The 144,179-nt window shown below is 44.8% G+C and overlaps 1 protein-coding gene across 1 annotated transcript; it reads right to left on the reverse strand.

Annotated features, from left to right (window-relative positions):
- Positions 1-22,227: 22,227 nt before the first annotated feature.
- On the reverse strand, positions 22,228-114,420 carry LOC124606227. The gene is made up of 5 exons (XM_047138203.1): positions 114,089-114,420; positions 52,260-52,392; positions 47,343-47,483; positions 43,698-43,927; positions 22,228-22,645 (listed from the first exon to the last, which is right to left on the reverse strand). Exons 1-5 carry the CDS (start codon positions 114,418-114,420, stop codon positions 22,228-22,230), a joined length of 1,254 nt encoding a protein of 417 aa, XP_046994159.1.
- Positions 114,421-144,179: the final 29,759 nt, after the last annotated feature.

The following is a 144,179-nucleotide window of genomic DNA, read 5'->3' on the forward strand; positions in this document are numbered from 1 at the left end:
TGAGATCCAACGTCACCGATGTCATCGGCCTTATTAAACAAGCTTTACACCGTCATAGTTCAGGGATAGCAATTGAAATCACCTTTAGATTGGCTTGCCTCATCAGTGGGCTAGTGTCACCGATGGTAACCACACCGAGACAATCTGTAATATCATTGTCAACGTCAGTGTTCCTATAGAAGCAATAAAGGCGTTGGCTCTAGATCATAAAAGTAATTCTCCTCGCAAAAAAGTTGAATTATTATAGTAAATACCATTTACTTATATTTAACTGAAGTAACTGGATAATTTCCCGATTAAAAATTTTTGCGTTCTTGCACCATACAGGTGACTACGCACTTGCCAGTTAAATCACTATCCAGTTGCACCTATGACTCCGTCTTTCATAGTTTTAATTGCTTTCGTTTTTTCTTACTGAGTCGTTTCTTCCTTCAAAACATTTTTTCTTTCCCACTTGTAGCGTTTTACTGACATCAGCACACTGAATCAACACGACTTCATTGCACACTAATTCAATACGTATTTCCACTGACTCTGTGTGTGTACTTTACACTGTGTTTGCAGCTAATCCGAAAAGATTGCACCTTCCTCTGACCAGTCTCCGTTGTAGTTTTGACTATGTATGTTAGCGTCCGTTCATTACCACACAACATTTCGTCCTGCTTTACAGATAACTGGGAAGTAATTCGTAAATACCTTTCCAGAATTTCGAGTAAATTGCTGTACTTACTATTGCCCACCATCACAGTATTTGGATGTGACCTGCAACAAAGAGAAAATGAATCAGTGGCTAATTCATGAGAAGCGAGGGGATCGCTTTGCTGGCACCATGCTACAGGAAGCTAGAGCAGACTTTTTATCGATACAGTAAGTTTGCGACAGTAAATCGTTTTATTCTTTCTTTACTTAACTGTTTCGTTCCTCCTCCCTCATTTCTTTGGTTCTCTTTTTCAGAATTGCCGCCTTGTTACTCTCGACTGCTGACGCGTCACGACAGTAAAGTGGTCTGCATGATAATGCTGGTAAGATACACCCTCCTATAATCGGTGTACGATGCCTTTCGGAGTATTTATGCAGACGTAGATTTAAGTGTATACTTATATGGATATGGTGTATGTTCTTTCGGGCATGTCCCGATCTCTTACGGGACTTGGCAAGAATGTCTTCCAGGAGTGTGTTGGGGTGGGACACTAGGAACGTAGTACAAGGTGAGAATGTGAGTCTCGCGGGAGGCGTGCGCGAGATAGTCTCTGCAGAAGCACTATCCTCTTGGCCCTCGGTGTCTCAGATGGATAGTGTGTCTACCATGTAAGCAAGAGATTCCGGGTTCGAGTTCCGGTCGGGCCACACATTTTCAGCTGTCCCCGTTGATATATATCAACGCCCGTGAGCAGCTGACTGTATTAATATACTTCTAATTTCGTTAGATTTAAGTGTGTCCACAGATTATACGAAACCGGCACAGTAAGATGTGGAGACGTGGCAGAATGACAAAAACGAGCTATCGTGTTTGCAAGTGTCCATGACCACAGCGTAAACAAAATTGCCCAATTTGACAGCGCATTAACGTGGACTGTCCAAGTTGTCTATTAGGACTGGTGTACCACCCACAGCCATATAAGAGGGCCTAAGAATAGTAGATGGAAAAAATTTCCTAATCGACACAGACCAGAGAAGGGTGTCATACCTGCCAATGACAACGATTTCGAAATACACAGGAATTGTAATGTAGAACTGTGTAGAAGCTGTATTGGTGCCATAGGCGAATCCATGCCGTCTGTTTTAGTTTCCGAACGAACACAGCAAAGGAACTGCATGTATTGAGCTTTTGGTGACAGGTACCTCGCAAAACTCCAGTGCTCACACATGAACGTGACCACCCGTAAAAAGCCTGAATAGCCACATTTTGCAGCACGGACAGCTGCGAGAGGTGCAGGAAGAGAGTCAGTGAAGTTCCCGAAAGTACCAAAAATGATGTAGAGCCATGCCGACTCCAGCGCCGTGGCCAACTGCGCTCGGTTTGTCGAATTAGGATCCATGTCAGTCGAGGCGATCGCACAGATTCACGATTCGGTTTAAATCCAGAGGATCAGGGGCGTACGGTAAACTCATCTTCGTGCTCTTCGAACCACGCACGTGCATTGCAAGCTGTGTGATAAGTTGCATTGTCCTGCTGGCAGATGCCATGGTGCCAAGGAAAACCAGATGGCGTGTGGGGGTGGACAGATCCCCGAGGATAGATGCATGCTTGTGTTGATCTACTGTGCCTTCCAGAATGACAAGATCACCAACGGAATTCCACGAAAATTCCCCAGACCATAAAGCTTCTTCCTCCAGCCTGGGGCCTTCGCTTTCAGACGTTTCACGCAGCAACTCCGATGGAGCATAAATCGTGATTCATGTGAAAAATAAAAAACACTTAGCGCCACTCAGTGGATGACCACTAGCGGTACGCAAATTCCAGTCTTCGTCGCCCATGAACGGCATGAAGCAGACGACTGCTGCGGACAACCATACACTGCAACGTTCGCAGAACGGTCGTTGAGAAGACACTCTTAGTAGCTCCTGGTTCATCTGGAGGGTCAGCTGCTTAATTGTTGCACGTCTATTCGCCCGCACACATCTCTGCAGCCGTCGTTCGTCCCTGTTATCTATGTCCAGTGGTGCACCACGGTTGCCTGGGCGCTGGTTTTTTGTAGCACCATTTTGCCATCCATGGCGTACTTTAACTACGGCGGCATGCGAACAGTTTCTGAACTTAGCCGTTTCCGAAATGCTTTCACCCTTGGCCCGAAAGCCAATGATCAAGCCCTTTTGGACGTCAGATAAATCGTCCCCTTTCCGCATTATGACAGAGATTTACTGTTTCAAAAAAATGGTTCCAATGGCTCTGAGCACTATGGGACTTAACTTCTGAGGTCATCAGTCCCCTAGAACTTAGAACTACTTAAACCTAACTAACCTAAGGACATCACACACATCCATGCCCCAGGCAGGATTCGAACCTGCGACCCTTAGCGGTCGCGCGGTTCCAGACTGAAGCGCCTAGAACCGCTCGGCCACACCGGCCGGCAGTACTGTTTCCCGCGTCCTCCCGACACGCTTTACATAGCCTCCATTGCTAGTGCTGCCACGTGCCGTCTGTGAGTGGCTATTGCACGTTGACGTCGAACATAGGTGGAAATCACATTAATGAGACTGAACCATGCACATCTTCAATTGGTGGATGGTTGGGGAAATGAAGAGTGGTGCGACGAATTGAGATTTTGCCTGTATTCTACTGATACAAAGCGTCGAGTGCTCTGACAGCCCAATTAGATGGTTAAACAACAGCTCATGGACGGTGTAGTTGGAAGCCCAGTTGGTTGAGGGGTTTTGGGAACGTATTTGTACCATAACTTGGGCCCACTCATTCAGGTTACCGTGAAAATGAGCCCGAATGCTTTTTTTTCCGCAACATACTCGCTGACTAAGTGTTGTCCTTTCTTCAGTATACACAGTGTGTCCCCGTTCCGTTAGGACGGCAGGTGTGAAATTCCAAACTGCAGTGCTATGTCATGGCGAGTTGAGGCGTTACTATCATTGAAGTTTCAACAGCATCGCTGCAGCAGGCATCCTAGTCGCTAAAAGTACTCGCAAGAAAATGGCGATGGAGCAGTGAGACAGCAGCGAGTTTTGGGTTAAGTTTTGCATTTTGTAAGTAGGCTGTTTTATGTTTTCTGTATGTAAGTAGGCTGTTTATGTTTTCTGTATGTAAGTAGGCTGTTTATGTTTTCTCTATGTAAGTAGGCTGTTTATGTTTTCTCTATGTAAGTAGGCTGTTTATGTTTTCTTATTGGCAACGTTACGTAGCGCTCAATATGAAAATCACTGGCTGTGCTGTGTGCAGTCTGTGGCTAGTTTGCATTGTTGTAATACTCGCCATTGTAGTGTTGGGCAGCGGCAGCTGGCTGTGAACAGCGCGTAACGTTGCGCAGTTGGAGGTGAGCCGCCAGCAGTGGTGGATGTGGGGAGAGAGATGGCGGAGGTTTGCAATTTGTCATGAACTGATATATATATTATGACTTGTGATGATATTAAGGTAAATACATTGTTCGTTCTCTATTAATATCTTTCATTTGCTAACTATCCCTATCAGTAGTTAGTGCCTTCCATAGTTTGAATCTTTTATTTAGCTGGCAGTAGTGGCGCTCGCTGTATTGCAGTAGCTTGAGCAGCGAAGATTTTTGTGAGGTAAGTGATTTGTGAAAGGTATAGTTTAATGTTAGTCAGGGCCATTCTTTAGTAGGGAGTTTTGAAAGTCAGATTGCGTTGCGCTAACAAAGTATTGTGTGTCAGTTTAAGCACAGTCGTGTATAAATTGTTTAAAGGGGACGTTTCAATTTGTGGGCGAGAATTCGTCGAATTTAACCCAAATACCGAGTGGCAGGTTCCTTGTCGCCCTCTACAACATCCCAGCACATAGAGAGAATATCGTGCGCGAGTTTTTCGCCAGCAAACGGATTTGGCCACAACCGACTTCTGCTTGTTCCCCAAACTGAAGACGTCAATGAAAGGACACCGCTACGATGCAGTTAAGAACAAGCAAGAAAAGTGTACTGCAGTACTAAATGCAATTCCAAAATAATACTACAGTGACTATTTCAAAAGACTTTTAGAACGATTTGAGCTGTGTATTGGTTAAGAGGGAATGTATTTTGAACAAATATAGTGGTTTTGTGAATATAATTCACGACTTAAATTTTTCATAGCCACAGTCCTAACGGAACACTGCGTATTACCCGCCTTCTAGGATGACAGTAGATCTGTCTACCGGGCTGCATGCATACGTTCCTGGTTCGATGATCACTCAGCCAGCCTACCGCAGCTCGGCTGGCTCGCTAAGTCATCCGATCCTTAATTCCATAGAAAAAGTCTGGGACTGTTAGGTACTGCACGTATAACGTAGCAATCAACATCCCCGAAATTTAGTAGATCAACGTAACCAACCGCCAATGTGTGTGTGTGTGTGTGTGTGTGTGTGTGGTTTGAGGTTTTCGAGCGCTAAAATCGCCAATGACGGGATTCAGGTGTACGTCGGAAGCTGCCTTTACAAAAGAAGCTGACGCAGCTGAAGGAGGGCAGTTGCTGGCAGAAAATCAGAAGAGTCACATTCGTTGATTTGATTACTACAGCCTTGAGGTATCTCACATGGCACTATTTTCGTTTTTAAATAGGTATGGTGGTAACACTCGTGAAAGGCATATTGGGCTGCATCACCTAAAAGTCTTTGTTAGGACTGGATCTGATAATAAACAAACAATATCTAACCTTTCTGTTTGTTATTCTGATGTCAGTATAGCTTCATTAAGCAAATAAGGCTCTAGTCCTAAATCTCCGACTACTGTAGAGTAATAATTATTAATAAATTGTGTAGATGAATTACAGCATTGCGTATAGTGTGTATACCAAATTTATTGCAAGGACGTGAATTTTATAACTGGTAGCCGTTGTAGAAAACAGAAAATGCGATGCCTCAGACTTTCCCGCTGTTATTGATTAACAGTGTGCTCCCGGGTGTTCTGCCGGATTGTTGTCTACATTTTATGCACAATGTTTCGACGACCGACTCAACTATATTCTTCAGGGGCTGCGAGTTTTGTTGTTATGTGCACTCGCTGCCTCGGCTCCCAACCAGCAGCAACTCCAGAAGACAGCTTCGTCGGTCGGGGAACCATTGAGCATAAAATGTTAACAGCAATTTGGCAGAACACCCGAAAGCACACTATCAAATAAAAAAGTCATTTCAACTTCTCTTGTGGCGTCAGTGTCCAGGGCTCAGTTCCATTCAGATACTCCAAAAATGAAGTCCCAGCTTGCTGTGAAATGACTGAAATACTTTTCTTAGAACACCACATTTTTTCATCAAACCATGCTGCCACATGTATAAAGTCTGCAACTCTTTTCATAAAAACTTGCCAAAATCTTGAAATATTTAATAGGAAACTTTGCTCGTAACAAGTCCATTACAGTGTGACTACTGTAGAGCAATAACTTAAATACAGCTCATAGTAACTCTCTCCGCCTTTCTTGGCGCCAACATATTACCAAAGACAATATTGTATTAAAGGTAACTTTCAAAGATGTGATACTGATATTAAAATTTAAAGTGTGATAACAGCTTTTTGACACATTAAGAAGTAGAAATTCATGAGTTATTGCAGAATATGATTTCTATTAATATTTATAATTATTGTTTTAATTAAATCTGTTGCAATTGAAGAATCTCGCGATGTCTAACCTTTCCGAAGTTACCATTATCATGTCTTCTGAGTGCATACGAAATGTTCAAATAAACTTCAAACACGACCATGATATGATAATAACTGAAAATAACATGGATACAAAGAGCTTCCCTGCAAAAACCAATATAGGCGCGAATTTACACATAACATACCGATAATTCAAATTACGAAAATGGGTATCAATAGATGCAGTAAATCTTAGTAGGAATCAATCTTGTGTAGTTACAACTTGCACCTCTGAACGAAACGACATCAATGAAGACACTTGAGAGGCTATGAATAGCAACTCAGCGGTTTCGGTGTGTAACAGAGATCTTGTCACCTCAGGTAGTCACAGCCATCATAGCGAAATCGGGTACTAGAAGCTACTAAAGACCTGGCCAGTGTAGAAGAACCGATACGTATATATCCCAGAAGCAGATGACATAGTCTGTTGGCAACATCCTGAACGAGGGCTCCCTTGAATCTGAATCGGCCGTTCGACGACAGTCGACTTCGGGCCACGAGTGCTTTATGTCTGGCCGCTGCCAACATTGGCGATCTAACAATACAATGCCTGTGTGTAACATAGCCATTATGAAGGGATTGTCGTGCCGTGCCCAAGTGGGGTAAGAGTGTGTGTAGTGGCAGAGTCGTATCACCACTCTACTCGTGGCTATCCTTGTGTTGTGCTTCGGGAAACGGACTTTGCTACCTCCGCTCCTCGTAACCACCTGCAAGCTCGATGAGGACGTCGTGAACAAACTATAGCAACGGCCTACAATTCTAGACGCGAATGTCTTGTATACCACAATAATCGAACACAGACTAGCACGTTTGTCTGACAATACTTACCGCACCCTATCGCTGTGATTGCAGTTATTCGAAGTGTGAAATACATGAAAAACACTTTTCTTTTTAATAAACCCTGGCCAGTTCAACTCTGATGCTTCCTGTTTTCGTTAAAATGTAATGTATAACTCCTTTGAAACTCGGTCGTTTATTCGGGTACCTTTTAAAACAAAATCCCATAAGCAGAACGGTTTTTTATCGAAGTTTCCTTGCTTTCCTTGAACCCCTATTCCGTACGGTAAATGCTGTGAGGTTTCCGCAGATTTGTACCTCTTAGTACACTTCATAATATCGCATAATAACATCATCAATAAATATGCGTGGAATTTTCTTCTTCTTCTTCTTTTTGTTCTTCTTCTTCTTTGTGGTAGAAATCTGAATCCGCTTAGCATCCCACTCCTGCTGTGTCGTAACTTGCACACTATTCAGCTACTCAGCTTTACCATTTTGTCTGCAGATTTCATCAATTTTTCCTCCTGCACTGTTACTTATTGCTGTTTCATATCGTCACTAAATTTAATGATTTTAACAGCAAGCCGTAGGGGCAGCCTCCGGTGGCATTTATCCGTGATCACTTTCGCTGCCTGTGGACTGCGGGTAACAACCCCGCACTGCTTTGAACCGGAAGGTGACAAAGCCTGTCAGTCATGTGACCGGGTTAGATACCGATGCGGCCGGCTTTACGGCTGGCTTTACCAACTAATAAGTTTCTCCAATTCGGTGCAAATGGTTCAAATGGATCTGAGCACTATGGGACTTAACATCTGAGGTCATCAGTCCCCTAGAACTTAGAACTACTTAAACATAACTAACCTAAGGACATCACACACACCCATGCCCGAGGGAGGATTCGAACCTGCGACCGTAGTGGTCGTGCGGTTCCGGACTGAAGCCCCTAGAACCGCTCGGCCACCGCAGCCGGCTCTAATTCTGTCGTTCAAAAGACTCTGTGTTGTAATTATATGCTACGATGGGAAGAAAGGTTATTGTGTAGCTTCCTGTCGACATCGGAAATACTGGAAACGAAGCATTTAGCTCACTTAGCAAAGGATGAAGGAATAAAACACCAAAGGTCATTTCTCTAGAACCACGGCGGCGCCGCTTAAGTGATTTAGGTAAACCAGGGAAAATATAAAGCATGATATGTGGTTGGTAGTATAAACCCGTCATATCCAATACATGGATCGAGGGTCCTGACCGCTGAACCATCTTTATAACTTTTGGTGCACAAACGCTTGGGAAGTAAAAATAATGTGTTGACAAAGTATGTAACTTCAAGAACAATTTCTCGACCACGAAAAAGAAAAGGAACAGTCGCTGTCGTTTAATTATAGAAACCCGAATACGTGAAACTTGGTACTGAATTCTAACATAATGAAGCTATATGACTGACTGAACAATAGACTAATATGGGAAGGTTATCTAGTTAGTATGAATGAAAACAGGACATTGAGGAGAATTTTAGAGCGTTTCAACAGGAACGAATCTCTCTCTGGTGCAAGTGACTCCAAAAAATTACAAGTGATCCGAAAGACATGGAAGTCGGAGAACATGAAATTCTGAAAAGAGATACATTTCTTAACAAGGTTGTAGATAACTCATTTCCAGAGAAAGGAAAAAAAATAAAATTGTAAAAAAGACCGGAAACAACAGCACTCAGATCGAAGGAAACGTTATTGAAAAAAACGGAAGTAGTTATTTAAGTAGTCCGTAAGAGACCGAACTCGAGTAAATTAGCAGCTGACGATCACAAACAAATTAGTTAAAAAGTTTGATATCAGATTGTCTCCGCCAGGAAAAAAATTAATATGTCCAGACACAATAAATGTATAAATTATAGCTGTGCTAAAATTTCTTCGTGTATTAAATACTTAAGAACTTGTTTCAGTATTCAGTGTCAAGGCGGTGTACATAGGTAAGGTACGCTACCAGTCTTTTTTGAATTTGATACGGTATATTGTATCATGAACCAGTTTTCGAGCGACATTAGTACCTTCAGCATGTGCAACGGTCGCGTTGCTGGTGGAAATTGGGTTTAACGTCCCTCCGACATCGAGGTCGTTAGAGACGGAGCACAAGCTCGTATTGTGTCAAGGATAGGGAAGGAAATCGGCCGTGCCCTTTAAAATGAACCATCCCGGCATTTGCCTGGAGCGATTTAGGAAAATCAGAGAAAGCCTAAATGTAGATGGCCGGATATGTGTTCGAACCGTCCTTCCGAATGCGAGTCCAGTGTAGTAACCACGTCACCACCTCGCTCGGTCGCTGGTAGAAATAACGTACATTTAGACATAGATTAAAGAAGCGTTTACGAAACGAATACATCGATATGTTTTACGAAACTTATGTTGTACTGCTGCGTGGCATTACAGATGTTTTCGTATTGTAAACATCTGGTAAACTTTTGCCCATATTTCCATTATTTTCCCCGCTAGCACGAGCCTAGCGTCAAATTTCACATGCTCGAGAGAATAATGTTGCTCCATCTGGTGAAGATCCTGCAGCGGCTCTAAAACTAGTTAATGGTACAAGCTTAAACGGTACCAAATTCAAAACGCTTCTGCTTCCGTATCAATTCTACATAGTCTGTCAATTTAAATCAAGTTGCAGTTTGCCCTCCACAGTCGATATGATGACCTTAATATCTCGTATTTTATCATTGAAGGGCATGAATGCACACACCAAGGAAGCTCCTAATTCGTTCAGGTAAAGCTAATTCCCATCCAGAAATCAGACGACGTGCATTAGCTTCTTTACTCGCGCCGCAACAAGCAGAAAAATCATGGCCATGATCTATAGGCAGTCTGAAAAATTTGTGAGGTCGAGTTACCTCTGTAGTGTATTTAAATATATTGTCGAATGTTAACTTTTCCATTTTCTTGCTCGATGCGAAAGTATCAACTTACGCCCTCTACCCGAAGGCCACACCAGCTACCCCCCGCCGCTTCGTTAATTAAGCCCGGCTTATCGGAGTTCCAGCATCGGGCGGAGCATACTCACACCCCACGCGCCAATGAAGTTCCTTACTCATCAGCGCTGCCGCGTCATTACCTTGCACTTTGAAGCGGAGATCAAGATCTCACTGATGCAGCAGCTTCCACCAACAAACGTGCCAAAAGGTGATGGAGCCAGCAAACCGAAGTACTTCACGACAGTGCCTAGAAATAGCATCATTTATTAAAAAAGAACTGCAGCTTGTTCACTGGAGAACAGCAGCTATCCTCATACTAATGAGTCTAAGCAAGGGAGACTCCATCGGCTGCTTTGTGATATTCCCTGGAGGTGTCCCTCAACTTACATGAACTGAACGAGCTCACAGTTTTCAATGCCTAATTCAGTGTGACCTTGGTGGCATTGGGCCGTAAGGATTATAATAACATAACTATATTTCTTGTCCGTTTCCACACCCTAAGTGTCCTATACCTCAGTTGTGTCTAAGTAAATTGGTCTCATATTACGTATTTTTTAACAAAACAGAACACAAAACAAATTCTCAGTATTATTTAATGGTTTAAGGCGTGCCGAAGACAAAGAAAAATTTATGAATGGTACAAACTGTCGGCATACAGGGCCGGCCGCGGTGGCCGAGAGGTTCTAGGCGCGAAGTCCGGAACCGCGCGACCGCTACGGTCGCAGGTTCGAATCCTGCCTCGGACATGGACGTGTGTGATGTCGTTAGGTTCTAGGGGACTGATCACCTCAGATGTTAAGTCTCATAGTGCTCAGAGCCATTTGAACCATTTTTTTTTTTTCGGCATACAGACAGATGCAGACAGTCTCGCAGATTTTCGTCACACGTATTGCCACTTAATCATGACTTAGTTACAAAGATTATTTTACAATGTCTGTTCTTTCAAAGATGCATACATGTCTCAAGAAAGAGACATTGTAAAATAAATTTTATAATTCGTGGTTCGACGGGCAAAAAGACGACAATAATAACATAGAACGCTTTGTTGTCTCACGGTTTCTATCGCTGGAATTCAAGTAATGTTGCGAACAATAGGAAGTGTAGACATTGTGGAGAATGGAGGTTTGGGTCGCTCCGAGTTGGATAAGGCGCCCGATCGCGACAAGCGGGAAATACGGGTTTGATTCCCGGCCCGGCAGAAAATTTTCATATGTCATTAATAGATGATATATCTATGCCTAACACAGCTAATCTCAAAAAATGTCTTAAGAAACGACTTAGTTTCAAAATCGAAATAGGCCTTTTACGCACGTATGTTGTCACACAACACTGATATCATGTTTGCAACCTCATTATGGGCACGCGGAAACTGTTCACGAGAAAAACAACGTACACCTTCAGGGCAGTTTTAACATAAAAGAATTTACCGTTTAAACGGGAACTGCATTGCAGATCAGTTACATCTGCAGAAACACAGGGGCGCTTTCAATTGAAACGGCAAAGGTCTCGAGAACAGCTCAAAAACACGTACAAGGCTGGCAATGTCCTCAAAAAGTTTAGAAAACTATTCTTGTAACTCTTTCAATGCCACAACAAATTCTCCAAAGTACGCGTTTCTTTTAACGCCAGTGAGCGTAGGGAAATGGTCGGTGTTTTATATCAGAAGTTCTGTGTTTCTTCTATTCAGTGCATTAACTTTCGACGAGGAATTAGAAATAAGTTGCTACTCACTCTGCTATGTCTTGCTGGGGACAGTCTGCAATCAATTCTATTTAAAATGCGAGGTCTTCAATCCATTCTGAATCATCTAATTTTTGTTCTTGCTTTCCTCTCTCCGACAGAAATTCAACAGCGACGGGTCTTAAATCGAAAAATCGTTCCAGGCAAGCCCTTAGACTTAAAAACGTAGTTCGTAGTATTAAATAACGTTTTCATACTCTTCGTTCAGTTCTACCAAAAATTATTGCAACTGGCAATGTAATAGTCCGCACGACTTCAGAAAATTTCCTTTTCGTGTCAGCAAATGCCAGCAAATAATGGAACTATATTTCTTGTCCGTTCCCACTCCCCAAGTGTCCTACACCTCCATTGTACCTAGGCCAAGTAAAAGTAAGAATTGTAGCAGGAAGTACAGAAGAACTAAATCTGTACAAATCGTCTATCGATAGTTGGAATTTTTAGCTCTTTCATCGTCAGCTAAATTCTTTCTGCATGATGTAATGTCATTTCAGACCCGTAGATTTCCAACAGCGTAATAGATTCTGAGAATTCTCATCTTTCTCCTCAGTGATGGTAATTCATTTTTAAAAGACTTGTGACGATATATCGCTAGATTCCCCCTTTTTATGCATGTAGCCAGTGAACCTGTGAACTTTCTTTGTACCAAGAAAAACTGGCGATTCATAAATAACGCTAGCACTACGACTCTGACCAACAAAAGAAAGTAGTCCAACCGAAAAAAGCCAAGCAAAATACCGGGGGAAAGAGTCGCATCGCACTGCTAAATGAAATGTCGCTCTATACCGAGCAGTACAGAAAAAGACGGAGCGAAGCTGAGAAGCACAGAGTAGTACCGAGACAGGCCGTTGTACATTGTGCGTGCTTGCAGTTCTGCACGCCGTGGACGACCCTGCTCTGTACACTCAGAACTGAAGTGTACGAAAGAACCGTGCAGAAGTCTGCAAGTGAAAACATGCGTGAACAGTTGTCTTCAGTGGTGAGTCCCGCTTCGAACTGAGCCCCGATTACCAGCGAAGACGTGTCTGGAGAACCCCAGACGGCGGTGGGATACCAACCTGACTGTCGCCCGCCGTACGGCCCGAAAACCAGGAGTGTGCTCTGCAGCGCCATTTCATTTCATAGCAGGACCCCTCTGGGTGTCATTACAGCCACAGCGATACGTCGACGATATTCTACGCTTCCCTTCATGGCGAGCCATCCTGGGCTTACATTTTTGCAAGATAATGCCAGCCCTCACATGGCGACAGTTTCTACTGCTTGTCGCTGGGTCCCCAGTTGAGAACGTTTGGATCCTTATGGGGAGGGCCTGCAACCAGCTCGGGATTTTGTTGCTCCAACGCGCCAATTGGACAGAATCTGGCACGATATCCCTCAGGAGGACATCCAACAACTCTATTAAATATGGCCAAGTCGAATAACTGCTTGCGTAAGTGCCATAGATGGACCAACGCGTTACTGACTTGCTCTTTCTCTTGAATAAATTTTTCTGAAATTGTAATCATTTATAAGAACATGTGCATCACATACCGATTCGGATAATCTTTACTGGTGTGTCGTTTTTTGAGTGCAAGTGCAAAATGGAGCAACCTGCATGCTTGGCTAACACCTGCATTTGCACGGTCCAGTCACATTAAAGTCACCACCACTTATATTCGACGTCAAAGTCAGTGAAAGGTATAAAGGGTGGCGGGGGACATGGAAAACAATGCAGTCGTTGTCGCAGTGCGGAAACGGGCGATTTGTCTGTCTTCCAAAAAGTTATAGTCATTAGCTCTCGGGCTAAGAGTGTAAGCATTTCCGAAACGGCTAATTATAAGTGTGTAAACTATCGCTTACAGCCGTAGTTAAAGTATACCGTGCATGAGAATATGGGGTTAACCAAACCCGGCACCGAAGCAACGGCGGTGCACCACAGAGTATAGATGACAGGGGTGAACGACGGCTGCGGAAACGTGTGCGGGTGAATAGATGTGCAACTGTTGAGCAACTAACCAATCAGATAAACCAAGAGGGCTACCACCAGTGTCTCGTCAACGGTCATTTAGCGAAAGTTACTGCATATGGCCCTCCGTAGCAGGATCATGGTTTTTGCACCCGTCCTAACTACTGTTCATCGGCGTCAAAGGCTGCAATTTGCACGCCAATACCGGAACTGGACATCTACTGAGTGGTACAGGCGACCTTTTCAGATGAATCACGCTCTACGCTCCATGGACCAGACGGCCGTTGGTATGTACGGCTGTGCAACAACTGTCGAAAAACGGAGGAAGGAACGTTACGGGCTGGGGAATGTTTTCGCGCCATGCCCTGGGTGATCTCCTCATTCTGGAAGGGACAATGGACCAACACAAGTATGCATGTATCCTTGGGAACCGTGGCCTCAACGCAGTTTGTTTTTCCGCAGCACGATGGCATCTACCAGCAGGACAATGCAACGTTTCACACATCCAGCAGTCTACGTGCTTGGTTCAATGAGCACCATGATGAGTTCACTCTGCTCCCCTGGCTACCAGACTCCCCCGATTTAAACTCAACCGACAATCTTTGGAAAAACTTCGAATGGTCATTTCGCGCCATGGATCCTGAACCGAGAGACCTAGCGCAGCTGGCCACAGTAACAGTCACCATGCCTCCACATCCCCGTCCAAAACCGCACTGACTCTCTTCCTGCACATACGAGCTGCAAACTGTGGTTATTCAGGCTTCTGATAGCTGGTCACATTAAGGTGAGTGGCCAGTATATGTTGAAATATGCATTTCTGGCGATGTTTGGATATTTTTTTCCAACATTACAAAGTACGAGTGCACGTACGCATACAAATTTTAATTTCCATTTCTGCAACAAATAATTGCAATAATACTCCACACACTATAATAATTAGTGAAATGTTTGCATGCGTCCATTACCTTAGGACTTCGAAATTCGTCAGTTTCATCCTACTATTAGAACTTACAGCACAGTTCCCTTTCCACAGCAAGTAATCTTCGATCGTTAAACATGTCTCAGATTACTCCATATAATTTCAAACAACCAGCTGGATGTCTGCAACTTGCTGCCTCTGGCCATCTTAAGCTGAATGCTGACGAAAATGCTCCGACCTCACATATTTAACACGCCTCCAATACATCCGTGCGCTACAACGCGCGTCCTCTGCGGTGATCGAGGTCATCGAGAACGACACTGGCTACACAGTACACGAAGTCTTTGTAAGACATGATTCCACGCAGAATTTAACTGGAAGCCGCCGTCTGGATTAACGAAGGACTCAGTCGTATTTCCTCTGATTCACTGATGATGGAGCGCCAGAAGTTTGACCTATGGGCCACAATTTTTGGTTCATTGTATTTAATCACATGGCCAGTGGAAGCACAGTGTTCGGCGATAGCGGATTCTTTGCCTTGGAGGAGACGAGTATGGCGCATGCTCTGCAATGAGGTCCTGCACAGTGCGCATCGTCTGTCCTATATAACATATGCAGCATTTACACGGAACTGTTGGAGGGAGGACAAAAGGATACCTTTATGCCTCCTTAATATTCTGCCTATCATTGCTGAAAAGTTTCCAATGTGTGATAGACAAGCAGTCGTTTTGAGGACCCATCATCTTCCTCGCTGTAGCCCACTGCACTTGTATGTCTTCCAGTTTCGTTTGCAGATTATTGATATCTGAGATGGCATGGACTCGGTGGATTAAGATCTTTAGAACGCCCATCGTATGTGTTGGATGTTGGCAACTAGTAGTTTGTAAGCATAAGTCTGTGTGCGTGGGCTTTCGAAACACCAAATGCCCACGCCATCGCTGTTACGTTGCACCAAGCCGTCTAAAAAAGGCAAGTAAGCGTTGCTTTCCCCATCTCCATAGCAAATTTTATATTTTCAAGTATGGAGATTAAATGTTGAAGGAACTCTTGGAGATCGTACAAACCACGAGGCCAAAGTAGAAAAGTGTCATCAACGTGTTGCCAGAATAGTGTTGGTTTAAAGAGGCACAGGACGCCCCATGGTGACACCGTCAGATTGTTAAAAAAAACTCGTCAAATAAAAAGTACTTCGAGGAGAGACTGTGCTCTAATCACGCTGTAATGTCAGCTCCACACCTGCTGCTGATGAGATATAGTGAGTTCACAGAACAATGGATATTCAATAAATTGAAGGTGGAGTGGTAGAAAGGAAAGGAAAGGGGAAAGGGAAAGGAATTGACGATATTAGCTGCGACGAGTGAAAATGTGTGCCGGACAGGGACTCGAGTCCAGGATCTCCTGCTTACTAGGAAATTGGGTTAACTATTGCGCCACCCAGACACTGCGTTAACCGCAAATGCGCGGACTATCTGAGCGCCGGCCGGGCTGGCCGAACGGTTCTAGGCGCTACAGTCTGGAACCGCGCGACCGCTACGGTGGCAGGTTTGAATCCTGCCTCGGGCATGGATGTGTGTGATGTCCGTAGGTTAGTTAGGTTTAAGTAGTTCTAAGTTCTAGGGGACTGATGACCTCAGAAGTTGAGTCCCATAGTGCTCAGAGCCATTTGAACCATTTTTGACTATCTGAGCAACTTCTCGGCTGACTCATTCCCACGTAGCGCCACCACTTACCCGCTGACCACGTCAATATACTCCACGCTAGCTAATTTTAGATTCTCGTTTGGAGGTCGGACGTAACTGTGCACCTGCACTGGCGGTTTCGGATTCATAGCCCATTAAGGCTATCAGTTAAGTGAATGCGTTGTGTCTTTTCTTTCGAACATTCATGTATTGGATATTCATCTGAGAAATTACAGAGAGCGCTACAAACATAGCAGCGTACAGACTTGCAGCAGAACCGCGTGTGCAACGCCGGATTCACCATTAATGTGCCGGTGGGGTCTTACGTACATGAGCTCAATGTATTTTCGTCAGTATTCACCTGAACTTGACCAGAAGACTCTGTGTCGAAATATAGTGGCAGCAAGTTGCAGGCATCTGCCGGTTCACCTGAAATTTTGTGGAAAAGTCCGTACCCCCGGAAAATTTGAAATTTCGCATCTCTCAAGTTATTGGCATCCGTAAATATTACCATATTGGACTGCGTTTGGTAGCACTTCTTTCGCTTGGCTGAATACGTAGTGGTAATATCCCAAGAATTTTCATTCCGCTGTGTGGATTAGGAATCTATGACAGCACAATTTTCTTGTTTCATATAAGCTGTTTTCATTCCTTGAAGGATTCCATCTTTCTGCAGTTCTGTTGCTCAAATCTTTAGACGTTGTCAATTCGTTTAACAGTTGTAACCCGTCACTGTCCTTGAAGAAAAAAAAAAAGCTTCCTCTTGCAACTATGAAAGAAATATTTAAATTATGGCAAGAGTTTTTAATATCTTCATCCGTCAATTCCCGGACTTCACACAGAGGTTTTAATGTATTTTTTTAATGGGGCACGGGGAAACTTTAGCGGTAATAATTTCATTACGCTATCCAGCTTGTGGAAGAAATGTACATTAAGTAAGTTTATTAGTTATAAATTGGGTACCCAAGTATGACAAATGATTAACAGATAGATTAATTATTGCCACATTTAACGGAGAATTAGATTAACCAGTATTAGGAATGTGATTAAAGTACATTATTATTTCTTCCCAAGAGTTAACCATTTTGATTGAAGTTATTCTTTACATAATTATCGATACTCTCGCTTGAAATGTTTAGCCAAACGAATTAACATCTCCAATCACAACTAAGATTAAAAACATGTTTCCCCCTTCTATTGATTTTCGTTCCCATCTATTAACGTTTTAGTATTGGAAGGCAGTCTTTTGTAGGGATGGTTCATTGCTTGTTGGTGACGATGGTCACTGCATGACTTCCGCACATGGAGATGGAATCTGCGATGGGCAGACGGGTGCGCAGCTGTGTAGGGGCAGTCCAGGCCTGGAGTCTATCCGCAACTAATCTGTATGATCGTCATTGCTTAATCTCATGACCGAAATCTTGGACAACCTTCCAACAGAAACTGTAGAATTTCACTTCAGGATAAGAAATGAAGTGTTGCACGGCACGAGGATGTCAAGTAGGTGTCTCCACTGACGCTCTGTGAAGTGCTCTACGTTTATTAGACTGCTCTGGTTCTTCATTCTAGCAATACAATTTTTTGTTATAAATATTTATTGTTGTTCTGTACAGTTCTAGTTTCCCATAGTAAGAAACACACACTTTCCAGATAATCATTCCAGAATAATGCTTGGATTGCTGATATTTTTCTAGAATCTGCAAGACTCCCTGCCTGTGTGGCTTGTCATACACACGACTACTCTACAAGTCACATTTTAGTTGGATGAACCCCATGTCGTGCACTATTTCTCTATCGTCGATTCACTAAAAGCGCGCGGAAGAAACGAATATTTAAATCTTTCCCTACGAGCTCTCCAATTTCTCTTATTTTATGACAACGCTCATTTCTCGCTATGTAGGTGGGTGTCAACAAATTATTTTCGCATTCGAAGGAGAACGCTAGAGATTGAAATTTCGTGATAACGTCTCGCCGCAACGAAAAACTCCTTTGGTGTAATGATTGCCACCGCAAGTCACGTTTCATATCCCCTATCTCGTTGTAAACACGAAAAGGGCGTTCCTTCTGTGAACATTTTCCATGTCCTCCGGTAGTCCTAGCTGGTAAGAATCCCACACCGCATGCCAGTAGTCCAGCAGAAAACGGACAGGCGTAGTGTAGGCAGTCTGTTTAGTAGAACTGTTGCATCTTCTAAGTGTTGTGTCAATAAAACGTAGCCTTTGGTTTATCTTCCCCACAACATTATCTATGCAACCGTTCCAATTTAAGTTGCTCGTAATTATAATTCCTAGGTATTTAATTGAATTGACAACCTTTAGATTTGTGTCATTCGTGATATGACCGAAATTTAACGGATCTCTTTTGGTATTCATGTGGCAGCCCCACACTTTTCATTACTTACGTTTAGTTGCCACTTTTCTCACCACACAGACGTCTTGTTTAAATTCTGGAACATACCCCATGCTATGGCTAAGCCATTTCTCCGCAAAATCCTTTCTTCCAGGAATGCTTGTGCTGCAAGCTTCGCGGGAGGGCTACTGTGAAGTTTGAGAGGTATGAGAGTAGGTACTGGCGGAAGTACAGCTGTGAGGGCGGGTCGTGAGTCGTGCTTGGGTAGCTCAGCTGGTAGAGCACTTGTCCGCGAAAGGCAAAAGTCACGACTTCGAGTCTCGGTCCGGCACACAGTTTTAATCTACCAGGAAGTTTCAGCTTGTCTAAATCACTTTGAAACTGGTTCTGATCTCCTGATGACTTTACTAGACGGAAATCTAATATGTAATATAGCTGATCAGATTGTCTCTTGAGTCGTTTATACACCGAAGAGCCAAAGAAACTGGTATAGGCATGCGTATTCAAATACAGAGATACGTAAACAGGCATGAGATGTGTAAACAGGCAGAATACGGCGCTGCGGTCGGCAACGCCTGGCGCAGTTGTTAGATCGCTTACTGCTGCTACAATGGCAGGTTATCAAGATTTGAGTGAGTTTAAAATGTGCTGCTATAGTCGGCGCAGGAGCGATGGGACACAGCATCTCCGAGACAGCGATGAAGTGGGGATTTTCCCTTACGACCACTTACGGGTGTACCGTGAATATTAGGAATCCCGTAAAACATCAAATCTCCAACATCACTGGGGCCGGGAAAAGATCCTGTAAGAACGGGACCAACGAAGAGTGAAGAGAGTCATTCAACGTGACAGAAGTACAACCCCTTCCGCAAATTGCTCCCGATTTCAAAGGTGGGCCATTAACAAGTGTCAGCATGCAAACCATTCAACGAAACATCGATTTGGCTCTCGGAGCCGAAGGTCCACTCGTGTACTCGTGATGGTTGCACGACAAAGCTTCACGCCTCGCCTGGGCTTGTCGACACAGACATGGGACTGTTTAAGACTGGAAACATGTTGACTGGTCGGACATGTCTCGTTTCAAATTGTATTGAACGGATGGACGTGTATGGATATGGAGACATCCTCATGAATCCATGGACCCTGAATGTCAGTAGGGGACTGTTCAAGCTGGAGGCGGTTCTGTAATGGTGTGGGGCGCGTGCACTTTGAGTGATACGGAACACCTGATACGTCTATATACTAGTCTGACAGGTGACACGTCTACAAGCATCTCTCTGATCACCTGCATCAATTCATGTCCATCGCGCATTCCGACGGACTTGGGCAGTTCCACCAGGGCAATATGACTCCCCAGACGTCCAGAATTGTTGCAGAGTGGCTCCAGGAACACACTTCTGAGTTTAAACAATTTTGCTGGCCACCAAACTCCCGAGACATGAACAAACTCTCACCTCTTTTTATGAAGGTGAGCTAAGAATGTGGCTCCAACAAGATCTAAGTTTACTGATCTACCTTGTTTCGGAAAACGAGATATAATTCCATCCTCATTTGTGGGGAAAATGCCAGTCGTCTTAAAACCTGCTGGCAGATTACTTGGCGATTTAGTCTCCATCTCGTCCACTACAGTTTTTAATAACGTAGAGGACTGGTCTTCATGAAAACATGCTGATTTCTTTCCAGCATCAGCCGCTTTTCATTTGGTTAAAATGTCTCTCCGATTTGCTGCCGAGGGCTTAAAGTAGGCTATATGGAGGGGCCGCGTGTCAAATGTAGGGAGTAGGGCGGCAGGCAAACAAATTGGCTATGGAATGACAAATTATCTCCAATTACACTCTTAGTATCTTCTTGTTTCCTGAGCATAGGCGGAAGGTGGGCGATAAACCAGTCGTCAGATATTGCATACTTACTTCGGTTGTACCTAGCACCCGCTGGTCCGTTTTCTGTCCAAGTTGTCCAAAGATGTTCCGCTTGATATATTGTGTATGGCGAGAAAGATGATTATGCAGCATTGCTAAAAAACATGAAAGTGACCTTAGCCTTTGTATAATTTATTATCCTCTTTGGAAATTTGCATCCTCGGCGACGATCCGTTATTTAATTACACTACAATATAACGTTAAGCTGTGAGAAGGCGTGAAAAAGCAGGCACACTACGAAGCGCATTGGGCGCTAGCTAGTGCTGCTATCTGTCGAGGAAATGGTTAATCAGATGTATACGAGCGTTGCAGCAGATCCTGAACTAATTTGATAATTTTTTTGGATTTGGGTCCAAGTTACGCCCCACGACTCAGTCAGTTTACGGTACTACGAACGTATCCGTTAGGGCAATGAGGCGAAATTTGGCATTAGTGGGCTATGGCATAGGTGATCGAGGCGAGTGTCTTTGCTAACAGCACGACAGCACGTGCGGTACCTCTCCTGCGCTTGTTATCATATTGGTTGCACCCTGTAAGACAGATCAGTCCCGATTTGAGATGGTAAAAACTGATGGTAGGGGTTAGTGTGTGGCGTAGACGTACGAATGCATGGCCGCAAGTTGTCAACAAGGCACTGTGCAAGCTGGTGGTGGCTCCATAATAGTGTGGGTTGCGTTTACCTGGAACGGTCTGGGTCCTCTGGTCCAGCTGAACGGACCATTGACTATAAAGGATTGTATTCGGCTACTTCGAGACCATTTACACCCATTCATGGACTTCATGTTGCCAAACATGCTGCTGGGCCACAACTGTTCGGGACTGTTTTGAAGGACATTCTGGCAATTCGAGCGAATGATTTGTTTGTCCAGATCGCCCAACATGAATCCCGTAGAAGGTGAGTTCTTGCACAAAATTCTGCATCTGCAACGGTTTCGCAATTATGGATGGCTATAGAGGCAGCATGAATCAATATTTCTGCAGGGCATTTCGAATGGCCACGTCGAGTTGCTGCACTAGGCCGGGCAAGAAACTGTCCGGCACGATATTACGAGGTATTCCACGACGTGTCATGTCTGCGTAAAAGCTACCCTATGGGAAACCAAGGATAATGATTTTGTGAGTGTGTATTATAAAGCATTTCTGTTTCACTTGTAGTCACAACGAAGCTTCTGGAACACTCTAAATCACAGTATAACACATACAATCACAACGCTCCAGCTCATTTTTGTTATACTCTGCGAAAGCGGCGATCCAAGTGGCCAGCAAGCTACACTTCTCAAGGCAATACCGGACGCGTGCAACTAGTATAGTTTATATTAATTTGTAACGTAGTTGTTTACAATGGGGACTGTGTGGTGCCATAAAAATCGACAATAACTACAGGACATTTGTTTTTCTTTAGCTTCGTTAGGGCGAATGAAGCGATGGATTACAGACCAGTTTTTTATCCTCCAGTCAGAAGACTTGATAAAAAAATTTTGTCAGGGTGGGAAGTAACAGAAGCTGAGGATGTGGATGTTGAGGTCAATATTTTAAGAAGGTTATAAATTTTCACAGTATTTTATTGACCAAAAAATATCACAATATTAGAAAAAAGACTCACAATTGAATGTTTCAATGTTTACTACTAAGTATGTAAGAGGGGAAGGTTTTCTATAGGAAGCCCTTATCGATGACGTTGACAATGAGGTCGAGGACCCTCTGCTGGCAGTTGGCCGTCTTCCTGGTGAAGGGCGCCTGCAGGCCGCGCACGAACTCTGCCAGGGCGTCGCCCTCGTCGGCCGGCTGCCTGTCAGCGACGCCCCCACCGCCGCCCCCGCCCCCGCCGCCCTCGTCCAGGGTGAGCACGACGTTGAGCAGGCCGGCGCCCAGCACGTAGGGCGCGGCGGCGGCAAGCAGCGCGTCGAGCGCGGGCCGCGCGGGCGCCAAGGCGGTCAGCCCCAGCGGGGCCAGGCCGGCCTGCAGGCCGCGCTCCCACTCGCCCACCAGCTCAGACCACTCGCCGGCCGACAGCTGCCGCGACGGCGTCGTCAGCAGCGCGTACGCCACGTCCAGGCCCATCGGCGCCCATCTGAGGCACGCAAGCAGGCGGTTCATCGTCTACACCAGTGGTTCAGAAACTGGGGGGGTAATCACCCCCTGAGGGTAAAATTAAATTATGTCAGGGGTAAAAACTACACCATTCCATCACGTTTCAGTCACGAAACTAAACTGCCAAAAAATCATGATTAAAACAATTTCATAAAGCTATATGTTATTAGTAATTATTTTATCTCAATTAGTAGCAGTAATGCAGGTTCCTCACACAGTGACCCACTACACATACAGGGTGAAAAGTATTTAAACTGACAAACTCGGTGAGGTTGTCCTATTTTTCGCTAATCTATTGTGCTATTTTTTCCCTAATGTTTTTTCCTATGAGGATTATTTAAACCGGTGGAGGCCATGCTACGATCTTCAGTCGCTAGAGGCCATGCTACGATCTTCAGTCGCTAGAGGCCATGCTACGATCTTCAGTCGCTAGAGGCCATGCTACGATCTTCAGTCGCTAGAGGCCATGCTACGATCTTCAGTCGCTAGAGGCCATGCTACGATCTTCAGTCGCTAGAGGCCATGCTACGATCTTCAGTCGCTAGAGGCCATGCTACGATCTTCAGTCGCTAGAGGCCATGCTACGATCTTCAGTCGCTAGAGGCCATGCTACGATCTTCAGTCGCTAGAGGCCATGCTACGATCTTCAGTCGCTAGAGGCCATGCTACGATCTTCAGTCGCTAGAGGCCATGCTACGATCTTCAGTCGCTAGAGGCCATGCTACGATCTTCAGTCGCTAGAGGCCATGCTACGATCTTCAGTCGCTAGAGGCCATGCTACGATCTTCAGTCGCTAGAGGCCATGCTACGATCTTCAGTCGCTAGAGGCCATGCTACGATCTTCAGTCGCTAGAGGCCATGCTACGATCTTCAGTCGCTAGAGGCCATGCTACGATCTTCAGTCGCTAGAGGCCATGCTACGATCTTCAGTCGCTAGAGGCCATGCTACGATCTTCAGTCGCTAGAGGCCATGCTACGATCTTCAGTCGCTAGAGGCCATGCTACGATCTTCAGTTGTAATCAACTGCTGTCCACCAGTGTAGTAGTGCATTGTCTCTGTTTACTAATGGAGCGATACAGCTGGAGGGAGTACACTGGTATGGTTGGTGCGTACGACGTAGCGCACCACAACGGACGAGCTGCACGGCGGGTTTATCAACAACAATATCCTAATCGCCGTATCCCGCATCGTACGACCTTTGCTGCTGTGTACCAACGTCTGCGTGAGTCCGGGTCATTTAGCAGATTACCTGGACAGGGAAGCCGTCGCACAGTAAGAACGCTGCACTTTGAGGAAGCTGTCTTGCAGCATATGGAGCGGGATCCTTCAATCAGCACTCGTGCAATTTCACGTAACATGGTGACGAATCAGACGAATGTAAGAACAGTCCTTCGAGAGCAATTGTTACGTCCATTTCACTTAGATCGTGTCCACAACCTGGAACCAGTTGATTATCCACCCAGAGCACAGTTTTTGCACTGGTACCTGGAACAGTGTGAAATGCATCCTACAGTTCCAGCTTCTGTGTTGTTAACCTATGAAGCAACGTTCGGGCGTGATGGAGTCTTCAACATGTACAATTCGCATGTTTGGAGCGAGGGTAACTCTTATGCCACAGTTACTAGCGCTCATCAAATGCGCTTCTGCGTTAATGGGACTGATGACCACGCCAGTTAAGTCCCATAGTGCTCAGAGCCATCTGCGTTAATGTGTGGGTCGGTGTTGTTGGGGACTGTAATTGGGCCGTATCTGCTACCTAGCCCATTAAATGGCAGGCACTATTAAGATTTTCTCACCAGAGCATTGCCAGAATTGCTGGAAGACGTCCTGCTCCCTACAAGACAACGCATGTGGTTCCAAGATGTCGGGGCGCCGGCACATTTCAGTAGTCGTGTGCGACGATTCCTGGCCAGACGGTTCCCAGAAACATGGATTGGCAGATGTGGTCCTGTACCATGGCCTGCTCGATCCCCAGATATGTCCCCTCTGGACTGTGTGTGGGGAGAGATGTGTAACCTTGTTTACGCAACTCCTGTTGCATCAAAAGAGGATCTGGTTGCCCCAGATAGTAGTAGTAGCAGCAGCAGCAGGAACAATTCAGGATACTCCTGGGGTTTTTGCCCGTGTCAGACAGAACATCATCCGACGGTGTAACCTTTGTTTACGTGTCAATGGAGACATTTTTGAAAATCTACTGTAACTGAAATTGGGTTGTGTTAATGTATTGTCTCTTGGTCATAAAAATGGAAAAGTGTTTGTTGGTTTAATTTGTCGCCAGAGAAATCTTCCTCTACCAGTTTAAATACCCTCATTCGAAAGAATGACATTACGGACAAATATTTATTTTAATGTCCCCTACAACCTCCCAGAGTTTGTCAGTTTAAATACTTTTCACCCTGTATAGGCTGCTTTTCGTTCCATACATCGCTGATGTAAACAGTGAGTCTTATATGTAACAAATGCTACATATCTCAAGAAAATGTCTTCTCCAAGTTGTAGATAGTACCGGCAGTAGTCCAGAAATAGCTTCATTACTCGCTTCGAGGAGGAGGAGGAGATTACTGTTGAACGTTCCTTCGACAACGAGATCATTAGAGACAGAGCTCGGATTAGGGCAGGAAACCAGCGGTGCCCTTTCAAAGGAATGATGCTGGCATTTGGCTGAAGCGATACTCGCTTCGAAACAGATAAATGAATTAATTGACAGCACATCACAACAGTAACTACGCAAGGGCTACTACACTGCTGTACACAGTATTATTATTACACACAACGCATTAACAGCCTAAAGTCCTCCAATTTCTGCCAGTTCAGAATTAAGGACTGCAGCAGTGAACAGATTTACGAACAGTAAGTACCGTGCACACATCTCAACTTGTTTGATTTTAAATCAGGTAGCAGTGTGCACGTCAAGCAAGTACCGTAATGGAGGGGATTAATGCAGGAGAAGCAAGTTTGGTAACAAGCATAGCTTCACTGCCGATAGTCAGCGTTCTTTTCTGAAGAGGAATCGTGGATACCACTTGCGATGCACCACAAATTCTTCCGTCATTCATTCCATAAAACACACGCACACGCACACGCACACGCACACCATCATCATCTTTTATCATTCTAAAAATAAAAGTAATCCAAAAAGTGTAAAAAAATATGGTTGGGAACCACTGGTGTAGATACCACCAGTAATCCCCGGTTCCTTAAAAAATCCAACTCCCATGTTAAAAAAATAATAGAAAAAGCTTCAAACGTCTGAGTACTTCACAAATGAGCTAATGTGTTAAATACGACTGTCGGAACTTTAATACTGGCAACTATTTATTTACAGCTCTTACAAAATAGATACGTGTTTCAAAGTTTTACTGACCTTCAAAGTAGTCACCAGCATTGTGTAAAGCCGTTGCCAGCGATGTGAAAGTTGTAGGATACTCTTAACAGTCCCAGTTGTGTTGACAGTTCGAGCAGTGCGGTCTATTGTCCGACGAATTTGACCAGTTCTGAAGCGAATGCCGTGAGGTGTTTCCTTCAGTTTAGAAATCTACTTGAACTCACGAGGGCTGAAGTCAGGGGACTGCAGTAGGTGTATAGCACTTAGCAGCCCCATCCGTCAAACAAATCAGTAACAGCTTGCACTGTATGTGCTTGAGCGTTGTCCTACAAAATGATGGTCAGGTCCTGAAGAAAGTGTCACATAATTCTGTGTCTATGCTGTTCATTTTTGGAACACGACCTACGACCAGCTTAGAGACAGAAGTGATGATAATTTCTGCAGGACCTGACCACCATTTTTGCAGGACAATGCCCAACCACGTACAGCACAAGCTGTTACTGATTTGTTTGACTGATGGGGCTGCTAAGTGCTATACCACCTACTGCGCTCCCCTGACTTAAGCCCTCGTGAATTCAACTCTACGTCTAAACTGAAGCGAACAACTCACGCCATTCGCTTCAGAACTGCTACAAATTCTTCGGGCAATACACCGCGCCGCTCGAACTGTCAACACAACTGGCACTGCTAAGATTATCCACTTCCACATCGCTGGCAGCGGGTTATACACAATGCTGGTGACTACTTTGAAACACGTATCTGTTTTGTACGAGCTGTAAATTAATAGTTTTCACTATTGAAGTTCCAGCCATCTTACTTGACATTAACCACGGAAGTGAGAAAATGTTTGAAATTAGGCCAGGTTGTCACTGAAGTGATACCACATGCAATACGAAACGCAAAGCGACTTGTGATATGCCATAGAAACAGCCCGCATTGAAGCGTTCGTAGAAATATTGTTGGAGCGACTTCATCGGTTCACACTGGGATGACAGCCATGTAACTGTGATACGATTCTCTGCTATAGCGTCTGGCGCAACACGGACTGCTTGTTGCTCCATACATCGGTAACATATAACGGACAGTCAAATGAAAACTGGAAAACTGCCACGACAAGAATGGATCCAATCGAAAGTGCCTAAGACATTTGTCCAATGGGAGACAAGACGATCAGTTTCCGTTTCATAGAACGCAGTCGGCCACTGATGGGTCCACAGCTGCACTTCCCCACACGACTGAATCAGTGTCCACGCTTCTCTTCCTTCAGTTTGCCAGAACTTTGAAGACCACACGGTGAAATCTCCCGGCTGTACAGAGGATGTGAATGTATGCTTTCCAGACATACAGCTGGCGAAGAGTTCTCGGGCTTCCAGCCGGGTGGCGGTGTCTTCAAACTGCGACGTTTCGACGAGTGACATACTCATCATCTTCTGGCGAAGTCAAGTCAAGTCAAGTCAAGTGACTTCGCCAGAAGATGATGAGTATGTCACTCGTCGAAACGTCGCAGTTTGAAGACACCGCCAACCCGGCTGGAAGCCCGATAACTCTTCGCCAGCTGTACAGAGGATGTTGCAGAGTTTCCTTACAAAATTGCTGAAGCGCAGCAATGCGGCATATTGTCAAAACGCCGAACAGTACTGTCTGACCGAATCATTCTGTTGTACGATAGCGCCCGCCCCCACACTGCCAATAAAATGAAGATAAGGAAACACTGCAATATCCTCCACACAGCCCAGGTCTTCCACCGTATGATTTTCATATCTTCGGCAAGCTGAAGAAGGAGATGCATGAGCGTCGGTTTCAGTTCGATGAGGTAGACCAACAATGGGTGCAGTTGTCGATCTGTCAGCAGCCGACTGCGTTCTATGACTCTGCAGTTGATCAATTGATCGTCTCGTCTCTCAGTCGGATAATTGTCTTAGTACGTATGGTGATTACGTTTGAATGGACTCATTCCATAGTCCCATTGTTGCGGTTGTTAGGATTTCATCTGACGGACCCTTTTACACGGAGAGAAATTTCAATTTATTTGACGTGCCTCAAAAATAATTGTTTTGTATAGTTGAAGCAATGGCGTATCTGTCTCTATAGTTTGTTTGTAGTATAACTTACTTTTCACGCAACAATTTGAAAACCACTGTTTTGGAATTCACACGTGTTTTCCACTATTCAATCTGTCTCATTTGAGTTTGAGAAAACTATTCGGTAAAAAAAAATTCTTTTGCATATTATACTCAGATACTACAGCTTGATAATGAACACTTTTCTCTGTTACCCACAGTTATTGTGACATTTCGAAATTAAATAAAACACGGCGCATAATTCGGAAAGCTTGCAGTAAAAGCTTGCTGGTCAGTTTACGTTTGGTACATTTTAGGGTATAAAATGCTGTATGCCAAATTTAGGCTAACGCAGCGGAATTTTTTTTGACGCAGGAAGAAGAGCCATACCTCTTTCCAGTCTGAAACAAAGATGTGGCATATTAGGAATTTTGTGTGCTTTCTCCCTTGTTACTCACAGTCTGCCGTTCACTTACGTAATAAAATGAAATACCATGCCCGAGGCAGGATTCGAACCTGCGACCGTAGTGGTCACGCGGTTCCAGACTGTAGCGCGTAGAACCGCTCGGCCACCCCGGCCGGCATATTTTACAGTGCTGCACCCAGTTTGGATGACTCAGTGCATCCTCTCCAGGTCTTATCTGACAGTGACAGGGTGACCTCCAAACGTATACACGATCCCATCAGTGGCCAAAATCTGTGGATCAGCTTCTGCAGAATATTGTAAAGCGATGTTGTGTCTGCACCCATCAACTACCAACGAGCTGATGTTATTTCATCTTATAACGTATTTGAAAATTGTCCGCAATGAGCCTGGCCGCGACAGACCACCTGCTGCCGTCCGCTGTGTCTTGTTTGTTCTGTCGATCTTGTGGGAAGGTGATAGTCCCACGGATAATCGTCACATCGCACGATCATGATCACAACGTGTCTTATAGCATATTGTTTCGCTTCTGCGAGAACTGTCTCTTAAGCAAAAGCAATTTTTTACACATCACATAGTTTATGACACGATAAACGCTGAACTATATGTCGTACAATGATATAAGTTTGCAGGTACATTCAGTGCTACATATGGACACTGTCTGAAAACTGTGTTGTGAATGGAGTCGGCAGTAAGGAAGTAATAAATTAGAACATAATGCCTGTTGCTGAAGTTTTACGTGTCAGTGAGAAAAAGTTTCATAGTAGTTTGAAATTATATTTAAAGTTTGTTGAAAGTCGTTAAGAGCTCTCATTCTCAAATATTGGGCAAGTATAGTCTGGGTAATTTGCGCGCCGGAAACTACACTGCCTGAAGACATGCAGTTTCTAATTTTAATACTTGATTTTTTTGTTAAGTCTTTAACGTAAGGTGGTACCTCTTAATGGGCAGATGACAGCATTTTAAATTTTTAAATTCGGTTAATAAGTATATGAAATACTGAGAATCTGATTTTTGTTGCCACTGGAAACCCATAGATAGTAACCTGTAGCTGGAACCGTGAACTGTGAACTGGATTAGCCAATCAGTACTAAAGATAATGGATAAAGCATTGGCTTAAGTTTTATTTGTATTATCGGTTTCGATAAGTCATCCTCAGATTCACACATCTAATTAATGCGGAACGCACCTCGTCCTGCTGATGAGCTGCAGTTCACTGTTACTACATCTGTGGATCCGAGGATGTCATATCGAAACCGGTAATTCCTATTAAGTGCACAATGTCACTGCAATGACCTCATGGGAATCGCAAGTGATCAGCGTGTAAGGTGACCATGTCCTCTGACGCCTTGGAGCCACCTTAGTTTTATTTACATCAGGTACGTTTAGTAAGCTATACGTAGATACGTTTCATAAGCTATTGTATGCAGGATGTAACAAAATTTAACTCAAAACTTTGAGTATTATGAAGTCTTAAGAAACAAATTGAGGTTAGCAACCCAGGTCGGGAAGCATCCAACGACTCTACAGATATTACACCGTCTAACGTCTGCCGCCAGGCATCCCCTTCAGTAGCTAATGTGAGCTTGGACGCTGATGGGCAGTAAATGGAATTACTCGTAATTAGCCTGACGCCATTATGCATGCACGATGGCAGACAACGCGTCCACGAGTGACAGCAGCAGTGTGGAGCGTACAGACTGAAGTTTAAGGCAGAGAATAATTACTTAGCTGCAGCCGTTGGCCCCTGGAACGCTTTCTAGCGTCGTCGTGTGACGTTTCCGGATAAGAATGCCTATCTTCAATTTCTTCCTCAAGACACTACAACCGACGAGGTTTCTTAGCATTGCCTTGTTAACATTGCATGTGGCTCGGTGGAAAAACCCATGCTTGTCACGTATGGAAGATTTACTCACATTCGTAAGCGTTAAGGACCTTTTGAGGATTTGTGAATGGTCAGTGTCTATCATTATTTTACAAAATATGCCTGTAACTGAGTCAGGTACAATCCCAGGCATAACGCATAAAATGTAAAACAATTTAGATAGAAAACGGTTAGATTTTGATTTTCGGAAAACCTTATACAAGTAGTTTAGAAAAAATCTTTTGATTCCAAAAATAATTTACATTTGAAAGAGGAATATTATTTTCAGAGGGTGCTTCTCGTTTCTCAACAGAATTTTAATTTGCAATAATATTTTAGTTTTGTGTCTTCGTGACTTTGAAACAAAAGCGGCACATACATCTGTGCAAGAAAACTTGTGTCATTTGGAATTGGTTCAGAAAAAGCTCTGAATCATCACGTGAACCGTAATTAATAAAAAAGCGTCGACTACGCTCTGCGGCCGCATTGAGGTTTTTGCTGCAGTCTAAACAGTGTCTTTGGCTTTCTTTTTGGTCATTATTATTTTTCTTGCTAAACTGAAGGACACTAACAGTAAACTTTCCATACGTGACAAGTGACTTTTATATTGTAAGTTCATGTACTGACACGTTCCATGACCTTGGAGATTTGCTCCTCAATTTGGTCCTAAGGAACTTGACATGTAAGTAAATAAAAAAATAAAGGAATTTATTGACTTTTTGTCACTTAAGCATTAGAGTCTCAAATCTCAGCTAGGAGGCAAACATAGACCGTTGGCGTGTAATATCTGCATATGACTTTTGAATGAGGTAATACCTGAAATTGTGATGAACAGTTCACATTCAAACCAGTAACTCCTATCTGGTAGAATCAGGCAGTTGGGAAAAGCCTCTTCTTAAATGACTATGGAAATAGACAGAAAATGTTTACGTACGAGAATGAAATGAAGACTAAATTATTATCTTGTGCAATACTGAACGCTTTTGTTTCACAACGTATATTCTGCGGCAATTCCAGCGAATCTGCCGTTTCATTTCTCTGATCTATATTCAAAACTAGTTCAAATAAGTTTTCAACGTAGCTCAGGCAATATCTTATGAAAGAAGAAGTTGAACTTAATTTATGTTGTTTACAAAGAAATGTCTTTCTATGAACACAAAAATATGTGCTGATATTGTCAGTTTTTTAATCCATACAGTTTATGTAAGTGAGAAAACGTTTGAATTAGCAGTGAAAGAGAAATGGGGCCAAAGCCTGCAATTTTGGAAGTTTGATAGTGGTTGTGAAGCTAGACAACCTGAAAAGAGAAATCGAAAGACTCAATCCAGTTACAGGTGGGTTAGAGAAGTGAAATGGAAGTAGGATAAAGACTTCAGTTCACTCAATTACAGGGTAATAACAGCAGCATTAAATGGTATTACGGGAGTGGATTCGTTAAAAATAGGAAGGTAGGGCAATAGTTACTGCGAATAATTCAGTGGCAGGGCTGTTCTTACCAGAATCTAAAGCAAACCAAGGCCTACAACAATACTTCAGGTACAAATGACATCAGAAGTAGAAGATGAGGAGAGGAAGAAAATATTTGACGATACTGAACAAGATATTCAGTGTGTAAAGGGAAATGAAATCTATTAATCATGGACGATTGGAACGCTATAGTAAGGGAATGAATTACGGGAGGAATGGGCCTGAAAGAAGGAATGACAAGAGAAAGGCTAAGTTCTGCAATAATTTCTAGCTAGTGATAACGAATACACGGTTCAAAAATGACCTGAAAAGGAGGTACGCTTGGAAAAGGTCCAGAGATACAGGTACGTGTCAGCTGGATTGCATCATGGTCAGACATTCAGAACTAAGACATTGGATAGTAAGGCACACCCAGCAGCAGATGAAGACTCAGCCAATTTAGTTATGATGAATAGACTTCAGTTTAAAAGAATCGCCCAGAAGAATCAGTGTGGAAAAAAGTGAGATAATGAAGTACTGACAAGGGAACCTCCCCATCGCACCCCCCTCAGATTTAGTTTTAAGTTGGCACAGTTGATAGGCCTTGAAAAACTGAACACAGATCAATCGAGAAAACAGGAAGTAGTTGTGTGGAACTATGAAAAAAAAGCAAAATATACAAATTGAGTAGTCCATGCGCAACGTATGCAACATCAAGGAGCGTCCGAGCCTAGGAGCGCCGTGGTCCCGTGGTTAGCGTGAGCACCTGCGGAACGAGAGGTCCTTGGTTCAAATCTTCCCTCGAGTGAAAAGTTTTCTTCTTTTATTTTCGAAAAGTTATGATCTGTCCGTTCGTTCATTGACCTCTCTGTTCACTATAATAAGTTTGTGTTTTGCAACCGCACCGCAAAACCGTGCGATTAGTAGACGAAAGGACGTGCCTCTCTAATGGGAACCGAAAACATTTGATCACAAGGTCATAGGTCAAAAGATTCCTCCACAGGGAAACACGTCTGATATATTATATACGACACTGGTGACGGGGTGTGCGTCACATGACAGGAATATGTTGTCGACCCATCTAATTTGTACACTTGGCGAATGGGTAAAAAGATTCTTCTACCTTGCCCGATTTAGATTTTCTTGTGGATGTGATAACCACTCCCAAAAAAGTAATGAAAACGTAAGAGTGTCACATAAACTGCAACAAATGAATGCAACAGTTTCACAGTCGGACAGATAATAATTGTCTGAAAATAAAAAATAAAACTTTTCATGCGAGGGAGGACTAGAACCAAGGACCTCTCGTTCCGCAGCTGCTCACGCTAACCACGAGACCACGGCATTCGTGAGCTCTTATTATCCTTCATGTTGCCTATCTTGCACATGGACTACTCAGTTTCTATATTTTGCTTATTTTTTTCGTAGTCCCACACAACTTCTTCCTGTTTTCTCGATTGATTTGTGTTCAGTTTTTCAAGAGCTATCCACTGTGCCAACTTATAACTAAATCTGAGGGGGCTGCGATGGGGAGGTTCCCTTGTGAGGAATGTGAGTGAAGTTCTCTATGACTGTAGACACTGTGATAATAGATACCACATTAGACAGTTCAGCTGAAGTGAAATGCACATGTCTTAAAAGAGCAATTATAGAAGTTGGACAGACTAATGTACGTACAAGTATGGTAATTCCGAAGAAGATTTGGGTAACAGAAATACTTCAACTGACTAATGAAAGAAGACAGTCAAATATTGCCCAGGAAAAGACAGGAATGCCGTAATTTGTGAAACAAATAGGAACTGCGGGAAAGCCAAAGCGAAATGGTTGCGGAAAAAAGGAAGAAATCAAAAAAATAACAGTCGTAGATAGGACTGCGTCAGCGTATAATCAAAAAAGTCGAGATAATATTTCGTGAAATTAAAAGAAACACGTGAACATTCAGAGTATGAGCAGAATTCCACTGTAAACGCAGTGGAAAGGCAGATGGGTAGGGAGAGTGCATTGAAAACCTCTACGAGGGGAGAAGTAGTTTGATGGCATGAAAGGAGGAGAAATGGGAGTCGTTATGGAGGACGTAAGTGATCCAGTATTAGAGTCAGAGGTTAACAGAGCTTTGGAGACTAGCGATCAAGTAAGGCAAAAGAGGTAGATAAGGTACCAACGAAATTTCTAAAAAGCATTGAGGGGATGTTGCTACCAAATGACTACTCAATTTCGTGTGTAGATTATGAGTCTAGACACATACAATTAGACTTCAGGAAACATATCATCCGCGAAAGGGCAGACAAGTACAATCAGCTTAACGTCTCATGCACACAAGCTTCCGACAAGATTAACACGCAGAAGAATGGAAATGAATATCGAGGAGTTGTTAGAAGAGGAACGCTTCGGCTTTCGGAAAGGTAATGGCACCAGAGTGACCCGAGCGCCATAGAGTTAGTAGACTGCTCTGTCTGGCGCCACTGTGTCAGGTGTAGTATCGACTATCCCTCTTGCCGCCCCGTTGCCAACATCTTTGAGGAAGAGTTGGTATCTGTGAGTTGTGTCCTTATAAGGTCTTTGTCTGCCGATTGTATATATAAAGTTTGGGGATTGGCGGTAGCGTCGTGACAAGAGATGGTGACGAGGTCCGAGCGGCCGAAGCCACGAGCTACGCGCTACGCGACGAGGGCCCGCACAGGGCGTGATGTCCGAGTACTTCATCGGCGTCGACTACAAGCAGCAGGCCGACATTCCGTAGGTGGGTTGGCAACATTTGTGTCGGACGACCGCTCGTGTCTTGGCTTCCCTCGCCTACCTGGTTTTCATCGGCACCACTCGGTAGCCGATGCTATGCACCGTGAATCCATGGAACCATTAGTTGATAAATGGGAGTAGCGTTCTGTAATACTCGTGGTGATTTGTATCATTGTCTACCTGTCCACATTATTTTCTGGTTTGTACCCGACCCTCTGAATTTTACTCGGTCGGCTTTTTGGTCGTAAATATAGGCCACAGTATTGTACTAAGACACTACCTGTCGTTTGAGAATTTGTCCCGCTATTATATTGCCTTTTTTTGCTGGTTGAACCCGATCATTAATGTTCTGATGAATCAGCTCCTGGTCGTAAATACAGCCAGAACATTTGTACTAAGGCACACGTTGCAGTTAAACAAAAGAGGTACCTTGTGGTTAGATTTAGGTGTTAATCGGTTCAATTCTTTGATCGTAATTGCATTTTTCAGTTACTAGTCATAATCTGAACAACCTGTTGTACTAAGCTGTTAGTTTCTATGTTTGAAAGACCGGGTCATTATTGGTGTATTTTAGCTGGATCTTGTGGTTCCGCCGAATGAGTTCTCTTGTAGTAAGTGTTCACAAGGAATGTTTTAAGACGTTCCCTCAGAGCGGTCTTAATAACTAATCAGCCTAACTTTGAAAATATTAACAGACAACTGTCACTAGGGCTTTAGTCAAAATAAGATTGTCAAAAGGGACGGGTTGGGATCCAGTCCCACCTTGGTTGCCAATTGAAATTAAGAGGTTGGTTGCTTTGAAGTAAGCTTTATTATCAAATAGTTCAAATGGCTCTGAGCGCTATGGGACTTAGCATCCGAGGTCATCAGTCCCCTAGAACTTAGAACTACTTAAACCTAACTAACCTAAGGACATCACACACATTCATGCCCGAGGCAGGATTCGAACATACGGCAGTAGCGGTCACGTGGTTCCAGACTGAAGCGCCTAGAACCGCTCGGCCACAGGGCCGGCACTTAATCATTGTCTTACTGTTTCCTAATCTGTTTAACCTTTAAGCCAGGCGCGCATCTTAACGCCAAACTTTTTGACATACAGATTTCAAATTAAAAGTTACGTCGTCTGATTTGAATAACTGAATCACTCTTGTCACCAGTGGTGCTTATATAGTTTTCATGTGTTGCATAAGGGCATTTAATAAAAGAGACAATGTCCAGCGCGGTAGTAAACACCGCTGTTTCACCTGATGACGGGCAGACTGCAGATCCGGCTGCCTTGTAATCATTGTCATATTGTTTGCTGTTTTGAATTCTTTTGCAAAGGCTTATTCATCGTGAGGTTTAAGGTCAAAAGAATTTTGCAAATTTGTTCATTTTGTAAATAAAATTTTTGTTATATATATTGTTAAATAAACAGGTTGTGCGAGAAATTTATATTGGTGGATCTTCCCTTCCAAGTTTTCCTTAATTCCAGTAAGTACCACGTATCACAGAAAGTTCTGGTGTTGCGATTTACGATGGAAACTAGACGTAAGGAAATGCATGTTCATTGGATTTATTGACCTACAAAACGTTTTCAACAATGTAAACTGGATCAAAATTCGGAGAAAATTTGGAATAAGCCATGGCGAAAAAGAAATATACAGTATATACAAGAACCAAGAGGGAACAACAAGACTGGAAGACCGAGGACGAAGTGTTCCCATTATAAAGGGTGTAATAAAGGGGTGCATCATTCAATCATTACGTCAAAGAAACAATGACTGAAATAAACCAAACTTTCAGGAGTGGGATTAAATTGTAAGGTGAAAGGATACCAAAATAAAGTACGTTGATGATATTGCTAGCCCCAGTGAAAGGAAGAAGGACTTGTTGAATGTAACGACTCGTCTGATGAATGCAGAATGTGGAGTAAGAGTAAACTGATGAATGACTGAAGTAATGAGGAGTAGCAGAAATGAAATTAGTGAAACTTAACACCAAAACTGGGGAACATGAAGTAGACGAAATGAAGGAAGTACTTTAACAAGGACGACATGAAAGGCATACTAGCCGGCCGGGTTGGCCGAGCGGTTCTAGGCGCTTCGTCTGGAACCGCGTGACCGCTACGGTCGTAGATTCGAATCCTACCTCGGGCATGGATGTGTGTGATGTCCTTAGGTTAGTTTAAGTAGTTCTAAGTTCTAGGGGACTGATGACCTCAGATGTTAAGTCCCATAGCGCTCAGAGCGATTTGAACCATTTGAAAGGCATACTAGCACTGGCAATGAGGCTGGGTTGGTTGGTTGGTTGGTTGGTTTAAAAGAGGGGGGGGAAGGGACCAAACTGTTAGGTCATCAGTCCCATGTTCCGAATAAAACAATGCCATAAGGGTGAGAATAAAACAAGCGAGACTGACAACACAAAACGGAGAGAAAGGAAAAACCACATGAACGACGGAAGGACAACAAACGCTAAAACGGACAAAAGGGGTGAAGAAAGCCACAGAAACGCAAGAAACAAGTAGAAGAGATTAAAACGACAAAACAGATTACCATGGGTGGCTGATCATGAGAATAAAAAGGAGAAGACAGCCATTATGCAACGCATTAAAATCTCCATCCTAAAAGCACTAGGATGGAGGGGACAGAGGGACAAAAGACACGCTCTATAAATTAGATAAAATGATAAAGCCCACCCTCACGAATAAAACTTAATACTAAATCAGCCGATGAGGCGTTTTACGTTAAAATTAACGGCAACGTGTCCCGTAACCCAAGATTTCGTCGCACGGCAGTCAAACTGGGACAGTGCACCAGAATATAGGCCACTGTCAACCAGGTGCCCCCTTGACACTGAAGCGGGTCTTCACGGCGCAGGAGGCAGCCGTGGGATGCCCAAGGGAGGCCAATGCGGAGCCGGCCGAGAACCACAGAGCCCCTGCGAGAGGCCCGCATGGAGGACTACCACACATTCGTAGTCTCCTTAATGGCACGCAGATTGTTATGTGTACTGAGACTATGCCATTCCGTCTCCCAAAGCCGAAAAACCTTGGGGCGTAAAAACGAACACAGGTCAGTCATTGTAATGCCGATCTTCATAAGCGGTTTCCGTGTAGCCCGTCAGCAAGTTCGTTGCCTGGGATTCCGACATGTCCTGGGGTCCACACAAACACCACTGAACGACCGGACCGTTCCAGGGCATAGATGGACTCCTGGATTGTCGCTACCAAAGGATGACGAGCGTAGTACTGGTCGATAGCTTGTAGACTGATCAAGGAGTCAGTACACAGAAGAAACGACTCCCCAGGGCATGAATGGATGTGCTCAAGAGTACGAGATATAGCCATCAGCTCTGCAGTGGTTCAAATGGCTCTGAGCACTATGGGACTTAACATCTATGGTCATCAGTCCCCTAGAACTTAGAACTACTTAAACCTAACTAACCTAAGGACATCACACAACACCCAGTCATCACGAGGCAGAGAAAATCCCTGACCCCGCCGGGAATCGAACCCGGGAACCTGGGCGTGGGAAGCGAGAACGCTACCGCACGACCACGAGCAGCTCTGCAGTGAAAACACTGCAGCCATCTGGCAAGGAATGCTGTTCAATAGGTCCTCCATGGACATTCGCGAAACCGACATGACCATCAGCCATCGAGGCGTCGATGTAAACCACTTCATGGTCTCTGTACATGTCAGGAATCGAGAGGAAGTGACAGTGGAGAGGCGCAGGGTGAACTCAGTCCTTTGGGCCATGTGAAAGGCCCAGGCGAAGCCGCGGCCCAGGTGTACACCATGGAGGTGTACGCGAATAGACCTCGAGTATAGGTGGTAAAGGCAAGGACTCCAGTTCAGATAGAGGGGATCGAACACTAACTGCAATTTTAAGCCCTGACCTGGGCCACCGATGCGGGAGATGAACCGCCGTGCGTGGGGAAAGGAGACGGTAATTCGGATGCGGAGGAAAACTACGAACGTGTGCAACGTAACTAGCGAGCAGTTGTGCACGCCTGACCTGCAATGGCAGGACTCCAGCCTCCGCCAGGACGCTAGTCACCAGACACGGCCTAAAAGCTCCCATCGCTAGTTTAACGCCACAGTGGTGCACTGAGTCGAGTAAACGCAACGCTGAGGGCGCCGCCGAACAATAAACCAGACTCCCATAGTCGAGACAAGATCGAACAAGGGCTCTGTAGAGCTGCAGCAGCGTAGAGCGATCTGCACCCTAGTTGGTGTTGCTCAGGCGGATGAGCGCATTGAGGTGCTGCCAGCACTTCCGCTTATGCTGACGAAGGTGAGGAAGCCAAGTCAATCTGGTGTCGAAAACCAGTCCTAAAAATCGATACGTCTCCACTACAGTGAGGGGATCGTCAGTAAGGTAAAGTTCTGGTTCCGGATGAACGACGACAGAAGTGCATAATGCACGACTTCGCAGCTGAAAACTGGAAACCGTGGGCTGGAGCCCATGATTGCGCAATGTGGATGGCTCCTTGTAGGCGTCGCTCAGCAACACCTGTACTGGTGGAGGAGTACGAAATGCAAAAGTCTTCTGCATACAGATAAGGTGAGACAGACGGTCCTACATCTGCTGCTAGACCGTTAATGGCCACTAAAAATAGAGATACACTCAATACAGAGCACTGCGGGACCCCACTCTCCTGGATATGGGGGGGGGGGGGGGGAACTATGGGAGCCACCAACTTGGAAACGGGAAGTACGAAGTGGCAGGAAATTCTGGATAAAAATCGGAAGCGGGCCTCTGAGACCACACTCGTATGATGTGGCAAGGATATGATGTCGCCAGGTGGTGTCACACGCTTTGCATAAATGAAAAAAGACGGCAACAAGGTGTGGGAAAGGCTGTTCAGATAGCATACTCGAGGGACACAAAATCATCAGTGGTAGAGAGACCCAGGTGGAAACCGCCCTGGTCCAGAGCCAGCAGGCCATGTGACTCCAGGACCCAACCCAACTGTCGACACACCATACATTCCAACACCTTACCAAGAACGTTGGTATGGCTGATGGGCCGATAGCTATCCACATCAAGCGGGTTTTTGCCGGGTTTGAGGACTAGTATGATGGTGCTCTCCCGTCAGTACGATGGAAAGATGCCATCGCACCAGATACGGTTGAAGATCACGAGGAGACGTCACTTGTAGTCAGACGAGAGATGTTTAACCATCTGACTTTGGATCCAATCTGGTCCAGGAGCTGTGTCGGGGCAATGTGCAAGGGCACTGAAGAGCTCCCACACTGTAAAAGGGGCGTTATAGGGTTCACTTTGGCAGTTAGTGAACGAGAGGACTTCCCCTTTCAACCGCCGTGCTGAGAGTGCGAAAGAGGGTGGGAGGGGGGGGGAGGGGGGAGGGGGGGGGAGGGGGGTGATTCACCGACGCAGAGGCGCAAGCGTAATGCTCAGCGAAGTACATGGCAATCGCATTTGCGTCGGTAGATAACAGGTTATTTGCGTTAACGCTGGGGACACCTGTTGGGGTCTGGTACTCAAAAACTCGTTTTATCTTTGTCCAGACTTGGGAAAGTGACGTATATCACCCAATAGTCGAGACGTATCTCTCCCAACACTTCTGTTTCCGTCGTTTGATAAGCTGGTGAACGCGGACACGGAACCGTTTAAAGGCTGTGAGGTGCTCCAGGAAAGGATGCCGCTTATGCCGCTGTACAGCTCACTGACGCTCCTTAATTGCCTCAGCGACTTCTGGCAACCACCAAAGGACTGTCTTTCGCCGGGGGCACCCTAAAGAACGAGAGATCGCGTTTTCCGCAGCAGAAATGATCTCTGTAGTTACTTGCTGAACCACCACATCGATGTTACCATGTGGGGCAGAGTCAATGATGACAGCAGAGGTGAAGGCTTCCCAGTCTGCTTTGTCTGAAGCCCATCTGGGCAGGCATCCATGGGCCTGACGCTGGAGCAGTTACAGGAAGGGGGAAGTGGTCACTACCAGACTGCTCGTCATGTGCTCTCCAGTGGACAGATGGGAAAAGGCCAGGACAGCAAACCAAGAGATCAGTGGTCGAATATGTGCCATGTGTCAAACCGAAATGTGTGGGGGCACCTGTATTTAAGAGGCAGCAGTCGAGTTGTGACAATAAATTTTCGACACCTCTGCCTCAGCCAGTAAGCACAGTGCCACCCCACAAGGGGTTGAGAGGAAATGGCCCAAAAGTAGGAAAGGTTTAGGGAGTTGATCAATCAGTGCAGCCAATGCGTTCAGGGCTGCACCATCTGGAGGAAGATATACATTGCAGACAGCTATTTCCTGCGTTGTCCTTATCCTGACAGCCACAGCTTTAAGAGGAGTTTGAAGGGGCACAGGTTCACTGCATACTGAGTTCAGGACAGACACAAACTCTACCTGACATACTGTTATAGTCACTACAGGTCTTTTAATATCCCCTATAGCCTTGGGGAGCAGGGATCCGCATTTCTGGGAACCAGGTTTCATGAAGAGCAATGCAGAAAGCAGGTGTAATGCTTAGGAGTTGCTGTAACTCAGCCAGGTGCTGGAAAAAACCGCCGCAATTCGACTGAAGGATGACGTTATCGTGAGGTTGGGAAGGCATGAAGTGCACAAGGAGGCAGGTTATGCCTCAGGGTCACCTGCTGCCTCCGACAGTATTTGTAGCCATTTCTATGGTGCATGAGGAATCTGTGAGATCCTGGTCTGCAGGGAACAATAAGATCTCCACCACATCCTTAGATGCAGAACTGATAGGGGGTGGTGGTGTTGGGGCCACCAGACGGTCCTTAGTGGACTTGTTAGTTTGCTTGCTCTCTCGTTTCTCTTTAGGGGCTTGCTAGGAAGATTTCTCCGAAGCAGCTTCAGGCACAGAGGAAGACTGAGCTCTTCGTCCAGCAGCTTTTGGCTCCTTGAGCCACTGACGAGTGTCCGCCATGGCATTAGTGGAGACCTTTAAAGAGAGGGCCCGAAGGGACCCCTTCCACACAAGAGGAGTCAGAGGAGGTTGTTACTTCTCTGGTAGGGGCGAGGGGACCGATGCACCCTGCATATTTGGGGGGGGGGGGGGGGGGCTGCTCCCGAAGTAGGTGCTTTGGGAGCAACGGAGGAAGATTTGGCCCCTACCACCAGGGGGGCGGATGTATTCTGGTGGCCCAGAGCGCCCACTGTTCGTCGCACAGAATAAGGAACCACTGGCACTTGGATGGTATGTCGACATCAACCGAATTTCAAATTTATATTTAGTCTCTGTAAGTCAACCGGTCCAGGGTATTGTACTCCACGATTTTCCGCTCCTTTTGGAGAACTGAGCAGTCTGGCGAACAGGGGCAGTGGTGCTCTCCACAGCTGATGCTAGTGGGAGGTGGCGCACTTTATCTGGTTGCAGTGGACGTCCGCAGTCTCTACATGTGGCACTGGAAGTGTAGTGGGAAGACATGTGCCCAAACTTCCAGCACAAAGCTCGGCATAGGGGGATGGACGTATGGTTTAACGTCACAATGGTAAACCATCACCTTGACCTTTCCAGGCAATGAATCACCCTCAAAGGCAAAGATGAAGGGACCAGTAGCAAACCAGTTGTCTTTGGGTCCCCTGTAAACGCGCCAGATGGAATGAACAACCCGCCATTCTAAATTGGCGCGAAGCTCGTCGTCAGACTGCAAGAGGAGATCGCGATAGAAAATGATCCCCTGAACCATGCTGAGGATTTTATGGGGAGTGACGGAAACAGGAATATGACCCAGCTTGTCAGACGCGAGTAATGCTCAGGATTGGGCTGGGGGTGCTGTCTGAATTAAGACTGCGGCGTTTCGCATCTTTGACAGCGCTGTCACTTCTCCAATCTTGTCCTCAAGGTGCTCAACGAAAAACTGAGGCTTCATAGGTGGAAATGAGTCATCAGTTCTGCTACAGACTAAAAACCGAGGCGAATATAGCTCTCTCCATTCTGTAGCCCTACGTTCCTCCCATGATGTAGCGAGGGAGGTAAACGATTTAGGGTCATACCTGACGGCACTATATTCGATCTCGCCCTTCTTAGAGACTGTTGGTGCCGTATTGTCAGATGACAGTCTGCTTCATTGCGGGCCATCCACCCTGATGCCACCCATCCGATCAGAGGCTCTCCCCACGGGCGCCACCCAGCCACAGAAAACGCCAACTGGCATGATGACCGTTGCCGCGAGTCCCGATTCCTCAGGAAGACAGGCATCTACTCCTTGGCATACATGCACAGTTTACAGCTCAGGCATCAGCAGTGCAATCCCTGTGTCGTCAGGGGGCTACCACCAAATTGTACATGATTTTATATCTGTATGTGCGATTGTGGTTTGGTATCGACATTAATTACCGTCTGTCTGATGGTTCTTAAAAGTTAAAATTTTTTTACTTAATTTTATCAGACTTCTATTTATGTCTATTAAGAATTCCGAAAATTATTTTTTACATGACCTACGCGTAATCTGAGGTTGTTTCCATATTTTTAATGTTTTGTATGTTTTATTTATTTCTATCAAACAATGGAAGGTCCAGGACAGAATATCAACAACTATGAAAAGATGATACATTGAGTTACAGAGGAAGACTTCAATCACACATGAGCGCAGTGTTCGGTTGCTCTGGTCAGACTTGCAGTGGTGATGTGGGAGCGAGAGAGCGAGTGTTTTCCCTTTATTTTCCGAAGAGGGCATTCGCCGAAGCTCAGTGTGTAACAGTCTTTCTGTTGTTTATGTCTGCAAATCAACGTGTCATCTTTACGGGGAGTAGGGAAGATAAATTGCTAATCACTGTAAATATGACACATCGAATAGTAACCTATCCTTTTCATGTGTGCTATGTATTTCCATGATTTACGAGAGTCCTTCAAATGTTTTAATCTCCATGTACGCACAGTTTAATGCCCAAGAGTTATAGCAAGGTTACATTATCTTTCTAGGCGGTGTGCATGTCAAAATCTGGTGGCGAAGGCCAGGCACTTATTGTAAATTGGGCGTATTAAGGTACAGTTCCGTAAATTCTTTAGTGCCAGTGGAGCGTGTGTTTTTTCTTAGGTAAGTGTATTAAGTGTAACGGCAATAAACGTGTGCAGATTTTATTGATTTTTTGCAAGAGTGTCTTCAAAATAAATTTTTTTTCTTGCTTTTGCCGGAAAACTTCCACTCCCTGCTCCCTGCTCTGTACCTCATTAAGTACTATATGTCATGACTCACCTGCACGTCTGGTAATCAACGATGCAGACTTCTTCCGGGACCTGCACGCCGTTACTACTGCACGAATATCGGAACAGCAGGTTGCTCGCCCAAATGTCTCCATGGGTGAGCACCACGAAGTCGCCGGTGCTTTGGGTGATAAAAGATTTCATGCGTTCCACCACTGACGGCGCGAATTCTAACAGTTTCTGGAGGTATACGCCGTTGTTCTGATATGCTTTTCTCACCATCTGAAAGAAAACAGTGAACTAAATTTTCGTAAGCAGAACATCAGCTCGCCTATGATAAACTTAAAAAGGTAACCTTTTAGATGAGCATACAAGAATAAATTTCTTGCCTAGCTACATAACGAAATGGTTTAATTTTTCATTCCTCATTCCTTCATTCTGAAAGTAGAATATACTGAGGGTGTTTGAAAAGTAACTGCCAAAGAGCTGTACACAAGTAAGTCGCCGGGTCCGGGTGGAATGCCAAGTTCGTTTTACAAAAGTATTCCACGGCATTGGTCTCTTACTTATCTTACATTTATCGCGAATCTCTCGCGTAGCGCAAAGACTCAAGCGACTGGGAAATAGCGCAGGTGACTCCATTATATAGGATGGGTAAAAGATTGAACTCCCAAAATTATAGACCACTATCCTTAACATCAGTTTTATGCAGAATTCTATAACTTTTCTGAGTTCGAATATAATAAATTTCCTGAATACCGAAAAACTAACGTCCACGAATCAGAACGGTTTTAGAAAGCACCGCTCGTGCGAAACTCAGACTACCCTTCCTCGCATGACAGTCTGCGAGATATGGATGAAGGGCAGACAGCCAGATTCCATGTTTCTAGATTTCCAGAAAGCATTAGACAGAGTGTCCCAGTGTGAACTCTATAAAGGTACAAGCATACGGAATAAGATCGCAGATATGTGAGAGGTTCGAAGACTTCTTAAGTAATAGAACCCAGTATTATGTCCTCGACTGCGAGTGTTCATCAGAGACAAGGGTAGCGCGCTCCAGGAAACTGTGACAGGTAGGTGTACGGTAAGGTGTCGTCGTTGAGTGACTGTAGGAGGACACAAGATGACTTAGACAAGATATGTAGTGTCATGAATGGCAGCTAGCTCTGAAAGTAGATAAATGTAAGTTAGTGCGGATGAGTTAGGAAAAACAAACCTGTACAACAGCGGTAGGAGTGTCCTGCTTGACACAGTCACTTCCTTTGAATATCTGAAATGGAACGAGCATGTCAGGATTGTGCCATGGAAGACAGGTGGTTGATTTCTGTTAATTGGGAGAATTTTTAGGAAAATGTGCATCTATAAAGGAGACGGCATATAGGGCAACCTACTTTCGAGCACTGCTCGAATGTTTGATATCCGTACCAGACGGATTACAAGAAGACATCGAAGCAATACAGAGGCGAACTGCTAGATCTATTACCGGCAGGTTCGAACAATACGCACATGTTACAGAGATGCTTCGGGAACTTAAATGGAAATCTCCGGAGCGAAGGCAATGTGTTTTTTCGACCAACACTATTGACAAAATTTAACAGAATCGGCATTTGAAGCTGACTGCCACCAACACAAATTTCACGTAATGATCACGAAACTAACATACGAGAAATTGGGGCTCATGCGCGGACGTAGAGAGAGTCGTTTTTCCTCGCTCTGTATGTGATTGGGACAGGAAAGAAAATGGTTAGTAGTGGTACAGGGTACCCTCTGCCATGCTCGTATGGTGGTTTGCGGATTATTTATGCGTATGTAGATATAAATGTAATACGAGATAATGCATCTCGTTAACGAATCACTACGTCATCGGTAGGGTGAGCTGAAAAACAACAAATGTGGGTTCTATTGAGACTGAAAGTAGTCAATGAAGATCGATTTATGTTTAAACCTTGACTTCGCAAACTCCCAGCGTATGACGGAGGGTAAATAATGTAATAATGTAATTGCTACCTTGCCCTTCCAATTGCTTACTGTAGAGGACGATCGATACCTCTGTTTTCGGCCGAATCTATCTAGTTTTAGCATGGCGATTACAAAATACGCAAGTAAGAGGAAGAAAGGTGTTTCTTGACTGTTTGATATTTCGGCTCTCGGAATTTTCTCCAAAAGTTTCTTTGTGACGCATGACACTTCCCTCATAGCATCTCCTCCTATAATTCGTTGTACATTGCTTTGTTACTCTCACGCTGACCAAACGAAACCATGAAGAAATGTTCAGTTCTTCGATCATTTTCTATCAATTATCAAAACTAGTAAGGATCATAATCGAACAAAACTTAAGAAATAGTCGAATGGCGGTTTTACGAGCATCTCTTGTGCATAAATTACGTTTCCTTAGCCGTATTCCACTAAGCCCCAGTCCAGTAACTTCCATCAACGCAACTAGATTTGTGTGGTCGTTCCACATATTGCCATTTCGGATAGCTACTTCACGATTGTGTTGGTCTCCAGTCTCCAATGACTGGTGGCCGATCGCGTAGTGAAATAATAAAAATGACATTTGAATCTAGCGACGATTATGCATAGCATTAGTTTATACACGGTCGGTTGCCAATTTTTGAATCAGATTACCAAATGCTGTCACCTCCAGCGACAGCCTAAGGGATAGTTTCCGGAAACATTTTTCCCTCTGCAAGGTAGTATGCGCTGACAGACAGATTAGAACAGTGCCGGATAGGGACTTGAACCTGGAATTTTCTCTTTCGCTTGAAAATGTTCAGACTTTGCTATCAGGGTCGACTCACGGACCACCCTCACAACTTTAGGGCAAGTCATTAGCGGTATTTGGATAGCTCAGTGCTTCGGCACACGTTTTAATCTGCCAGATAGTTTCAAATCAGCGCACACTACCCTGCAGAACCACTGGAATGGACAGAGGATTGTGGAGTGTAGAGTGTACAGGTGGATTTTGACGTAGAATGAGAGAGAGAGAGAGAGAGAGAGAGAGAGAGAGAGAGAGAGAGATATCCGCAGCAGTGGTGAAACGCTGTATTCTAATTCGGGAGGAGTTTTAGTCCCCGCGGTATAGGCCGAAGTTTGGTTTCCTGTATACTACCAAAGACAAATGTGGAGACGCTTCCTCTGAAAAGAACTCGGCAGATTTTTTTCTCTATTTTGTCCCATTCCAGTTTGTACGCATCTGTTTCCCGCTCTTTTACACAACTGGAATTATACCCAACTATCTCAGTTGCCACCGAGTGAGATGGTGCAGTGGTTAGCACACTGGACTCGCATTCGTGAAGACGACGGTTCAAACCCGCGTCCGGCCATCCTGAGTTAGGTTTTCCGTGATTTCCCTAAACCGCTCCAGGCAAATGGCGGCATGGTTCCTTTGAAAGGGGGCAGCTGACTTACTTCCTTAGTCCCTCTCTAATTCGAGCTTGTGCTCCGTCTCTAATGAGATCGTTGTTGACGGGACGTTAAACACTAATCTCCTCCTCTAGCTGTCCTTTATGTGTAACTGATGAATGTGTTGTAAGATTCCAATTTGTCTTTTGTGTAACTCTGTGTGCTGGGCATAATATAAAAACTCATAAGGGTCGGCGTTAGCTACAGGAAAACCACAATATCTTTGAGAATTACAGCACGGGACAGCAGAAATAGAATACAACTTAAATTACTGCAGGATTAACACACTCACCTGCACAGCGTCTCTAGCAGCAAATTCTAACACAGGAGCATACAGCTGAAGAAATTTGTCAGTGTAAATCACTTCCCGTATGTTCTGCTGCATAAGAGAATATGTTGCTGGATCCAGGGTGCGAACAGCGAGTGAAGCTGCCTGTAGAAATACAAATCCATAAATAATAACTTTCTCTATTGTGCATTCATATGAGCAATAATATTAAATCTATTGAAAGACCATAGTAGTTAACATTTTGTAGCCTAATTAAAATTACTCTTCCTGATTTCCCTGTATCACGTGCCAATCATCGTCATTGTTGCCATAGTGTCAAAAGAAAATATCAATATTTTTCCAGTGTTCAGTATTGAGACGTATAATACCCGAATGTATTGTATGTTAGAAATATTTAGTTTATTTCTATTGTTTCTTTTTATTGCTATCATACCACTTGAACGAAATACAAGGGACAAATCCAGGGCTCAGAGTTCAAACAACTGAAATGACAAAGGAAACTGGACTATGTCGATTAGTGTGCAATATGTGCGAATACTTAGAGAGGGGAGTGAACTATGGGCATCTTTCTTACCAGTTTACAGTGGAGTGACGCCGACAACAATTTTAATTGCTTTAAGTGGAATGATAGTGTGTTGTATCAGGGAGAAAAAATATGAGAAGGAAGACAGGGAAGCAAAACCTTTCTGTCTCAGTACACAAGGTAAGGAGCACGTTACACTTGCGAATCATTTCGCTCGAGACACTATTCTGCATAAGTCCACTATATTGACAGTTACGTAACTGTGCACAGCGGGTAATCATATGCATTAAATATTTGAAGAGTGTGATATACGTGACGACTTCGGACTACTACTGCCATCTTCAGATAAATGTAACAAACAGGAACAAGAGGGCAGGCGCCATTTGAGCTAAGGAATCCTTGAGTGACAAGCCAATATAACTGGCCGCTTTGTTGTTATTTTCAGTAGACAGAAAACAAGAAGGTAAGCTCACAGTGGTTTCTAAAGCTCGTGTGGTTATAATTAAACTGATGGTGTTCAGAGTCTAGCAATGAGGGCTGTATACATGGCTGATCGCTCGCGGAGTATGGTGAAAAAAAATATCCAATTTCTGCCACCAGGTGAAATTGTGGTGCTCTAAGCAGTCAGAATGTGGTGTAAGTACAGGGAAAGAGGAAGAGGAAGAGCGATCAAACACAAGGTAAAGCCACACACCGTCAGGTGGCTTGCGGATTATGGATGTAGATGTGGATAGAAAGCTGGTTTTGGCACATTTATTAACATGTGGTCACAAATTACAACATGTGTTCAATATGATCTCCCGACTCAGCATCTCTCTGCATTCATAACACGGCATGGTCGACATTACTCGTAGCATATGCGATGTAATCAGAGTATATGTCATGTGCTGTATTTAGGATCAGGAAGAGTCCAGATACATTCCCGATAGATACGATCTTTCAGCGATCTCCAAAACCTGAATTTACATGGATTTAGGTCACGGAATCTGGAAGGTAGCGCAACTAGAAATTGTCTATAGATGATGCGGTCGTCATCGAAGGTTTCTCGAAGCAAATCTTTCACCTGAAAAGCTACATTTCGTGCTGCCGCCCGCCCCGCCCCCCCCCCCCCCCCCCCCCCCCCCTCTGGCATGAAACAGTGGTGTGGACACAGTCGCGCTCTTGCAAAGCTGGAATCACGTTTTTCGCAGGGAGGGTCTTATGACGTGCAGATGTCATTGTACACTTAACAGGCCCAAGGGGTGTCATCTCTTCGAAGAAAAACGGACGCAGGGTGGAGAGACTTATGAAATCAAGCCATACAGTCCAGTGTGCGATTTGCAGGGGGGGGAGGGGGGGATGTGGGGGGATGGGGGGGGGATTTCCCCGCCTCTGCATCAGACCATCCCCTCCTCTGGTTTTAGGTTATGCATCTCAACCTGGGATGTTTATTTCACACGCACTAGAGTAAAACTTTACATATAATTTAAATTTGTGGAGCCGAGCACCGAAAGTTTTTAATAAGTCTTACTATTAATACGTTTCATTTTTCTATCATCAGAGTAAGTACAGTTTTTACAAATGTGCCTCTACTTTTTGAATTCCCCTCGTATACCTGTATGTAGATGATTTTGTAAATAAGCTTTACCTATAATGTCATTTTGAAGATATAACAAGGGATGGCTTTTGTGATAGTGCATACGCGTGAATAGGGAGTTTCGACATTAACATCTACGAGGGCAGTTCAATAAGTAATGCAACACATTTTTTTCTCGGCCAATTTTGGTTGAAAAAACCGGAAATTTCTTGTGGAATATTTTCAAACATTCCCGCTTCGTCTCGTATAGTTTCATTGACTTCCGACAGGTGGCAGCGCTGTACGGAGCTGTTAAAATGGCGTCTGTAACGGATGTGCGTTGCAAACAACGGGCAGTGATCAAGTTTCTTTTGGCGGAAAACCAGGGCATCTCAGATATTCATAGGCGCTTGCAGAATGTCTACGGTGATCTGGCAGTTGACAAAAGCACGGTGAGTCGTTGGGCAAAGCGTGTGTCATCATCGCCGCAAGGTCAAGCAAGAGTGTCTGATCTCCCGCGTGCGGGCCGGCCGTGCATAGCTGTGACTCCTGTAATGGCGGAGCGTGCGAACACACTCGTTCGAGATGATCGACGGATCACCATCAAACAACTGAGTGCTCAACTTGACATCTCTGTTGGTAGTGCTGTCACAATTGTTCACCAGTTGGGATATTCAAAGGTTTGTTCCCGCTGGGTCCCTCGTTGTCTAACCGAACACCATAAAGAGCAAAGGAGAACCATCTGTGCGGAATTGCTTGCTCGTCATGTGGCTGAGGGTGACAATTTCTTGTCAAATATTGTTACAGGCGATGAAACATGGGTTCATCACTTCGAACCTGAAACAAAATGGCAATCAATGGAGTGGCGCCACACCCACTCCCCTACCAAGAAAAAGTTTAAAGCCATACCCTCAGCCAGTAAAGTAATGGTTACAGTCTTCTAGGACTCTGAAGGGGTTACTCTGTTCGATGTCCTTCCCCATGGTCAAACGATCAACTCTGAAGTGTATTGTCCTTCTCTTCAGAAATTGAAAAAACGACTTCAGCGTGTTCGTAGGCACAAAAATCTGAACGAACTTCTCCTTCTTCATGACAACACAAGACCTCACACAAGTCTTCGCACCCGAGAGGAGCTCACAAAACTTCAGTGGACTGTTCTTCCTCATGCACCATACAGCCCCGATCTCGCACCGTCGGATTTCCACATGTTTGGCCAAATGAAGGACGCAATCCGTGGGAGGCACTACGCGGATGATGAAGAAGTTATTGATGCAGTACGACGTTAGCACCGACATCGACCAGTGGAATGGTACCGTGCAGGCATACAGGCCCTCATTTCAAGGTGGCGTAAGGCCGTAGCATTGAATGGAGATTACGTTGAAAAATAGTGTTGTGTAGCTAAAAGAATGGGGCATAACCTGGTGTATTTCAATGCTGAATAAAACAACCCCTGTTTCAGAAAAAAAAATGTGTTGCATTACTTATTGAACTGCCCTCGTATTTATAAATAGCTGTTTAACAATGCGTAACGCCACGGTCCAAGCTAGTAACATATATAATTCTACTAGCCCCCCTAAGACATATCCCCTCCCCTCACCCCCCCCCCCCCCCACTGGTAAAAGCACAAATCGCACCCTGATACAGTCAAACTGATGCAGTGGATCCCCGCGCAACATGTGGCGGAGAAAGTCCCATATACAACAGTTATGTGCATTCACGGCTCCAAGCAGAGTAAAATGTCCCTCCTCCATCCAAAGAACATCCCCTGGCCACATGTAATCCATTTTCATGGGTGGTAAGAAACGAAAGGCAAAGTCACGGTGTTGCAGGCTGCCTTGTGGCTTCATTTGGTGTACATTGCGAACCTTGTAGGGATATCAGTGCAAAATCCGCCACTAAATCTTTTTAATTGTTGAACAGGGAAGAGAGAATTTCCGTGACACACTTCAAGCACTGGCTGTACGATTTGAGGCATATGTTGCACGGTCGGTAGCTACAGCAACATCAGCAACTGCCTGGGATTGGGCCGGCTTCCTCTCCCTGCTGCACAATTTACTTCACCTGTTTCTTCAGTTTTCTTGATCGTATTCTGTAGTCCATTTGTTGACACAGGGCCTCTTCGCAACTGTTTCTGTCGGCGATATATTAAACAACTTTACCAACAGTGCACGTTATTTTCTTCTCAATATGTCTTGTGCAGAAAAGTTTCAAACTTCTTAACACTTTACACCAACACCCACTTCATGAAAGTAATCAACACCCGCCACCAGGCCACAAACAGCATACTGTAGTCAAAAAAGGGAACATTCTGATTGCTTACTGTTTGGTGGCAGGAAGTGGAGCTATTACTTTCTGCAGCATACTCCACGAGCGCACCAAATGATTAACATATCTACGATGTTTCAGAGTTCTACCATGTGTACAGCATTCTGAACGCCGTCAGTTTAATTATAACCACCCATATATATCACTGCATGTATTTGCTTTCTAGCTACATCAATTTAACACACAAAAATAGAATCGCTGTAGCACGCGATGGCAAACCACAGCAGTGGTGTGCTGAAAGGGAACAGGTGCACACTCCTAAGAAGGTGGAAAACGCTAAAATGAAGAAAGTGTTCTGATGTGTGGTTCTGAGTAGATAAGACGGGTTGCTGACGCCACTACTTAGGTCTGAAGATGATCCACAGTGATCGAAACACGTAATCTAATCAAACATGTGCAACTGAGACTGGACAATAGAGGAAAATTATCTTAAATTTAGGAAATACATCAGTACTCTTTCTCGTCGATGCAATATTCGGAATATACTGGAAGTATAGTGCAGGATCCTTGTGCTCACCTGAAAGCGGCCCAACTGGTGGACGAGGAGTCGCAGCTGGTCCAATCCCAGGCCGCGGTAGCGGCAGGGCACAGCGAAGCCACGCGCAGACAAATCCTCCAGCACGATGGCCGCGCCGTCGGCCGCCAGGCACCTGCGTAACCCCACAGTCAACACCCGGCGCCGCCCTCACACTCACTGCCACGCCCCGATTCCCACCACCACGAACATAGAGCTGCCTGCCAAAACCCAGCCACCAATTTGCAGACGCCACACCACTACCGTGAGCAACGGAGCGGCCACAAACTACACAAGACTAAACGGGTCTTTTGGTTACGTCTACCTGAACTCCAAAGCCACCTAATGGTGTGTGGCAGAAGATACACCTGGCAGCATTAACTAATTCCCTCTACCCTGTTTCACTCGCAAATGGCACGTGGAAAGAACGATTGTCGGTAAGCCTCCGTGTTAGTTCTAATTTCTCGAATTTTCTCGTCATGGTCATTAAGCGAGGTGTATGGGGGAGGAAGTAATACGTTGTCAGACTTGCTTCGGAAAGTGCTCCCTCAAAACTTTAATAGTAAACGTCTCCATGACGGAGAATACTCCACGTCTGCCACTGGACTTTATTCAACATTTCTATAACGCTCTCGTACCGACTAAACGTTCCCGTGACGAAACGTGCCGATCTTCACTGTATCTTCTCTCTTATCAGTCCTATTAGGTAAGGATTGCAGATTGAAGAACAATAGATTCGGTAGAACAAGTGCCTTATAAGCCACTTTCTTCGTGGATGAGTTACATTTCTTTAAGATTTTTCCTATGAATCTCAACCTGGCGTGTGCTTTTCCTACTATTTGCTTTATGGGGTGATTCTACTTAAGATCGCACTGTATAGTTACTCCTATACAGTTTACGGTAGGTACTGTTTCCAGCAATTAGCCATTAATAGTGTAGTTTTACAGTAGTGGATTTCTTTCCCTATGTGTGCTTACTATGAGAGGTTCCATGCCCTCTTTTGCTTGTCGCCTCTCATTTTCATTAATTTTATTAATATTTTATGTCATTGCACGGTGGTAACAGGCCTAATAAGGTTATTCTAATGAGAGTATTTCTACTGAAAGCTCAAAATACCTTTTACTTGATTGCTATGCATGTTGGGAACTGTATGTGGTCGTGCTTTTAGCTTCCTCTGTTACTTGCCTGGGTGACCTGTACAAAGAGAACACTGGAGGACACAGCTCACTGCGTTTCTGGTGGGGGGGGGGGGGGGGGCTGCACTTCTGCGAATACTGAGAGGGTCATACATCAATGGGCTTGAGCAACTGTGACCTCATTCGAGTTTCGCCTATTGTAGGCAGGGCGAAACGACATGCGAGCCGTATGTCACTGCAGTTTGTGTGTTTAGTGTTCCAGCGCGTCTGGAACGAAGACTGCTGGCGCCGACTGACTACATTGTCCTCATGATTCTGAGAATACTCGTGGATCGTGCCCTGCTGGGCGCGACTGTCTGGTGCTGGAGGGCCGGTGGTCTAGGCATGTTTTCGTAGCTGGTTCAAATGGCTCTCAGCACTAAGGGACTTAACATCTGCTGTCATCAGTCCCCTAGAACTATTTAAACCTAACTAAGCTAAGGACATCACATACATCCATGCCCGAGGCAGGATTCGAAACTGCGACCGTAGCGGTAGCGCGGTTCCAGACTGAAGCGCCTAGAACCGCTCGGCCACAACGGCTGGCTCGTAGCTGGTCAAATGGCAAGTTCAGTGCCCCGAGCTAAATAGCAGAGGCATGATTGGTCAACTGAAGCTGACGCCAGTTGATGTCATAAAGCCCTGCTCGAAACTGAAGGGAACGATCGCTATTGGCACGAATGATGTTTTGAGATAGTGTGGGGGAATTTTGGGATCAGCACTGAATGCTGATGCGCGGTTTTCGAGGGCAGTGGGAGTTGAGTAACGTTGGCTTCGCTCTTGCGTTGCGCGGGCGCAGGACAGGCAAGATGCGATCTTCGTCGGAGTCTGAAGGTCTTGCGATTAGTCGCACTTTTCCGGCAGAACTTAAGAGTTCTCGGACAGCCTTCGAGGTCAGGGGTTGAAACAGAGTTGCTGCACAGCAGAAGTTGACGCCTGCAAGTTGTTCTACAAATTGACACTTTTCTGGCGTTTCTACTTTCTTGTAGCAACCACATCATCTTTGAACAATCTTAAACAGCTTCTGACGCTTCTTTATCATTTACTGTAAATAGTAACGGTCCTATCACACTTCCTGGGGCTGCTGCAAAATTGCTTTTATATCTGTCGATTTTGTTCCATTAAGAGCGACATGTTGAGATGTATCTGCGAGGAAGCCTTGAATCCAATCGTAAGCCAATTCTGATAGACCGAGTGGAGCACAAAAACGGCGAACAGCGATGTTCCGGTGGTTCGTTCACTTCAAATCGTAGGATTTAATCCAGCAACCCTACACCACTAAAACTGCGAATTGCGGAAATTAATGTGCTGACCCCGTGAAGCTACGGGATAAAAGTCAGGGAAAAGGAGGGTGTTTTAGGTAACAACCAGACTGGAAAATAAGATGATTTGTGTTTAAGCGTCCCGTCGACAACGAGGTCATCAAAGACGGAGATGAATCTCTGATTATGAAAGGACTGGGAAGGAAATCGGCCGTGCCCTTTGAAAGGAAGCATCCCGGTTTTGACTTAAGCGATTTAGGGAAATCGCTGAAAAAATAAATCAGGATGACCGACGCGTATTTGAACCCTCGTTCTCCCGAATGTGAGTACAGTGTATTAACTATCGCGATGATACCTCGCTCGGTCGACCAGTTTAGCTTTAGGAAAAGTAAGGGCAGCAGATGGACAGTTCTAACGTTACACTTGATAATGGAGGCAACACTTTTGAAAACTACTGACACATTCATAGGATCTGTCGACCTACAGAAAGCGTTTGACAATGTAAAGTGGTCTATCACGTTCCAAGTGCTTCGAAAAGTACATAAAACTGAAGAGGTACGAGTAGGAAGCTCTCTGAGGGTACCGTACAAACTTAATTATGTATAAACACAGTTCATCAAATCCGAGGTTCTAGAATCTGTACAATTTTCGCCTGCTGTCGGCACTGATACTGGCAGGATATCAGTCCCTGGAATTCCAAGACTTTCGGGAACGTTTTAATTTTAAGACGGGTAACGTTTATCGTGAAAGATTGCTGCTTACCGAATTTCATAATTCTAGGTCGATGGAAAGTACGTTATAGGTTTTGATGAGTCAGTTTGTATCAAAATACGTGACAAATAATCGTATTTTTTATTTTGGCTCAGAAACTGCAACTTGTTACACCGGCAAGGGACCGTAGACATTAATATGTGGTATGAATTTCAACTTTATACATCTACCCGTTCCTGAGAGAAAGAGGTCTGAACAGGCAGAGGGACAGGGAGGCAGAGGGACGAAGAGACGGAAACAAAGGGGTACGATAGTTGTTCCTTTTTTATCGACTGAGGTACTAAATCCTAATAAGATACAGAGAAAAGCTCGTAATATACAATTATTTCCAGTGAAAGTGAGGAAGTACTTCCGGAACTGTTGAATGGAATGAACAGCCTAATGAACAATGAATGTCGATTGAGAGCAAAGCAAAAAAATCTGAATGTAATGAGGAGTATCAGAAAAGAGAAAAGCGGTAAACTTAACGTCGCAATTTGGGACCACGTAGCATTCGAAGTGAACAAATTCTACTTCCTTGGAAACAAAATAACTCTTGAGGAACGATACAAGGATGAGACAAGCAGTACACTAGCGCAGGTAAAGAGGATAGCACAGTATCAGACTTTTCTGAGAATGTACTTCTGGAGCACAGCATTGTATGAAACTGCATCACTGGTTCTGGAAAATCTACAAGTGAATATAAACAGACAACTGAGATCAGGAATGTGGAGATTTATCTCTGAATCGGCGAGGAGAGGAATATGTGGAAAACATTGACAAGGAGAAGAGATGGGATGATTAGGAATATGTTAAAACATCAAGAAGTAACTTCTGTGATAGCAGAGGGAACATTAAATAGCAAAATCCATAGTGGAAGAGAGATTGGAATATCTAACAAACTGCGATTAATGTAAGTGCTATTACGAGATGAAAAGTTTGCGTCAGATGATGATGTCGTGGGACGCCGCATCATTTAGTTAGGTCGTTGCAAGTAGTATTTTGTAAGGTACACCAAAATGTACAGTCGGGCGTGCGAATAGCAGCGAGACAGCTGCACCGAGAGAAAGGCGAGCTGCAGAGGTGCTAAGAGCGCTAAGCAGCAGGCGAGGCTGGGTACGTGACAGCTGGCTGGTGCAGAACACTGGACGGTGCGTGGTGGAGGGTACATGATGTGCCGAAATCACCTCCCTCCTTTGCTGTCCTATTCGCAGACAATGTTAGAAGAGAAACGCTGTCGGTATCTCTCTGTATATACATTAATTCCTCAGATTATTGATGGTGTTTCGGCTGCGATATACTACCCAAGCAAAAGTTATCCGGACACATTAGTGGACATTAGTATAGGGTGTGTCAACTCTTCGCCTTTATGACTGCTTCATCTGCATCTGCATTTATATCACTACTCTGCATATCACACTTAGGTGGCAGGCACAGTGTTCATCGAACCACATTCACACTAATTCACTGTTATTCCACTTTCGAACAGCGCGCAGAGAAAACGAACACCTGTATCTTTTATGTGACCAGCCTTTCTCCCTATGTAGTTCGGCTCCAACAAAATATTTTCGCATTCTAAGGAGAAAGCTGGTCACTGAAATTCCGTAAGAATATCCTGCCGCAGCGAGAAAAGCCTTTGTTCTAATGATGTGGACACCAGATTTTTATCACGTCCGTGACACTCCCGGCCCTATTTCGCAATAATTCAAAAAGTATTGTCCTCCTCTGAACTTTCTCGATGTACTCCGTTAATGCTATCTGGTAAGGATCCCACACCGCGTAGCTGTACTTCAAAAAGAGAACGGACTAGCGTAGTGCAGGCAGTCTTTTTAGAAAAGTAGATCTGTTGCATCTTGTACTACTTCTGCCAATAAAACATCTTTGGTTCGCCTTCCCACAACATTTTCTGTATGTTCTTTCCAATTTAAGTTGTTCGTAATTGTAATTCCTTGATATTTATTTGAATTTACGGTCTTTAGATGGTCAATTTCCAATGTTCACACTATACAGATAAACTCATGTAAACCGTTTTGCGATTTGCTTTAGTCTTCTAATGACTTTACTGCTCAGATGGTCTCCTAAATTCCTAAATCATTCAGATAGATAAGTAACAGCAAAGGACCTATAATACTACCCTGGGTAACTTCTGTTTTGCTAGAGGACATTCTGTCTATTACCCACTGTGACCTGACAGGAAATCACGAATCCTGGCACATAACTGAGACGACATTCCATAAGCACGCAATTTGGTCGCAGGCTGCTTGTGAGTTACTGTGTCTTAAGTCTGCTGAAAAATCTAGAAATGCGGAATGAATTTGAAATACCTGGTCGATAGCACTCAACGCTTCGTGTGAATAATGAGCCAGTTGTGTTCCACAAGCACGATGTTTTCTAAATCCATGTTGACTGTTTATCAACAGACCATTCTCTTCGAGGTAGTTCATACTGTTCGAACATAATATACGTTCCAAAATCCTGTTTCATATCGACGTTAACGGTATCGCCCCGTAATTTACTAAATTACTCGTATAGCCTTTCTTGAATACTGGTGTGACCTGTGCAACTTTCCCGTCTTTGAGCGCGGATCTTTCTTCGAGCGGGCGGCTGTATATGATTGTGAAGTATGCAGCTACAGCATTAACAGGATCTGACAGGAACCGAATCTGCATTGGAAGCCTTGCTTTTATTGAAAGATATAATTTGCTCACTGCTCTTGAGGGTACCTACTTTTAAGTTATTCATGCTGGCAGCTGTTGTTGATTCTAGTTTTCCAATATTTACTTCGTCGTCTTTGGTGATGAAATTTTGGAAACCTGTGTTTAGTAACTCTGTTTTGGCAGCAATGTCGTCTACGGTACTTCCATTGCTATTGCACAGAGAAGTCGTTGATTGTGTCTTGCCGCTAGCATACTTCACAGAATCTTTGGATTTTCTGCCATATTTCTATATAGTATCTTTGTGGAAACTATCACAAGCATGCCGCACTAAACATGGCGCAAAATTTCTAGATTCTCTAAAGACTGCCCAGCTTGGGATTTAACTTTGTTGGGATAGTTTCAAGGTGGCTCAAATGGTTCAAATGGCTCTGAGAACTATGGGACTTAACATCTGAGGTCATCAGTCCCCTAGACTTAGAACTAATTAAACCTAACTAACCTAAGGGCATCACACACATCCATGCCCGAGGCACGATTCGAACCTGCGACCGTAGCGGTCGCGCGGTTCCGGACTGAAGCGCCTAGAACGGCTCTGCCACCGCGGCCGGCTAGTTTCAAGGAGGAGCCTGAATACATGTAAGGGTATGGAAGCCCAATTTCCACATAAGCCGAAACCAAAGAAAGTAGATGTTGGACACTGTGGTGTGGACCAAAATTTATGTCGTAGCTCATCCATAAGATGTTGCATTGGGTTAAGGTCGGGACTCGGGACAGACCAGCCCATTTCGGGAACGTTAATGTCCATTGACCATTGCCTCAGAGATCCTTCTTTATGAAAGAGTGCATTGTCAAGCTGTTTGATTGCGTGTTTTGTTTTAGGGCGCCCATGTCAGAACTGTAGAACAGGAAGACAAAGAGAGGAGTTCAAAACGACTGCACATTAGCCCCAATCGTCAGAGGAGAAGACAGGTAAAAACTGGGACGTGGAGAAATGTCTATGAAATACGCCATAGAGAAACGGAGGCCCTGAACTAAAAATTAAATGGTCTTAGCCATATTGATACGACGGATGAAAATAAAAATGCGGTCGACAGCCTGCGCATTGTTCGCTAAAGCGGCCGATAACACAGACGGCAAACAAAAACGAGAACGTAAATGGTTATAAAAAGGGCATTCCATCAGGAAATGGCGGACCGTCAAAGATCGAGCGCAATGAGTACAAAGAGGTGGGGTAGCGCCACTTAAACGGCAATGGCTAAAAATACAGTGCTCGATACGTAACCTAGCTAAAATGATCTCTCCAGGGCGAGAGAAGGTCGTCCAAGCCGCTGGGAGAGGCTTAAAACCTGGAGCTTGTTCCCATGAAGGGAGGACCAGTGTTGATGCCAAGTAACACCACCTGCTGACAGACGGCCACAGAGATATCATCGGACGGAATGTGAGAACTAGCGGGCCGAAGTACGAGGACTGCAACCTTTGCAACACCGTCAACGGCGTCGTTCCCTGTCATACCGACTTGACCACGACCCCACATAAACATCACAGTGGCTCCATCAGGGGTGAGCACGTGACAGCTTTCCTCGACCCGTAGCACTAACGAGTGGACGGTGTACAACACACAGAGGCTTTGAAGGGCACAGAGAGTTGGAGCAGATGACTCAATTGAAAAGCCTGTGTCGCCGGATGTACTGCGTGGCCTGATACGAGGCGAAGAGCTCTGCTGTAAATACTGAGCAGTGCTCTCGAAGCTGATGCCGTGAAACGTTGGTGCCAATGACGAAGGCACACCTGACACTACGGTCAGTACGAGAGCCTTCAGTGTACGCAAATGTTTATCGCGAAGTTCCTTGCGAAGGTCGTGAAACTGAAAGCAATAGAGCGAGGCTGGAGTAGTGTCCTTGAAAAGCGAATGACGGCCAAGATGAATACAGGCCGCCGAACGAAACCAAGTTGGTGAAGGGTTCACACCCACCGGGAAAATGGCAGACAGCGTGAAGTTAAGCTGCCGAAGAAAGGGCCGAAAGCGAACTCCAGGAGGTAACAGAGAAGAGGGCCGCTCCCCATACTGGTGATCAAAGGAGTCATCGAAGGAGGAGGCATAGGAAGGGTGGCTACGCATGGCAGATAAACGGCATGCGTATCTGCTGAGGAGAAACTCACGGCGGTAAGACAGCGGTAATTCGGCAGCTTCTGCATACAGACTCTCAACCGGGCTAGTGTGAAAGGCACCAGTGGCCAAACGGATACCACGATGGTATTGAGAAGAAGTAAGAGGGACGGACGTGCAGATGCATAAACGAAACACCTATACTCTGGTTTCGAACGGACAAGGGACCGGTACGAACGGAGGAGGGTGGTTCGATCTGATCCCAAGGAAGTACCACTGAGGACAAGACATTGAGGGACAGCATACAGCGGGCTGCTAGGTAAGACGCGTGGGGGAGACCAAGAAAGTTTCTATCGAGCATGAGCCCCAGGAATTTCGTAGTTTCAACGAACGGATGAGCAACAGGCTCAAGATTTAAAGACTGGAAGAAACCAATTGCGCCACCAGAAATTCGTACAAACGGTTTTGTCAGTGGAAAAGCGAAAGCGAATGTCTATGCTCCATGGGTAAAGACGGTCGAGACATCGCTGAAGACGCCGCTCAATGAGACAAGGCCCTGGAGAACTGCAATAGACGGCAAAATTGTCAACGAAAAGGGAGCCGCAGGTGCCCAACGGGAGACAGGCCATTATAGGGTTGGTGGCGATAGCAAAGAGGACGACGCTAAGGACGGAACCCTGAGGCATACCGGTTTCCAGGATAAAGGTGTCCGACAAAGCAGTACGCACACGTATCTTAACTCCGTCTTTGAAAAATTTGTGAAGGAAACGGGGCATGTGGCCACGGAAGCCCCCAAGTAGAAAGTACGGAGGATACAAGACCTCCAGCAGGTGTCGAAGGCTTTCTCCAAATCTAAAAACACAGCCACAGTTGGGATTTCCGCAGAAAGCTATTCATGACATGGGTGGACAAAATGACGAAATAGTTGACTGCAGAACGGTGCTCTCGAAATCCGTATTGTGCAATGGCTAGTAAATTGTGAGACTGGAACCACCTTACCAGCCAGGCATTAATCATACGTTCCATCATCTTGCAAACACAGCTGGTAAGAGAAATTAGGCAGCAGCTAGTAGTAAGATGTTTGCCCTTACCATGACTATGAACGTAATTCCATATGAGCAGCATGACTTCCCCAAGAGGTGGAATGCCGTCCTTTGGGGGAAGGTCACAATGCACAAGGAAGGAACACGAGAGCTCAAAGCAGTCGTGAGCATGCACCTGTGTTTCCTGGATGCAGAGAAGAAGCGGACACTGCGATTCTAAGAGCACCGTAAATCCTCTTTGATCGAAGGCCACGGACGTTCCATTCAAGAAGATTCCTAACGATGAAAGGGAAAGAGGGGAAAATATGAAGGGGTGTCACCTCAGCGGCTACCGAGTGCTAGCCTTCACTCACTGATATAGGGCGCAGAGGCTGGAGGAGCCATGAGATCCACAGAGGCGTCGGCATTCTCCCTCTGGCGATCTACAGAGTCCAGGGCAGAGAAATGGCTGGCTGTGCGCGCTGGCGACACGGAGGTGAGCCATCCGAGTGTATCACATGGAGACACCGTCGAAGAGGACCTCAAAGTCAGCGAAAGAGAAGACCATTTGCCTTTGTTTGACTTCTTGGGGCCTTTCCGTTTAGCAGAGGACAATTCAGATGTTTGTTGGCTAGAGGGACATAGGAAGTCTTCAAGGGAGTATTCCTTCTGTCCTTTCCGGCTTGTCGGTTGTATAGAAGGTGACTTCACCTCTGGGCAACCCACTCCACGAGATACATTGGACGATCTCTAGAGGAGGCAGCGTGGTCGCCATTGCAGTTGATGCAGCAGGGAGAACGAGGCGGTCAATCGCCCTCACAAAGAATCCTATCACAGGTTACATATTTGGCTGGGCGCTGACAGAACATTTGAGTGTGGTTGAAACGATGACACTGGTAGCAGCGCATTGGGTTTGGAACGTATGTTCGGACTGTGATAACTTCATAGCCTGCTGTGCTCTTACAAGGGGAAGCCGCCAATTGTGAAATTCAGATTCGATTCATACTGTGCATAATAAAAGCTCATGGCCAGAGGTGTAATGTGGCAAAGCACCAAGATGCACTTCTCAGCCGTTGTCGAGAAAATCGACAGTTAAAAGAAACCGTTGCGGTGAAATACTCTCTACGATTAATGATTTTCTACAGTGCCGTGGCGCAGTGGTAAGCGCTCGGGTTCGTAATCCGAAGGTCGCCGGATCGAATCTCGCGCTATGCAACCTTTTTTTTGTAAGTATTTGCTTTTCATAATTCATATATATATATATATATTTGAATTACAAAAACTAATAATAAAAAAACTGCATGGCGCGAGATTCGATCCGGCGACCTTCGGATTACGAACCCGAGCGCTTACCGCTGCGCCACGACGCTGTAGAAAATTGTTAATCGTCGAGAGTATTTCACCGGAACGGTTTCTTTTAACTGTCGATTTTCTCAACAACGGCTGAGAAGTGCATCTTGGTGCTTTGCCACATTACACCTCTGGCCATGAGCTTTTATTATGCACAGTATGAATCGAATCTGAATTTCACAATTGGCGGCCTCCCCTTGTTAGGCGGAATCACCACTATCAAAAGTGAGAAAAAGAGTGCGTGTGGGCACTAAGGATGCGCCTACCTTTTTCATCACCTGATGGAGTGCAGTGACACCCTGATCAGATAGTTACGTTTGGATTTCTGTCTCAGCCAGACCATAGAACGGTCTAACGTAAATAACACCACAGGAAGAATTCACAGTTCTGTGGGCCTCGACACAAACAGTATAGCCGTGGAGAATCGAGGCAGCAAAAAGTAGTTGTGCTTGAGAACCAGGAGTCTCCAAAAGCAAAGTGCCATTGCGTAAACGAGAGCAGGATTTCACAGGGCCAGCATTTGCATCAACACCTTTCTAAGTGAGAAACAGATTTACCATTTCAAAGTACTGTCCGTCTTCAGTACACTAAACCACGAGGAACCGTGGTGCAGCTGGGAGGGTTTTTTAATCAGGCGCGCGTCATTCCATTTACGTTTGGTAGACGTTGACTGAAGATGATCATTGGCTCATTGCAAGAAAGTACCCAATGATTCTTCTTCGTTTGACTTCCTAAAATCGAAGTAGAGAATGATACAAAAATTGGACATGGGACGGTAGTAAGGTCAAACCTGAGACAAAGACTGAGCAGTAACGCGCACGCTATCATCTGCGCAATGAGAACGACTGACTAATTTTATCTGGTGGGCCTCTTGAATTCGTGCACGGAAAGGCCTGATTGGCTAACTTCAATGCTGATTATCTCGGAAACGGCAAAACGTATCTTTTTAAAAAAAAAAATTATCAGTACAACCTATCCTGCAGCACCCTTACAAGCTTTACAGACCGTTTCTGACCACCCTGTATATCGCATACACAGAAGAATTATATCTGCTCACACTGACGCGTTTCGAAGGACGCTTTACAACTTGGAAACTACAAGCTACGCGATGGAAACTTCTCACATTGTATTCCTTAACAATTTACCAACGATACTTTCCTATAAACAACAGTACGCCAGTAAAAAATCAGGGTATTGTTGACTACCTGATTTCTCTTATCAATGCTAAGGTTCTCGACGGTCCTGTTGAATTTCATTGGGCTAACACCCAGTGTTACTTTCGTTACTTAGAACACCAGCCAACTAGCAAACTCTCGATATTCTGTCAGCCAAAGATTCCTCAGTCTAGTCAAATATTTGTAAAGATACTCCATATCATTTCTTGCATTTTAAGCTAGTGTCACATCGTTCAGTGCCTTTCGGAAATCTAAGAAGACACACCTACCACAACCACTTTGCCCACTTTTTGCTATATTTATTCAGCACTGAAAATGTAAGTTCACAGCAGAGCGAGGAATACTACACTCAATTATCGGAACACGGGGCGAGTTGTCCGGAACTGACAATAGGCCTAGCAAAGAAAATTATCCCGAAGGAAGTTGAAAGTCAGATAGGGGACGAAGGTTTAAGGTTAACTTCCTGTCAACATAATATTATTCGATACGTACTCTGACTGGAAACGCAAGAAAGGAGGCAACTTCGACTTTGACGTCCCGTCTATGAAGATGTCATTAGCAGTGGAGAACAAATTCGCGTCGGCATACGATACGATACAATAGGAAATTGGCCGGGTCCTTTCAAAGAAACCATCCTGATTAAGGAAAATCACGGAAAACTTAAATCTGAATGGTGGTCTGGGATGTGAACCTCCCTGCTGAAGTCTCTGATCACTGCACCACAGAGCTCGGGAGACGAGGACGAGCAAGGAAATCCACTTTTACTTGTTGCTAAACAAGTCGTCCCCGTGTTAGCCTTACTCTATATGGGATCGACGAAGCACTGAAGCGTGGGTATCAGATGGGGGCTATGAACCCCGAACCTCTGTAATGCGGAGGGGTGGTGACCGGAAGGGTAAACTCCCACCCTCTAGCAAGAACAAGCCAAATCGATAAATTAACATGTCGACTCGTGAAAATACGGAATAAAGACCAGAAACAGAGAAAAAGGAGAAGATGCTAATAGTCCGGTATGAGTGGTTGGATACTGCAGAAGATTGCGTTTCATCTATAAAAATCACTTCGTTCAAATATAGCGGGGTTATCATTAGGGTGACAGCATCATCTTGAAACGATGATTGAAATAGCTTCGAGATCCGAATTTTTAGTCCTGAAGATGGGGAATTGAGAATTGGTAACAGTGTCATCTTTAATATCCATTCTGACTTAGCAGATGAAGCCGAATAGATATCGTCAGCGACTTCGCCGAAGTAGTCCGCATTCTCATGCTTATAAATTTCTTGCACAACGTGTACTATAATTTGCTGTGCTTGAGTATATATGATCTACATCAAGTTAGATTAACAGGAGACGTCGATGGTACACAAAGGAGGACAGAGCAAATGGAGATGAGCTTATTTAACAGGCCGGAAAGACTTGAAGAAATTGTGGCCGTCACTTAAAGAATGATGTCTAAAATCTTCAGAATAAACAGATAATTTCAGAAATCAGGTTTCACTGAAGAGTCCAAGTATGTATTTCAGCCTCGCTGTTAGAAACTTTCGCAGAAAAACCGGGAAATATTGAACTTGTAAAAAGATGTATAAGGCGCCACCCTACCCACTTTTAAGTCCAGCATAACACTGCAAAGGAACCCCTTTAGTGAGTTGTCGTCTTAAGTTCAAACTTTAGTAAGTCTCATTTCAAAGTGTGAAAAATTTGACTGAAAAAATATTAGCTGCTAATTCACCATGACCATCAGGATGATGATGATGATGATTGGTTTGTGGGGCGCTCAACTGCGCGATTATCAGCGCCCGTACGAAGTCCCAACCTTTTCTCAGTCCAATCTTGCCACTTTCATGAATAATGGCCATCAGGAGGGCGACAGAAAATGGGTGTTTGGAAGGTGCAGAGATCAGCTTACTGTGGGATGCATGTATTACACTTCTCAAAATGGATATGATCGACATTCAAGAAATGTCCAAAACAAACTTGCACCATGAACACTATGCGTGCCATAGTGATCACGAAGGTTCGCATCATCGAGATCGAAGGCGAACTCTCTGGGAGTAACAAAACCGTGCAGGACCTTAGCTAGGCATCCACCTTTAAAGAATGCATGTATAATCACGTTGGTGTAACGGGCTGACGGCATTCAACCGAATGCGAAACAGTCTGTCATGAAGCTTATCGTGAAACTATCTAGGTGTTCTTTAAGGGGTAATTGCAGATAGTACGAAAATACGTTTTATATGCATGGAAAAAACAAACATGCAGAGGTTCAATTAGTCGAGTGGTTCCAGGTGGTCTGAACTGCAATGTCTCACACTTCTCAGGAGGGATAGTTTGGTCTAAATGAAAATGAAATTTATACGCAAACCAGGAATCAAGCAAATGCAAGTTATTGTGACCAGATATTGGCCAAAAGCAGTACTCGTACCACAGTTTTAGTTTTTCATGCGTATTTTTTCGCTCTTGCTTGCGATGTGACGTAAATATTATCTACTGTCCTTGCAAGGTGGCGCACATGGGAAAGACTTGTGGGGGTAGAGCATCTCCAACTTCTCGCAGCAAAATAAATAACTACCCAGCCAATTTTCCAGTCAGATTAACGGTCGACATAATTGTACACGAATGCGTTACGGCATTGATGTTAATTGAGCTTGATACAAATCTCTTGGTACCTCTGATATCCAGGTTCCTTTCGTATGTTTTTCCTCTTTAAATACCGGTTGGTCGGAATTGAAAACTAATTGCCGGGCCGCCGTGGTCTCGCGGTTCTAGGCGCGCAGTCCGGAACCGTGCGACTGCTACGGTCGCAGGTTCGAATCCTACCTCGGGCATGGATGTGTGTGATGTCCTTAGGTTAGTTAGGTTTAAGTAGTTCTAAGTTCTAGGGGACTGATGACCTCAGAAAGAAAATCAAATGGCTCTGAGCACTATGGGACTTAACTTCTGAGGTCATCAGTCGCCTAGAACTTAGAACTACTTAAACCTAACTAACCTAAGGACATCACACACATCCATGCCCGATGCAGGATTCGAACCTGCGACCGTAGCGGTGGCGCGGTTCCAGACTAGCGCCTAGAACCGCTCGGCTACCCCGGCCGGCTGACCTCAGAAGTTAGGTCCCCTAGTGCCCAGAGCCATTTGAACCATTTTGAAACCAGTCCTTGGATAAATACTGTCCTTTGCTACCTTTCACTGTAAGCGGGCCTTATGACTCCCTGTCAGACAAGCATGATAAACGACATGGCTCGACACCTTTTTCAGTATCACTTTCACTTGTTAAGCACGTTCCTTTGTCATTGTACTCCTCAGGAACATTGGCCGCACAAGAGCGTATACGACACCACACATTCAACTGAATCATCTTGCAAGAACGCTAATATTTCATCTGCCACTTCTTTCTCTCTGCGAAATTCCTTGGGTTCCTTTCTGACGAAATGTCAATTTCAGCAGCTGTTGTTGTAGATATAATGCAGTATTTGCTTTGTTTATCAACACCACTGTAGCACTGCTGAGGGTCACTCGTCGATTAAGCAGTGTAACTGAGCTCCGCAGCCTACAGTCCTGCCCCACTGTTGCCGTTAGCAGTCAATATTGTGGTTGACTGACAGACAACATGCGTGGAGTCGAATCCCGTAAAACTTCGCCAGAAGATGATGAGTATGTCACTCGTCGAAACGTCGCTGTTTGAAGACACCGCCACCCGGCTGGAAGCCCGAGAACTCTTCGCCACCCGTAAACATTATTGGCCTTCTGCAACCTCGCACTCAAGGGGTTCATTGTTAGTTTTCGGAGGAATTATGTAGACGCAGAAGCTCTAAAATGAGAATTGCCGGGAGTGTATTCGAATTCTACTCCCGCCGAATGCGGGTAGCCGTGTTAGAGGAGCTTGCAAATGGCACATATCTGCACTAGTCATCAGTACGAGCACACGTCAAGTAATGGGACTCCTTATGCCGTTGGTAGGATAGAACTAATATCCATGTGAGATCAAAGAACTCTGAATTTTTGTCTTACGAGCTTGAAATCAGAAAGTAATACGTCTTGTCTCTCTACAGTTAGACTAACGGAAAGAGGGACAAAATAAAACCAAACCAAAAAATGTTTCCCTGAGTAGGCAAATAGCTAATAAAACAAATTTGAACATGTTTATCTGGTGGTGTATTGCCCAGTGCATGTCATACTGCGAATCCGGAGATTCATAATTCGGTCCCCTGCTATTTATTCTAATTTCTAGTGGTTTCCAACTTCATCAATACAGGTCCCTACGACAAAGTCAAGATTGTTCTGGTTCCCATGTGAAACTGTGGTTCTCCAAAAAATTGAAGAGGAGAGTGTCTTACGGTTGTAGAGTCAAACAAATACACCATCGACCATCTAACTGTAAGGCAGGGAAATTAAATATGGAGAGTCGGTATTTATGGAAGACAGTGCAACAATAATACTGTCTACATCATGTATCTCGCGTAGGGACAAGAAATTATCGGGAGCTTGCTGAAGCATTTTTAGATAGGTATTTTTCCCTCACGCCATACGAGATTAGAAGAAGAGAGTGACCAATACTTGCATGAAGTACTCTCCGCTATGCACCGTACAGTGGCTTGCCGAGCACGCAGTGTTGCTCACATCGCGCTCTAAAAGGATCACCGCTTTGCTTGAACGGTACGCTGGCGGATGTTAGTGTGTCAAATTTCATCGCCTAAGAAATAGTGCACTTGCTCCCGGACTCAAAATACCGATTGCAGCGTTATCCGGAACGTACAGCAAGTGTGAAACGGGGCGTCGCACGCACCACCGTAAACAGCGAGTGCACGTGTTTACGTCTACGGCGGGCTCCCGTGAGGCCCGCTATCTTATCAGCCCGCGTCCAACAAGCGCCTGTCTCTGCATCGTGCTACTTCTGCGCAGGAAATCTCGCCGCTACTGTGACACCGGTGCTCTTACTATGTGACACATTACATGAATACAGACTGACGTCACGCATAAGCACAGTGTCCCGAAACCCTACGCTGTGTCTATTTATTTGCAATCACCCAACATATAACCGGTGAAATCTTTGTTCTACAAAATCTACGCGAGCTGCCCCTACTAGACGATTGGGTGCGCCAGGCATGGATCGAATCCGCTGTAGGATTTTAAAAATGGATTAAAAACAGTTTTGACCGCAATAAAATATTTATTTGCAATGGTTACTGGTTTCGGCAAGAATGCGGCCATCTTCAGACTATTTATTAATCCAGTTGACGTTCGTGGAATCACAACACCTGCTCCGTTAACCTCCACCGCCTACCATCTGGTATAAATGGTATCAAGATGACCACAGTCTGACCGTAAAATGTAACAATTGCAAATAAACTTTTATTGCCATCAAAACTGTTTTTAACCCATTTTAAAGTTTTTCCTCCACGAGAAATGTTCTCAAAAATCACCACCGTAGAATCCATAACGGCCGGCCGATGTGGCCGAGTGGTTCTAGGCGCTTCAGTCTGGAACCGCGTGACCGCTACGGTCGCAGGTTCGAATCCTGCCTCGGGCATGAATGTGTGTTAGGTTAAAGTAGTTCTAGGGGACTTTTTTTTTGGTGGGGTTTAAGGGCGCTCAACTACTGAGGTCATTAGCAACCAGTCACAATTGTTAGAGCACATGGAATCTAGTAAAACTCAAGGGGAGGGGGGGGACACCAGAAAGTCCTGACAAAGATGCAGATAAAATAAGTAAAAAGTTAGATGTCTTTGGACAAGCCAGTCAAAGTTATAAAACGCAGAACACGAGCAGCTGCTCGAGCGTCATCGGCTAAAATATCCGGTAAAGTAGATGGCAGGGACAGGACAACACGAGATTGGCTAAAGCGGGGACACGACAATAAAACATGGCGCACTGTTAATGCTTGACCACAAGGGCACTGCGGGGCTGGGTCACCGCAGAGCAGGTAGCGGTGGCTAAACCGGCAATGCCCAATCCGCAACCTGGTCAGAAGGACCTCTTCTCGCCGAGATGGTCGGGAGGAGGTTGTCCAAGCAGTTGGGAGCGGTTTTACTGCCCGGAGCTTGTTTCCTTGGAGGGATGACCAAGCATCCCACCACAATGACACAAGCCTCTTACAAACACCCCACGAACGTCAGATGACGGGACACAATGGGAGGCTGGCCGAGGCAGGAGGACTGCAGCCTTGGCTGCAGCATCAGCAGCCTCATTCCCAGGCACTCCTACATGTCCAGGAACCCACAGAAAGCTGACAGGAGAACCATTATCAGCGAAAGAATGGAGGGACTGCTGGATCCGTTGCACCAAGGGGTGGACCAGATAGGGAGCTCCAAGGCTCTTAAGAGCACTGAAGGGAATCAGAGCAGAGTAAATACGATGAATGGCGGTGGCGGCGGGCATACTGAACGGCCTGATGGAGAGCAAAAAGCTCGGCCGTAAAGCTGGAACATTGGTCGAGGACCCGGTATTTAAAAGTGACTGCCCCGACGACAAACGCACAGCCAACACCATCGTCAGTTTTGGAGCCATCGGTGTAAATAAAGGTGTGACTGGCAAGTCGAGCATGAAGTTCGACAAACCGTGAGCAATACACTGCAGCCCGAGTACCCTCCTTCGGGAGTGAGCCGAGGTCGAGATAAATATGAACCGGAGCCTGGAGCCAAGGTGGTGTCGGGCTCTCACCCTCTCTGAAGGTGGTAGGGAGAGCAAAATCCAATTGTCGAAGCAGGCAACGGAAGCGGACTCCAGGGGGCAGCAGGGCAGACACATACAACCCGTACTGACGGTCGAGAGAATCGGCGAAGAATGACTGATAAGAGGGGTGGTCGGGCATTGACAACAGCCAGCAGGCATACCGACACAGCAGTGCGTCGCGCCGGTAGGTCAATGGTAATCCGGCAGCTTCAGAATAAAGACGTAACCCCCGATGGTGGATGGAGTTGAGACGGCGTAAGAGGGATGGCCGAGCAGACGAGTAGACGAAGCTCTCATAATCCAGCTTCAATCGGACTATGGACCGATAAAAGCGAAGCAGGACAGTGCGATCCGCTCCCCAAGATGAACCACTAAGAACTGAGGACATTAAGGGAACGTGTACAATGGGCCGCCAAATAAGAGACGTGCGGAGACCAACAAAGTTTCCTGTCCAATGTGAGCCCTAGAAACTTTGTTGTTTCCATGAATGGGAGAACAACGGGACCGAGATGTAAGGATGGCGGAAGGAACGCTTTATATCGCCAAAAGTTGATACAAACCATCTTCTCTTCAGAGAACCGGAAGCCATTTGCCACGCTCCAAGAGTATAGGCTGTCTAGACAACGCTGAAGGCAGCGCTCCAGGAGGCATGTTCTCTGGGCACTGCAGTAGATCGCGAAGTCATCGACAGAGAGAGAGCCTGAGACATTAGGTGGAATGCAATCCATAATTGGGATTGATCGCGATGGCAAAAAGGGCTACGCTCAAGACGGAGCCCTGAGGCACTCCGTTCCTGGAGGAAGACGTCGGACAATACGGAACCCACACGTACCCTAAACTTTCGATCCGTTAAAAAGGAATCAATAAAAAGGGGCAGGCGACCGCGTAGGCCCCACCTGTGAATAGTGCGGAGTATACCTCCTCTCCAACAGGTATCATAAGCCTTCTCCAAATCGAAGAACACGGCTACCGTTTGGCGCCTTCGCAAAAAGTTGTTCATGATGAATGTCGACAAGGTCACAAGGTGGTCAACAGCGGAGCGGCGGCGACGAAAGCCGCATTGGACATTAGTAAGTAGTCGTCGAGATTCAAGAATCCAGACTAACCGAGCATTAACCAAGCGCTCCATCACCTTACAGACACAGCTTTTAAGAGAAATGAGGCGGTAACTAGAAGGAAGGTCTATCCTTCCCGGGTTTGGGTATAGGAACAACGACGGCGTCACGCCAACGCATGGGGACTTGACCTTCGGTCCAGACGCGATTGTAGGTACGAAGAAGGAAGCTTTTGCCCGCCGGAGAAAGGTGTGCCAGCATCTGAACGTGAATGGCATTTGGCCCCGGAGCAGAGGACCGGGACAGTACAAGCGCACGTTCGAGTTCCTGCATAGTAAAGGGGGCATTATAAGTTTCCAGATTCAGCGAGTGGAAGGAAAGTCGCCGAGCCTCTTCTGCCTCTTTCCTGGGAAGGAAGGCAGGGTGGTAATGGGCGGAGCTTGAAACCTCCGCGAAAAAGCGGCCGAAGGCGTTGCAGACAGGCACAGGATCAACAAGGACCTCATTGCCTGAAGTCAGGCCAGGTACCGAGGAGTGGGCCTTAATGCCCGACAGCCGGCGCAGGCCACCCCAGACGACAGAAGAGGGAGTAAAACTATTAAAGGAGCTGGTGAAAGAGGCCCAACAAGCTTTTTTGCTGTCTTTGATGACTCTACGGCATTGCACTCAGTCTTTTGTATCCAATACAATTCGCCAACGTAGGATGGCGGCGAAAGGTGCGTAAAGCACGTCGTCGAGCATGGATAGCGTCTCTACAAGCCCCATTCCACCAGGGGACGGAAACGCGACGTGAAGAAGAGGTAACATGAGGAATGGAACGTTCGGCAGCATTGATGATAACAGCTGTGAGGTATTCGACCTGACTGTCACAACTGAGAAAATCGTGGTCCTGTAAGGTCGCCAGGGAGGAGTAAAGTCCCCAGTCAGCTTTCAGTATGTTCCAGCTCGAAGGACGTGGGGATGGGGTGTGATGCAGGAGACGAACGACACAGGGGAAGTGGTCGCTCGAATAGGTGTCAGAAAGGACATACCACTCGAACCGACGGGCAATAGTGGTAGATCAGATCGAAAGGTCCAAGTGGGAGTAGGTATGAGTAGGTATGAGTAGAGTCTGAGAGGAAAGTCGGGGCGCCAGTATTGAGGCAGACAAGATGGAGATGGCTGAAGACATCCGCCAAGAGGGAGCCTCTTTGACAGGATGCAGGAGAGCCCCAAAGGGGATGATGGGCATTGAAGTCGCCAAACAATAAAAACGGCGGAGGAAGCTGAACAATCAGGTGCATCATGTCAGCCACACTAACTGCAGATGACGATGGAGTGTAGATGGTACAAACTGAAAAAGTAAAAGCAGAAAGAGTAATACGGACAGCTATTGCTTGGAGTTGGGTGGTCAATGGGATGGGATGGTAATAGACATTGTCCCAAACGAGCAACATGACCCCACCATGAGCTGGGATACCGTCCACAGGCGTGAGGTCATACCGCTCCAAGGTATAGTGGGTAAAGGCAATACGGTCAGTTGGGCGCAACTTGGTTTCCTGGAGACCAAGGACGAGCGGACAGTGCAGGCGGAGGAGCAGTTGTAATTCCTCCCGATTAGATCGAATACCTCTTATCTTCCAATGTAACAAGGCCATCGCTAGTCAAAAGAAAAGGGGGGAATGAGACGGGAGAAGAGCTGGTCACCTCGACGGCCGCGGAGGGCCAGGTTTCGAGGGAACAACGCTACAACTGGCGGGAGGCGGATCCTGTTCCATCGAGTCGTCGCCAGCTGCGGCCGCTGTCCCGGGTTGCGTAGGAGGGGCAGCATCATTTGCCGACGAGAGGCCAGCTGAGCGCCTGGCAGCAGAGCGTCCCGGTGAAACTGAGGACGGCCGGGAGCAGTGACTCACAGATGGAGCGTCAGACGAAACGCGCCGGGGTGGAGTGGGGGATAGAGACTACTTCTTGGAGGCCTTCTTGGAAGTCTGAGGAGGCACAGGGATGGTGGGCTGGACCCGAAGAATGTCCTCACGTGCGGGTTCCGGAACGTTTTCCCGATGGACGCCTGAGAAGAGGATCGCTTCTCAGGGAGGGGGGGGGGAAGTGAAGGAAGGGTGGCCCCTGGGGCAGAGGGGGCGGGGGCTGCGGGGTGGAGGATTTGGAAGGGAGCGATTTGGGAGGTGGAGGCAGAGACCCCGGATGGGGGGAGGAGGTGGAAGGGGGACAGGATAGGGGTGAGGATACTGTGGAAGGAGTGGACACGACTGAGGCAAACAAAGTGGTCAACGTCACGGGATGGAGGCGGTCATACTTCTTCCTGGCCTCAGAATAAGAGAGACGATCCAAAGTATTGAGTTCTTGAATCTTCTTCTCCTGATACGCGGGGCAGTCTAAGGATCTAGGCGAGTGGATGCCAGGACAATTAACGCACCGAGGTGGTGGGGTGCATGTATGTTCCTCACGAAGAGGACGTCCACAATCGCCACAAAGGGGCTCAGCCTCACACCATGACGACATGTGCCCAAAGCGCAAACACCGAAAACAGCGCATAGGAGGCGGGACATAAGGTCGCACGTCGCACCGGTAGCACATCACCTTTACCTTCTTCGGGAGAATGTCCCCTCGAAGGCGAGGATAAAGGTCCCGGTGTCGATGCGACGGTCTTTGGGGCCGCGCTGGACTCATAGGACGAAATGCACGCCTCTGCGCTCCAGGTTGGCCCTGAGCTCCTCATCAGATTGCAGCAGGAGGTCCCGATGAAAAATAACCCCCTGCGTCCTATTCAGTGCCAGATGCGGGACAATGGACACTGGGATTACCCTAGTCGGTCGCACGCCTGGAGCGCCGCCGACTGTGTGGCGGAGGTGGTCTTCATAAGAACGGACCCTGAACGCATTTTACTGAGAGCCTCGATTTCCCCGAAGATGTCCTCGATGTGCTGAACAAAGAACATGGGCTTGGAGGTGGCGAACGTCCCCCCATCAGTTCGAGAACAGACCAAATAGCTGGGGAAGTACTTCGTCCCAAGCCGGCGGGCCTGTCCTTCCTCCCAGGGAGTGGCCGAGGGGGAAAGGGCAGGAGAACCAGAACCAGAGACAGTACCTTTCTTTTTAAAAGACTCTGGCGTAGAGCGACCTGATACATGTTAACGTTTCATCTGCGAAACGTCCGCCCCGATACCACCCACTCTGACCAGAGGCTCTCCCCACGGGCGCCACCCAGCCTCAGCAAGGGCCACCTGGCAGGATGACCGTTGCCGGGAGTCCTGATGCCCCAAGGAGATGGGCATCTACTCCTTGGCCGACATGGGGAGGGTGCAGCTCAGGCATCGGCAGTACGATCCCTGTGTTGTCAGGGGGCTACAACCTAGAGGGTACATGACGACCCCACCACAACGGGTTGGCTACCATGCTGGATTTCGGGTGCCATGGAAAGTCCATCATGATCGTAGGTGCAGATGGGGACGCACTATGGGCGTAACTTGTACAACCCATCAGGCGTTTAGGCCCAATTTGAGGAATAGTGGGTATGGTTACAACGCCATTACAATGCTGAGTGCCAAGGTCAGTGCACTGAGGACCAGTGGTACACCACGTAAGGCGTCCTTCCCCAAAAGGCTCTTACTTCTGTAGAATTTTGAAAAATGGAGGTCAAACCCCAAGGGGGACCATCACATGGAAGGCCGAAACGGTTGAAACTCCTTTTAGTCGCCTCTTACGACAGGCAGGAATACCTCGGGCCTATTCTTACCCCGGACCTGCAGGGGACTTCTAGGGGACTGATGACGTCAGATGCTAAGTCCCATAGTGTTCAGAGTCATTTGAACCAATGCGTAACGGTGGGTCTAGTGTAATCGTAAGTATGGCGTTTTCTATAGGAGAGGTATAATTGATTCCCCATGTCCGTCTTACACACAAACAAGCTAAAAAAAGTGTGCGCCTTCATTTACACGACTTTACTTCCATCCACATCCTTAATATATTTTTCCGCCTTGATCACTTATTTACGTAAAACATACAACTGAACGCGTTTCGGCCTTGGCCATCACCAGAATTGTTGAAATAAGACCTAAGAGAACAGCTGAGAAGCAATGTTGTTTCAAGCTGAATTATTTCTCATCCATTCTATTTAGTATCACCTCACAGATTCTAGTGATGGGAAAGGCTGAAACGTGTGAAGTTGTGTGATATATGTAAATACAAGCAATGAAGATGGAACGTTTTATTATTTAGTGTTAATTATGAGTACAGACTCAGGGCTAGATTTTACAAGACTATATTTTCAAGACAGGAACTAAGGAAATTTAACCTACAACTAGGATCACATTTTTTATAATCAAAAGAACCACCCGAATTACCAAGGCTATCTCTCTTACAAGCATGATCATACAATCTTGAGTTACATTTTACGAGAGGCATTCCAAAAGTAATGCAACACTTGTTTTTTCTCTGTCAATTTCGGTTGAAAAACTTCAGAATATCTTGTGCGACATCGCCAAATATTTCCGCTTCAGCCACTGTAGCTCTACGAACTTCCGATACTTACTTTCAAAATGTCGTCTGTAGCGGAGGTGTGCTTAAAGTGGAGAGCTGGCATTGAGTTTCTTTTGCTGGTACACTAGAGTATCGCAGATACTCACAGGCGATTGCGCAATGTCTGCGGAGACCTAGCAGTGAGGAAATGCACGGTGACTCGTTCCACGAGACGTCTATCATTATCGCAACAAGGCCGCGCAAACCTCTCCGATCCCCCTCGTGCCGGCCGGCCACTCACAGCTGTGTCTCATGCAATGCTGGAACGAGCGGACACACACACACACACACACACACACACACACACACACACACACACACACACAGAGAGGAGGTGATCGACGGACCAGTATCTAACACCTCGCTGCACACCTGTACGTCTCCGTTGGTAGTGTAGGTTGGTTGTTTGGTTGGTTGTTTGAGGTTAAAGGGACCAAACAGCAAGGTCATCAGTCCCTTGTTTCAAATAGACTCCATTCTGTTAACGGGACATCTCAGTATAGTCAGAAAAATAAAACGGATAAAGGGGAAACGCAAAAGGGCAGTCACGTTGTCATTAGTAAAAACAAATGAGGTAAGTTGGCAAGAGAACGAACCCAACACTATGCTGAAACAGCATAGGCAAGACCACCTGTGACTTAAAAGGTACAACTGCTATAATGCAGAAAGTACGTATGGGAATAGAAAAACTAACCAAGCCTTAAAAAGAAGGGGTAAAAACAGAGTAAAAGGGAAAGAAAAGAGGATTCCGGTCAGGGAGGTGAATCGGGAATCTCTGAACACTGCCTACAGTGGGAGACACCCAAACACTCACCGCCCTGCCCCAACACCAGAGGGAGATTAAAAACTTTAAAACTGAGAATAATAACCACTCTCCCGGAGGAAACCTAGAACCAGAGAGACCATCCGGGAATCGTCAGCCAACATCAAAGGTAAAGTGTGGGGGAGTCTGTACTTAGCACGCAGAGCCAAAAGAAGGGGGCATTCAACCAAAATGTGGGCCACTGACTGGAAGGCTCCACAACCACATAGCGGGGGTGGCTCATCACGCAAAAGGAAACCATGGGTCAGCCTGGTATGGCCAATGCGGAGACGACACAGTGTGGTCGAGTCCTTGCGGGAGAGGCGAAAGGAAGAACGCCATGGGCCTGTATTCACCTTAATGGCACGAAGTTTATTAGACAGTGGAGTAGCCTCCCAAGAATTGGCCCATGACTGTGCAAAGTGGGATTTGATGTGAAGCCGTAAATCCGCTGCAGGAGGGGTTACAGAAAACGGGGGGTAAGTAACTGCTCCCCCAGCCAAACGATCAGCGAGCTCATTACCCGGGATACCCACATGGCCCGGGACCCATAGGAAGTCAATGGAACAAGCAGCACGGTGAAGATCAGCGAGATGGTCATGGATGGCAGAGACCAAGGGATGGCGCGAAAAACACCGGTCAATAGCAAGAAGGCCACTCATCGAGTCCGTACATAACAAAACGCGGTTGTGTTGGGATTGTTTAATAAAGGTAAGGGCCTGGGAAATTGCCATCAATTCCGCAGTAAACACCCCACATGAGGGTGGCAGTAGATGATTTTCCGTTCCAACAAAGGACGTGAAGGCATACCCAACATGATCAGCAGATTTAGAGCCATCAGTGTAAAAAACAACAGCATCCCGAAACTCCCATAAAATTTGGCGGAAAAAGGAACGGAACACCACCGGGGGGATGGAATCTTTCGGACCGCGGCGGAGATCCATCCGAATTCGAGGCCGAGGAACTAACCAAGGAGGGGTGGAGGGGAGGGAGCGAGGAAGACAGGACAAAGAAGGAAGCCGAAAATCACGGGTAAGAGACGCAAGGCGCAGCCCAACCGGTGAACCCGCCCGAGGGTGGGAGTCAGGCGGGCGACGTCCATGGTCCGGGAATAGGATAGAATAGGAAGGATGAGCGGGAGAAGAACGGATAGTAAGGGCATAAGACACCAGAAGCTGGGACCGCCGAACAGAAAGGGGGGGGATCCCAGCTTCAACCAGGAGACTATCAACAGGGCTAGTAGGGAAGGCACCGGTGGCCAAACGGATACCACGATGGTGGACTGGATCCAGCACGTGCAGCGTGGAAGGAGCAGCTGAACCATAAACTTGACAACCATAGTCCAAACGTGACAGAACTAGAGCACGATAAAGACGGAGGAGGAGGGAACGGTCCGCACCCCAGGAGGAGTGGGCAAGGAAGCGAAGGACATTGAGTTTACGGAAATATCCTACCTTCAGGAGTCTGATATGGGGCAGCCAAGTGAGCTTGTTGTCGAAAAGAAGACCTAGGAAACGAAACTGTGGAACCACAGGCAATCTTTGTGCAGCGAGATAGAGCTCTGGATCAGGGTGGACCGTAGTACGGCGACAGAAGTGGACCACCCGCGATTTTAAAGGAGAGAATAACCCGTGGGAGAGGGTCCATGCAGAGGCACGCCGTATAGCCACCTGGAGCTGCCGTTCTGCAGATGCCATCGAGGAGGAACTAACCCAAATGCAGAAATCATCCACATACAGGGCAGGGGCGACCAAGGGACCGACAGAGGCCACAAGTCCATCGATAGCAATGAGGAAAAGAAGGACACTCAAGACAGAACCCTGTGGGATGCCCGTCTCCTGGGTCCGTGGAGAACTAAAAGCAGTACCAACTCGAACTCTGAATGACCGATGGATCAGGAACTGGCGGATAAAAATCGGGAGTGGGCCCCGAAGACCCCACTGATGAAGGGTTAGTAAGATGTGATGGCGCCAGGCCGTGTCATAGGCCTTGCGAAGGTCAAAAAACACTGCAACCAAATGGCGGCGCTGGGAAAAAGCCTGCCGAACTGCGGATTCCAAGCGAAGCAAATGATCGATTGGAGATCGTCCCTCTCGAAAGCCACACTGGTAAGGGGACAATAGATCCCGAGATTCGAGGACCCAAGTGAGCCGACGGGCTACCAGCCGTTCAAGTAACTTACAACCAACATTGGTCAAACTAATTGGCCGATAGCTGTCAACAGATAGGGGGTTCTGACCAGGCTTAAGGACAGGAACCACAATGCTATCCCTCCACTGAGAAGGGAAGTCACCCTGGAGCCAGATACGGTTAAACACCCGAAGAAGATGGTGCCGTTGTGGAGCACTGAGATGTTGAAGCAGCTGGTTATGAATGGAATCTGGGCCAGGAGCCGTATCATGAGAAGCAGATAGAGCAGAAAGAAATTCCCATTCAGTGAAAGGTTCGTTGTAAGATTCTGACTCACAAGTGGTGAAACATAAGGTGACAGCTTCAGCCTGCTGTTTTTGATGAAGGAAAGCAGCTGGATAGGAGGCCGACGCTGATGCCACTGCAAAATGGGTCGCAAGATGTTCTGCGAGAACTAATGGGTCCATACAAATGCCATCTGGGAGGTGAAGGCCTGGGAGGGTGGACTGCCGATGGCAACCTTGGAGAGAGCGAAGTGTAGCCCATACCCGTGACAGAGGGACAGTGGAACCAAGGGAAGAAACGAATCGTTCCCAACATATCCGCTTGCTCTGTTTGATTAAATAACGGGCTTTAGCGCGAAGGCGCTTAAAGGTAGAAAGGCTGGCTACAGATGGGTGCCTCTTAAAGTGTTGCAAAGCTCGACGGCGATCACGGATGGCAATGGCAATGGCCGTACTCCACCACGGGACTTGCCGACGACGAAATTGTCCAGATGAGCGCGGGACAGCAAGGTTAGCAGCGCGAACAATCGCGTCAGACACGTCACGTAGGACGTCATCAATACAACCCGACAAAGAGGGAGAAAACTCGACCTGTGCAGTATATAGAGGCCAATCGGCGCGGTGGAAAGACCAACGAGGTAACCTCTCCATCGGGGAGCGGGAAGGGAGCGTGATAATCAACGGGAAATGGTCACTATCACAAAGGTCGTCGTGTGGCGACCAGTGTAATGAAGGGAGGAGAGAGGGAGAAGAAAGAGAAAGATCAATGGCAGAAAAGGTACCATGACCAGCACTGAAATGAGTAGGGGAGCCATCATTAAGAAGGCACAGGTCGCGGTCTGCAATAAATTGGTCGATAAGAAGACCTCGTCTAGATGGAAATGCACTGCCCCACAAAGGATGATGAGCATTAAAATCCCCAAGGAGGAGGAAGGGAGGAGGAAGTTGCTGAAGAAGGGTGGTTAAGGCAGCAGGTGTAAGAGTCCTGTCAGGAGGGAGATAAAGATTGCATACTGTGACTGCAGAGTCTAAGTGGACCCTAACAGCAACTGCTTCCAATGTAGTTTGGAGAGGAATCCACGTGCTAGCAATGTCTGTACGGACCAACGTACAAACGCCACCAGAAGCCCGCAAGGGTCCGACCCGATTTCGACAGAAAACACGGAACCCACGGAGGGTCGGTGAGTGAGCATCAGTAAAATGAGATTCCTGGAGAACCACACAAGCTGCTGAGTAGGACGAAAGAAGGGATTTCAATTCCGGAAGGTGACGATAGTAGCCATTACAATTCCATTGGAGAACCACAGAACGATGGTTTAAATGAGGGCTGAACACGCTAAATCCAGTCATACCGCCGGGTCCCCACCCGTCACCGACAAGGAGGGGGCGACATCCATAAACGACAGGTCAGAATCCGGTTGTGAAGCCGGGGAAGGGACCTCCGGTGACACCAGAGGCTCTTTGTCCCGGGACTTATGTTTCTTCTTCTTTTCAGGCTGAGATCGAGGAGGACTGTGTGGCATAATGGAGCCAGCTGCAGCAAGATCAGGAACAGAAAGAGACCGGGCGACCTGGGGGCCGATAGACCGCGGCTCTCGCGGTCGCCGCGCTGCAGCAGACCTTTGACCTGGAAGGTGCCGGGAAGGGGCATCCCGGGAGAGGCGCCCTTGACCGGCAGACGCCGAAGGAGTGGGACACTTCTCCGGCTGGGGAGGGGGAGCGGCGCCCAGAGGAGAAGGTGTGGGAGCCGCAGGGGAGGGGGGAAGGAGAGGGGTCCGGGACGGGGGTAAGGAAGGGGGAGGAAGGGATGAAGATGTAACCAAGGCGTAACTAGATGTCATGGACACAGGGTGCAATCGTGCATATTTCTTACGGGCCTCTGTGTAGCTTAAACGATCAAGAGACTTATACTCCTGTATCTTTTTTTCTTTCTTATAGACTGGGCAATCTGCTGAACGTGGAGAATGACTACCATGACAATTTACACATACAGGAGGGGGAACACAGGGACTCCCCTCATGGAGTGGACGTCCACAGTCACCACAGAGAGGGTCCTGGGTACAGCGAGAAGACATGTGGCCAAAACGCAAGCACTTAAAACACCGCATAGGAGGTGGGATGTATGGCTTCACATCACAGCGATAGACCATAATCTTAACTTTCTCAGGAAGGGTATCCCCTTCAAAGGCCAGGATAAAGGCACCAGTATCAATACGATTATCTTTAGGACCCTTCTGAACACGCCGAACAAAGTGAACACCCCGCCGTCCGAGATTGTCCCGAAGTTCCTCATCAGTTTGAAGGATGAGGTCTCTGTGAAAAATCACACCTTGTACCATATTTAGAGACTGGTGAGGGGTAATGGACACGGGAATTGTGCCAAGATGGGTACAGGCACGAAGGGCCGCAGATTGGGCAGCCGAAGCAGTTTTTATCAGTAATGAACCCGACCGCATCTTGCTCAGGGAGTCCACTTCGCCGAACTTGTCTTCAATGTGTTCCACAAAGAATAAAGGTTTGACACTGGTGAAAGTATCTCCATCAGTCCTGGTGCAAACTAGATAACGGGGGAAAGGTTTTGCCCCTAGACGACGGGCCTGACCCTCCTCCCAGGGGGTAGCCACGGAAGGGAAGGCCGAAGGGGCAAGAGAAGCAGCACTTGAGGAATCAGTACCACGCAGAGAGACGGCTGCAGAAGAGCGGCCAGAGGTTTGGACCCTTATGCGTTTCATCTGCATAGCGTCCGCCCTGATACCACCCACTCCGATCAGGGGCTCTCCTCACGGGCGCCACCCAGCCACAGCAAGGGCCGTCTGGCACGGCGGCCATTGCCGGGAGTTCCGATGCTCCAGGATGACGAGCAACCACTCCAAGGCATGCATGAGGAGGTCACAGCTCAGGTATCAGAAGTGTGATCCCTGTGTGTTCAGGGGGCTCAACCAAAAGGGTACATAGCGACCCCACCACACGGGCTGGTTACCGTGCTGGCTATGCACCCTAGCATCAGACAACGACGTAGAAGAAAAGGTGGAATATACTAGGAGGGCACACGTCGGAGACACTAGGTAAGGTGCTCTTCCCCAAATGGCTCACACTACGGAAGAGAAATTTTGGAATGGAGGTCAAACCCCAGAGGGGGACCAAGGAATGCCAAAAGGAGGAGATGATTACGCAACAAAGCCAGAGTGTAAAACCAACAGAACCAGGAGGATAGCGGGGGCCAACATAAGCAAGGACACCAATAGAGGGAGAGGAGAGGGCGAGGGGAAAGGGGTATGGAGGGGAAAGGAGGGGAAGGGAAAGGAAATGCAGCCCGGGAGAGAAAGAAGGCTGCAATGGCTCGGGGCCCCGTGCTCGCCACGCACGTATCCACGAAAGAGTTGTGGACCCCCTGGGGGGGTTGGTAGTGTAGACACAACCGTCCACCACTTAGGGCCGGCCGGTGTGGCCGAGCGGTTCTAGGCGCTTCAGTCTGGAACCGCGCGACCACTACAGTCGCAGGTTCGAATCCTGCCTCGGGCATGGATGTGTGTGATGTCCTTAGGTTGGTTAGTTAGGACATCACAGACATCCATGCCCGTGGCAGGATTCGAACCTGCGACCATAGCGGTCGCGCTGTTCCAGACTGAAGCGAGGACAATAGTTCTGTAACTTCAAAGTTTAAGTTTACAACAGGTCCCGCCTACAGTAAGTGTCCGAAAAAAGAGTAGCCTAGCGGAGTAATGTGCAGCATTGCCCCCTAGAGTAAGATCTACAAGCCCAACCGCTACACGTCATCTGGTAACGTCACTTATTCAACGTTTGTCATTCAGTTTTGGATTATTTCCCGACATTTGTGGCCTCACGTGTCTTGCATTAAATTACTTTTCTGTGTTATCTACGTCGTTTGGTGTTTTTTAAACGTTAATGAGAATCACCCTGTATAGTCTTGCGAAATTAGATGTATCATGAAACACCATTTATGACGAGCCCGCAGGATACGTGCAGTTTGGAGTCACAGACACGTTCGTCTACTACACGCGGCGGAAGGTATTTCATTGAAGTAATTTTCTTTCCTATTCCATTCGCGGTTACAGCAAGGGATAAAAGACTATACACGATATACCTTACTACGCACTCTAATTTTGCTGACACTGAAAAGCGTCAAAGCAGTTCGCGTAACCACATCTTTATATGCAAATTAATAAAATTTCAGTTAAATCCAGTCGAAAGCATGGAGTCTGCAGAAACATATGTTTATTTCCATTTTCAATACAAGAGCGGTGATTGTATAGCTGATATCTTACTTTTTCTCCTCCATCTCGCCACTTTTAGATTTTCCTTGCATATGTACTAGGTATGGTCTAAGACTCTTACTGTCAACTGATTCGCAGAGCAAACAGGGCATTTCAGCAGAAGCACAGCCTCAACGCCTCACTGGTTTAGGAGGCAGACAAAGCAGTGCACTCAGGTAAGAGGGACGGAAGCTGGGCCGCAGGCCAGCCATTGTGTGACGCCCATTTCCTGGGGACACATCGTCGGCTCGGTGCCCTTTGCTACCATTTGAACTGCTGTCAACGCAGGCGAAACGTTTCTCTGGTGGAAGGAGGACATTTTTCCACTAACCTGGCCAATTTTTTTGAGTCATTCTGAAGAGTTTTGCAGGGGGGAGAGCTATCCTTTGTGCTCTCGCCTCCCAGATACTGTCGGCCAGGCGTCCTCCGCTACGATTTTTACCGGTATGGACTTTCGCAAGACGTTTCTCTGGTGATAAGACGATTCTTGAGTCATTCTTAAGAGACACTTGCTAAGGGAGATCCCGATCTCGAAAACTTTCTAAAAGACCTGAGCAGTCCCCGGAAATTACGGCCACACATTTCGGCTATCTGTTCGGCGTCTAGCCCAACATTTCTTTCCCTCCTTTTTCTCCTTTTATGTTGCCACACTAGAAACCAGCGTGCCAAAGGTGCCAACAATAAGACATTTGTATTGGCTGAATTATCGTGACAATTTTAAATGGATGTTTCTGGAAGAAGAGACGGTTATTTTTTTCCATTGGCGGGAAAAAGATGTTACTTTTCTGATTGGCAGCTGCTGCTAGAGGTGCAGGAAACGTTCGCAGAACTGACGCGCTCTGCGCTTTTTCGACACTTCAGATTCTACTCTGAGTAGACTGACTGCGGGCTCTGCTTTCAAAGAGGATAGTTCGGCCTCTATTTGCTGTAAGTCACTTTATGTTTTACGCTCGGTGCACACACTTCGTGTTGGGTACGCAGTGTGACACTCTTCGGTCAGAATGCTTCAGCTGACTTCGCCCAGCAGACTGCACACAGGTGCACTTGGCGGGCCATCGGCACCACACGCAGCCAGCACATTCACACTCCATCGATGGTGAGTGTGTTACTAGCAGCACCGTCAGTGCATTTAACAAACTCAGTAATTCAAAAGTTACGTTCTACCTGGCCACTGGGGTTGGCACAGTTGCACGACAACTTCAGTTATATTCTAAGCATGATAATCACTGTTGTCGAGCTGCAGATTTGAGCGAGTTAAAATTTAATATTTTAGGGACCTGAACTTAACGTCACGTGATTTCCCTTCCTGAACTCTGCCAACCATAAGTCATTCCTATTTTATTTTTGTTTTCATTACCATTGTTGTTATATCTGCAAGTAACTTTCGCTGAATTACTTGAGAAAGGGACTCAGGAATTTATCTTTCATTTCATTTCAAAGCTAATCTTCCCTCTGCGTAGCCAACGAAACTGTGATTATCCTGCCCCCAGTGATCCATTGCTGGGCCGAAAATTAGTTGTATTAACCCCGTTCCACACAGTTTAATTAGCGTGGTTCCTTGGACAGAGGTCTACACAGTTATCCCTCATCCCATCTCTCTCTCTCTCTCTCTCTCTCTCTCTCTCTCTCTCTCTCTCTCTCTCTCTCTCTCTCTCTCTCTCTCTCTCTCTCATGGCAAGAGGAGGGATTTCGCAACCATATTCCAATTATCCTTTCGCGAGAAATTGGTGTCAGTAGGTTTGTTACTCTGATTCGTCTTCTCTAATTATTTGCCCTTTTTAATAATTTACCCAATAGGGTTTCGCAAGGAAATAAAACCAGAGTTTCTTCCAAACACCCTCATTTATTTTATTGGAATTGGAATATACATAGCTCGAAGGCGACATTAGAAATTACCAGGAGGTAACGCTGCATAAAAACCAAACGCGCTCGCCCTCCCCTCTTAGAAGCCTGTTAAGATGAACGCGATAAGCATTTCGCTACGGAGCTCACCCTAGCACAACTAATAACTGCCAACATCGTTGCAAATAGTTAGCAACCCTGTGATGGTGCATTTACATAAGCGCGTGGTCCTGAATTCTTCCCCCAAATTCAGCCGTTATCTTTCCATGTCGAGGACTTATACTACATACTACTTATGTAAGATGATATAATGACACGGAATATTTAATTTTTGGGGTCCAGGAATGCCGTACATCACATAGGTAATAACTGTTCTCATCCTTAACGATGCGTTATGGGGCTCAGCAGCTAATGTTGGAATGAGACAGACCTGTGCTCGCAGCTGAGTCTCGCTAGCTCGGTTGTTCCATACCTGTCTTGTTCTGCAAGGGCGGCGTTAGTGGTCAATACTAATCGCACTGCACAACAATGCACTCTAGGTTCATTTTTCCTTATTATTTAATGGAGCGGTTGATTTCTAGACGAAATTCTTTTTTAAAAATACGAAGAAAACCTTTACACACTAAGACTTCCTTTTTTTTGGTCATCAGTCTACTGATGCGGTCCGCCACGAATTCCTTTCCTGTGCTAACCACTTCATCTCAGAGTAGCAATTGCAACCTACGTCCTCAATTATTTGCTTGACGTATTCCAGGCTCTGTCTTCCTCTACAGTTTTTGCCCTCTACAGCTCCCTCTAGTACCATGGAAGTCATTCCCTCATGTCTTAGCAGATGTCCTGTCATCCTGTCCCTTCTCCTTATCAGTGTTTTCCACATATTCCTTTCCTCTCCGATTCTGCGTAGAACCACCTCATTCCTTACCTTATCAGTCCACCTAATTTTCAACATTCTTCTATAGCACCACATCTCAAATACTTCGATTCTCTTCTGTTTCGGTTTTCCCACAGTCCATGCTGTACTCCAGACGTACATCCTCAGAAATTTCTTCCTCAAATTAAGGCCGGTATTTGATATTAGTAGACTTCTCTCGGCCAGAAATACCTTTTTTGCCATAGCGAGTCTGCTTTTGATGTCCTCCTTGCTCCGTCCGTCATTGGTTATTTTACTGCCTAGGTAGCAGAATTCCTTAACTTCATTGACTTCGTGACCATCAATTCTGATGTTAAGTTTCTCGCTGTTCTCATTTCTACTACTTCTCATTACCTTTGTCTTTCTCCGATTTACTCTCAAACCATACTGTGTACTCATTACACTGTTCATTCCGTTCAGCAGATCATTTAATTCTTCTTCACTTTCACTCAGGATAGCAATGTCATCAGCGAATCGTATCATTGATATCCTTTCACCTTATATTTTAATTCCACTCCTGAACCTTTCTTTTATTTCCATCCTTGCTTCCTCGATGTACAGATTGAAGAGTAGGGGCGAAAGGCTACAGCCTTGTCTTACACCCCTCTTAATACGAGCACTTCGTTCTTGATCGTCCACTGTTATTATTCCCTCTTGGTTGTTGTACATATTGTATATGATCCGTCTCTCCCTATAGCTTACCCCTACTTTTTTCAGAATCTCGAACAGCTTGCACCATTTTATATTATCGAACGCTTTTTCCAGGTCGACAAATCCTATGAAAGTGTGTTGATTTTTCTTTAGCCTTGCTTCCATTATTAGCAGTAACGTCAGAATTGCGTCTCTCGTCCCTTTACTTTTCCAAAGCCAAACTGATCGTCACCTAGCGCATTCTCAATTTTCTTTTCCATTCTTCTGTATATTATTCTTGTAAGCAGCTTCGATGCATGAGCTGTTAAGCTGATTGTGCGATAATTCTCGCACTTGTCAGCTCTTGCCGTCTTCGGAATTGTGCGGATGATGCTTTTCCGAAAGTCAGATGGTATGTCGCCAGACTCTTATATTCTACACACCAACGTGAATAGTCGTTTTGTTGCCACTTCCCCCAATGATTTTAGAAATTCTGATGGAATGTTATCTATCCCTTCTGCCTTATTTGACCGTAAGTCCTCCAAAGCTCTTTTAAATTCCGATTCTAATACTGGATCCCCTATCTCTTCTAAATCGACTCCTGTTTCTTCTTCTATCACATCAGACAAATCTTCACCCTCATAGAGGCTTTCAATGTATTCTTTCCACGTATTTGCTCTCTCCTCTGCATTTAACAGTGGAATTCCCGTTGCACTCCTAATGTTACCACCGTTGCGTTTAATGTCACCAAAGGTTGTTTTGACTTTCCTGTATGCAGAGTCTGTCCTTCCGACAATCATATCTTTTTCGATGTCTTCACATTTTTCCTGCAGCCATTTCGTCTTAGCTTCCCTGCACTTCCTATTTATTTCATTCCTCAGCGACTTGTATTTCTGTATTCCTGATTGTCCCGGAACATGTTTGTACTTCCTCCTTTCATCAATCAACTGAAGTATTTCTTCTGTTACCCATGGTTTCTTCGCAGCTACCTTCTTTGTACCTATGTTTTCCTTCCCAACTTCTGTGATGGCCCTTTTTAGAGATGTCCATTCCTCTTCAACTGTATTGCCTACTGCGCTATTCCTTATTGCTGTATCTATAGAGTTAGAGAACTTCAAACGTATCTCGTCATTCCTTAGTACTTCCGTATCCCACTTTGCGTATTGATTCTTCCTGACTAAGTCAGGAACTTCAGCCTACTCTTCATCACTACTATATTGTGATCTGAGTCTATATCTGCTCCTGGGTACGCCTTACAATCCAGTATCTGATTCCGGAATCTCTGTCTGACCATGATGTAATCTAATTGAAATCTTCCCGTATCTCCCGGCCTTTTCTAAGTATACCTCCTCCTCTTGTGATTCTTGAATAGGGTATTCGCTATTACTAGCTGAAACTTGTTACAGAACTCAATTAGTCTTTCTCCTCTTTCATTCCTTGTCCCAAGCCCATATGCTCCTGTAACCTTTTCTTCTACTCCTTCCTCTACAACTGCATTCCAGTCGCCCATTACTATTAGGTTTTCGTCCCCTTTACATACTGCATTACCCTTTCAATATCCTCATACACTTTCTCTATCTGTTCATCTACAGCTTGCGACGTCGGCATGTGTACCTGAACTATCGTTGTCGGTGTTGGTCTGCTGTCCATTCTGATTAGAACAATCCGGTCACTGAACTGTTCACAGTAACACATCCTCTGCCCTACCTTCGTATTCATAACGAATCCTACACCTGTTATACCATTTTCTGCTGCTGTTGATATTACCCTAAACTCATCTGACCAGAAATCCTTGTCTTCCTTCCAATTCACTTCACTGACCTCTACTACATCTAGATTGAGCCTTTGCATTTCCCTTTTCTGATTTTCTAGTTTCCCTACCCCGTTCAAGCTTCTGACATTCCACGCCCCGACTCGTAGAACGTTATCCTTTCGTTGATTATTCAATCTTCCCACAAACTCGAATTAGTAAGCTGTGTTAATGGTCATCGATGGCTGCTTTCCGAATACGAAGCTGCTTCACTTCACAAACGTCTCTGAAGGACTTTGAGTCGATCTTCAGCAATACGAGTTCGAGTTTTGTTCGTCACGTAGGTCCCATATGTCAGGCGAATAGTCGTGAAGTGAACATATTGACTGATATAGCTCCTCTGCGCTCATTATCTGTATTAGTAATTGGGCACCCCTGTAGACGTTTGCTGACACCGGCGTTAGAGCGTTCCTTCTACTACGTCTAACATAAAAAATAATCAATCTTCTTGATTTAAATCTAACTGAATACCATAACCAAGACTTTCGATCAGCGTTAAGTCGTGCGTAAATGCGCATGTAGACCTTAAAACGTCCATGCGCCTGCGTTGCTTCAGAACATGCGTGACAGGGTATTCACACAGTTTATTGCTTTTACTTGCCGTAATACATGAAACGACAATGGTAAAACATATTACACTTCAGTACCTCACTGTGGATAAACGAAAAAACACGAATTCCTGACTGAAAAATTGCATAAAGAATCACTTGTAAAAGGGAAATAAATGAGATATGAAGAATTACTAATAGCAGCAAACAACTGTTGAGGTATTCTGATTGGATTACAATTAAATAATTCATATCTTGCATATTAGTGTAATACAGTACTTATCGTAAATGACCTGGTGGATGACATCGGAAGTTCACTGAGGCTTTTTGCAGATGATGCTGTGGTGTATCGAGAGGTTGTAACAATTGAAAATTGTACTGAAATGTAGGAGGATCTGCAGCGAATTGACGCATGGTGCAGGGAATGGCAATTGAATCTCAATGTAGACAAGTGTGATGTGCTGCGAGTACATAGAAAGATAGATCCCTTATCATTTAGCTACAAAATAGCAGGTCAGCAACTGGAAGCAGTTAATTCCATAAATTATCTGGGAGTACGCATTAGGAGTGATTTAAAATGGAATGATCATATAAAGTTGATCGTCGGTAAGGCAGATGCCAGACTGAGATTCATTGGAAGAATCCTAAGGAAATGCAATCCGAAAACAAAGGAAGTAGGTTACAGTACGCTTGTTCGCCCACTGCTTGAATACTGCTCAGCAGTGTGGGATCCGTACCAGAAAGGGTTGATAGAAGAGAGAGAGAAGATCCAACGGAGGGCAGCGCACTTCGTTACAGGATCATTTAGTAATCGCGAAAGCGTTACGGAGATGATAGATGAACTCCAGTGGAAGACTCTGCAGGAGAGACGCTCAGTAGCTCGGTATGGGCTTTTGTTAAAGTTTCGAGAACGTGCCTTCACCGAGGAGTCAGGCAGTATATTGTTCCCTCCTACGTATATCTCGCGAGGAGACCATGAGGATAAAATCAGAGAGATTAGAGCCCACACAGAAGCATACCGACAATCCCTCTTTCCACTAACAATACGAGACTGGAATAGAAGGGAGAACCGATAGAGGTACTCAGGGTACCCTCCGCCACACACCGTCAGGTGCCTTGCGGAGTATGGATGTAGATGTAGAAACAGGTCGTCCGCTTCCATTGCTCTCGAACGTAAATACAAATCGAAAATATTTTTTGTGGATCACTGCTCAATAACAATACAGCATTTTATGCTAACCAGAGCGATGAGCGGTAGCTGTCTCTTCGGGCAGAGGGCGGCGGAGTGCTTCGCTGCCGCCACAGCCGCTACCGCCACCCAGCTGATGGGTCCCAGGGAGCTCGGGCGTATGTGGCGTTCGCAGGCAGTCTGACAAGAAATCTGTCGCAAAAATGTTATTTGACGGAACTGTTATTACCGGTGCGTCAGAAAGTGAAATGCGTTGAAGCTGTTGCATTCGAACTACACGCAGTTTACCGCTAGACGACAGGTGTAAACGTCGCAGAAGAGTTCGAACAGAGGACTTTCTCCTGAAACTTCCGCAGCCTACAGTGTTGCCAGATTGTGCTGACAGGGTGGCCATGTTATGTGTCCCACGTCGCAATCAGAGAGGACAGACAAAGCCGGGCGCTAGCCACGTTTTGTGTCTAAGAGTATACTCGTCATTGGTGATTACCAAGATGACAAAATAAGAGAAATTAGAGCTTTTTGGAGGCATACAGACTTGTTTTGCCCTATCTCCACTTAGAAGTAGAGCAGGAGAGGAATGTTAACTGACGAGAACATCACACGCCAAGATCGCTAAAGAAGTATTTTATTGCATGACCAGTTTCGACAGACCTATGCTGTAATCATTGCATCTTACGCTTTAAAATATTACAACATATTGATCATCATTAGGCCTGTAAATCGTGTCACACTGCATATAAACTTTGTACTGTCATGAAGATGGATATTACGTTCTAATATTTTAAAAGCGTAAGATCCGTTGATGACAGCGTTGCTCTATCTAAACTGGTTATTTAATAAAATGCTGTTTTTTAGCGATCTTGGTTTCTGAAGTTTTCGTCAATTACCATACATAGCACCCATGCTGACAATGTAGTGTTGCAAGGTACCCTCAGCCATGCACCACGTGTTGGCTTGTGGAGTATGTAATACCAAGAAGCTGTATGAAATGGGACGATTATGATCAATATTAGGGAAGGCGAATGTAAGACTTAGTTTTTTGGAAAATTTCTGAAAAAAAATACGATGTATCCGTGAAGGAAATCGCATTCAAGCATACCATGTCTTGAGTATTGTTCCAGCGTCTGGAGTCCTGACAAGCAGGCATGATGACACACATCTAGCGATTTCAGAGATTAGCTGCTGGGATTGTAACAGGTAATTGTAGCCTAATACCAAGTGTACCAGAAATTTTCGAGGAAGATGGAAGATACACGACATAGTAAGCAAATTTACGTAACATATACCCTGAGACGACTGTCTTACCATCATGCAGCCAACACCGTTTATCTCGAGTAGGGGCTATGAGAATAAGATACGAGAGATTATTTTGTGTACAGAGACATTTATACAGTCACTGCTACCTGCCTCACACGCGAATGGAATAGAGCTCTAACTGTACAGTGTCCTGCGGATTATATAGGCCTACGTAGACGTGTAGAGACAGACATCAAGAAGCGCTGTACAGGTTTATTGACATAAGAGGCTATTAAATGAAACGAGGCAAACGAAAAAAGTAAACTGTTTATTATTTCAAAAGTAATTGCCATAACTGTTAATACATATATCCCACTACGTGACAAGACGGTCAATGCCTTCATGGAAAAATACACTACCGGCCATTAAAATTGCTACACCACGAAGATGACGTGCTACAGACGCGAAATTTGACCGGCAGGTAGATGATGCTGTGATATGCAAATGATTAGCTTCTCAGGGTTGGCGATTGTGGGGACACCTACAACGTGCTGACATGAGGAAAGTTTCCAACCGATTTCTCACACACAAACATGGGTTGACCGGCGTTGTCTGGTGAAACGTTGTTGTGATGCCTCGTGTAAGGAGGAGAAATGCGTACCATCACGTTTCCGACTTTGATAAATGCCGGATTGTAGCCTTTCGCAATTGCGGTCTGTCGTATCGCGACAATGCTGCTCGCGTTGGTCGAGATCCAATGACTGTTAGCAAAATATGGAGTCGGTGGGTTCAGGAGGGCAATACGGAAGGCCGTACTAGAACCCAACGGCCTCGTATCACTAGCAGTCGAGATGACATGCATCTTCTCCACATGGCTGTAACGGATCGTGCAGCCACGTCTCGATCCCTGAATCAACAGATGGGGACATTTTCAAGACAACAACCATCTGCGCGAACAGGTCGATGACGTTTGCAGCGCATGGAATATCAGCTCTGAGACCATGGCTGCGGTTACCCTTGACGCTGAATCGATGACAGGAGAGCCTGCTATGGTGTACTCCACGACGAACCTGGGTGCACGAATGGCAAAACGTCGTTTTTCGGATGAATCCAGGTTCTGTTTACAGCATCATGATGGTCGCATCCGTGTTTGGCGACATCGCAGTGAACGCACATTGGAAGCATGTATTCGTCATCGCCATACTGGCGTATCACGCGGCGTGATGGTATGGGTTGCCATTAGTTATACGTCTCTGTCACCTCCTGTTCACATAGACGGCACTTTGAACAGTGGACGTTACATTTCAGATGTGTTACGACCCGTGGCTGTACCCTTCATTCGATCCCTGTGAAACCCTACATTTCAGCAGGATAATGCACAACCGCATTTGCAGGTCCTGTACGGGCCTTTCTGGATACAGAAAATGTTCGACTGCTGCCCTGGCCAGCACATTCTCCAGATCTCTCACCAATTGAAAACGTCCGGTCAATGGTGGCAGAGCAACTGGCTCGTCACAATACGCCAATCACTACTCTTGATGAACTGTGGTATCGTATTGAAGCTGCATGCGCAGCTGTACCTGTACACGCCATTCAAGCTCTGTTTGACTCAATGACCAGGCGTATCAAGGCCGTTATTACGGCCAGAGGTGGTTGTTCTGGGTACTGATTTCTCAGGATCTATGCACCCAAACTGCGTGAAAATGTAATCACATGTCAGTTCTAGTATATTATATTTGTCCAATTAATACCCGTTTATCATCTGCATTTCTTCTTGGTGTAGCAATTTCAATGGCCAGTAGTGCATCTGCTGTTGCCTACGGAAACTGATCGCACCCAGGTGTGCACCTTTTCGTCAGAAGCAAATCGACGGCCACGAATGTCTTTCTCCAGGGTTCCAAAAATATTGAAATTGCTTGAGGAGAGGGCGGGACTGTATGGAGGATGCGTAAGGGCTTCCCAGAGAAACTTCTGCAGCTAAGTCGAAACTGAGAACCAATTACACTTCAATATTTTTGAAATCCTGAAGAAAGACAATCGTAGCCGCTACACTGCTTCGGACGAAGAGGCTCTTGCCTGGATACAATCTTGATGCCGTAATGAACCGCAAGTATTTTTCCATGAAGGCATCGACCGTCTTGTCTCTCAGTGGGATAGAAGTGTCAACAGTAAAGGCGATTACTTTTGAAATAATAAATGGTTTATTTACTTTTTTTTACATTGTCTCGTTTTCATTTAACTCCCTTACTTTCAACAATGACAGATCGCTTATTTATCTGTGATTGCCCCAAAACCTACGCGAGAGATGTTCAGACCATCCACGATAAGCCTGTTTGCTACACCGTCAGAGACAGGACAGAGGTCATCTTCGCCTGCATAATTCCCTCGCCGGCGGTCGATTCGGCCAACGCCACGGGGCATCGGCCTAGCCGGCACGTGGCTCCCGTTGTTCTGCCTGGAGCCTGGACTGCGAAGAAGGTGCCACTTTCTTGTCATACACTCCCACTACCAGCGGCTGACTCAGGAGCCCCGTTACCATGTGTAGCACTTGCGCTGCATAGTTTAGTTGATGGTAGCGAACTACCAAGGTCGTCGATACTTATCTGGTTGATATAACCTCAGTAGCAGGGGGAAGAGGAAGACGAGGGGGGGAGGGGGAGGGAGAGGAGGAGGAGGAGGAGGAGGGGGAGGGGAAGGGGAGGAGGTGGAAAAAGAAAAGGGGGGGAAGAGGAGGAGGAGGAGGAGGAGGAGGAGGAGGAGGAGGAGGAGGAAGAAAAGGGGGAAGGGGGGGAGGAGGAGGAGGAGGAGGAGGAGGAGGAAGAGGAAGAAAGAGGCGGCGGGGGCGGCGGTGGAGGAGGAGGAGGAGGAGGAGGAGGAGGAGCAGGTTTGGACGTATGTACAATTCCAAAACTATTTAGCAACAGCGAAGCGCTGCTGGGTTCGCTAGTAGTCATATGGCCTTTAGAAGCTGAACAAGTTTCTTTGCTTGCTCCCCGTAACCTCAGTAGTTGCGCACAGCAGAGGCGCATCCCGCTACATGCCACGGCCTAAATCGAAAACGTTGGTAAGTAGCAAGTGGTCTCTGGTAGGATTCCCCTCAGCCGTGTCTGTCCATCCGTCCAGTTCCGTTCCGTTCCGTTCCGTTCCGTTCCGTTCGCCGGCTGGCTCGCCACACGGAACAGCTAGCCAGCCAGCCTTACGCAAATGCGTGGCGTGGCGGCCGAGGCGCCGGCGTATGTCGGCCAGACCGTTATCAGCTTCTGCTGCGATCAATACTCCTGCGTCCACAGCGAGCCCACCTTTGGCCTCTGCACACTACGCAAACAGGACTCATTTCCACCAGACTGGCGTCCACTGAGCTGCACTGAACCTACCGTACATACACCGATTTCAGGTTACTGGGAGACAGAGATAAAGGTTGGCAGACGACATTCTGATCGTTTACAGCGCACCTAATAGTGCAATTGATCTTTTACTTATGATTTTTATGAACTTCAAGAAAAAATAACTTCATCTATGGACTAGAAAATAAGAATCGTCACCTTAATTATTTAGATCTTACTCTAATTGTAAGTAGCGATAATATTTCTTGGCGTTTTTTTACCCTCCGGATCAACACATCCCCAATCTAATGAAGTCTCTTTCCATTCAGCCGTTCGTCGAGCTCTTTCAACGCCTTCATTACCCGGAAAACAAAGCAGAACTAAATTTAATAAAAACTAATGCAGACAATAACGGTTTTTGACCACCCTTAGTCGATAATATTTTGAAAGCAAAAGCTAATAGCAAATTCACTACTTTAGTCAATGTCGCTTCAAAATGAAGTGACCAAAGCAAAAAATTTCTCATTACCGTACCTAGGAACCATTTCCTACATAATTCGTTGTCTGCTAGAGGGAAGACGTGGTTGCAAAGTTCCCTTTCCAGAAGGGTTATAAGCTTGATATTCACAAACTGCAAATTTTAAACTATATATCTGTTAATGATGGTCTCATTCTCAATGAACAGCTACCATTGCGAAATAATTTTTTAACCGGTTGCAACCGTCTTTCGCAACTATGTCATAAATTTAATGTATGCTATACTGACTGGCACCAGGGAGCTAGTTCTGACATTGCCACTGATAGTAGAAGCGAGACTAAGGAAAAATCAAGACACGTTAAAAGGATTTGTCGACCTGGAAAAAGCATTCGAAAAATATAGATAGTGCAAGATTTTTTAAATTCTGTGAAAAATAGAGGGGAATCTATATGGAAATACGGTTAATAAACAATGTAAACAACGACCAGGAGGAGGCAATAAGTCCAGAAGATCAAAAACGAAGTCCTCAGGTTAAAAAAGGTGTAAGACACGGATACCCCTACTGTTTAAACTGCACATTGAAGAAGCGATGATGGAAGTAAAAGAAAGGCTCAGGAATGGAATTAAAATTCAAGGTGAAAGGGTATCAGTGATACGATTCGCTGATGACATTGCTATCCTGAATGAAAGTGAAGAATTACATGATCTACTGAATGGAATGGGAAATCTAGTGAGTATAGAATATTGATCGAGAGTAAATCGAACGAACACGAAAGCAAAGAGAAGTAGCAGAAATGAGAACAGCGAGAAACTTAACTTCATGATTGATGGTCACGAAGTAGATGAAGTTAAGGAATTCTGCTACCTAGGCAGCAATATAACCAATACGGACGTAACAAGGACATCAAAAGCAGACTAGTACCGGCAAAAAAGGGTTACGAGTCTATTAGTATCAAACATGGGTCCTAATTTGAGGAGGAAATTTCTGAGAATATACGTTTGAAGCACAGCATTGTATGGTAGTGAAACTTGACTGTGGGGAAAACTGGAACAGAAGAAAATCGAAGGTTTTGAGATGTGGTACTACAGAAGAATGATGAAAATTAGGTGGACTGATAGGGTGAGGAATGAGGAAGTTCTCCGCAGAATCGGAGAGGAATATATGGAAAACGCTGACGAGGAGAAGGGGGCAGAATGATAGGACATCTCTTAAGACAGCAGGGACTGATTTACATGGTACTAGAGGGTGGTGTACTGGGCAAAAACTGTAGAAGACGGAGATTGGAATACATCCAGCAATAACCGAGGACGTAAGTTGCAAGTACTATGTTGAGATGAAAAGTTTGGCACAGGAGAGATATTCGTGGCGGGCTGCATCATACTAGTCAGAAGACTAATGACTTCAACAACAACAACAACAACAACAACGTAGTTATTATAGGATTGTGTTGAGGAAAAGACGTCCAGATGGACGAGCAAAGACCGCTGGAGTCGACAATGGAATATTTGGGAGTTGGGGTGCTGCTGCTGCTGCTGCTGCTATAATTGCGCCATGGGAAGTCCACTGAGGGGGCGGCTGGGGGCGAGTACACGGGTAGCAAAGTTCTTGGGACAAACACTGTCTGAGTGTTAGTACAGTAAGTGAGTCAATATCAGTAGTTCAGTCTGTAGCGTGGCGAAATGACAGTGTAAACATTGTCCGAGTAGGCTATAATCGGAATCATCCGTACAGTTAACCAGTTTCAACCGTGGGTCATTTTCAAGCACATGTTTTCAGCTTCACGCTTCATTTCACAGTTTACTACATCGCTTGTACCTGCTGACATTTCGTCTGCGAAGGTATTTTAGTTTGTATACTATAAGACGAGAAGCTTCCCCAATAGGAAAGAGGACTTGTGAAAACCCATTAAACATTTTAAAATTGCTGAACAATTTCTAGCAGAACAACGAACCGAGTTCCTGTGCGAAGTTGTCTGTGCTGTGCCCTACCTTTTTTTTTCCTCCTCCACACTGAATCTAGAAATGAATCAACAGCTATCTGAGAAAGCTTTATGTAATTAACAAGACGCACACGAGACAGTTTCACTGAAAAGACACAGGTATTGTTTTGAACGTAACAAGTTTTCACACACAAAAACTAACAGGGTACAGAATATTTATGCACATCAGTTATTTCGCGAATATTGGGATTTATATGAACTCTTATCTCAACACAAGTGTATTGTATAGGAACAATGAATTGCGATATTGACGGTGTCTTCATTGAACGCAAACGGCGCATTGCGCTCCCTTTAATACTATATGTTTTTAAATAAATGTTTTAATCATTCTATAGTGTTCGATGTGTCCCAGCGTGTTCACGAAACTCGTTATACCCATGGACACAAATTAATGTGAGAATATCACGTTTCAAATAAAATTTGGTAGAAGCATCTGGATTTTGAGAAGGACAGACTTTAAACTCTCACGTCTTTAGGAATATTTCAACATATTTCGTTCACTGCCGGAAGAGATATTCTACGGACTTTTCTATACATTACCCTCTCCGTATGAGTACGAAAATATAACAATTAACTTACATCATTCGAGTGGTTCTGTCTTAGAGTTTCCCTTTTCGTTTTTTATGCATCCTAAATCAATTTTCAGAACATTCTAGTACTTAGTTTACGAACAATGCCAACCTCTATTTTAGGCATTTAATTTATACAGAAACTCTGAGTTTGGTTTCTGTTATTGTCTAGACCACATTGTATCTCGTGCAGAATGCATTGTTCACACGATAGCAGTGTCAACAGATAAGCTCCTTACCCTGAACAGAAGTGGTTATCTTTTACACGAAAATGTGTCCCAGCTGCCGCTAGCATTTTCACGTCAGTGACTGACATTGACCGTACAGAACACGGCACCTAAACAAAGGGAAATTCAAAGGTGAGGCTGATTGGTAACATCCCGTCGTTCGATGATGTCGTTAGAGACTGATTACAAGCTCTGTTTCGAGAATCATAGGGAAATAAATCAACATTTTACTATTCAAAGAAACCACATCAGCATTCGCCTTGAGCAAAGAAAAAACGGATTTTCAGTGGAGATATGAACCGCCATCTTTCAGGGTGAAAAGCAGGTGTCTTGACTGTTGCATCTACAATTCAGTACTGAAAAAAATACTTTGCCTCGCTTCAGAGATAGTAAGAGGTCTGGAGTTATATAACTGAAGCTGTATAGAAGGCAGATTAAGTCCCATTGTCAACGGGGTATAAACTTATAATTAGTTATTTCTATCGACCATCAGACTCACCCGCAGATGTAACCGAAAAATAAAGAGTAAACATCAGCTTGCTAGAATGTGTGTTTCCAAATCATCTTGTCATTTGAGGACAATCAACAGGGATAATCACTAGTTCAAAAGCGGTGGGCGTGAGAAGACATCCTGCGAAACAGTACTAAATGCTTCCTCTGAAAACTACACAGAATAGTTTGCAAATCCACTCAAGGTAGAGATATACGAGATGTAATGGCAAGAAATAGACCAGAGCTCTTTGAAGACGTCCGTACTGAAAACGGCATCGGTGACCACGAGTAACTAAAACAAGCAGAATAATTTACAAGTTCGGTAAACTACATAAAGAGAGAGTCTTGGCAAACACTAAGAAGCAACATTATAAACATTTATTTCTAAGCAAGAGGATGCAGAGAAGCTGTAGCTGAAGTCTAGAACATCTGGTCAAGAGCTAGGTATGTAAGTATATATAACTGTTCATGATGGGAAGGTCGTTGCATGGTATACAATTTCTATAAAAAAACTAATGAACGATAAGTGTACAGAGGAATAAGTGTGGAACAGAGCATAAGGTTATAAACTGAGCAAATGCTAGAGAAAACACATTTGGCTTTCGGAAGGGCATCGCGTGAAGCCTTCGACGACTACCGCAGCAGAATTTTATGGGAAGACCCTCACAAAATGCAAGAAATTGCAGAACACATGTAGAGGTTGTCAGTGGCACGAACGTTACTGTCCAGACATCTACGACTGACAAGAGAATCGCAATCTATGGCAGCAAAGCAAACGTAGAATCGCCGAACTCTGTTCCGAAATACTCTTTTACTAACAAGGGAACCTCCCCATCGCACCCCCCTCAGATTTAGTTATAAGTTGGCACAGTTGATAGGCCTTGAAAAACTGAACACAAATCAATCGAGAAAACAGGAAGAAGTTGTATGGAACTATGAAAAAAATAAGCAAAATATACAAACTGAGTAGTCCATGAGAAGATAGGCAACATCAAGGATAATATGAGCACAGGAGCGCCGTGGTCCCGTGGTTAGCGTGAGCAACTGCAGAACGAAAGGTCCTTGGTTCAAGTCTTCCCTCGAGTGAACAGTTTTAATTTTTTATTTTCAGACAATTATTATCTGTCCGTCCGTCCGATGCGATCACTTTTTTGGGAGTGATTATCACATCGACAAGAAAACCTAAATCTGGCAAGGTAGAAGAATCTTTTTACCCATTCGCCAAGTGTACAAGTTAGGTGGGTCGACAACATATTCCTGTCACGTGACGCACATGCCGTCACCAGTGTCGTATAGAATATATCAGACTTGTTTTCCTGTGCAGGAATCGGTTGACCTATGACCTTGCGATCAAATGTTTTCGGTTCCCATTGGAGAGGCACGTCCTTTCGTCTACTAATCGCACGGTTTTGCGGTGCGGTCGCAAAACACAGACACTAAACTTATTACAGTGAACAGAGACGTCAATGAACGAACGGACAGATCATAACTTTGCGAAAATAAAGAAAGTAAAATTTTCACTCAAGGGAAGATCTGAACCAAGGACCTCTCGTTCCGCAGCTGTTCACGCTAACCACGGGACCACGGCACTCCTGATCTAGCACTGTCCTTGTATTGCTTATGTTGCACATGGACTACTCAGTTTGTATATGTTGCTTTTTTTTTTTTTTCATAGTTCCACACAACTTCTTCCTGTTTTCTCGATTGATCTGTGTGCAGTTTTTCAAGGCCTATCCACTCTGCCAACTTATAACTAAATCTGACGGGGGTGCGATGGGGAGGCTCCCTTGTAAGCACTCCGCCTTCAGACCGCAAGTGTCCCACCGGGACCATCCGACCGCCGTGTCATACCCAGCTGAGGATGCGGATACGAGGGGTGTGTGGTCAGCACACCGCTCTCCCAGTTTTCTGTGACCAGAGCAGCTACAGTTTGGTCGAGTAGCTCCTCAATTGGCATCACGAGACTGAATGCATCCCGAAAACTGGCAACAGCGCATGGCGGCCCGAATGGGCACCCATCCAAGTGCCGGTCACGCCCGACAGCGCTTAACTTCCATCTGACGGGAACCCGTGCATCCACTGCGGCAAGGCCGTTACCCCTTTACTAATGAAGATACAATAATACTGCTTCAAATTAATTGTTGCACCACTGCAAATATAGCTGTTTTAGACACTAACGTCAGTGGTGCTGGGAAACGGCTGAAATCGCTCAAATCAAACAAGGCTGCAGAGCCCGACTGAATCATTGACAAATTTTACACACATTCTACAGCATTTTAACCACAAAATACCGTAGAGGTCCCAAACAGAAAACGTCGTCTAGTACTTGGAGAAAAGCACAGATCACACCCATTTACAAGAATAGTAGTAAAGGTGTTCGACAGAAGCACAGTCCAATATTTACATTGTCTGACGCAAAATCTGAAATATTGATTTCAAACATAATGCCTCCACAGCAGCCAGCCTGGATTTTGGAAGCACTGGTCATGTGAAACTCAACTCGCGGTTTTCTCATATGACGTGCTCAAAGCCAAGACTTAAGCAGACCGGGTAGAGACCGTATTACAGTGTACGATCGTGAAGAGTACCGAATAAAATTTGTGACTGGACTGAGGGTTTCTTTGTAGAGACGACGCAGCATGTTCTCAGCTGGAGTCATCGACAGATGAAGTAACTTCATGTGTGCTCAGATCCTTTCTGTCTATGTTGTACGAGTATATTACTGACATGACAGACAATAATACCCACAGAGGTTTTGATGATGCAGTTTTCTATCTGAAAGAAAAAGCTGCACAAATCTTCAATCAGAAATTGCACAGAATTCAGAGTAATGCAAAGATTGGCAAGTCGTGTAAAACGCACAGAATATAAAACTATGCGCTACACAAAAAGAGGAAACTTATGAGACTGATTCACATTTTGTGAATATATTTTTGTTCAGCTACTCTTGACCAATAAAAATTTGTGCCGAACCGATACTCTAAGCCAGATTTCCCGCTTGTCGTGAGCGGTCGCCTTCGCCACATTTTTTGTTATCAGTACAAAAAGAATAACAGGAACTCCTTCGATGGTCATGATAACAGAGCTGCACCTTTCAGTTTTGCTCACCGCGGAGGTTCCAACTGCGGGGCGTGTTTAAAAAATGCTCCCTAAGTAGTTAGCAAAAAAGGACCGACATTTTGCGTGTCGCCTCTATGTGGTGTCGTGCTAGCAAAAACGTCCAAAAAGGATCACATCCTCGAATCCATCTCTGAATGCTCGTACATAGCACTCAGGCTGTCCGAGTGCGTCTCCAGTGCCGGTTAAAACCTTAACGTCCTGAAGTCACAATCCAAATACTCTTATGTTCGTGAAAGTAAGCATAGGAAGAGTAACGCTACTTATTTGTCGCCATATTATCCCCTGTTACATGAACCCGTAGTCTAGGGGTGGTGTCTATGATTTATAATCATAACGCCCTTGGTCCCAGGTTCGAAATTTTGATTAATAATAAGCATTGGCGGCCAAGACTTCCAACATAAGAAGTCACCCTCATTCTGCCAACAGCCTTGTCAAAGAGGGCGGAGGATCATACAGAGCACTCTCTTGCCCTTAGGGTGGGAAAATGTCCCAAACGCCAGAAGAATCAGCAATGATCAACGGCATGAGGATGCAGAAAGCAATAGAAACCACTCCATTAAAGACACGTAACGTGTATGAACAGGACATGTGGTCTGTAATTGAAACAAGTCCCGTGGTGATCTCTCCATTGGCAAAACATTCCGGAATAGTCCCCCATTCGGACTTCGGGAGAGGACTCCCCAGGGGAAGTGACCATGAGGAAAAGATTATATAATAAACGAAAGGATAACCTTATACGAGTCGGGGTATGGAATGTCAGAAGCTCGAATGTGGTAGGGAAGCTAGAAAATCTGAAAAGGGAAATGCAAAGGCTCAGTCTAGATATTGTAGGGGTCAGTGAGGTGAAATGGAAAGACAAGGATTTCTGGTCAGATGAGTATCGGGTAATATCAACAGCAGCACAAAATTTTATAACGGGAATAGGATTCGTTATGAATAGGAAGTTAGAGCAGAGAGAGTGTTTCTGTGAACAGTTCAGTGATAGGATTGTTCTTATCAGAATCGACAGTAAATCAACACCGACAGCTGTAGTTCAGGTGTACATGCTGACGTCGCAAGCTGAAGATGAAGAGAGAGGGAAAGCATATGAGGATATTGACAGGATAGTACAATACGCAAAGTGAGATGAAAATGTAATAGTCATGGGGGACTGGAATGCAGTTGTAGGAGGAAGAGAAGAAGAAAATGTTACAGAAGAACATGGGCTTGGGACAAGAAATCAGAGAGAAGAGAGAATAATTGAGTTCTGTAATAAATTTCAGCTAGTAATAGCGAATACTCTGTTCAAGAATCACAAGAGGAGGTGGTATACTTTGGAAAGGCAGAGTGATACGGGAAGATTTCAGTTATATTACATCATTGTCAGACGGAGATTCCGAAATCAGATTCTGAGATGTATGGCGTACCCAGAAGCAGATATAGACTCGGATCACAATGTAGTAGTAACGAAGAGAAGGGTGATGCTTAATAGATTACTCAGGAAGAATCAATCTGCAAAGAAGTGCTATACAGAAGTAGTAAGGAATGATAGATACGTCTAAAATTCTCTAAGGCTGTAGATATAGCAATATAGAGTAGTCTAGTGGGCAGTACAGTTGAAGAGGAATGGACATCTCTAAAAAGGCAGTCACAGAAGCTGGAAACACAGCTACAAAGTAGGTAACTGCGGTGAAACGATGGAAAATAGAAGAAATGCATCAGTTGATCGATGAAAGAAGGAAATACAAAAATGATCAGCGTAATTCAGGAATACAGAAATACAAGTCGCCGAGGAATGAAATAAATAGGAAGTGCAGGGAAGGTAAGACGCTGCGTGAAAAAAATGTGATGAAATCGAAAAAGAAATGACAGTCGGAATGACAGGGTGGTAACATAGGCCGGATAGGTGGCAATAGTACGTTGAAGATCTTATGAGGGAGAAGATTTGTCTGATGTGATAGAGGAAGAAACAGGAGTTGATTTAGAAGAGAGAGAAGATTCAGTATTAGAATGAGAATTTGAGACGGCTTTGGAGGACTTAGGATCAAATAAGGCATAAGGGATCGATAACATTCGACCAGAATTTCTAAAATCATTAGGGGTAGTGGCAACAGAGCGACTACTCACGTTGATGCTTAGAGTGTGTGAGTCTGGCAATATACCGTCAGACTTTCGAGAAAATTTTATCCACACTATTCCACAGACTAAAAGAGCCGACATGTGCGACAATTATCGCACCATCAGCTTAACATCTCATGCATCACAACTGCTGAGAAGAATAATATGCAGAAGAATGGAAAAGAAAATTGAGATATGTTAGATGACGATCAGTTTGGCTTTAGGAAAGGTAAAGGCACCAGAGAGGCAACTATGACGTTGAGGTTGATAGTGGAAGCAAGACTAAAGAAAAAGAAGAAACTTTCATCGGATTTGTCTACTGGTAAAATCGTTAAACAGTATAAAATGGTGCAAAATATTCGAAATTCTGAGAAAAATAGGAAGAGGCGGGTAATATACAATATGTACCAGAACCAAGAGAGAATAATAAGAGTGAACGGCCAAGAACGAAATGTTCGGATTAAAAAGGGTGCAAGACAGGGACGTAGCCTTTCGCTTCTTCAATCAGTACATCGAAGAAGCAGTGATGGAAATAAAAGGAAGGTTCAGGAGTGGAATCAAACTTCTAGGTGAAAGGGTATCAATGATAGGATTCGCTAATGGTATTACTATCTTGAGTGAAAGTGAAGAATTACATGATCTGCTGAATGGAATGGATGGTCTAGATAGTACAGAATATGGATTGAGAGTAAATCGAACAAGGACGAAAGGAATGGGAAGTAGTAGAAATGAGAACAGTGAGACACTTATCAAGGTTGATGGTCACGAAGTAGATGAAGTTCAGGAATTCTGCTACCTAGGCAGCAAAGTAACCAATGACGGACGGAACAAAGAGGATATCAAAAGCATACGAACACTGGCAAAATGGGCAGCCTGGTCAAGGCAGGTCTACTAGTATCAAACATAAGCCTTAATTTGAGGAAGAAATTTCTGAGGCTGTTCCTTTGGAGCACAGCATTGTACGGTAGTGAAACTTTGACTGTGAGCAAACTGGAACAGAAGAGAAGCGAAGCAGTTAAGATATGGTGCTAAAGACGAATGTTGAAAATTAAATGCACTGGTAAGGAAACCGTGGTCTAGGGGTAGCGTTTTTGATTCATAATCAAAACGTCTTCGGTTCCGGGTTCAATCCCCGCCACTGCCTAAATTTTGATAAATAATCAACATTGGCGGCGGAAGGCTTCCGGCATAAGAAGTCAGCCTCATTCTGCCAACGGCCTTGTCAAAGAGGGCGAAGGAGCGGATAGAGGTTCAGGGCACTCTTGTCCTAGGGGTGGGAAATTGCCCCTAAAGGCGGAATAATCAGCAATGATCAACGACATGAGGATGCAGAAGGCAATGGAAACCACTGCATTAAAGACACGTAACGTGTATCCACAGGACATGTGGCCTGTAACTGAAGAATTGTCATGATGATCTCTCCATTGGCAAAAGATTCCGGAATAGTCCCCCATTCGGATCTCCGGGAGGGGACTGCCAAGGGGGAGGTTACCATGAGAAAAAGATTGAATAATCAACGAAAGGATAAAGTTCTACGAGTCGGGGCGTGGAATGTCAGAAACTTGAACGTGGTAGGGAAACTAGAAAATCTGAAAGGGGAAATGCAAAGGCTCAATCTAGATGTAGTAGGGGTCAGTGAAGTGGAAGGAAGACAAGGAATTCTGGTCAGATGAGTTTAGGGTAATATCAACAGCAGCAGAAAATGGTATAACAGGTGTAGGATTCGTTATGAATAGGAAGGTAGGGCAGAGGGTGTGTTACTGTGAACAGTTCAGTGACCGGGTTGTTCTAATCAGAATCGACAGCAGACCAATACCGACAACGATAGTTCAGGTATACATGCCGACGTCGCAAGCTGAAGATGAACTGATAGAGAAAGTGTATGAGGATATTGAAAGGGTAATGCAGTATGTAAAGGGGGACGAAAATCTAATAGCCATGGGCGACTGGAATGCAGTTGTAGAGGAAGGAGTAGAAGAAAAGGTTACAGGAGAATATGGGCTTGGGACAAGGAGTGAAAGAGGAGAAAGACTAATTGAGTTCTAAACAAGTTTCAGCTAGTAATAGCCAATACCCTATTCAAGAATCACAAGAGGAGGAGGTATACTTGGAAAACGCCAGAAGATACGGGAAGATTTCAATTAGATTACATCATGGTCAGACAGAGATTCCGAAATCAGATACTGGACTGTAAGGCGTGCCCAGGAGCAGATATAGACTCAGATCACAATATAGTAGTGATGAAGAGTAGGCTGACGTTCAAGCCATTAGTCAGGAAGAATCAATACGCAAAGAAGTGGGATACGGAAGTACTAAGGAATGACGAGATACGTTTGAAGTTCTCTAACGCTATAGATACAGCAATAAGGAATAGAGCAGTAGGCAATACAGTTGAAGAGGAATGGACATCTCTAAAAAGGGCCATCACAGAAGTTGGGAAGGAAAACATAGGTACAAAGAAGGTAGCTGCGAAGAAACCATGGGTAACAGAATTAGAATCGGAATTTAAAAGAGCTTTGGAGGACTTACGGTCAAATAAGGCAGAATGGATAGATAACATTCCATCAGAATTTCTAAAATCATTGGGGGAAGTGGCAACAAAACGACTATTCACGTTGGTGTGTAGAATATATGAGTCTGGCGACATACCATCTGACTTTCGGAAAAGCATCATCCACACAATTCCGAAAACGGCAAGAGCTGACAAGTGCGAGAATTATCGCAAAATCAGTTTAACAGCTCATGCATCGAAGCTGCTTACAAGAATAATATACAGAAGAATGGAAAAGAAAATTGAGAATGCGCTAGGTGACGATCAGTTTGGCTTTAGGAAAAGTAAAGGGACGAGAGACGCAATTCTGACGTTACGGCTAATAATGGAAGCAAGGCTAAAGAAAAATCAACACACTTTCATAGGATTTGTCGACCTGGAAAAAGCGTTCGACAATATAAAATGGCGCAAGCTGTTCGAGATTCTGAAAAAAGTAGGGGTAAGCTATAGGGAGAGACGGATCATATACAATATGTACAACAACCAAGAGGGAATAATAAGAGTGGACGATCAAGAACGAAGTGCTCGTATCAAGAAGGGTGTAAGACAAGGCTGTAGCCTTTCGCCCCTACTCTTCAATCTGTACATCGAGGAAGCAAGGATGGAAATAAAAGAAAGGTTCAGGAGTGGAATTAAAATATAAGGTGAAAGGATATCAATGATACGATTCGCTGATGACATTGCTATCCTGAGTGAAAGTGAAGAAGAATTAAATGATCTGCTGAACGGAATGAACAGTCTAATGAGTACACAGTATGGTTTGAGAGTAAATCGGAGAAAGACGAAGGTAATGAGAAGTAGTAGAATTGAGAACAGCGAGAAACTTATCAGAATTGATGGTCACGAAGTCAATGAAGTTAAGGAATTCTGCTACCTAGGCAGTAAAATAACCAATGACGGACGGAGCAAGGACAACATCAAAAGCAGACTCGCTATGGCAAAAAAGGCATTTCTGGCCAAGAGAAGTCTACTAATATCAAATACCGGCCTTAATTTGAGGAAGAAATTTCTGAGAATGTACGTCTGGAGTACAGCATTGTATGGTAGTGAAACATGGACTGTGGGAAAACCGGAACAGAAGAGAATCGAAGCATTTGAGGTGTGGTGCTATAGACGAATGTTGAAAATTAGGTGGACTGATAAGGTAGGGAATGAGGAGGTTCTACGCAGAATCGGAGAGGAAAGGAATATGTGGAAAACACTGATAAGGAGAAGGGACAGGATGACAGGACATCTGCTAAGACATGAGGGAATGACTTCCATGGTACTAGAGGGAGCTGTAGAGGGCAAAAACTGTAGAGGAAGACAGACTGGAATACGTCAAGCAAATAATTGAGGACGTAGGTTGCAAGTGCTACTCTGAGATGATGAGGTTAGCACAGGAAAGGAATTCGTGGCGGGCCGCATCAAACCAGTCTGTAGACTGATGACCAAAAACGAAAAAAAAGAAACTTATGAGGAAGTTCTGCACAGAATCGGAGAGGAAAAGAATATGTGGAAAACACTGATAAGGACAAGCGACAGGATAATAGGACATCTGTTGAGACATCGGGGACTGACTTCCATGGTAGTAGAGGGAGCCGTAAGAGGGGAAAAACTGTAGAGCAAGACAGATTTGAATACATTCATCAGATAATTCAGGACTGAGGTTGCAGGTGCTGCTCTGAGATGATGAGGTTGGCACAAAAGAGAAATTAGTGAAAAAAGGAATAAAAGCGTTGTTATATCATTAATAGCCACAGTGTGTCTTCATACAGTAACCACCTCAAGTGTAATACAAAATCCTTCAGACATGCATCCATTTCTGAAGGACATTGTATTGTAATAAATGCGGTTACTACATAAACACCATTGACGATATAAAACTTATGTTTGACTGTAATATCAGTGGTGATGGAGTCTAGGCGTCTACGCAAAAGCAATTATTTGCATGACAGAGGGTATTTCTCAGTGCGCAACGTATATTCAGTCCTAGGTTACTGGAAATTTGTTATCGGTCTATTAACGAGACTGCTTACACAAATATTCGACCGATCCTAGAACGCAGCTCAAACGTATGTGACTTATGACTATCAGGGAATGTTTACCACATACACAGAAGGGCAGTACGGACGTTAAAATACCTGTTCGACCACGGGAGAGTGGCATTCGCTTTAATATGAACGCCAACTGTCACGCGTAAGCCTCCTTACTATGTTTCAAGAACCAGCATTAAGCGAGTTATCGAGGAATATACGACAGCCTCCTTAGATACCGGTGACGCAGGGCGCACAAAGTCAAGTTTGATATAATTAGAGAATTTAAGAGGCCAGTCATTAGGTGCTCAATGCGCAAGTGATATCGGAAGTGGTAAATTGAAAGTACCCATTGCCATGTACTGCAATAGTTTGGAGAGTAGATAAAATTGTAGATGCAGACCGTCTGTAAAAATTCTGAAAGCTACCGATATTTTACCTCCAATTTAGAAATCTAATTGGATTCCGGAAAAAAGTCTATCTTATAAATTCAGCTCACTTGTGTAACCATGAGATTCGGGAGGCAGTTGAGAGTAGAATCGAAAATGATGCTATGTTCTTCATTTCCGGAGGCGCTGTATGTGGTTTAGCGCTTAGGCTGTGGCCAAAGTAACAACTGAAGCAATGTAGGGCCATCTATGTGATCAATTACTTCATAGCCAACAGAATTGTGCTCGACTTTCAAATTGGGGGAATGTCGTCGGGTGTGTATTCTCCGACTTTTAATGCTCACCATGGAAAAAATAGTATGGTGGGTAATGTCAGAAGCTGCATCAGGAAGTTCATGAATGATGCTGTTGTGTATAGGAGTCTCTGTCCAAAAAATTGTAGTCTAACGCGTAAGGAGCTGTCGAATGAAAACGAGAGATTGAAAAAATGGCCCACTTACAAGAAGGAACCGCGCACTGACGGTTCCGTACCAACTTTATTACGTATATAGACTGTTCATCCGTTCCAGGAATTGATAATCTCTACCACGTTTGGCTACTATCGACATTGATACTGAAAATGTATCTGTCTCAGGGCTTTCCAGATTTTCGAGAAAGTTTTAATTTCAGTAATATAATGTAACAAAGTAATGTAATAGGCAGGCGACCATTATTATTATTATTATTATTATAATCGCTTTGGAATTTAGTAGATATTCAGGAGCGATTACTCCACGAAGATATCGCGTTTCAAGTTATATGTGAAACAAACATTCACCGACTAGTCTCCGAAAATTTGTTTCACATACAATTTGAAGGACTGCAACAGTCTCCTCGATATTTACAACCTGAAACACTATATACAAGTGCAGTAAGAGCTCCTGGTTAAATTCCAAATGCGTCATATTAAGTAGAGTCGTTTCTTGACAGAACGCAGATTGTTTTAATTTTGACTTTGACGCCGAATAACAAGTGACAATATTTTTTTCGTGTGATATAATTACAAATTTACAGTTTTCGGATTCTTTCCTTTGGTTGCACTGTAAACCTTCCTTTTTGGCACATCCATGATTCTAGGCCAACGGCAAGTACCCTATAAGTTTTGATGCGTGAGTTTTCGAGTGTCAACATATGTAACAAATGTCTTGATTGCATTGACTTAGAAGCTTAAAATTTTTTACGCCACCAAGGGACCTTCGACCTCAGTATGGACTAATTTCATGTTGATACGTCTACCCCTTCCTGAGAAAATGGATTTTTAACAATCAGATTGACAACAACGCGATCCTATAAGGGTCCCCTTTTTACCGTTTGAGACACAATCATAAGAAGTAAGTAAATTGTTTATTATTTCGCAAGTATCCCCCGTAATTTAGAACGTTTATCCCACTGTGAGACGAGACAGTCAATGCCTTCACGAAAAAAAAAAATTGCTGTTGCTTATGTATTCACGATTTACAAAGGCGTGCACCACCTCGTCTGAAGCTGAGCGACGGTCAGGAATGTCTCTTTTCAAGCTTCCAAAAATATGGAAATCGCTTGGGGAGAGATTAGGACTCTATGGAGGAAGTGTAACAGCTACCCAGCGAAATTTTGCAGCGTAGTCGAAACAACCTAGGCAACATGTGTGACATCAGAACATCAATTTAACTTGTCAGAGGAGAACGGTAATATCGCGATCTCAAGTACACAGTTTTTTGCGAGTATTCAATGTACGACAAAACGCTTACGCCTTAAGGTGCTTTGCTCAGTACTGTTACCAGCGGCTTCGCTCGCACATCAGTCGTTTGTTATGGTGAGTGACAATAAGGAAGCTATTATCCATAAGTGCAATAACATCACTTGCACTCACTTGTCGCCACCGACCCGCCTCCCCCCCGTTTACCCCGCACGCGCGCTCACATGTCCGTCTGTCCGTTCGTTCGTCCCTCCCTCAAAACACACACACACACACACACACACACACACACACACACACACACTACATATATACGCACGTGCAGTGTCACTTCCAAGAGTGTACGCATCATGCTATGCATTATACATGTACATTATCCGACAAATTTAATATTTATTAACATGATTTATGTTTAATGGGATAAAAGACTTTACATTCCCTACTTTAACGTCTTAGGGGCAGCCTATGTACTTTCTCGGTGTTCAAGCTATTTCCATACCAGATTTCAAAAAAGTTTGTTCAACGGATTGGTCGTGAAAACAAACAGGTACTTTCGCTTTCACTTGATGTTTGAGATTACTTTGTAAGCTACAGTGGACAGTACTAAGTGAAAGAAATATTTATTTATTTGAGTGAACATAAGAAACTTAACTCTTTCTGCGGAGTTGTGATACAGCATGTTTAGCTATTTTCCAGAGAGCTATAGCAAGTTATAATTTTTTTAAACATTGCATTTTTTGTCTTGTTGCTGATGTATTTAAATCGTGTACAAATCAACAAATATCAATTTTAGTTAGCGAGTTAGAAACATTAAATGTGTTAGAAATGAGTACAACATATTGTATCTTACTGGTTGTTTTCAGATGGCCGAATTCTCTTTTAAGTGAAGTGTTCAGAAGCGTGGTTGTTTTCCTGAACACACGCCCTCAAACGAATTGCGGACTACATGCAAAGTAGCAGATGTCAATCAGCGACAAGCTTCCTACATGCACTGTCTGAAGTCACGTTTGGTTAGGCTGTAGAATGTATCGTTGCACAGCCTGTGCGAGGCAGGTCGGAACGAACACAGGCACGAGGTTCGGCCTGCCACGGATGCCGGCATGGAACACACACGGCTTGGACATTCAGCTAGTGTGTTGACGTGTTGCTGATGCCTGGTGAGCGCCGACGCGATGCGAACGAAGCAGCCGTGGTTTATGCCGACAAGTCGATTAAAAGGCGCACTGAGTTGTGCGCTTAGCAAAATGGGCACTCATTTCAACAGTTCAGTCACATGAACGTTCCGTCACGAAAGCGTCCATCCGTATCCAACCCCTCTTATGTACAACGCATTGCACCCACCCATGAAATTTTGAACTTTTCTAGGTCCTCACTAAAATGGATAGAAATTGACTTAAATTGATTTGTAGACTGTTGAAATACACTAGGTGTAAGAGAGGAAAAATGTCAAAATTTAACTCGTTCTATAAATATATGGAAAAGTGTAAATAACTCCGCAGAAGCAGTAACGTTCCTTACGTCTATCTAACTAATAAATATTTCTATACTTATTATTTCGTGAGTTACAGAGTAACATAGCTTACCTGAAACGGCTTTTATAAAAAGAGCTACCATCCACACACAGTTTAAAAATATGTATTTGAATTAGATCATTACCGATTTCGGATTTATTACAAATCCATATTTAAATGGGTTTTACTTTCCTCCTGGAGCCTCGTTTCGTACTCGTCACTGGTTTTGTGCACTAAGATATAGAAAAATTTTTCGTGCAAAATTCCATAAACTTAAGAGATTTCTTTTTCTTTTTGACCTTAACAAGAACATTCATGAAATGGTTTTGAAATTAATAAAATATGAAAATTGGCAGAAAACTAAGTGATGCTAATTTCTGTAAGAAGAATTCGTCGTTTAAATAAGTTTCCATAATTTGACAGTGCTAACATTAAGATGGCGTACATAGAAAAAAGTGTTAACGTTAAAATGCGTAAGAAAATACAGGCCATGTGAGTTTTGACCACATTTCATGATTTATTAACTTAAATTAATTCATGGATGTTTCTCTCAAGGTCAGAAAGGGAAATCTCTCTCTCAAGTTTACGGAATTTTGTACGAAAAACGTTTTGTATGTATCATTGTACAAAACCAGTAACAGGGCCCCAAGACGAAAGCAAGGAAATTTGAAAGACCGACGTGAAGATGTATTTGTAATGAACCTGAAAGCAGTAATTGAGTTAAATAAAATTTCCTAAACTATACCTAGGCATGGAAGCTGATTAAATTATAAACTGTATAACTGTTCTACAACAACGATTCTCGAGATCTTTTTGTATGTCGATGGCCTTGATCTAGCCATCCTGGGCACAGATCTTCAATGAGTGGAGAACTCCCTACCCTCGCGAACGCCCTGAAAGAACTTTCGAGACACTACAACAGCAACCAACTTAAATCCACAAAGACACAAATATGTGCTTTTCATTTGAGAAACTGGGAAGCTAGTCGTAAATTGAAGACATTATGGTCAGGTATCGAAATAGAACACCGTGAGACCCCAAAGTATCTAGCAGTGTCACTTGATAGAGCTCTTATTCGTACTTTGAAGAAACAATGCATACGAACTCAAGTCAAAGTTTCCCCTAGGGACAATCTTCTACGCAAACTGGCCGGGTCTCATCAGGATAGCCAGGCTAAAACTTTACGTGCATCTGTAATGGCGCTCTGCTATTCCGCAGCAGGTATGCATGTCCTTTTTGGTATAATTCAGTACATGCCGAACAGATGGACATAGCTCTCAATGAATGAAAACTGCAAAAAATCAGGCTACACCACGTCACAGGAATAGCACCGGCCCCTGTTCATGAGAAATAACTGAATGAGGAAAGAAAAAGTGGGACAGGAGAGAACGCATCCTCTGTATGTGCATGAACTGCACCCGCAATGACTGAAGTAGAGGAGGAGTTTCCTTAGAACATCGACGGAATTGGGAACCACTCCTGAAAAAGCTAGGTTGCAACTGTGATACGAGATACATTTCTCCTGGCTGGAAAAAAAGTTTCAGAAATTGACGACTTTGAAGTCCCTGAATAGACTGGGTTCTGGAGTTGGCACATCAAAGGTTAATTTGGTAAGATGGGGACACACTGCTAAAGATGATGTTTAGTGTGACTGTGGAGAAGGCCAGACTGTTCACCATATTACTTCAGTGCAGACGGTGTCCAGCCTCCTGCACAGAAGATGACCATCAAGGAACAGAAAATGCGTAGAAGTGCCCAAATTTTAGGCAAAAGTAATATAGTCATAACTGGGTGTAATGTAGAGGTTTCTGATACGAGAATAAGTAAATAAAAGACGGGAAACCTGACGATACTGTTATACTTGTGACTTATGATCCTACAACCGCCGAGCGTGTCGAGTAGCGTGGTTGAACGTCACGCTCTGGCCCTGCCAGAGGACGCAGGGGCCGTACCTGGGAGCGGCAGTGAAGACGCCGAGCCTGGCGAAGGCGGGCAGCGCGAGGCGGTACACCTGCGCCTCGTTGTGGAAGAGCTCCGCCGAGCTGAAGGCGGACACGCGCTGCCCCTCGGGGGCGGGCACCTTCACGTAGAGGCGGCGGCCGCGCGGCGTGCTGAGGCGCGCGCCGGTGGAGCCGGTGCCGCGGTGCGCCGCCTGCAGCCGCCCCCGCAGCGACGCCGCCGCCCCCGCGTCCTCGCCCAGCGCCGCGAGCGCCTCGCGCAGCGCCGCCTCCACGGCCGCGTCCGCTACCACGTCCACACCCACGCCTGCAGCAGCCGCCTCCATGGCCGTCCGCTCCGTACTGACTGCCGCGCGCTGCTCGCTTATCGCCGCAACCGCAGCGCGCTGATAACGGGTTCGTCGTCACACGGCCTCGCGCTCCTGCGCCGCGGACGTGGCGCTATCTACGTCTCCACATCTGTCAGCCGCGCGCCGCGGCTCACCACGTCACTGCTTCGGCGCCTAATGACGCTCCGCTGGTAGCCCGCGTCGTCTTCTGACACACTTAACACGATGGCCGCCGATTGTGCAAGTGATAGCAGACTTGGTATAGCTATACTCCGCGGATCATGTTACGATGTGCGGCGGAAGGTGCTTCGTGTACCACCATTACCTTTCCTTTTTATTAATGCGTGGCTTTCATGTCTGTCTCTCTGTCTTTTTAATACAAATTTTGCAATTTGTTTTAAACTAGCTTCCCAATCAGCTTTCAAATGTAGCTCAGAATTTGACGACACTTTGCTGCTTGAAGCGTCGCCAAGTCCGAGAGTCGCAGAGCGCCGTGCATTTGTATCATTACAGAGGAAGGTTGTAGCTACCTTTGAGCCAAATTTCGGCTTTCACAATGGGAGAAAATTACGGGCTTTCGAAGAAGTAATCCTGTAGTTGTGATGCGCAGCGTATAATTATAGGGCGACATAAAAAACTAATCGCCAGAAAAAAACAGGAATTTAAAAGCGAAACTACTAACAGATAATTCTTTTCATTATTTTTATCTCATCAGTTCATTCCATCACAAATTGGTTAACAAAATGTCACGGAATTGAATAATGGGCCTTAAATGCCACATTACTGGCTTTTTAATAGACCATTGCTCTATAATGCAGTTTTTGCAGGATTGTTCTGTATGTTATGCCCACACCACAAGTTCTGCCAAGTGGTCTGTACATCACAAATACGGCCCTGAAAATCGTACCGTGATTCATTACACCTCACTTGCAACGTCTGCCATTGGAGTTGGCACTTTCGTGTTTCCTAAATGAGCCTGTGACAAAATGCGTTGTTCTTCTTCGGGTCTTCTCTATTTCCACTGTCATATTTGTCTAGTGCTGATCCCAGAATGAGTGGCAAGTGTCGGTCTAATGAGGATTTTGTACGATACCTCCTTCGTGAGTGGACCACCACCTCCTAACAGTTCTCTGAATGAATATGCCATTCCTACGATTAGCTTTATATGGTCGTTTACCGTTAAATCGCATACTCCGAGATATTTAATGCATGTGACCCTTTCCAATGATTTTTCGACATTCGAGCAACCTGTAAATGGTCTTTCCGCCTCTTTATGCAGAATGCGTTACTTTCATTCCTGTTCAGCGTTAACAACCAGTCCCTGCACCAAGCTTGAATTCTCTTCGTGTTTTCCTGCATTCCCCTATGTTTTTGTAGCGTTACGATTTTTCTATACACCACAGCGTCATCTACAAACACCGTTGTGGTACCTTCGACGTTGGCCACTAAATCATTTACACGCGGTGTCTAAAAAAGGTGCCACGTATTCTTATAGGAGTTAGTATTTGGTGAAAATCAAAAGAAAAGTTCCTATAATGCTATGTCCGGAAACCAAATACATGTCGGGTCAATCGCCAATCTGTCCTCTCAGTCCCATCGGACTCTCTCGTAGAAATACACACTATAGGCAGTGCTTCATGTGGTTACCTCACATGCTGGCACATCTTTCAGCCCATCTTCTCAGTGAATCACGCACTCTTTCAAATACACCTGACTCCACCCGAATTGCGTCACATGCGTTCGTCGCACACTCCTGCAATGCCGTCCGCCCCAATAGCTGAACTGTGGGCGCGTTGGAATGCCACGCACGCGCGTCCGGGTTCGATTCCCGGTTGGGGTGGGAGATTTTCTCCACTCAGGGACTGGGTGCTGTGCTGTCCTCATCATTCATCCGCATTGTCGACGGGCAAGTCGCCCAATGTGGCGTCGCACTCAATAAGACCTGCACTTGGCGGCCGGACTTCCCGCCTGGGAACTCCCGGCCACTGACGCCATACGATCATTTCATTTCAGTTCCTGTAATGCCCGCACATTGTCGACAGGTTGTGCACATACCACTTCTTTTAAACGTTTCCAAAGCCAGTAATCCAACGGATTCAGGTCCGGTGGACTGGGAGGCCATGCTACCGAACCTCATCGATCTCGTCGTGCGTAAACCACAGACATTACGTTTCTGTGCGGGTACGTTCCAGTAGCGCTGGTAATTCATCGCGCAAGAATCAGTGATACACAGCACATGCTAATCTCTTTGCTAGAACGTATGGCATCATGAGTTTGTCACTGACAGTTCCTGCCCGTACACTGATACAGAAGCAATCCTGATGCCTCACGTTCATGACTGCTCGAGGATTTGGATTTGTCCACAAGTGCGTTTTGTGGCAATTTGCTATGTCATTTCTTGTGAATCTTGAATATTGCACATCAATCGCCACAAGTGAAACGGCCCATATCTCAAGAGATATTAGTTTCCGGAGTATAGGAAAGTTTCCTCTAGATTTGACCATTACTACCCAATACGCCAGTAGGAGCGAGTGACACTTTTTTTTTTTTTTTTTGTGGAAAAACATCCTGTATGTAGTTCGTCAGGTTCAGACAACACCCGAACACTGACAGTTTGTCCCTCAAGTGTACTTTATTCAATCTGGCACTAGATCATTCGAGTCATCAAGCTCTCCCCTCCCCCTCCCCACACCTATCCATCCGGCCTCGCCAGACCTATACGTATTGAAAAGTTGCTTCTCGTTGGTCCAAGCAGCTTTCAGAATGTCTCGCTGTCAGAGCCCACGGACTCTTGGCACCGGTGGACGCACAAGGCAAATTACGTGATTTATTGCTTCGTAGACGTATTCCTAAACGTTTGTTGGTGGGCTGGAATTAATTCTCATCACTGCTACACATATGCTATCAGTCTGAAAAAGAGTCGTCAGCCTCACGTTGAGCGGCTAAACAAGGAAAAAATCGTCATTACCCCCCTGCCATTAAGCAGTGCCATGTAGCAATTCAACTGCTTTAAAAGACAAACATATGGAAACTGGACTGAAAAGAAAGCACCGTCTCCAACCGGTTTGTAGCATATCCTCCGTGAAGAAGACAGGATAACCGACTGAAGTTAAAACAAGGAGGCCCACAGAACTCCAGTCTAAGGCATCGCAGGTCCGCTTCGTTGTTACCAAATACTAACTGCAGCTAACTGGCGTCTACACGTACTGATATGAGACTTGTGTCCATCTGGCAAGTGCTCGCTCATTAAGTCGCACTCTTCCTAAAAAAAATGAAAAGCAACATTCTTGATCGTTGAGAGTCACTCACGCCCAACTTCATACACTCAACAATGTTATTAATACCTCCGCTCCGCCCCACAGGATCCAAGACTTCGGTGCTATCCTCATGAGGTCTGCCGGCCGATTTAGCGAGTCCAGATCGCTCCACAGAAATATTAAACATTTAGGACAGCCAGTCTATTAGGAGCGGAATGGAAGCATCTTCTGTTCCCGCTAATAGGGTTGCTGCAGAGTGCTTCTCGCTGACAGAACGTTTAGAACTTTTTCTGCAGCAGGTATGGAAAACACCGACCATCACGACAGATTACAAACATGCAGGCAACGGACACAACCAATTTAGGAAGATTAGGGAAAGACGAATTCATCATCATCAACTCGTACCACCGGATACAGGCTCTGGCAGATACAAACATACAGGGGCCGCCCGGGAATGACATGTTGCAAAATGGAGCACACACCTCCGCCATCTCGTTTTTCGCCAGTCTCCCCAAATGCTAGAATGGCAATCAATCCCTCTCATTTTTGCCCCTCTGATGCACCAGCTCAGAATGTTTCCACGTGTTCTCACACCACTACAATTCTTGAGTGCCAGTTCCCTGTTGTACCCCACTTGAAATCCAGAGCAGTCAACTTCTCCAACGGCAAATACCATTTTTCTTCCTTATCCAGACTTTTTCTTTCCCATCGAAATTTAAGCCAACTAATTCTTCCTGATTACAAAATAACCCTAGACATCTATCCATCCTATCAACTGTAACCTTCCCCACTCACACCAACACAAATGAAAGCTAGAACTCATCCTCTTCCTTCCTGAGTCCTCTTATAACTACATCCCAACCGCTAGCTCCTGCCCCTACATAAACCCTATAATATACTCGGCAGTACCTGTCTGCAGCTGCCTTAGCCAAGCACATCGCGTCATTTACACCATCACTGTTTATCGTCTAAAACTTTATTTCTTATTATTTCAGAACAAAAACAGTCTTGCCGGCCGGTGTGGCCGTGCGGTTCTAGGCGCTTCAGTCTGGAAACGCGTGACCGCTACGGTCGCAGGTTCGAATCCTGCCTCGGGCATGGATGTGTGTGATGTCCTTAGGTTAGTTAGGTTTAAGTAGTTCTAAGTTCTAGGCGACTGATGACCTCAGAAGTTAAGTCGCATAGTCCTCAGAGCCATTTGAACCATTTTTTGAAAAACACTCTTGTTTGCGAAATTATTTAATATCAAAATTAAATAACCTCGCAGCCAAGACTGTTTTCATTCTGAAATAACTCGAAACTTGTTGCTGTAGCACAGTGATACAATGGACTGAAATAACTTTTATTTAATTTTTTAAAGAACGATTAACTGCACAATACCAACGCGCACCCAATAGGGAAACGTAAATGGAGGAGGAGGATATTAGTGTTTAACGTCCCGTCGACAACGAGGTCATTAGAGACGGAAACGTAAATGACTAATATACTGTAAAAATCTGGTATTAGTCTCATTCGACATATGCCAGTGTCACTAACGCAGCGACATTCTAACAGTCCAAAATCCTCAAAAGGCTTGCATACCGCCTCGCTTTCTGCAACAACTTACTCTCATCCACTCGAATCCTGTATCAGCTAACAACGCAGATCGATGTGGTACCAGCAGTTAATGAACTTACGAGAGGCGGCTTTCTTTTTCGTGACGCATTCAAGATTAATATCTTGCAAAAGTGGTATCAGTTCCAGGGCTGATGCTACTAAACGTTCTCTATCACCGTGTGTTGATTCATAAGAAATTTGTGTGAGAAAGCTACCTCTTATTTCTAGCTTTTTAACCAAAACCTGGATGCAGGACTTCGAAGAAACCCGTACTGTACCAAAATCACAACTGAATTTTGGTCTGACATCCCTCATATGAACCTATCTTTTCGTACTTCCGATCGAAGAACTCTCTGTTCGCAAGTACACACTGTTATCCTTTTTAATTCGCGTAAAACTACCGAAAGGCACGCACGCTGTACAAAATAAGACAATAAGGCTATTGCAGTACCGTCGGAGAACGAAGCTTTACTCCTTAGTTTACAAAGAGTGTGCATCAATTTTTGCGTTATTTTTCCACTATCAAAGTACTAAAGACAATACATATTTTAACGCCTTCAGAAGAACGGCCATCCCGTAGAATACTCTTACGCGGGTAATAATCACAACCGTTTCCGTTTAGTTGCACGTCACATCTTCACTGTTACTCGTCCTACATTCTTCAGTAATGATGATCGGCAATCAAGCAGCTATTTACACTCGTACTCAGACCGTTAGAAATTTCTGACAGTTCTTTCATAAATGTACAGGCTGACAGAAAGGAATTACTGACTTCCAGTTCATACTTCTATTTACTTATTTATCTATTTATTTTTCAATTTTTTGTGTCATCGATATTCTAACCGGTTTGATAGGACCCGCCACGAATTCATCTCCTGCGCTAATATCTTCATCTCAGAGAAGCTCTTGCGCCCTATGGCCTCAATTATTATATATTCCAATATCCATCTTCCGCTACTATTTTTATCCTCTACAGCTCCCTCTCATACCATTCCCTGATGTTTTATTACATCTACTACCGTCCTGTCTCTTTCTCTTGTCAGTGTTTTCGATGTGTTCCTGTCTTCGCCGATTCAGGGGAGAACCTCACCATTCCTTATCTTATCAGTCCACCAACTTTTCAACATTCTTCTGTAGCACATTATATCAAATTGTATTTTACCTACAATCAGTGATTCACTACCATACAATACTGTGCTCCAAACGTATATTCTCAAAAAAATTTTCTTCAAATTGTGGCCTACGTTTGATACCAGTAAACTTCCCTTGGCCAGAACTGCCCTGTTTGCCTACGGTAGTCTTTTATGCCTTTCCTACTTCGTCCCACATAGGTTATTTTGCTTTCAAGGCAGCAGAATTCCTTAACTTCGTCTACTTCGTAATCTCGAATTTTGATGTTAAGTTCATCGCTATTCTCATTCAGCTACTTCTCATTACTTTTACGTTTTTTCCGCTTTATTCTCAGTCCACATTCTGCACTCACCAGGGTGTTCGTTCCATGCAACGGATCCTGTAATTCACCTTCACTTTTACTGGAATAACAATATCATCCCCAAATCTTATCACTGATGTTCTTTCATCCTCAGTTTTAATCCCGCTTTTGAACCTTTCTTTTATTTTCGTCGTTGCTTCTTTCAAATAAATATTAAATAGTACGGGCGAAAAATGCTTTTTAATCCGGGCACTTCGTTCCTTTTCTTTTAATCTTAATGTTCCTTCCTTCTTCTTATACATATACATAGTACACGTCTTTCTCTTTAGTTTACTCCTGTTTTTCTAAGAATTTCGAACATGTTGATCATTTTAAACTACCGAACGCTTTTCCTAGGCCGACATATACAGTGAACGCGTACTAATTTTTCTCCAGCCTTTCTTTCATTATCAAGTACAACGTCCAAACTTCTTTCTCGTGCCTTCAACTTCTCTAAAGTCAAACTGATGGTCATCTAATCGATCCATAATTTTCTTTTCCATTCTTCTGTATATTGTCACTAGCTTGGATGCAAGATACGTTAAGCTGAATTTGCGATAGTTTTCGCACCTATCTGTCCTTCCTGTCTTCGCGATGATATTTTTACGACAGTCTGATGGTACGTCGCCAGTCTCATAAACGCCACACACCAATCTGAATACTTGTTTTGTTGCCACGTCCCCAAACGATTTTAGAAATTCTGATGGATTGCCATCCATCGCATCTGTCTTATTTGAGTTCAAGTCTTCCAGAGCCGCTATAAATCCTGACTCTAATATTGGATCCCTCATGTTTGCCATACCGACTCCAATGTCTTATTATATCCTCCCCTCACAGAGGCCTTAAACGTACTCTCTCCATGTATCCACATTCTACTCTTCGTTTCACAGTGGAATACCCATTGCGCTCTTAATGTTACCAAACTTTTTATTAATTTCACCGAAGCTTATTTTCCTTTTCTATATGCTGAGTCAGTCCTTCGGTCGATTATTTCTTTTTCGATTTTTTCAAGTCTTTCCTACAGCCATTTCGCCTTAGCTTCCCTGCACTTCCTGTCTGTTTCATTCCTAAGTGATCTACATTGCTGTATTTCTGTCTTCCCCTGAACACGTTTGTACTTTCTCCTTCGTAGATCAATTGAAGTACACTCCTGGAAATTGAAATAAGAACACCGTGAATTCATTGTCCCAGGAAGGGGAAACTTTATTGACACATTCCTGGGGTCAGATACATCACATGATCACACTGACAGAACCACAGGCACATAGACACAGGCAACAGAGCATGCACAATGTCGGCACTAGTACAGTGTATATCCACCTTTCGCAGCAATGCAGGCTGCTATTCTCCCATGGAGACGATCGTAGAGATGCTGGATGTAGTCCTGCGGAACGGCTTGCCATGCCATTTCCACCTGGCGTCTCAGTTGGACCAGCGTTCGTGCTGGACGTGCAGACCGCGTGAGACGACGCTTCATCCAGTCCCAAACATGCTCAATGGGGGACAGATCCGGAGATCTTGCTGGCCAGGGTAGTTGACTTACACCTTCTAGAGCACGTTGGGTGGCACGGGATACATGCGGACGTGCATTGTCCTGTTGGAACAGCAAGTTCCCTTGCCGGTCTAGGAATGGTAGAACGATGGGTTCGATGACGGTTTGGATGTACCGTGCACTATTCAGTGTCCCCTCGACGATCACCAGAGGTGTACGGCCAGTGTAGGAGATCGCTCCCCACACCATGATGCCGTGTGTTGGCCCTGTGTGCCTCGGTCGTATGCAGTCCTGATTGTGGCGCTCACCTGCACGGCGCCAAACACGCATACGACCATCATTGGCACCAAGGCAGAAGCGACTCTCATCGCTGAAGACGACACGTCTCCATTCGTCCCTCCATTCACGCCTGTCGCGACACCACTGGAGGCGGGCTGCACGATGTTGGGGCGTGAGCGGAAGATGGCCTAACGGAGTGCGGGACCGTAGCCCAGCTTCATGGAGACGGTTGCGAATGGTCCTCGCCGATACCCCAGGAGCAACAGTGTCCCTAATTAGCTGGGAAGTGGCGGTGCGGTCCCCTACGGCACTGCGTAGGATCCTACGGTCTTGGCGTGCATCCGTGCGTCGCTGCGGTCTGGTCCCAGGTCGACGGGCACGTGCACCTTCCGCCGACCACTGGCGACAACATCGATGTACTGTGGAGACCTCACGCCCCACGTGTTGAGCAATTCGGCGGTACGTCCACCCGGCCTCCCGCATGCCCACCATACGCCCTCGCTCAAAGTCCGTCAACTGCACATACGGTTCACGTCCGCGCTGTCGCGGCATGCTACCAGTGTTAAAGACTGCGATGGAGCTCCGTATGCCACGGCAAACTGGCTGACACTGACGGCGGCGGTGCACAAATGCTGCGCAGCTAGCGCCATTCGACGGCCAACACCGCAGTTCCTGGTGTGTCCGCTGTGCCGTGCGTGTGATCATTGCTTGTACAGCCCTCTCGCAGTGTCCGGAGCAAGTATGGTGGGTCTGACACACCGGTGTCAATGTGTTCTTATTTCCATTTCCAGGAGTGTATTTCTTCTGTTGCCCAAGGTTTCTTCGTAGTGATCTATCTTGTAGCTATGTTTGACTGTTCAACATTTGTGATTGCCCTTTTTAGAGATGTTCAATCCTCTTCAACTGAAATGAGTACTCTGATATTCCTTATCATAGTATTCACATCCTTAGCGAACTCCAAACGCAGCATTCCTCAATACTTCAGTATCTCGCTTCCCTCCACACCGTTTTTTTCCGGATGATTCTCATAAACGTCAGCCTACTCTTCATCATTGTTAAATTGTGATCTTAGCCTATAACTGCTCCTGTGAACGCCTTGCAATCCAGTATCTAATTTCGGAATCTCTGTCTGATCATGACAGACATAGCAGGAATCTTCTCACATCTCCTGGTCTTTTCCTAGTATACCTTCTCTTCTTGTGATTATTGAACTGAGTATTCGCTAGTACCATCTGAAATGTATTGTAAAACACAGTTAGTCTTTTTCTTCTCTTGTTCGTACTGAAAAGCCAATATTCTCCCGTAACTCTATCTCCTATTCCGCTCCCTACAACTGCGTCCCAATCCCACACCATTATTAATTTTCATCTCCCTTTACATACTGAATTACCCATTCAATAACACGGTATACACTCTCTACTTATTTATCTTCTGCTTGCGACTTTGGCTTGTTTACATGAACTATCGTTGTCGGCGTTGGTTTGCTGTAGCATCTGATGAGAACAATTTTATTACTGAATTGTTACAATAGCTCATTCTCTGCCTTACTTTCCTATTTGCAACGAACCATACTTCCATTATACCATTTCTGTTGCTGTTGATATTACAGTATCTTCGTCTGACTAGAAATCCTTATCTTCTTTCATTTTCATGTCACTACCCCACACTATATATAGACTGAACCTTTGCATTTCCCTTTTCAGATTTTCTAGCTTTCTTCCTTAATTCAGACTTACGAAATTCCGTGCTCCGTCTCACAGAATGTTGTCCTTTCGTTACTTATTCCATCTTTTTCCATAGACAGCTCCCTTTTTACTGTCCACTCGCCGAGACACGAATGAGGAACTAATTCGGAATCTTTTGCCAATGGAGAATTCATCATGACACTTTTTCACTTACAGACTCCGTGTCCTGTGGTTACTCACATGTATCTTTCATACTGTGGTTTGCATTGCTTTCTGCATCGCCATGCCGATGATCATTGCTGATTCTTCCACAATTTAGTTGCAAAGACAAGAGAGTGCCCTGAAACACTGGCCGCTTCCCCGTCCATTTTAAAACGGCCGTCTGCAAAACGAGGGTTACTTTTTATGCAGGAAGGCTTCGGCCGCCGTAGTTGCTGGGTTAGAACTTGGTTTAGAACCCGAGACTTTTGATGGGAAGTCGAAGAATCTATCCACCTTTGTTTTGGTTATTGATTTTGTTGCCTTTTATAAGTGCATAACACAACATACAGAAACTAAAGGTGCCATTTAACGTAGTCAAACGTAAACGGCTCCCAATTCCGTCTAGATTTAAGGAATTCATTAACAAACGAAAAACAGAACCAAGCAACGGTCCAGCTGACGTGTATCCAGGTCGGCTTCTCGCTAACTTAAAAATGATATGTAGTCCCCTGAGTACATCAGGGCACAAACATAAGTTTCTGAACGTTGAGCTATCTTCTCATTTCACTTCACCCCTAGACCACATGTCTCTCTACAAAGCGCTTATGGATAAATACAAGATAATGTATATTAGGAGGAGAAAATATCGGTGCGCTTCTGGATTCAATGTTTTCAGTACCCTGCATCCAGAATGAGATTTTCACTCTGCAGCGGAATGTGCGCTGGTATGAAACTACGTGGGAGATTAAAACTGTGTGCCGAACCGAGACTCGAACTCGAGACCTTTGCCTTTCGTGGGCAAGTGCTCTATCATCTGAGCTACCCAAGCAAGACTCACGCCTCGTCCTCACAGCTTTACTTCCTTCAGTACATCGTCTCCTACTTTCCAAACTTCACAGACGTTCTCCTGCGAACAACAGTTTGGAAAGTAGGAGACAAGGTACTGGCGGAAGTAAAGCTGCGAGGACGGGGCGTGAGTCGCGCTTGGGTAGCTCAGATGGTAGAGCACTTGCCCGCGAAAGGCAAAGGTCCCGAGTTCGAGTCTCGGTCCGGCACACAGTTTTAATCTGCCAAGAAGTTTCAGTAGGCTGTATGTATACAGTGCTACAAATGGATATGAAGAGGAACGAGCACGAAATATCAGCTGTGGAGGCAGCACAGAATGAACAACTTCTATTTTTAAGTAGAATTCTCTAAATGTGTAGCACTTCTGAAAAATAGATAGCGTGCAAACACTAGTGCAGCCTATTCTCGGCATTGGCCGAGTTCAGGACCGTCAGACCACCACCAATTCAAACTACAGGAAGGGTATTGCTACAAGCAAAAATACGACAGTGGTAGCTAACAAAAATGGCTCTGAGCACTATGCGACTTAACTTCTGAGGTCATCAGTCGCCTAGAACTTAGAACTAATTAAACCTAACTAACCTAAGGACATCACACACATCCATTCCCGAGGCAGGATTCGAGCCTGCGACCGTAGCGGTCACGCGGTTCCAGACTGAAGCGCCTTTAACCGCACGGCCACACCGGCCGGCCGGTAGCTAACGGAGAACTTCCAAACAGACAACGTTGTTTTCGAGGCAGTCAATGTTTGTGACAGAGTTAAAGGATTCTGTTTCCTCTACCGAAAGCGGTATGACAGCTGTTAAGACACTGTAACATTAATCTGGAGGAACGGGCTTCAAATCTCCGTCGAGATACATTACTTAGTTTCCTCGCGTTTCGCTGTGTATCGGAATGTTCATTGAAAAACGTCATAGATTCAAAGGTCGCTAACGATCTCAGTTTCGACGGTATGGTAACATTTAAATGGTTCAAATGGCTCTGAGCACTATGGGACTTAACATCTGTGGTCATCAGTCCCCTAGAACTAAGAACTACTTAAACCTAACTAAACTAAGGACTTCACACACATCCATGCCCGAGGCAGGATGCGAACCTGCGACCGTAGCTGTCGCGCGGTTCCGGACTGAGCGCCTAGAACCGTTAGACCACCGCGGCCGGCGGTAACATTTAACTTTCCAGCTTTTCTCATACTTCCTAATGCTATATGCTATATTTCTTACGAGTATCACAAGGAACAGATTACAAAGCAATGTAGACATATACAATTGCCTCTTGCTAATTGCTACCTCTATAAATCGAATTCCATGATAAATCGAATTTGTAGTGAAGTTCCTTCGAAAAAGTTCGATAAATCGAAGAAATACTGTATGTATGTGGTGCACTCGACAAATAAAACGATTATCATCACAGATCGTCATGCAAACACTCCATATGTCGAAGTCGATGGCTATCTAATAGTCGATGATTCGCATTATTTCTTGAGTCTTTCAGACAAGTACTTCGCAGTTCATCATTTCGAGACACTTCTTTGTTTACTCAATAACACATAACATTTTACTGGATGTAAATCAGCTGTAAACATGAACAGACTTTCTGCAGAAAACAAACAGGTTAATGAGCCATTGGGATGTAGAGTGGAAAAAAATATGGATGCATGTAAAAGTTTCGAAATTTTCGTTAACAATGCTGTCGAAAATCCGGAAGCATAAAGACAAAATTGCTAGCAATTATCAAAAAGAAGTAACAAAATTCCTGAATTTACTGCGCCGCAGGAAAGTTCTCCCGCCCAAATTAGTCTCGAGACCGAGAACTGGCTGAAACCCGAAGTGGAAAGCTCTGAGATATTTAGCGAGTCATGGAACGTATATCAGAAAGATTAGCGACCATAGGAGGGGGAGTGTTCATTGCAACTGACAAAGATATTGTCTCTATTGAGGTCGAAGTTGAGTCTGACAGTGAAGTTACCTGGTCGCGTGTAACAAGTCTAGATGAAACAAAGTTAATTGTTGGATATTTATACCGGCCACCCGATTCTGCTGAGACAGTTCTAGAATCATTCAAAAAAATTTTACCGTCAGTAGCGCATAAATACTCAGATCATGCAATACTAGTTGCAGACGACTTTTACCTACGGACTGTAGACGGGGATGTCTATGTCTATGGATTCATTGCAGGGGGTACAGATAGACAGTGGTGCGAAGTACTTTTGAACACGTGTTTTGGAAACTGCCTTGAGCAGCTAGTTCGACAGCCCATACGCAATGGAAATATCTTAGACGCTCTAGCTGTAAATAAGTCAGACCTTATCGACAACATCAGTACAGAAACGGGGTTTAAAGATCATGATGTCATTATAGCAACCATGGTAACGAAAGATAATAAATTATTAAGAAGGATAGGAGAGTGTTTCTGCTAGAAAGAACAGATAAGCAGTTGTTACCATCTCAGTTAGACAGTGAACTGGTATTACTTAGTTCTAGTAAGATGGAAGTAGAGAAATAATGGGCAAAGTTTAAGTAGATTGTAAACTGTGGTCTCGAGAATTATGTGCCTAGTAAGTGGATTGAGAACGGAAAGGACCCACCCTGGTTTAACAACGAGATTCGGAAAATGCTGAGGAAGCAGAGACGGTTGCACTTTCGGTCCAAAACAGAAATCGCAAATGACGGCAAGCAAAAAATAGTAGAGATTCGTGTGTTTGTGAAAAGATCAATGCGCGGAAGGATACAACAGTTATCAGCGTCATACCTTGCTGTAGATCTGGTGGAGAATCCGAAAAAAATCTGGTGCTGTGCAAAATCTCTGAGCGGCTCTAAGGTTCCATACAGTCACTCGTTAACAGTGTGATTTGGCAGTAGAAGACAGCAAATTCCACTTTTAAGAAATGCTTCACGCATGAGAATCGTACAAAAGTACCGTCGTTTGATCATCGCACAGATTCCCGTATGGATGACATAGTAATAAGCATCCCTGACGTAGAGGAACAACTGAAAGAGTTGAAAGCTAATAAGTCTCCAAGTCCGCATGTGATCCCAATTCGGTTTTTCAAAGAGTATTGGCCCCTTATCTAGCTTGCATTTATCGCGCATCTCTCGCCAAGCGCAAAGTGCAAAACGGGTGGAAAAATGCGGAGGTGACTTCTGTATGTAAGAGCGACAAAAGAACGGACCCGCACAATTACATACCTAGATCCCTAACATCGGTTTGCTGCAGAATCCTTGAACGTATTCTCAGAATGCTGTCCTCGACGGCCAGTGTTTATCAGAGACAAGAGTATCGTGCTCCAGGGAAGTGTGATAGGAGCGCTATTATTTTCTATACACAGGGTGACAATTATTATTGAACTATATGAAATAAAATCGTCATAACTTCTGAATGGTTTGCATAGGACGTTCAAACTCCGCAGGTGGCCGAGGGGCACGATGGGAATTAGTAGGCGCATAGTTGTTTGGTTTAGCGACGAAGCCCACATTCATTTAGGTGGGTTCCTCAATAAGCGAAACTGGCGCATTTGGGGGACTGAGAATCGGCATTTCGTGATCAAGAAATCTCTTCACCCTCAACGTGTGACTGTGCGATGCGCAATGTCCAGACACGAAGTAATCGGCGCGATATTGCTTAATGACGCGGTGATTACAGAACGGTACGTGAAGGTTTGGAAAATGATTTCATCCCCATCATCCAAAGTGACTCGATTTCGACAATATGTGGTTCATACAAGACAGAGCTCTACCAATCGAAGCAGGAGAGTGTTTGATATCCTGGAGGAACACTCTGGGTACCGCATTCTGGCTCCGGGATACACTGACACCACTGGCATGGGCATCGATTAGTAGCTATATTCTCCGTATCTCAAAACAAGCGACTCTTTTTTTGTGGGGCTGTACTATAGACAAGGAGTACAGCAATAACCCCAAAACCATTGCTGAGCTGAAAACAGCCATTCACAAGGTCATCGACAGCATCGATGTTCCGAGACTTCAGCGGGTCATGCAGAATTTGGCTATTCGTCTGCGCTACATCGCCGTCAATGATAGCAGGTATATTGAGCATGTCATAACCTAAATCCGAATATCTTTAGCGACGTTTGCATGTTGAATAAAGTGTGTGAAAGCCGTAATTTGTAACTAATTTACGTTTTTTTTCATATAGTTGGTTTGGCGGATAGGGTGAGCAACAAACAACCTGCGGTTGTTTGTTGTTGATGCTGTGGTGTACGGATTGGTGTCGAAGTTGAGTGACTGTAGCACGATACAAGGTGACTTGCACAAAATTTCTAGGTTGGTCTTATGGACGGTAGCTAAATGTAGAGAAATGTGAGATATTGCGAATGAGTAGGAAAAATTAACCCGTAATTTGCGGATACAGAGCGTAATTTTTAGGATAGTAAATTCTTCTGAAGCAACACAATTGACAATTTCGGATCGTAGATAAACTTACTCGAGATTATATGTTTCATTCCATATCGAGCATTCTACTTGTTTTACTTCTCCGGTCTCGGAAACTGACACACGGCGGGGAGAGCGGTGTGCTGACCACATGCCCCTCCGTATGCGCGTCCGTTGACACCTGTAAGTTGAGGATGACACCGCGATCGGTCAGTACTGTCGGGCCTTCATGGCCTGTTCGGGAGGAGTTTAGTTTCTTACTTGTTTTACTTCATCAGATTTATTCATCTGATCACGATTTCGTAATTGGTTTCTCTTTTATAAATTATCTCTAGCATTAATAACATTTATTGGAAGTCGGAACTGTCTCTTATTTGCGGGGGATAGCATCAATGAATTATTACTGCAATGCCTGATGTGAGATCACTGCTCAAAATTCTTTTCGGCACTTTCTTTGAAAATCATTCTAAAGTACATATTCGAAGTATGGGGTCAAAATAAATCGACAGACATAATTTGTTTCGTCCAACACACTATGTTGTAAATAATATTAATTGATTAAAATATCGATACAAAAGCGTCGATAATTTACGAGATAATATCTCCTTTAAAATATCCAAGCCCAAATTTATGATATACGCTGTCGGAAAAAATGCAGAAATCTCAAGTAGTAGGTCATTTTGTTGACAAGTGAGGCGACTGGTAATTCATTATTGCAGGAGTAGATTAATTTTAAATCCAAACATTTTAGGTTAAGTTCTACCGTGACTCTTACTGATATCGAATGAAACAACAAGTTTACTTTTTAAATGAACGCACTGCCATTTGACCTTATAGCTGTTTGTTTAATTACTACCGAGGTTTCGACCTTTTATGCGTTTTCAAGTGATTGCGTTTATGTCATTAACATATATTGCAGGACATCAAACTCAAAATTGGCAGTAAATTAGGAAAAATATTCGCTCCCAAAGAAATTCCAGATGTAAAATCATCGTCTGGCGTCTCGTGAGGAGCGAAATTTTTCCTAATTTATGGTCAATTTTGAGCTTAATGTCCTGCAATATATGTTAATGACATTAACTCATTCACTTGAAAATGGCATAAAAGGCAGAAACCGGGTCATAATTAAATAAACAGCTATATAAACAAATGGCGGCGTGTTCATTTAAAAATTATTGTATGACTGTTGCTCAGCACCATCAAAAACATGTTTACTGTTACCAGTCATTGTCTGTTGATATCCACAATGCGTTTCGAGAGTTTAAACCTCCACCATCAGGTGGATTTACATGTGGTAGTCTGGCATATGTGTGCGCTGTGCTACAATTTTGGTTCAACTTATGACGCTGCCTAGTGGAGAAACAAAAACACTATTTCAGAACACGTTTTTCGCGGACGTTTTTGACTAAAAACTAAAGGTAAATATAAAGTTGAAAATAAACAAAATGGTTCAAATGGCTTTGAGCACTATGTGACTTAACTTCTGAGCTCATCAGTCCCCTATAACGTAGAACTACTTAAATCTAACTAACCTAAGGACATCACACACATCCATGCCCGAGGCAATATTCGAACCTGCGACCGTAGCGTCTCGCGGTTCCAGACTGTAGCGCCTAGAACCGTTCTGAAAATAAACAGGTCAAATAGATTACCTTCAGTGATCAAAGACTCCTTCCTCTATCGTAACACATGACACGTAAACTGCCATATTTTGTAAACAAAGATGGTATCTGTAAACTACTAGGTTCAAATAGCTCTAAGCACTGTAGGACTTAACATCTGAGGTCACCAGTCCCCTAGATTTACACCTACTTAAACCTAACTAGCCTAAGGGCATCACACACATCCGTGCCCGAAGCATGATTCGAACCTGCGACCGTAGCAGCAGCGCGGTTCCGGAATGAAGCGCCTAGAACCGCCCGGCCACAGCGCCAGCAAACTACTAGGTTCAAAGAACATATAATAAAAGTAAAACAGTATCTCCAAGTACAACGAATATACAACATACCAAAAAATTTATTTTAGAATAACGTTTAAGATATTGTGGAGATCTTTGAGTTGCTGAAAGCATGCTTTGAAATGAATATTTGAAAGGATATAAAAATCTTTATTTCTGTCACGTTTACACGACTTGAATTTCGTACTCGTTTATATAATCAGGTGACATGTTGAAAACTTTAAGCACACAATTATGTTGCCAACAGTGGTAAAATTATACATAAATAACAATTCCGGCAGGGATTCTGAGACAGGGATGCCTCCATCCTTCCATTCCTATCTATGAATCCTAGTCAAAACTGTTATTTGTGTATAATTTTACCACTGTTGGCAACATAGTTGTTGCACTTAAAGTTTGCAGCTTGTCATGTTATATAAATGAGCAAGAAATCCAGGCTATATAAACTTGGATTTCTATACCCCTTGAAATATTTAGTCGAACACTTGTATTCAGTAACTCAAACACGTTCACAATCCCTTAAAGCTTATTTGTACTTAGAGATAATGTTACCGTTTTGCTACATGTTGTTTGCACCTTGTAGTTTAGTTCAAATGGCTCTGAGCACTATGGGACTCAACTGCTGAGGTCATTAGTCCCCTAGAACTTAGAACTAGTTAAACCTAACTAACCTAAGGACATCACAAACATCCATGCCCGAGGCAGGATTCGAACCTGCGACCGTAGCGGTCTTGCCGTTCCAGACTGCAGCGCCTTTAACCGCACGGCCACTTCGGCCGGCGCGCCTTGTAGTTTCTACACACCTTTGTTTACAAAATATGACAGATTACATGTGATGTGTTATGATAAAGGAAGGAGCGTGTGACCACTGGACGTATTCTATTTTACTTGTCTATTTTCACCTTTAGCTACACATTTAGTTTTTAGTCAAAAACCACCCCATAATTTTTTCTGAAATAGTGTTTTTGTTTCTCCACTAGATATTGCCACAAGTTGTCCCAAAACTGTAACACAGCACACACATATAGACTAATCGATCAGAACATTATGACGAACCACCTAATAGCTGGTAAGTGCACCCTCGCCACGGATAACAGCAGGGTTCGCGTCATGGCATGGAGGCAATGAGGCCTTGATAGGTCGCTGGGGGATTTGGCGCCTCATCTGCACACACAAGTCACCTAATCCCCGTAAATTTCGGGAGGGGACCGGTGGGCTCTGATGTGCAGTCACGTCCCAGATGTGTAAGGTAGGGCTCAGATCTGGCAAGTTCGGGGGCCAACAAATCAACTGTAACTTTCCACTGCGTTCGTCGAACCACTCCATCACTTTTCTGGCTGTATCACACGACGCATTATCTTGCTCAATAATGCCACTTACCTCGGGACACATCGTCACGAAGGGGTGTAAGTGGTCTGCACCAATGTATGATACTGCACACACGATGCAGCACCTTTTTTTTCTCACTATTACAAACACTCAACGTCGCTTTAAACAAAGAAATATTACTCTATTTGTGAGTGCTTCATGAAGTTATTCTCGATTGAAGATGTCATGCTATCTTACATGAGCTCCACTGGACCCATAGATGCTCACGTGAATATTCCCCAGACCGTAATGGAGCCGCCGCCAGCTTGTCTCCGTCCTGCACTACAGTTGTCAGGGACCTGTTCCGCTGGAAAACGAAGGATTTTCACGTCCTCCGATCAGCATTACGAGGAAGGTATCTGGATTCGTCAGACCATGCAACGCTCTTACACCGCACTAACGTCCAATGCAGATGGTCACCTGCCCATTTCAGTTGTGGTTGCGATGTCGTGGTATTAACATTTGCACATGCATGGGTCGTCTGCTCCGAAGGCCCTTCGTCAGGAGCGTTCGGTGCACAGTGGTTCAGACAGACTTGTATCCTGCGCAGCATTAAAATCTGACTTTAGTTCCGCTACAGTTAGCCGCCTGTTCTGTCTTACCAGTCTGCCCGCCTACGACATCCGACATTAGGGGTGGTCGCCAAACCCCACGACGTCTGGACGTGGTTTCGTTTCACCAGGAGATAAAGACACTCAGCACAGCACTCCTGCAATACCCGACAAACCGTGCAGTACTGATACTACACGCACCGTGCGCGTGTCTAAGTAGCAGTCACTCCTCGCCAGGTGACGCTGCTATCACATGGACAGGTTTATATCGATAGTGGGTCGGTGGCCACAATATTCTGGCTGATCAGCGTATACCATACTAAAACATGTAAATCCACCTGACGATGGAGGTTGAAACCTTCGAAACGCGTTGTGGATATAAACAAACAGTGGCTGGTAAAAGTAAACTTGATGTTTCATTCTGTTCTAGGAATACATGACAACAAATTCAGACTAAATGAAACACACATGTCACAGTAAAGAGTGTCGAAACAGTAGCATCAATACACAGAGCACCTCAGGCGGCAACGCAGGCGTATATTCTCGCATGCCGAATGCCGAATGGCATCCTCCCAAGCACCTTGCGCCTTTTGTTGCAATTCTATAATGGTTCTTGCTGGCACCACGAGGAGAACGTTGTGTCGCAGCATATATACGTGAACACGCTCTGTCGTGCTGAAAAAACACACCACTTTCCAGTTGAAGAAATACTAGCACATCAGCCTCTGCAATGTATGGGGAACTGGTTACTTTATCCTGTAGAAATAACAAACGTCACCGCGAGTTGTAACTGATGCCCCCCCCTCCCCGTCCACCTTGAAGCCTGGGATGGAAAGTGTGTGCCGTCGGCGGATGCACTCTGGAATAGGCAGCTCACCAGGTACGCGCCATACACATGTACTCGAATGCAGACAGCACCTACTTCATCACTGAACACAGCGCCATTTCAGGCTCGAGTTGACTCTTTCACGCCATCAGAGTAGCCATGGTTGATGGTGTCGTGGTGTCAGTGGTGCCCTGGCTAGCGGAACACGATCTTAATCCTGCTGCAAGCAGACGGTCCCGAGTGGTCCCTGACGACACAGTAGGTGCAACAGGTGTGCGGATTTCGTCCCTGGATGGTGTTCGGTCGACTATCGCTGCTCGCACAGTGCATCGAACTTGACGAGCGCCTGTACCATGCGGACGTCCATAAACCAGGTGTACAGGTGTGGGCATGTTCCGTTGACCGCTGCTGAAAGCAGCGACATTGTACGCAACGCGTTCAACAATCCGTCGATACGTCCACGCAGCTTCCCGCAGGTCCACGACGCGACACTGTTCGCACGTCTGATGTCGTTCAACAGGAGTACGTAATAGTCGGTGGGGTATGGCTGTACAGTACGATGTTGCAAACACTGTTCACCACTAAACAAAGCACACTCGCTGCATAAATAGTCAAAACAGAGGGAGCACAGACCGACCTCCTGAGCGCCATCTGATCGCTGTCGGCCATGACAAATGAATCACTAAGACTACAGTCCCTCCGTATACACATATTATACCTTGGTGCTACTGAACACAGCCCTGGAGGATGTCTTCAGCTAGTGTACTATTAAAATACAACCTTTCTGTGATTACATGCTGTTTAGTTTTGATTCTGCCATGTTTTTTGTATGTTTTCAGCAATGTTTTTTTAAGTGTAAACCCAGTTCGAGCAATATGTTGTAAACATGATTTGCCTGGAAACCAGCAGAGCGATAGAATCAACACTTCCAGATGACTGGATTGTAATAAATAGTATGGTGGCAACGGTGACTGACGACGCCGTATTGAAGCGAAGCAAGGTGTGTTTCTTTTGTCCTCAATGACAATAAACAAACGTTACGAAATGTTTTTGTTTGTTTTTAAATCATTTCGAACCACCTTAGTCATATGAAGCCATTGTCCTACAACCTTGGACGAAACATATAAAGATTAGTATAAATAACGGCTTCCCAACCGTGTTCCGCGGAACTCTGCTGTTTCGCGGGGAGTTCAGATGGCTCTGAGCGCTATGCGACTTAACATCTGAGGTCATCAGTCGCCTAGAACTTAGAACTACTTAAACCTAACTAACCTAAGGACATCACACATATCCATGCCCGAGGCAGGATTTGAACCAGCGACCGTAGCGGTCGCGCGGTTCCAGACTGTAGCGCCTTGAACCGCTCGGCCACTCCGACCAGCCAGCGGGGAGTCAATAAGCGCTCCACGAAAGATTATAAATAACATGCGCTCCCACTGACATTTTTTTTATTATTTTTTAAATTTTATTATGATTTCTTTGTTTTTATCACATCTACAACTTTGCTACCGCAGTTTTGCAATATATGGCAGCAGCAGCAAGTGGTGGTATAGACGGTAGGTATAATTGTTATACAACAAGCTTTGGCATTTGTTAACATAACGCTATACCAGTCGGCAAATTTAAACAATTTGGTATTTACACAATACAATAAAAAACTGCTTCAAAAGTGGTGAAGCTGGCTCATTCACACACACGGGCTGAACCTTATCATCTACATTTTAATGCCACATACATTAACGTACTACCTCAACCTGAGCAATCTTCGAAATTAAACGAGCAATTAGTTTAATCTTAATCTTCCTTGAACAAACGGGACACTTTTGATGAAGACTTTATCAAAGATATGACATATTTAAATGTCACATAACAGCAAGGAACATCCGAGGAATTGCCCTAATGTAACAAACCAGTTCAGTTGCAAACAAACACCATTCAGCAAACAAATTCATCGCGCATCACTAAGCAAAGACATCCACAAAGAAACACCACCGACGATTAGTTAGACTTAAAAAATTACGCCCGTGTTCACATCGCTCTTGTGTACTGCAGTCAGCTTTAAAGGGACGAAGCTGTACTTGCAGGTGGAGGACGCCTGGTAAATGATTTCGACATCTGACGCCCGCAACACAAATACGGGTGTATCCAGAGTATAGAGGCATTTACAGACCTCCCCCCAATCAAGAGCGCACACACAATGCAGCACGTTTTTTCTCACTGTTACAAACACTCCACGTCGCTATAAACAACGAAATATTAGTCTATTTGTGATTGCATCACAGTTATTCTCGATTGAATATGTCAACTTACGAGCCCAATTCTCGTCATTTGCGGGAAGTTTTAATTTTCTGCTTTAACTTGAAGAAATCCGCAACTGAAGCTCACAAAATTATGGGTTAGATCAATGGTGAGGCACCTATCGACGAAAGAGCGTTCAGAATGGTTTCAACGCTTCAAGAACGGTAATTCTGACGTCGAAGACCGGCATGGTGGTGGAAGAGTGAAGGTTCTAGAAGCTACTGAAACCGACGGAAACAATAACGGGATACCGATATCGAAAGCAATTGATGCGTGTGAGCGGAGCACTGAAAGACAAACGGCCACAATAAAGTGATGGACATGAAAAGGATATTTTGCAGCGTGACAGCGCTCGGTCGCATGTCGCAAAACCCGTCCACACGTGCTTGGAAACGTTGGAATTGGAAATCCTATCCCTTCCGTCCTATTCTCCACACATTGCTCCCTCTGATTAGCACCTTTGTCTATCAATGGCACAAGGCCTGTGTGACTAGCACTTCCGGTCATATGAACAAGCACAAAATTGGATCGATTCATGGATCTCCTCAAAAGACACCCAGTTCTTGCGCCGCGGGATTCGTATGTTGCCCGAAAGATGGGGACAAGTACTGGCCAGCGTTGGCCATTTCTTTCAATCGTAAATTTTTGTAAGTTCATCGCAATAAAGCCTCAAACTTCGAGAAAAACACAGGAGGCAAATTAATAAACGAACAATTATGAATTAAAAATTAAGTAGTCACTAGGTAAAACAAGTTTTCCTATTTTTTTTATTTTATTAACTTTCAGAATGAACCAGGTTTTCCAACAAAGTATCAGAATGCTCAAATGGTTCCGTCTGAGGAAAGAAGGTTTGGGAACCCTTGGTATAAATATATCCACGGGTGCTGTAAAAAAAAAAAAAAAAAAAAATAGGAGGTTCAAAGGAGGTTCAAATGGCTCTGAGCACTGTGGGAATTAATATCTGAGGTCATCAGCCCCTTAGAACTTAGAACTACTTAAATCTAACTAACCTAAGAACATCACACACATCCATGCCCGACCCAGGATTCGAACCTGCGACCGTAGCGGTCGCGCAGTCCCAGACTGAAGCGCCTAGAACCGCTCGGCCACAAAGGCCGGCACGGGTGTTGTAGTATTGAGTATCTCCTCAGGAGGGGGGACTCACTTTTTACCCAAGAGAAACGAAATATAGGTAGATATCAACAGATTAACGGGGATCTACTGAACTATTGTCCACGCATCAACGAAACATTACATTCACTGTTTGATGTATTAATATGAGACGGTCGGCCTTCCCCGTTATGATGACTTCCCCTTATGATGACCTGAACTCTGCTGGGGACACTTTTAACGTGGTGCCTGAATGTCTGTGGAAAAACTGATTAAACAGGATAGTTATTAAGTATTTAAAATTGAACATGAATTTAAGGTAGGCTATATGCCAAAGGCGAACGAGAGATGTTAACAAAATTATGATCCTCAAGAATTTTTCCCCGATTTTTGCAGTTCAAGGAGTGCTACCACCATTTTATCAGTTGTTATCGGAAGACAGTGATTTTCATTAAAACGTAACCCTATGTGAGAAGGAGCCCGCTTTTAAGCGCAGTAATTCCAAATTTCTTAGATAGACTTCTAGGAACAACATCCCCTTTCGTGATCCTCGTGGTCTGCTGCCAAGCCACACAGACCTACAGTTTAGGGCTCATGTTGGTGTAAATATTATCTGAGAGCTGACGCAAGAATAGGGAAAGCAACTGCTTCGACGAGCAATTATTTACTTTGCTTTATCAATCGGGAGTTACATTACCTAACCTGCTAACTTAATAACTGTAGCGGAAATGGACAATCATCGCTGGGCTCTATGATGAAACAAGCTGCCATTAAATAATCTCCAAAAATTTTCTGCCGCCGGTGAATCATGACTCGTCAGTCTCTCTCTCTCTCTCTCTCTCTCTCTCTCTCTCTCTCTCTCTCTCTCTCTCTCTCTCCCCCTCCCTCTCTCATTCGCCTCAGTATCTAATCTTACTTACTTCCCTGATACGAATGAATTTCTATTATCGAATTATCCGGTAGATCGCCGCCGAAATTCTTTTCATGTTTGTGTGTCATAATTTATTCATTCTTTGCTACATTTCTACTTCTATTACTATTATGTATGTGATGTGTTCTAACTGTCTGCATGTTGAGACCACAACATGTTTTTTTTTCGGGTTAAGAAGGACTCTTCTCTGACTGGTGTCTAAAATACAGTTCGTGTATTATAACGTTACATGCATTGCAAAGTGGCCCAGGTATAAATTAACTGTAAGCCCGGCAGGTGTCGCAAAATTAGGGTGCTCTCCAAAGCAGTGAATGAGAAAATTTATGAGGACAAAATGAGACACGAATCACAAATACTTTGATTTACTGCGAGAAAATTATTCACAAAATAAAGGATAAACGGTGGCAACATTAACATAATAAGTTCTTGGAATATAGGGTTTGGGGTGGGAGGGGTGGGGGGTACAGAAGCTAATAATACAGCAAATGAATTAATTGGAAATCGGAAATTTGTGGTAAGTTCCTATGGGACCAAACTGGTGAGGTCATCTGTGCCTAGGCTTACACAATACTCAATCTAACTTAAACTAACTTACGCTAAGGACAACAGACAGACCCATTCCCGAAGGAGGACTCGAACCTCCGACGAGGAGAGCCGCGCGAACTGTGGAAAGGCGCCTATGATCGCGCGGCTAAATTAATTGCAACCGTTAAGTGTCTAGTGTTTAGTGGCTGTGATGTTAATTGAAAACAGAGTTTACTATAGAAGGGAATACGTCACACCTGTGGCTGGAGTTGAAAGCGGACTGTTCACTGACTTGAAATGCAAGTCTTCAGAGTGAAACTTGCGGTGATCGAGATGTTACATAATGAGTTTAGTTTCCCCACACGTTGTCCTGCTATGGCGGCTCGAAAGCTGAGGTGCCTGCAAAATCAGTCATTGGCGGCACCAACGATCTCGCCAGCTTTTGCAAGGTGTAAATCAGCCCGAAATTTGTCTAAGTCTCTCGATACATCAGCTCTGGCGGTGGCACTCAGTGGCAACCAAGTCGAAGACTGTGGCTCAGACAACGAAGGAGAAGATGAAGATGAAGTGATTTCTGCTCGAATGTTTACTAAGAGGAAACGCATTTTGCGTTTCTTAATGAATCCAGATTGGTTGAACTCAGGATCTTCTGAGTGCCGTCGGATAAAAATACTCCTTAGAACATGCTAGTCCCTTGCCCTGGACTCTGCTCCATTTTGTTAACGAATAATGCTCGTCTTACTATCTTACACAGAGAAAAGTCGCTTCACTCTCTCCAAACTCTTTCTGTGACCAACGAGGTGGTCTTCATCAGCAGAGCTAAACTTCACTGTCTAACCTGTAATTTATTTGAGTAAGCTAGTACCTATGATTCTTACGTCAAGTAAACATTTGATTTTCGCAAAGTCAATACCGAGCCGTGCGCCGCTAAATTCGCGGCCAGTGTAGTGTTATCTGATTATCGATGGTCGTCCGTGGTTTAGTCTTCCGACCAGAGACGCTGGTCTGAGTGTCTTTGACTGGAAGACTATTTATTTATTTGCTCTCGAGTCCTTCAAGTTTGGTTACGCGGTGGTGCCAGGATACTCCGCGAGGTGACGGGTCACGCAGCTGCTCGCAGAGTGAGAGAGCGACCGGGCAGTGCAGTGGCGGGCGTTTTGGCCGCTGTGACTGCGCGGGTCCGGCGTGGTTGCTGAGTACTAGTCCTTCGGGGGAACTGTACTCGAGTCTGAGGGGCCAGTTTTCACTGGCGTTCACAAACAACAGTTAGTTTGGTTGATTTTGTGGCTAAGTGGTTGTTTAAAACATTAGTGTGTTCCACAGCCTCACAGCCTAACTACAGTAGAAGTACGAGCATAGTTACGCTATTATATACGTTTAGTGATCGGATTGCACTACCGAGCGTATAAGTTATGAAACACCTGTTTGGTCAAAGTGGTTTGATATTAGTAACTTTCTCATGTTTTACTGTTCAATTTCTTTCGCCAGTTAAGAAATGTCGTAATTCCAGTTGGCTGAAATTTAGTACTGTGTTTATATCTAAAAAACTATCATGCGCTGTTGTTGCTTTACCGTACTTTAGATACTTTGTGCTATAAAGGTAGTTACTTCCACTCAACCATTATGCATAGATTAGCTGGATGGATGATCACTGGCCGGCCGCTGGTGGCCGAGCGGTTCTGGCGCTATAGTCTGGAACCGCGCGACCGCTACAGTCGCAGGTTCGAATCCTGCCTTGGGCATGGATGTGTGTGTTATCCTTAGGTTAGTTAGGTTTAAGTAGTTCTAAGTTCTAGGGGACTTATGACCTCAGCAGTTGAGTCCCATAGTGCTCAGAGCCATTTGAACCATTTGATGATCACTGAATTGTTTATATTTCTAGTACGGGGTGGCCGAGCGGCTCTAGACGCTACAGTCTGGAACCGCGCGACCGCTACGGTCGCAGGTTCGAATTCTGCCTCGGGAATGGATGTGTGTGTTATCCTTAGGTTAGTAAGGTTTAAGTAGTTCTAAGTCCTAGGGGACTGATGACCTCAGAAGTTAAGTCCCATAGTGCTCAGAGCCATTTGAACCATTTTTTTAGTACGCTTAAGTGGGCTGAACCTGCTACTTCTCGTAGATAGAGACGGTGTTTGTGAACTAGCTGTTGACTCTTTGAGCGCGTGTGGAATACGAGGAACTGGCTTAAACAGTTTGCACTGTTGCTGATCCGGAATTGTTTCATAAAGTTAGTTGCTCCTGCTTACATTGGTCAAACAATTACTTCTTACTTGAAGTGTCTGGAAGTCACTCAAATTGTTGGTTGGTTAAGTTGTATGAGATGGAGCAGTCATCTATTGGTTTAATTCATTGACGCCTAAATTAAAAGATTAAAATTAAGTGGGTGTGTGACATTTAATGCCAAGGTATAATTCTAATACTTGTAACTGCTTTTCGTTGCAAATTTTCTGTGTGATGAGCGTGTGGTTACGTACGTTTGTTGCCGTTATTAAGCATCTTAATTAAGCGCTTTGACTTCTTGTCTATGACTGGTGCTAACATGTTTATGTTACAGGTATCATAAGTTATTCTAACCAGAAGGGCCAAGACGTGGACTATTGTAAAGAGAAAGGCCAGCAAGTGCACTGAAGAATCTACCATTTGTAAAACTAACACCAATATTGTGGCTCATAACCCCCCTCCCCCCCCCCCCCCCAACCTCCACCCCAAAAGTTAACTACTGTTGTTTATCCCTTAGTCTCAGTGGATTCGCAAGGATTGTATCTGTTGTTTAACTGATGAGTGATTTCCCGAGTCAGCCCTTTGTGAAATTACGAGTTAATTTTTTTTCTTTTTTTTCTTTTTTTTTTTTTTTTTACAAGAAGGTCTTACTTGAAGAGTCTTAGAATTCTTTGTACCTATTGTTTATTGTCAATATTATTTTACTATCAACAATCAGCGTTCTGAAGTTAATAATGTTCTGTAATCCTGGTTATCAGAGTTTTGTTAAAGTTTATGAACTGACCATCTGTGTTCAAGTGTTTGATGTTTTGAAGAGACTAATAATAAATCTGCTTGTAAGGTACGTTTGTAAAAAAGACTTGGCACGTTCCCACTCCTCTCCCATTTCAAATACATCCAGCAGGGTCTCACGTCTTCAAAGGTTCAAAACTACGGGTTCTCTTCCCATTTTCGAGATGTTTGTCGATGGCGACAGCTGCCGTACAGAGAAAAACACTGTTTTCTACTTTCGTGCACAGTAGTGCCTTCCTTTAAAACGTTTCTCTCTTTTCGGGACGTAAAACGTTGGGAACTCACGTCTCGGGAACACCTGTCTGTGTCTCCACAAAGCTTCAGGCGTCTCGAGGCAGCATCACAAACCACAGTGGGTTATTGACCCTTGCCTCTACCTTGAGAAGCCTTATGCGAAATGGTCTAACGGTGGCGGGTGACTATTCCTGTGCGTGCACTTTCTAAAATGCTTTCAACTTTCTCTCACTTCTACAACGCGTGCAAATGGGAATCAATTACCGACAATCATTAGTAATGCTGTATATACCTCTTGGCATCCATTAAATATTTCGAGCAAATGGGTCTTTCATTATAAGTGTGCAAATGTTAAATGACCGTTTCCTAAATACGGTCGCTAAACAGTATCGCTTGTCATTTCACATCTGATTGAGTGGGAAATTTATCCTGCTAGTAGGAGAAGAAATATGATGCTTTAGTTTATCACCATTCTGGCCGTAAACGTTTGTGTCAGTCCACATCACTAAAAACTTAGCTCTGCGAAGAGGGTAAACAGGTGTATACCAATAACCCACACCCCCGATTATTTAAAGAATAGAGCTCCCATTGACGAAACAGCTTAAAACACTGGATGAGAGTAGATTTGGGAATTTGTGCTCTATTTTAAGAAACGTTTGTTTTACACATATCTCGGTGTTCACGAAGTCATGTCTCCTGAACCAGGTCATGCAATGATATAATTTTGCAGGCACATTCAAAGGTATACTTGTATACTAATACTGAAGTTTTACTGCATGAACAGCGAAAATGTAGAAAGCGATAAACTTAATTTCTTTCATTATTTTATGTAGCTGGGAGAGGGGAGGAGTTAGAGAGGAAAAGTTTCGCAGAGGTTTTAAATTGTCTTTGAAGTTTGTTGGAAGTCGCTAAGTGCTCCCATTCTGAATTGCTGGGTTAATGGCAGTCTAGGTAATTTGTGCGCCGCGAGTTGCATTGCCTCAAGATAAATTCACTGTTTCTGACATTAATACTCGACTTATTGTGTTAACCCCTGAATGTTTGATTATATCTCATAACGAGTAGTTTATGCCAGCATTTTAAAATTTATATTTGGTCAATGATTATGTGAAATACTGAAAATCAGATTTTTGTTGCTTCTGGAAGTTGTTAGATAGGGAACCTGCAACTGGTAATGGTTGATTATTTCAGCCGTTTAATAATGATTTCTAAGATTTAAAGACAAGAAGCACGTTATGTCAACGGTTTGGTTCATAAGCGCGAGAGAGCTACGGAGATGCTCTTCAAACACCACTGATAGACCATGAGAAGCGGTTTACATCACGGAGAGGTTTGCTGTCAAAATTCCAAGAACTCACGTTCCAATAAGAATCAGGGAACATATCAACTGCCGTTAGCAGTATTTGTTAATCTAGATAACCAGGAGTGCAGCATGGGAAAAGACAGTGATCCATTGGAAAAATTAGAATTCATAAGGAGCTTCCTGGCAGCTATCCTTCCTTCACATCATTCTCGAATGGAAGAGGAACAGGGTCTGGTGGGTGTTATGAAACTCCACCGCATGTCATGTGGCTTATAGAATTTGGATGTAGATACTTGCTTCGTAAGGATCGAAGTGTCTCTAAAAACCTACTGGGGTTGGATGAAAATATGCAAACACTACGATAAATGTAGACGCTAGCCAAGCCTGCAGGTTGCGCTGATGTATCTAACCCCGATCAGCTTC

This window comes from Schistocerca americana, chromosome 3, assembly GCF_021461395.2.
Source record: "Schistocerca americana isolate TAMUIC-IGC-003095 chromosome 3, iqSchAmer2.1, whole genome shotgun sequence".
Classification (NCBI taxonomy): Eukaryota; Metazoa; Arthropoda; class Insecta; order Orthoptera; family Acrididae; genus Schistocerca; species Schistocerca americana.

What these genes read in the sequence shown, in the direction of transcription:
- LOC124606227 (XM_047138203.1), bottom strand. Translation starts at nt 114,420, where the DNA reads ATGGAGGCGGCTGCTGCAGGCGTGGGTGTGGACGTGGTAGCGGACGCG. An exon ending in ACCAGTTGGGCCGCTTTCAG is followed by an intron (nt 47,484 to 52,259) that starts GTGAGCACAAGG and finishes GTATTTCTACAG; the next exon opens with GCAGCTTCACTCGCTGTTCG. An exon ending in GTTGATTACCAGACGTGCAG is followed by an intron (nt 22,646 to 43,697) that starts GTGAGTCATGAC and finishes TGCGTGCCTCAG; the next exon opens with ATGGGCGCCGATGGGCCTGG.